Source organism: Necator americanus, chromosome IV, assembly GCF_031761385.1.
Source record: "Necator americanus strain Aroian chromosome IV, whole genome shotgun sequence".
NCBI lineage: Eukaryota > Metazoa > Nematoda > Chromadorea > Rhabditida > Ancylostomatidae > Necator > Necator americanus.
Window position 1 is genome coordinate 4158440 of NC_087374.1, and position 125919 is coordinate 4284358.

Consider the following 125919-nt stretch of genomic DNA (forward strand, 5'->3'; position numbering starts at 1 on the left):
CAGAACCTAAGATTTTTTCTATTTTCTGAGTTTTTGCGACTATGAACAGCGAACAAATCTTGGCTTGTTATTACGTGGTATATTAAATAGATTGCTGATTTATCGTTCACAATCCCAATGCCACAGTGACAGAAAAGTGCTTCTTTCCCTTCTCAATCCCAGAAATGCAACGGAGCTATTTCATATTTGCGTCATTTTTATTGGCTTACTTGCAATAATATTTTTAAATGTGTGCTTAATATTATCTCAATTTCTACTTCATTTTTTAAACTGATTCTTCATTTGTTGCTTCTTCTCTTCACTGCTTCTTCGTCAATCATCTTTTTCTTATGAAGAGACGTGTGTAGGTGAAAAGCATGTGTGTACTTGATGTCCTCGCGGGTGTTTCATTAGGGAAACGGCGCTTCTCCTCTCTAGATTACCACGGTAAAAAATTTTCCATACAAGATCCGTTTGAATAACGCAACAGAACTAATCCTACTTACAGAACATGTGGAGAATCGAAATGTATTGTAGTGAAGGTAGAACGTGTTTGCTCTTTATATTTTCTACATCAGACACGAAATTACGACTATGAAAATTACAATTACGTAAGAAATGAGAATTCACCTTAAAAATAAAGAGAAATAGAAATTTAGCAATTATAGTACTTTTTGCAGGACCTATCAACAAGCCCCTCAAAAAGCAATGCGATCACGGTTTTTCGGGGGCATATACAAAGAAATATGGTATAAGAATAAACAGTTTTTTGTTCTACTGCATAGAAATAATAATTGTTGCATAGAATTAGTTGCCTGCTCCACTCGGAGACACAATGCGCTCACTCGATTGAACGTATAGTGGGGTCAAAACGACATGAAACATGGTGCGGTTACGTAAGCGCAGCGGGAGAGCGAAGCGGTTAATATCGAGGAGGGACCTGCACTAGCATCGCTTATACTTGAAGTTTGCGATGGTCCCCATGTCGGTTCTTGCCACCATCTCAACTGCGCAGCTTCGAGCGCAGCCTCTTACGCAATTATGCCGCAATTATATCATTTTGACTCGACTAAACTCGCTATCGACTACATTTGCCGGCACCTGTTCTATCAGAATAGAATAAAACCATGATCAAAAGCAACGAAATTCGTGGCCCTCGAATTTAAAGAAGTACATTTTAGTTGCATAAAACATTGACAAGAAAAACTTTTCTTAGAAATTGCTTAAATTCAACCAGTTCATAATAATCTAAAAATCATAATCTAAAAAAATAATCTAAAAAAGCAGTCATTGTTTCATAAGTAATAAACATACCAATATAACACGAATTACGTAAAATTTGCACATTATGAGACACTTGAAAAATCGGTGAAAATGCTACATAATAGAATCTCCACTGTGTAACTCTCGAACTCCAAAGAGGAGGACAGAAGCCAGCCAGTCGCTGTGATGTTACGTTTGCAGTCACCCTCAAGCACATGAAGCCTGTACTCACAAGATTTGATTATTGATACTTTTAGAGCGGCCTATAGATGTCTCGAACACACAAATCTTTGTTTATAGTTTTTCTTTGTTGCTTTTTTTCTTTGTTTACTAACATCGGCAGCCGTTGACTCTCGAATCAATCTTTTTTGACCACACTATCTACCACATAAAGATGTTAGTTTGATAGATTAATTTAAAAAAATGGGAAAGACAGGTAGAGATTGAAGCAGAATTGAAGGAGGGAGAGTAGAGTAGAAATTAATAGGTTTCCGTTTCGCCTCTACCCTTAGACGGAATGAAAGTAGTAGAAGTAAGTATAGCGAATAAGTAGAGGATTAGAAATACTAGTTCACTCCGGAGGCTCTTCAGTAAGGAGGAATGAACAGGATGAGAACTTAACTTAGAGCCAGCTAAGTATAACGAGCTAAGGCGCCAAAAAGGGATCAATATATGAGCGCGTGTGAAAAATAGATCAAAAAGATCACAGCAACATACTAGATAGTATCTAGTCTGTTGCTGTGATCTTCTCTAAAAAAAACCCCTATAACCTGCACCAAAATATATCCAAAGGAATATTTGTGCATAATTGATAGTGAGATAAACAATATCTAATCATTAAAACAACACGTATTTTAGTGCTCTTTTCTTCCTTTACTACCCACTCGGATATAGTTGTGGTCAAAACGATCTGAAGCGTGATGCAATTGCGTATGTGCCCCCGTCGGAAGTGGCGCAGTCGAGCTAACAGTTGCTATCAATGCCGGACCGTCGCTTCTATCAATCGGACTGCAAAGATCGTTAAGGTCCCACCTCGATAGCAGCCGCTAGTTCCACCGTACCACTTTGACCACAGCCGCTTACGCGGTTGCGACTTCTCTCAGCCTGTTTTGATCCGACTATACAACACTTTGCCCAAGCCGACCTTCTCTCACTAGTTTTGAAACTTCTCGAAGCAGCCTTTCTGGACTTTGATCCTCGTATTCAACCTGTGTTTGCCTAGGAAACGTCATAAACGAAATGGGTAGGGTCAAAACGACACGAAGCAGGTACGCAGTTGCGTACGCGGCTTCTCTCGAGGCGGTGCGGTGGAGCATAGCGGTTAGGAGCGCAATGGCACCACACATCGCTGCAGTTTGCGACGGTCCCACCTCGGCTTCAACAGCTGCTTCCACTGCGCCGTTTCGAGCGCGTACTTAAATGCACCGCTACTACACTCGTGATTCATGTGGTTTTGACCCGAGTATAGTTGTAGATCTTAGAGACGAGCTTCGGAAGCAGCGCGGTGAAGCCAGCGGTCGCGACCGGGTGTGACCACTGCCTGTTGCAATCGGACTGCAGAGATGAGTGAAGTTAGCTATCATTACCGTTAGTTCCATCGCGCAATTTCGAACCAGCCGCTTATGCATTGGGACAAAGCTTTAGCTAGTTTTTACCCGACTGTAGAAAAGATGCAATGAGGGACTGACAGATCCCGTTATCGCCCTAATTTTTACTTTCTGAATTAGCGTGGCTGTGTGCATTCATAGTCGGCCGCACTTGTCGTTGTCCAATTGGCCGCGACGCATCTCATGCAACTCACGACCTCTTTCCGCACAACGTATACTCTTTTCCCCGTTATGTTACATACTGTCACTACAATAAATTTATCATACGTGCAAGACAATGCAAGGGTGGATGCACTTAGTGGCAATTGTGGGAAAAATGACTCAGGCATAGAGCGCCAGTGCGCCTACGTGATGTGATACAGGGCGGCATCTCAACGAGAGGACTATTCCCGGACTACAGTCAAAGATCCACACTCTTCGCAGTGCATTCATTCGTACTACCGACGAACAAAGAGTTGAAACGTCGGGGTGGGACCTTTATGCAGCTCCACCCTTGGCAGGAATCCAGATACTCTAGGTGTAGCTGCGCCACAGTGATGGATTCCCAGTTATCTGGGTGTAGTTGAAAATCGCGTCGTTTCAACGCAGCCGTTTATAGTTGAGTCAAAACGTGGTGAAGCACAGTGCACGTGTGTAAACGGTTGCGCTCGAAACGGTGCGATTGAGATGGCGGCTGGAATCGAGTGGATCGTCGAGAACTCCAGTAGTGAACGGTGGTAATAGAGGTTCTCACTCCATCCTAACCGGTACGGTCCACCGCTTCGAGCGCAACCGCTTACGTAACTGCACTGTGCTTCATGTCGTTGTGAGTCTTATATGTTACATTGCGTCATAAGTCGGGTAGTTTGTTCCTGAGATAGGATACTGTAACTGTGTAGAAACAACTTTGCAGTACAGCGCAGATGTACCAGCATAATAAAGCAATCTCTTAACCAATACTTTGGGTAAAAAGGAATTATTGAGACGCAAGAGAAGCAAGTTCTGGTGTTTCAAAGAATATTTGGATGTATCCACCATAGCAAAGAGGACCACCTTCCTTGTTTCAGGGATCTCTTCGAGTTCATCAATATCCGAAGCGCATTATTTTTTCTATGAATAGTAGTTGTCGGATATACTCACTAGTTATGGTTTCTAAGCTTGGTGTAATTGATGTTGAAGGTAATCGATTCTATGCCTACATCGGTGATCTATTAACTGGTGAACAGAATTATTTATTTCTTAAATGATACTTCTTTGAATTTCCCGATCGAAAAAACCGGCCAAACCGTGTTTTTCTGCATACTGGTTGAATGGCGCCAAGGAGTTTTCCATTCTTCTTCTTCTCTTTCATTTTTTCTCTTTTTCTTCTTTCATTCATTTTTATAATTCATATTTTACAAATAGTAGATTATCGTCATGCCAAGGTTTATTGAAATTATTCATTCATTATTTTGTTAGTGCCTTAGTTTTAAATTTATTTTTTTACATGAGTGTTCCTTGGAGTGAGTTCTTATTTCTCTACAATAAGGATTGTTTCGATGTCACTTCGGTTCTTTGTTGTAGCAGCTTTTCATCTGCAACTCGGACATTCCAATTTTTCAGCTTATCATTCTCATTTAGGTGCAAGCTTACTGCTTCGCCTCAAGACTTTTTAGCGATTTAAGAAAAGAATTACGTGAACTTGTTCCCGCTCACAACTGAACACTGAAATGTATTCGAAATACCAGGAAAATTGTAAAGCATACGGTATAGTCAGCTCATGGTTCATGACAGTTCATGTTTTTACAATTAGGGTCTCTGTCACTTTAACTTTAAAAGATTTTTGTGAACTATTCTGCACTGGCCTGCGCATTGAGTAAGTAGAGCCTCCTTTTAGTCTGTTAAGAAATTTTTATTATTATTAAGTCCCAAGTTCATCCTTTTTCTAAATCTTGGCATTGTATACTTGAATCCTGTACTACTTTTCCTGAGCAAGATTGTTATCGATCGTTTTTCTGGCTAACGTTTCGACGTAGTCGCCTTCTTCAGAACCTGGAGAATCAAAGACTCATCTAATCTGCCTCTATCCCAGAAGATATCTTGTCAGATGGGGATGCGTTTGAGGTGGTAGATGTTTCTACAGTTAAGTAGTTGTTTTTAATATTTTATTTAATATATTTTTTATAAGATGTTTTGGGGATGACAAGGCGTTTGAGGGAGTAGATTTCACGTGTCTTTGATTTCCCAGGCTCTGAAAAAGGCGACGACGCCGAAACGTTAGCCGGAATAAAAATCGACAACATGTCTTGGTTTTGCTCAAGAAGAGTAGCACATGATTCTTCTTCTTCTTCTTCTTCTTATTATTATTATTATTATTACTATTATTATTATTACTATTATTATTATTATTATTATTATTATTATTATTATTATTTCTTTTTGTAGCAGCTGCTAATCTATAACTCTACCGTCCCACTGCTTCCATCTTTTCCCTCCCATTTAGGTGCAAGGTTACTTTTTGGTCTATTAAAAAAGAACTACGTTTTGACTCTGTTCCCGCTGGAACTCGTTTCTGTCGAAATTGATGCGAGTATGTAAATGTGCGGACTGCGAGCAGCAGCATATATAGAGCTAATAGGGAGGTGGAGGAAGAGAGTCAGAGGCACGGAGAGATAGATGTGCGTGCGAAGGAGAACAAAGAACCTGCGGTAGCGTCGCGGTCGTCGGTCGTCGACGTACGGTCCGGGGGCGCCGGGTCGTCGCTAGGCTAACATATTTGCGTCGTAACGATCGATAGATGGTGGTGGCGGAGGCGGTGGTGGTCTGGTGGTGGTGATTGAGTGTGAGGCTCTCGCGCAACCTTAGAGACTCTACCCATCGATGCCACGGCTAGCTACAATGGCATACAAGCGAGGTCAGCCCAGATTATATAGGTGCTGCTGCTCGATACGTCTGCTGTGCTCTGCTCGTCGGCCGATGTGACCCATGTGACCCAGCAACACGACTCCTCATTAGACAGCATGTTCTCGATTGCTCGGCGACCTTTTCGTACAAAACTCCACCTAGCTGTAAGAATTTAAGTGCTGATCGTGTCATGGACAGATAGCTGACCTGACCCATCACCACCTGCTGCTAGCCAGTCTTCACCTTGTGTTCGTGGACTGTTTTCTAGAATTCACAGCACTTTTGCTTCAATTTTTATCCACAGATACATTCCTTAGTCTTTCCTGCAGTTCTCATACATTTTCATTCGTTGTGAGGTGATTTTCGATGGGAAGACCATTGTAAATAGTTAGAACCTACCGTATATTACTGTTTTCCGCCGTTCATCTTGTTCTTGTACATATATGAAACTTATGATCTTCTGATAGCCTAGTTTCGGGTTCTTTCGTCATCAAAAATTCGTGCTCACTTCGAGAATTTTCACCACGGAATTACCGTAACCTATAGCGTTTCAGTTACCACAAGAACGCAGTCATCGCATTATATGTGGTCCCCGGCTGGGCCATCATGGCTGGTCGAGCACCAGCCTCCGATGTCATCTGCCATAATCAATACCACTCAACCATCGACTGACTACAGTCCACCTACAAAATGGCCTCGAGCTACGACACCAGTTAATACTCGTTCGACTGATTCTTTTCTACTAGGGACCTCTGCTGACTCTGGCATTGGTTTAAATCTAACCTTTAGCAGTCCTCCAATTATCAATAGAGTGAGTTGATCGTTCATCAAAGAAAATCAGTTGTGACGGTTAGAAATTTGTTTTCATTTTTCTTCGCTATGTTTCTTCGAGGTTTTACCTATTACTCGTTCCCGTGTACAGTAGTTGTTTTCATTTCTTTTCATTTCCTCCAGAAATGCATGAACGTTAATAAAACGAAGTGAAGAATCTGCATTGGAAAATAGTCAATGTTCTTTTAAATCTTTTTTTTTTAAATAAAACACTCTTCAACCTTATCTGGCTAGCTTGCCCGTTCTGTGGAGTCGAAAACATTCCTGTTACGAGAAATTATACTCATTCTTGGGCTTATCCGTTGATTTCTCCCATTATTTCTGCTTTAATGTTTGTGTTTCTTTTTCTAATTTTTTTTGTTTCTTTTTGTAAATTTTGTCTCAGTTATTTTAAACCTGTTTAAACTGATTAAGTGGACATATTAAGGTCGACCAATCTAGGATGTCCCCTGGTTTAAGAACTCCTACCTCACGCCCAGGAATTCATATGAGCGCTACTCCTTCTCCATTTCGGTAATTAAGCAAAGATTTCCAGGGACACTTTTATGTATCTGTACCAAACCTTACCACACATTAAAGCTTAGATGTGTATTAAAGTACTGATTTCAGATCTTTCCGACTATCGTCTTTTAGTTCTCCAACGTTTAGCGATCGAGCACTACGGTTATCGAATTCAGAAAATGTAGTTGGTAAGATCTCAGTGTGATTTGTTGTGGTTATGTTTTGCTTGTGATTTTAAACGTATTACGTAGTCAGCGCTTCATAGGGTTTCGTTACCGTGGCGGATCTATTGAGAAACCAAAAAGGATAGCTGAGATGACGCCATCACGTAATGAAGCTATTGAATTAAGCAGCAGGTATTAGCATTCTTAAACGTGTTTGAGATATAGGTTCATTTAATCACTTCCTAGGTGTTTACAAATCCCTTCCACTAGTGTTGATGCAAGTCTGGACAGAACTCTTCCAATGACTATGGGTAATTTCTGTGACTCACATACCGATAACCTGGTAAGCGAAGTTTTCCTCTATCTCCGAAATACGTCTCGTTTTTCATGTTAGGATTGTAAACCGCGGTTCTTTCTTTAAAACACTCATGAAAATTTGTGCTTTTTTTCGAACATTTCTAATATAGAATTAAACTTGAAATATAGTGGTAATAAAGCACATTTTCACGTTTGCTCGACATTCTCTTTCCTCTTGGCAACGGTGGTGTCATTCATATGGGTCACAGGTATTACTTCTACTTCACATCGTTCACAGAGACTTGAAAGTGATTCAGACGATGTTGCTGAACGCATAAGCGCGCGCTGATATTCCTATAGCTCACTCATCGATCAGCTCTAGCTGCCGCATTCGACTGTTTTTGTAAGTACGATGTACTGACATGTTCTAATGTCCAAAACATTTTGATTCGGATATTGGCTGCGTAGGATGACGCTGACATTTCAAATTTTTCGCACAATATTGAAGGAAGAAAACTAGTATTGTGCGATGAATTTGAACCACTAATGATTCCGCTTTTAGAAACCCGTGATATTTGAGATCTATTGTATTTTAACGCTGTATTCACGAAACGTTTCCAATGTAGTGGATTTGGATTCCAGTGGATGTGAGCGTCGGAATGACAAGTGTGTCCGATTTGACAACTCTCTACCTTTGTGTGAGAAATAAAATTACTCAGCATAAGAAGCTTCGCCCACTCATACGAATTTAGAGCTGCTTTATGGTTTTCGCTACGATATTATAAAATAAATTATGTTAGAGCACAATAATTTAACATTTACTCTATCTAAAATTAAGGTGAACCCAACATCGGGAATTTCTCTAAACAGATGCTTTAATACGTCGACTCTGTTATGTGGGTCCAAAACAACTCAGTAGCTGCAGTTCATCCATTATTCAACGTGATATGACGAAGTATTTATAACCGATTGTTACACTCTTTTTGAGGCATAATCAAGTAATAGCTTGGAAAAAAAAAGTTTTGTAAAATCATAGCAACTTCCCGAGGATAATGGCGAAGCAAAGTTCTAAACTGTTTGCTGTTTTTCTCTTAATATTTGTAAGAAGAAGTGGAATTATAGTTCTGTTTCACAAGTATCCTCTAATTTTTTCAAACTGCGTAGACTATTTTGCTTCAGAGGACAGTGAATGTAAAATAGAATTCATACCATCATATTTAGTTGTTCTTTACATATTACCATTAGGATGTATTTCCTGTTGTTAAATGCTGTTTAGGGTTCGTTTCAGTGGGAATTGTACATTAAAATAGCAACAGACTTTTCTTAATTTATAAAAAACAATGGACACGTTAATTTTAAGTTTTTGTCTCTTCAACTTTTACTTCTGGGTTTTTTCAGGCAGATGATTCCGGTCTATTCTGCAGTGACATAGGCTTACATTCCACTTCAACACCTTTGCGATCTCCTCCACAAGAATTCCCAAACTGCGCTGTTAACATTGCCCCTATTCATAATCCTTACGCTGATCTTTGGTGAGTTTTAGTGCTTCCACCGTTCTTTTTTCATGTTCAGCTTCTTCTGCTTGCAATTTCATTTTGTAGTTCCGAAATATTCTTCGAAAAACCCTTACATAAGTATAAACGTGAGAAACCAGGAATATGTTTACAAAACAGTCAACACAGAGCTCGTAGAACTGATCATAGTTGTCAACATAATTATTAGAAAAGGTTTAGAAAGTTGGAAAATTTTCTGGCGTTCTAACATAAAGCTTCATCGCATATTACGCTTTTAATCTTTGCTATTTCGCACATGCGACAGATGATCCTAGGGTCTATGGGAAAATGCTGGATTGTTCGAATTGCCGAATGGACTGGTTGAAGAAACATTGAAAAGCTATAATGTCGACAGAATCAATAACTAGGTGTCCTGAAGGCAGAGTGTCCTATTTGCCCGATTCGAAAAACGAAAAACAATGTTCTTACTTTCAAAAAAAATTCTTTCCTGTGCAAATGTTAGTTGTTATTGTTGTAGAGTGCTTTCCCTTGTAAGCTGATTAGATAAAGGATAAAAGGATAAAGTTGCGGGCGTTGATCAATCCGCTTGGGATGCGCCCCCACGTTCACTTCAACACTCACTTCACTTCGGAATCGTTCGAGGTTTACGAACGTGTAGCTGGCCTATACAATGACTAGCGGTGGCTAGCCGATGTGTCAAGTCAGTGTTTTTATCCTCCCAGACAAGTCTGGTACCAGTTTATCGACTCCGGAGGGATGAAAGGCTTGGTGAGCACTAGGGCGGATTCGAACCTCCGAAAGCTGATTAGATATATGTTAAAATACAGCGCAAAATTGAAGTGACAATGCTCAGCCGCCGCACTTATCATTAAATAGTTTCTTCCTTAGAATTCAGCTACGCGTTGTACTCGCCTTTATGGAGATTTTTTGCGACGTCACTTTGAATTCGGAAAGTCGCAGGTTGAGTATCACATTAACTAGTGAAAAGAACTTTTCATAAGGCCAACTGCGATCACAGCTACTATCGCACTTCACCGTATTGTTAACTGGTTTGACGACTTTGTTTTTGCTTTTTGGTGTTCTGCTATTCGTAGAAGGATATCATCGTTCCTTCATTTTTATTCAGCTATCTTCATTCACGAGCCAGTTTCTCAATATTAATTATCTTTAATTATCCAGTTCCCTAGAAGTTAGTTGTTGTCTTTCAGCATGAAGGCGGAGACGTCTGAGTCTTCAATTCCGGCATCATCTTTGACGATTATGAAGTCCTCTCCGTCTACTCCCTCATCTTTCAAACGCGCAATGCGTGACGTGCAACGGCAAGGAATTCTTCAACCCAGGAAGCTTTTGGTCAGTTTCAATGTTTCGTTTATGTGCTCTACCCCAATTCCGTATGTTCGGTTTTTAAGGTGGACAACACGAACGTGGTTAGTAGCCGTAAGGATCTGAGTAGCAAGCAAAAGGTGGGTGCATCTAGATCTTCTTTGATGTGGTTGATTTGTTTAGAACGTGAACTTAAGAATTCTTCAGAGGAGAAGTCTTTTTTTAAAATAAATCTTAGCTGAATACAATGTGCTCGACCACGTTGATTCTGTATCTGGAATGTAGGGGTGTGGCTTGAGCTATTCTATCACTTTTTAGAATTTTAATAGTGTTGGTAATGGCGGATGGTACTAACAGTAATCAGGCGACGGATGTAAATCACGGCTTGTAGAGAATTCGCCGCAATTATTGATTATGCGTAGCGCGACCTTGCAAATTTGATCAGCTCAGTATGACTAAATACTACATCCACTGAAATCTTTCTGCTTGTAAAATCTGTTTTCTCTTGAAATTCTTGGTTTTCAGAATTACTCACGTTCACGAAACGTTTAAATGTTTCAGTTATCTGAAGACATTTATGTTTCAGTCAAAAAATGCACCGGTACTATACTTGCAAGTACTAACGTTAGTTTCTAACGTCAGGAAGTTTTCTTAATTACGTTATTTGAGTATGTAGATTGCACATAATCACCTTTCGTGTACAACCTTTGTCGGTTCGGCGTCTTTACCACTTCAAAGAATTTAGGTCTGGAATTAATTCCACACACGAAATAAAAAGGTGTAACTGTAATTGTGTAATGAAATGTGGAATTGTTAGGTCGAACCAGCACTCTTTTTTTGTTCTTTCCAAAAGTGATTGTTGGTTAATATAAGGAGAATGGGTAGAATACTGTAGTTTTGGTCATTTGTTGGTAAGTCATAGCTGTTTTACAAGATAAATCATTTTGTCAAAAATATCAGAAATATCAAACTGCGAAATGAGGATTTACGGCATATCCGCTGGTAAAGCATTGTTTTTCTAAACTTGTTTACTAGTCAACTTATTTCCACTACATCTTAGATAGAAGACAATGAGCTCGGGAAACGACGACGAGAATCTACCATCACTGTACCATTTGAACCACCAAAAAAACCACTGAAGCCGGTTTGTACCTTTTTGAGTTTACCTTTTTAGTTTCAGTGTGTTCCTTACTGGATAACTGCGTAAATTCATCTGTTGTTCAAAGATGACATTGCAGTATTCTCGTCGGTGGATGCGATTTGCAACAGGAGGAACACAAAACCAAAAGGAATTGACTGCAGCCGCACATGCATTTATCGCGCGCGCCCCACGATTTGAAGATAGTTGGTAACCTTCTGGGATAATGCTATGATCTGTTATTTCGAAAGCTATACTTTTTTTATTGCACGTCTGCAAATGTTCTCTAGTCAGTCTTTAGTTTTTTCATCGTGTGAAGCGTAATGCATGATCAACTTGTGATGAGAATTTCTGCCCTAGATCGCACTGTTTTACGTTTTTAAATACGTTTCAAGATTGACAATTACACTTGCTATCCTCATATTTTGATCTTAACTTGACGATAATCACTTTCCTATATACATAACATTTTTATTTTTCATTCATATGTACATATGTTTTCTCTCATACGCTTATCCGGTTGGGGGTGATGTTCGTTTTGACGGATTCCCCCTAGTAATCACTTAACTAGCCATATTTCAAAGTTGTACAACGAAATTATATAAACGATAATAAAGATCTAATTTTACATGCTGTGCAGCCCAAACTAATGGCCATTGTTCTAGTGATTGTCGTGAAAGAAACTGTTAGCTTACTTCAATATTTATCAGTGGTAAGCACTTGATTGGTTTTTGATTGATTCGATACTTTGTTTTTGTTTCATGAACGTCTATGTAGCGCATATAATGAATTAAAGGACCTATCTGTTGTATCAGGTCAGTTTTTGCATTAATAACCGAGCCTCCTATGCCCTGCGCTAAATCTGGCTCTCCTTAAAGGCGTATCATGTCATAATAAGTAACCTTGCTGGGGCATCACAATCAGATTACTCATCATCGTTGGCGACGATGTCTTTTAATATTGTGAGTTCATATTTGTTCTTCGGCCACGATTCCGATCCGTTCATCGATCTGAAACAGTGTCTGACAAAGGAACAACTTTCATTTTCTACCGATTAAAGTTAGCAGAATTTGGAGGACTATCGGAGGTTTTCAAAAGCAAAACTCGAGATAACTTAATCATTTTGAAGGTACTTGGAAACCACATTTTCCGAGGGGGATGTCAGCTGAACATTCTTAATGATATAACTACAGCCTTTCGTCCGAAATGGTACGAATCGTTTGGCTCACTATGATTCTATTCAATTTATTGACTAAACAATAATGGAGAAGAATTGAGCTCTATGTACAGATTGTACAGGTTTCCGTGTGCTGTGTGTTCTTGGCGCTGACTTAGTCTTTTCCATTGGCGACGCCTTCGCCTTTACATATATACATAAACATATACATACATAAACTCTCAAAGTGTTGCTTACCAGAAATGGGAAATGATGAAAGAACGGTAAGTGAAAGGCATAAGCAGTATAGGGACTAGGAGTTGCGTACAGTTGGGTGAAAACGGCATGAAGTGCAGTTGCGTAAGCGGCTGCGCTCGAAGCGGCGAGGTGGAGACAGCGGTTGGAGTCGAGATGGGACCATCGCGACCTACAGTGATGGATTTTGCTATCATGGGTCACATCACGATCCTAACCGCTACGATTCACAGCGCTGCCTCGAGCATAGCCGCTTACGCAACTGCATCTCGTGCTTCATGTCGTTTCGACCCGACCACATCTGCTTTCATGATCTATACAGTGCGAACATTCAACGAGAAAAAACCACTGAGAAATGGATTTGACCCACTACTTCGACACCCTGCATCAGACAGCGATGATCGAAAATGGGCATGGGCTCAAATAGCCCTCGCTGTTATGGTTGTCCGTTGTACAGCTTGCCTGTATCGTCCAGTAATGCGGCTACTTTCGTCTGTACGCCTTCTATATCTGAACTATACTTCCGCTTCTATACATGCACTTATAAATATTCTACTGAAACTCTTTGGCCTGTTTTAAAAGGATATTCATTCCCTTCAGTCTCTAGCGTCCACTAAGTAATCCTAACGCCATTCCCGTGCAGTGCGTTACGTTATGAAGGATAGAATGGCGACAACGATAGGCAACAAGTGCGGATTCTTAGCGATAAACGACGAGGACGAGGCGCTTGCCCACAATTTTGCGAGTTCGAGCTCTCTGTGTCATTTCCCTGAGCATCGACCCATTCCTTACCGCCCGAGGAATCAAACGAACTCGAAAAATTACGGAGATAAAATTTCGGGAAGAGGTGTCACAATATCAACTTCGCATTTATCGCAAAGGGTTCGCTTTTGCTGCCCAGCGGCGCCGCTTCTCCATACTTCATCACACAGGGCAGTGCGGCGTGGCGAAGCGATAAAAATGCCCAGTTTAAGTGAATAGAATAAAGGCGGATATCAGAAATTGTATGGGTACTTTTTTAGAAGATTCAAGAAAAGAAGAACATCCCATCTGTTCGGTTTGTGGATCGATATCTGCATTGCTGAGCACCTGACGCAGAGGCCTGGTTTTGTATTTTTTGTTTTGTAGTACGAAAGACGCCGTTGAACTCCTTCTTTCACTTTGACACGCCATTTTGCACCATAAATCAAATTTGCAAGCGGGGTGCAACTATGACCAACCTCACTTGCTTTATCTGTGACACTTCATCTGGTATTGCCTACATGATGTAGTGATTTTGTTCACAGTACATAAAAATGCTTTATTTTGCGTTTTAATGCCGTGAAATTATTAATAGTCGAGTCAAAACGACATGAAGCATAGTAAACTTGCGTAAGCGGCTGAGCAAGAAGCGCGGCGGTGGAAGAGCTCCGCCGCGCAGCTTCGAACGGAGCCACTTACGCAACTGCACCGTGCTTCATGTCGTTTTGACCCTACTAGTGCAAGGGTCCCAGTTCCAATTGTACAATTAAGTCATCATGTCGGCAGGATTTATTTGTTTTTTCTATTCTGTCTTTTCGTCCACGTCTTCATAAAATATGCAGGACGATATTTCGTAACACACAGTTTCAGGATGTCATCAGTCAGAGGCAATCTATGCCGCCGCATATACGATGAATTGTCACAGCAGTTCTCCGAAGAAGTTAGCGAGCTAGTCAAACGATATGGATACAGCATGGTATGTGCTTCCTTCGTTTTGCATTGCTGAGTTCCTAGAATTCATGTCAGCTGTAAGTCCTGCCATTCTATTCCCAGACCTTTCTTCATTTGTAATTGTGTATGGAACTGCTACGTAATTGTCTCAGGGAGTTCCTAGTTCCAAAACTTCTCAATACTCCCTTCCTAAGACAGTTATTTGTCCACGCCTCCAATGCAGACACAAATCTTTCATTGAATAGTTGCGATGTCTGCTAAAATTTTAACGACAAAATATGCCTCAGCTGTGTGAAAGAGAGTTTTGCCTTGTTAGAAGTCTGTCTTATTATTATCATTATTTTAATGTATTTCGCTTAGTGTTAGTTTGGTTTAGTGCCTGTATCTTAGTGCTTTTGTGTTTTCTTTTGTGACTACTCTGCATTTGTCTGAGCAAATGTACTGTTCTTCTCCAACTTGTGATTATTTTGCAATTTTCTGTTTTAAATTCACTATTTATTCAGTGTTCACTATTCAAAGTCAGTATTCTTTGATACTCATGGCTCTAAGGGTGTTTGGGACTAAACCTTGTTGTCTTCCTAACTCCACGTTTTCGTATGGTTGCAGGAAAATGTCAACTGCTGTATGAAAAGGTTGTTGAAGATTGCTGAAAGTCGTGACCCAACTCCAAATGATCTGACTATGAGCGCAGCACTGAAAAACATGTCAAAGGACCACCTGGAGCAATTCTTTCGCATTTTCCGCAATCTTGTTAAATTTGGTAAGTCAGCTTCACCTTCCAGACATGTTTTTTTTTGTTTGTTGATAATTTCTTTATCGGAAAGTACTGAACTATCTGCTCTGTTGGGGCTTCCTAAAAGGTAAATAGGTGGCTGAGCAGGTTGTTAGTTTTAAGGAGACCTCATTTGTGAGCTATTAAATCAGAGACTAGGTTTAGGAAAGAAACCTCAGCACGAGATTGTTCCCCGACTACGACCTCCTTCGATAAAAATGAACTTTACGAAAAAATCTCTGTCTTCCATATTCACGTAATGACTGGATAAAGTCAGTGCTAAACGTGGTGATAGGACACGATCGCCCTCTATCTCCAATTTCTCCTCTTTTTTTGTTCTCTTTGATGTGGGAAGATTCAATAATTGGCTATTGGACCAATATTATGTAGTCCGATATGTTGTTTGACCAATGACGATTTCCTACGAAGCCGGAATCCCTGCAGAACTGTAGATATCCTCTTATCCGTCGCGCTACCGTTTCTCTTTCTCTATTTCGACATATCTTTAATACTCAATGGAACTGCGCTGATCTCAGTATTAAATAATCACTGCGAAATCGATTTGACCCACAACTTCGACACCCTACATCGACCGCGATGTTCGAAAATGCGTGTTCGCATTTTCGCAGCCGCTGTTAGTGATATCGATCAACATACCTAAATCTCGATTTCCGAAAGAATGAGGTGTTAGGAGAATAGTTGAGCTGAGGATAGTATTCGTAAAGGGTTGCGAATTTTCGCGACGTGAGAAGAGGTGAAGAAATACTATGGACATTGCTAAATAAGTTATGTGATTTCGAAATGGGTTGTTCAGAAGAACCGGGTTGGTTGCAAGGTGGAAGGGGCATTTTTTTGGTTCTTTCGTAACGTTGCCCAAAATCATTGTTTGGCTTTAAAAGTCAGCCACATACAACAGCATTCTCCGGACTTTAGTTGTGGACTCAGAAAAGCAATGAAGGTTGACAGATTCGTTGTTGTCGCAGTATTTCTTTTGCTTATTGCACTTATCTTTTCTGTTTTTGAAATTGTCTAGCGAAGTGAAACTATTCTAACTGAGTGAAGAAATACCAGATCAGTGTTGAAATTTCAGAAGAAAATAAAAGAAAGAAAGAGGAAATTTGTGGTGGCTCTGCAGATACGCAAAAGAATCACAATGGATGCTTTGCACGTGCTTCTGAATTTCATTCTGGCAACAATGTTCGCCGACAAGCTGAGTATGTAAGCACTGAAGACTCATCCGAGGAAATCGAAGAACTCAGTGATAGTTCTGATTCTCAGCCAATTGGGTTAGTCAAAGCGCCATTTTATTCAAGGTGCTATTTTTGTCGTATGTCGATGAATTTTATTTGTTATTATATGATTTGCAGAGAGAATCAGTACGAAGTTGAGCGCATAATCTCCCGAATTGTGGGTGTATAGTATTTTTTTGTATGATATTTCTTCTGTCTGATAAGCTGTCCAACTTTTCATATTTTAAGAAAAACGCCGACGGAAGTTATGTGTACCATGTCAAATGGGTTGGCTACGAGTCATCGTCAGAACCTGAGAATTTCGTTGACGAAAAGGACATGGTGAGCAGCTCTTTCTTTGCGCACTTTTTCATCAAACTTTACTTTTTCGAGAAGAATCCTATTGAAGATTTTTTTACTAATGGATTATCTATTATTAGGCTTGTCTTGCAAAACATGACAACGAAATTGAGTAGGTTCAAACAATTTTCGAAAATTGTCACTCGTACGAGGTATTGATCATTCTCTTAAAACCTCTTGAAACCCGCATTAACGATTAAGGTAACGATTTACACATGGGCTGAGTGTGAGCACTACTCTAGTAGTGTCAAAACGATGTGAAATTCGGTGAATTTGCGTAAGCGGATGCGACGGAAGCGGCGCTTTTTGCGTAGGAATATTGAGGGGCACTGATGTAATCAAAGCTGTTTTTCACGTCTTTGTTTTGGATTAGAAGCAAGTGAATTGAGTGCGATCACGTAGCAGTTGTAAACCATAATCCTATGACTTCTTATTCTCTGAGAGATCCTACCACCATCAATTTCGTTGTACGTTGAATCTAAGTATCGTCGCAGTTGTGTGATGTAGACATATAAGCACGCTTGAATAAGTAAATTTAGGAATTTCATTGAATTCAAACTTGTTTATGAAGCGCAAAATAGAGCAGGAATTCAGTTGAGTTCGTATGCTGAATTTGGTGGAACGTTTGAAATGATTCAAATAAGTGACTCATAGGGTGAATTTGCCGAATGTTCTTGGCATTTTGACACGAAATTGTCTTCGCTTTAGTTGAAATTACACCTGTTTCAGTTGTGCCCAGATCTTATAAAAGAATTCGAGGACTTAGAGCGGCTGAGGATAAAACTGAGAGCAAAGAAACTCAAAAAGCAAGCTCTGCTGGCAAGAAAACGAAAGCTGGAAGCAGAACAACGGAGAAGAACTTTGGTGCGTTGATTCTCGTTCCACGCCTAGCAGTCATAATCGGGCCTGAATTTTTTCAAATGAAATTTGCGCTTGAATGAAGCGTGTATGTAGTTGTTTCAATCTCATCGTCCACACTAGGAGAAGGATGCTACTTTTCTTTTTTTTAAAAGATGTTCTGATTGGAGCAGAGAATGCTCATAAGGTGTGTTCGTTATGTACAATGTTTTCCTTGCACACGAATCCTTATGAGTATGAGTGCATTGATTCATCTCGAATACTTACCTTAAAGGCATCACCCCACGAATCTGAGGTGGTACGGATTTCAGGTGGAGTATTCGTATACGGGATACTAGATTATGGAGAGAAGGGTGATTCCGTCTATTTCTTCCTAATTGCCGTAGAAAACGGCCCGGAAGATACGGCGCCGCACAGAGCTGGCGCGCTCCATTCGAACTATTTGTAGAAAATAGTGCGCCGGAACGCTCGAAGCTGTATCTTCCGGGCCGTTTTTTACGACAATTAGGAAGAAATGAACGGAATCATTCTGCCCCACATAATCTACGACCCCGTATACGAATACTTCACCGGAAATTCGTACCACTCCAGATTCGTGGGGTGATGCCTTTGGGACCACCCCACGAATCTAGCGTGTTATTGATTTTTGTTGGAGTATAACTATATCGAGTCGTAGATTATGAATACAGGGATGGTTTCGCTCGAATTGTCGAATTAAATGAATTGCCTATCGGAGCGTTCAAATGAATTTTCGACGAATCGCAGGGCGGCACGTTGCAATAGAGGACGTCGTAAGGAACCACATTCCGAAGCCGCCTGTTTACAGTGAAACAGGGAGAGATGAGCGGAACGACCCCTGTATTCGTAAGTTGCGACCCGATATAGGTATACTCCAACGAAAATCCATACCACACCAGATTCGTGGGGTGATCCCTTTAAACACTTTGCGAAAAATGTTCGAGCTGCAACCTATCTGTGCATAGAAGTTTTTGTGAACTCTTTTCTTGTTTTCATGAGTGATTCAATGATTTACACAAGAAGTATTAACACTGATGAAAACTCCTTATTTATTCAGCTTTTTTTCTTTTGGGTCATACTTTATTGCTTTTAGAATACCTTCTCTGCGTCGAAGTTTTCAGACGAAGATGAAAGTGAAGGCAGCATTAATCGAAATGTATGTATTTCGCTGCATTTATAGTAACAGTGACCAGTAATCAGTTGTTGTCTACGACTTTCAGGTATGCGAAGTTATAGACATGTGTTCCAGTGACAGTTCATCCAGTGAAGAGAATTTTCCCGTAAGTTTTTTTTTTGATAAGTGAACTGGAGGAGGTATCCATTTTATTGTCTGTGGATATAATGCCGAGACGCTACGTTCACTGCGAGACGTGATTAGTGTGCAGTCTGTATAACGGACTGTCCCATAGTGATGGGACAATTCTACTAAAGGAATGGGGCAAAACTCTTTTTGTAAATACTTTGAAGCGACTTTGGAAAAGTTCTTCGCAAAGGTTATTTGATTTCTGCGAAACGATATGTTTTTGAAGATTTGGATTTGATAGAAATTCAGTTTTTTTTCACAATTTTTGTTCGATTCATATACACACTAGCCACGTTCTTGCATTAATGTTGCGCGACCGACTCAGTTTGCAACGAAATGGCCCCTTTCACCGTGTTCCTTCTAGAAATTCAATTACGTTGAATTTACTCTTCTATAAATTATTTTTTAAGACGCACTCATCAAAGCTGCCGAAAAGCTATTCAAGTAAGTTACTATTCATTTCAATACCTATCGAAATCGTCCTAGGAAAGTTTCCATAGGTTTTTCTTGTCTGAGTAGATTTGGTGTGTTATTCTGCATGCTTCCTAGTTTTTTTTTTAATTTTCCTCATACTGTTCTTTGTATGAAAAAAAGCATAAGTGTTTTCTCTCTAGACGACAATAACATTAACATTGCACATCCCAGATCTAAGTCATGAAGGAAAAGTACCAAGGATAGCTTTTCGTCTTTCATTCTTTCTCTAGTTTTCTCACTTTTTTGTTTCCTCACATTTGATGCTTTCATGCTTCACTCATACAATTTCTTATAATTGGTTAGAACTGTCTAAAGGAATATAGTTCTTACATACACTTATGTGGGTTTTCACTTTATTAACGTTCAGTGAGAAAAATAATCAACCATCTCCACTGTCTTTTTTTTCTTACTAAGTTTCAGTACAGTATGTCCATATTATGCATTCTTATATATTACTTCGTTTTATTTTTTATAGCCGTTTATTCATTTTCATATTCATTCTTTATTCTGTCTCGTCTTCTTCGCACCATGTGTACTGTTAATTACGCTGTTATCATATTTATTTTCAGACTGTACGCATGAAAAGAGCGAAAGAAAAGAAATTGTAGAAAAATCACCGGTGAGTGGCTCCAATGAAGATAATACACATGCCTGCATCGGGTTCTTTTATGATATATGTGAAACCCAAAGGGACCTAGGAGAAAGGGTGAATTAGTCAGGACAACACAAGGGCGTCATACTTTCGTGAAATCGTTTTCAAGTGTTTTTAAATTGTTCAACGTTACTACATCGGAAAGTTGTTGTAACATACTGAACCTGTTCAACCAACGTAATTTACTAGTATTTTGTAGCGTAGAAATTGAGGACGGCATCCAGAAATAGCGCAAATCCTTTTAGAAGCAGTGTGTTACTCAATTTTGTCTTGATATTTAAGGTGGTCACCAAAAGATAACATTTGTTTTTCACAGTAATAACACTGAATTGTTCAAGAAGAAGTCTAAATCCATCCACTTTTGACTTTTTATCAGTAGCAACCCTGTTTTGGAGCTCTGAACTTCTTTCTGACATGAAATTAGCGAAAGTGAATTAGTGATGAGCCAGCAGCAGTCACCCTCACATATCGGTGAAGCTCGATCTGAGATTTTTCTCGGCCAAGAGAAGAGAGTGAGGTAGTGGAGTATGAGCAAGTAAGAATGAATACATTTAAGCGAAAAGAACGCAAAAGAAAATTTCAGATAGGAAAATGAAGAGGCACGTTAATAGAGGGAACGAGATTTGGAGTTTGAAAAAGAGAATTCACCACCCCTTTTCACAATATATGATCAGAATTTAAAATTAACGTTGTTCAATCAGGACTGAAGTATTATAAGAGACAGGCTTTGTCACAGCATAGATATATCAGTTGGAATAGTTACTTCGAACTATTGAAATCCTTCAGTGATTTGTTTTTTGCTTTCTGTTATCGTATCGAAAATAAATTTGTATACGATCGATCAGATTGTGCCCTATCTGAAAATATGAAGAAAGGATAAATACAGATACGTGGTCTTTAGGGGTGAACTCACGAAGGTGTACTAGAAGAAATCTATGGGCCATACCTCTTCGTATTCGATCGATGATCGACTTTGTTTTTTTTTTGACATTTATTGAGGCTATCCTTCTGGTACGCTCAAAAAAGAACCGTTTTTCAAAAACATTCTTTATGTTTTAAAATGGAGACCTGTACCATACAGAATTTGTACTCCTAGTTTTTTTCGAGGTCAGAGGGAACGGGTTTGTTGCTGGGTTTTTTTTTTGGCCTATTCACGGTAACAAAATCATGTACTTTTGTGTTTTTCAAAGGTGGAGTTGCTTTGTTGACACACACTGCGCTTGTCGACAGTATCGTTTGGTTGTGGAGAAGAAAAAAAAAGCAATAAAAGTGTCAGAGACAGTATTGGAAACACTGGTTCCCTTAGTCTATTCAGCGTTTTTTTTTTCGCCGACATTTGTTTAATCTGCATGCAGGGCACAAAAATTGCTAGGCTCGGTTCAGGTTCGGAAAGATGATCACTACGATGGTTTCAAATACGTAAGAAGAGAGTCTGATGGCTTCCAGAAAGGTTACAAGGTAAAAATTCTTTATTTTTTTATTTCTATTCCTTTCTGAGAATTGTTGTAGAAATTTCATTAGAAATTAGATAGTCTTTGGGGATAATCCAACGTTCATTTCGTACTAAGAGTTCTCTAAATTATAAGCTTCTTTCATATCATCAACATGTTTCTAGCAGAAATTGCTTTTTGTGCGCAAGGCTATCATTTAAGTTGCAATATTTAGTACTTTTTAGGTGGTCAAAGTCAGCGTAGTCACAGAACATCCTATCAGTGGTCGTGTTGTTGGAGTTGTTGTGTTCGCTCATCCAGATGGAGAGGAGTTTGCTCAGTACATCCCTCTACGCGAAATACATCAACATGCTCCTATGGTTTGTTTTCAATTCCATTATCCAGTACCATTAGGGGTTTCATTCGATGTGTGATAATGGGCTTAGTGTGCGTATATATGACAAGGTCTTATGCTGTGAGTCGGGTCCAACTCCTTCGTAGTGGATCTATCCAGAGATCGGGTACGGGGTCGCCAAAATAGCTACAGGGTCGCCAAATTACCGCACCGGTGAGGAAATGGATGCAGTTAGCCAGCCTGAGCAGTTCCAGAGAACAATGAAAAAGATTCCACAACATGAGATTTTTTCCACGTCCTTTCTTTTTGACGACTTTTACAAACTGACATGTTATCTAAAAACCAAATCTGAGGCTAGCAAATGATTTTGCTTAGCTTTATAGAGTCAAAGACAAGAAATCTATCCATAAGATCACACTATTCTTCTCGCTAAATTCAAGAGTACTACTTTTTACTGAATTTAAGATATTGTATTTGATTCTAAACCAGCTTGCGATCAAACAGTATTTTGTTTAGGAGCTTCGTCAATACTTCCTCACTGCCAATACTAGTGATCAAAGGAGTCTTGCATTGTCGCTTGTTCTACAGAAACCTAATAAATTACAGTGATTTCATCTCAACTTCACGTTTTGATCTGTTTTGTTGTTGTTATTCACCAAATGCTCATCCTTGGCAAGGACGCATCCCTTGTTTTTTTTTGTCTCATTGTCTTGTTCTTTGTTTACTTTAGCCTTTTTCTTCATTTCTTGCCGTCGACACGTTGTTTCTGTTCTCTTTTCAGCTCTGCTTCATCGAATTTCTTCTTTAATCTCCTATATTTTTACTTTGACCATATGAAAATGTGCGCTGTAAAATATGTGCTTATGGAAACAACGTTAATTGAATATCCTATGTCGGGTATGTAGCACATTTGTTAAGATTTACCTTTGAAATGTTGTATATTTGATCCTTTTAGAGGACCTCTTTTTGCATTAAAACGTATTTTTTTTGTTGTTTTCATCTCTACATGTTCTGAAAAGAAAATCTTTTTCGGAATGCATTTTTTTCAAATCTCCAATATTTAAAAGTTTTTTTTTATTGTACTGTATTATTGCAAAGTACTTTTCACACAAATCTGGTAAAGAAGATTCACAGAAACGATGGTGCACCGCAAGTAATTCTAGTCTCGGCTTTCCTATGCCTTTTTTAAGCTCCCGAAAAAGCGCGAAATGCCCTGGAGGCGCTCCGTATATGAAGGAAATAAGCACTGTATAAGAAAGAATGAGAGTAAAGGAAGCTTACACAGAAAGGGAAGAAGATAAGTGAAACTAGAAATAGAACTCATTAAGTAACAGGAAGATAGTTGATTTTGTAGGCCCCAGCGTTAATGGAAGCCTTGTTAGAGCAACGAATGAGAAAATAGTCCCTTTATATCTAGAACATTCTACGAAATTCCCCTATGGAGGGCACTGGGAATTCAAATGGGTACGCTATAACAATCATTGAAGGCATCACCTCACAAATCTGAAGTAGTGCAGATTTTAGGTGGAGTATTCTTATAAAGGATAGTAGATTATGGAGAGGAGGGTGATTCCGCCCATTTCTTCCTAATTGCCGTAAAAAACGGCCCGAAAGACACGGCGTCGCACAAGGCTGGCGCGCTCCAGTCGAACTCCTCGTGGAAAGTAGCGCGCCGGGACCTTCGAAGCCGTATCTAACGAGCCGTTTTTTAGGGCAATTAGGAAGAAATTGACGGAATCACCCCCCTCTCCATAATCTATGATCCCGTATACGAGTACTCTACCTGAAATCCGTGCCACTTCAGATTCTCGGAGCGATGCCTTTAACTTGTATTTTGGTGAATGTAATGGGTACTGGATTGAAGAATATCTTTCAAATATTGGCTTAATTGATTTTCAGGTAACTGGAGAGGTCCGTAGCAATAACACATCACTGATATTTTGAGTAGATTGGTTTACACTGTACTACCAATTCTGGAAATCGTCTGTCCATGTGCTTAAAATATATTTTTAACAATCTTGTTGTCTTGGGTTAGTAGCTCGTGCTTTAGCCGTTTATATAGAAGTAAATTTATTGAATTTAAGGCTACCTTTATTGATTGTTGTACTAAAATGAAAGGTTCCCACCCTGAAGGCAGCATACCACCAATCTGGCGTGGCTAGGGAATCAGCTGGAATGCTAGAGATGGGGTTGTAGATTGCAGGATCTGAGGTCGTTCCGCTCATCTTTGCATAATCTTCTTAAAAAAACGGCGTGAGAACCGCTTTATTTCCTACGAGGAACGTTAGAACGCACACGTTTTTACATTTTTCGGTCCCATTAACATACTATTCATTAGTTACGTAATAATAATAAAATAATATGAGGAGAGCAATACATTTGATGTTTTCTGACAACAAGCCACTAAAAACACAACAGAGCGACTGCCAATACGATGGGGAAATTTCTTTCCGGAAAATTTCAAGGAAATATGATCCTTTTCGTGTATATCGCCGTAAACAGAAACCACGAAAAAACACACACGACAAGGGCGAATGGAAGTGTTGGCGCCGTTCTCTCGAGCAAATCGAAGATCAATGGAAGGACGGAACGGACTCCTCAGCCTAATCCTTGATAACGGCGAAGCTGCTCAGCACATGTTGACGGTAATCGTCCATATTAACTATTGACAAGAAGACCAAAAACATCCTTTCGGACCATTAAGGTTTCAATGACTTTTCGTCTTCATTTTACACAGACCGAACAGGCATCAAAAGTGTGATCTCGTGAGGATCATGGCACCAGCCCATCGTTAAGTGAGCGTCACACTCTCGTCAAATCACTGGAATTCTCCTGTTGAATAACATTCATGGATCAATACATATCTTTTCCACACGTGATGTGACAAAACTACTTTCCAAAAGGTGTTGTGGTGGTCTTTCTTTTTTCTTTAAATTATTGCTAAAGGTTCAAGATATTGTTGTCCATTTCAAGGCTCAGGATGATTTCTCTGCTTCCTGGCCTGTGCTTCCTGGCAGCCTCCAGTGGTCCGTGCCAGGACAGTCAAGCCAGAACACTAAGTCCAGTCTCGAATGCACATTTCTTCCGAGTTCCGAGAACCAGCGTTACTAGCGACAAAAAGAGAGGAATTTGTTGCAAAGTCAACATGCGCGTTAGTTCTTAATAATTAAATAATAAAATAAAATAAAAATAATAAAACAAATTCTGGGAAAAGACATGCGGAACAGTGCGAGAAAATCAAATCGAGATTTAATAAGTTTGCAGCTGATATAGTCGAAGGATGCCAAGAATATGAGGTCAGAGGATATGTGATTCTCGAACTGTGTTTAATTATTAGGGAACGGAAATGACCGGACAGTTTATTTTAAATTCAATATTAATTTTGAGCTGTTCAACAGAAATTTTGCCAGTGATTCCTGTTCAGGATCTGTCTATAAGTTTCATCTGGATGTATTGCTAGTAATTTGTTGAGCTAGACATCTTATGAGCTGTATGATACAGCATTAACGACTGATAAACATAAACAAATGAATAAATAAACACTTGCAAAAGTTATAGCGTACTATATATCAGGTTGAACAAAGTTCTCTTTCATTGTGCACTAAATATCAGGCAGAGGAGTGTTCTGTTGTCTTGAAAGATCTGCAGGATCGATTTTTCCACGTAGTCGAGAAAGTGCTGGTGTACTCCTTGCGGTGTTCCTGGTACGCAACACTAAGGAAAACCAGGCACCACGGAAAACATTCTATGCCTTGAAACAGGCAGCAATATTTGAACTTTCAAACATGTTCAGCAATATATTGAAGAAAAAAAAGAGTAGGGACACCACAACACCTTTTGGAAAGTAGTTTTGTCACATCACGTGTGAAAGATATCTATTGATCCATGAATGTTATTCGAGAAGAGAATTTCAGTGATTTGACGAGAGTGTAACGCTCACTGAACGATGTGCTGGTGCCAACGATTCCCACGAGATCACACTTCTGATGCCTGTTCGGTCGGTGTAAAATAAAGACGAAACGTCATCGAAACCTTAGTGGTCCTTAGTGGTTAGTGGGACGATTACAGTCAACATGAGCTGAGTAGCTTCGCCGTTATCAAGGATTACAGAAAGGTGTCCGTTCCGGCCCTCTACTGATCTTCGATTTGCTCGATAGGGCGTAGCCAACACTTCCAATCCCCTTTTTTCGCCCTTGTCGTGAATGAGGGTTCTCTCTTGGTTTCTGTTTACGGCGATAGATACGAAAAGGACCATATTTCCTTGAAATTTTTCGGAAAGAAATCTCCCTATCGTATTGGCAGTCGATCTGTTGTGTTTTTGGTGGTTTGTTGTAAGGAAACATCAAATATACTGCCCTCCTCATATTATTTTATTATTATTACATATATTTTACTTTACTATGCATGTGCAATGTCCTCACTGGTCCTCAAACACTGACCCTCGCTAGAAGTCTGAAACATCCTTTTTATCTGCACCAGAAGGGATATCTCTAGTATCAGCGTTTCGATAAAGAAGAAACTGACTGTACTTTTCTTTTACTTGAGGAACATTTAAGTTTCCGAAAAATAGCCCAAGTATTAAGGAACGGCTGGGTTAAACACATCGATGCAGGCTCCGTGTTCTTGGTCTTCTTTAGCTAATTCGGTGGTCCTATATCCTCTCGAAGTCGCTTGTGTCCTCCTCTGAGAAGTCTGGTCGTTCATGATGTTCATTCTTTTTTATGTAGATAGAAATACCTGAAGCATTTGAATACCTGAAGCAATTACACCTAAAGAAATATCTTTGCCAGAACTGGAATTCAATACTATACTCAGATCAGTACAGTTCAATACTATACTCAGATCGTATACTCAGATCCCTGCCTAGTGAAACCAGGACCACCACGTGAGCGGTGCGACAAATACGTGATCACGTTTCATAAGCAATAAAACGTTGGAACAGAATACACAGAAAGCTGCATGCTCTCAAAAGAAAAATTAGGCTGTGACTCATTTAAGTCAACACGGCGGCTGTTACAGCCCTTGTTGAATATTCCTAGGAGACAGTTGTCACAAATCTGTGTTAACAAGTCTAGCTAATGAGGCAAGTACTAGTCAATGTGTTGCTGTTTGAGTTTGCCTACCGTTTGGATGCTTTCTGTAGGGTGATGAGGCGCTTGAGGGGATAAATCACTAATGGCTTTGGATTTTCCAGGCTCTGACGAAGGCGATAACGCCGAAACGTTAGCCGTTGTTTAATAAAGACGATCAGTACCAATCTTGGCTACAGCTCAACGAAATCAATTAAAAACAGTTGCCACAAATAAAAACTGAGAGTTAGATGAGTGGGAGATGATGACTAAAAACTGAGAGAGAAATGAGAGAAGAGAACTAAGAATTAATTTAAAGTCTCTTACTGCAAATTAAGTTGACCGTGTTAATCTAAGCACTCATAGTTACTGCCTGCACATGAGAGCATTTCTAGAAATATTATCGTATGCTGTAATTTGCATACAATCCTTGGATAACCTCCTTGAAGCCATTCCATCACTCTATTTCTCGAGGATTTGGTGGAACTGATGGTACCAATATAAATAATATAGATAGTACATGTCTTAAATCTTCTAGAAACATATCATAAGAACAAGATAGAGGTTAAAGTTAAAAAGGTGGATCGTTTCGCCTTTACCTATAGCTTACTTGTCGTCTATCCTTCCTGGAAGATCAGCGGACTTAATTAAAATTTACCACCGCAAGTTAAAAGTAAAATATTATTATTATATGGACAAAAGATACAGGATAAAGTCACTGACGTATCAAGCCACTCGGGATGCGCCAACACGTTTTACTGTAATTCGTAATTGGTGAGGTTTTGGGACAGGTGTTCCGAGCCCCAGCCGATAATCAAGGCAGCGTTTTTATCCTCCTAAATATGTCTGGTACCAATTTATCGACCATGGAGGAATAAAAGACGTGGTTGGCACTGGTGCGGTTTCGAACCATCGATCGTGTGGCTACAGTGGATCTCTAACTGATGGCGACCTCTAACTGCCTTTAATTATTATATGAAATAATATTACTAAGGAAATAATCAAATATTAAAAGGAAGACTATTATTTATTTGAAAGTAAATAGCACATGTATTTCTTTAAGGACTTTCTTTTATTTTCGCTTTGCGACAAGAACAATGGGAAGAAAACGAAACTTCAGAATGGCCTTCCATTGCATCATCCTATTCGGAATGTCCTATTTTCTTTTCACGTTAGCCGCGCACGTTCGCAACGCGAATGTCGCGGGCGACACAGAGCTGATTTAGTGAAAAATAACAGCAGCTATGACAACATTATGCACTCGGCACGTGTCCGAGCGCGAAACGCACGTCCTTCGAAGCTCACGTGTTGTGGTAAATGCAATAAATCAACTGAGCTCTCTGGTGCTTTGAACGTTCAGTGAACTCCGGACAAAAAAAACTATCCTGAACCAGTTCAAAGTTTGCGTTGTAATTTTTTTTTCATTTTAAGACGCTTATTTTTAAACTGGAGGTCAGAATTCCCACTTTCTAGATCGTTTAGAACATGATAGGGGAAATAGGTGAAGAATTAAGTAAAAGGCCCCACCGGAATGCGACTACGCGTTCAGACTCGTAGATTATGGATAGGGGGTGATTCCGTCCATTTCTTCGTAATTGCCGTAAAAAAACGGCCCGGAAGATGCGGCGTGCGCACGGCTGGCGCGCTCCAATTTTGTGGGAAATAGCGCGCCGGATCGCCCGGAGCCGCATCTTCCGTACCGTTTTCCAGGCAATTAGGAAGAAATGGACGGAATCACCATTCTCTCCATAATCTACTATGCCGTATAAGGATATTCCACCTGAAATCCGTACCTGCTCAGATTCGTGGGGTGATGCCTTTAAGTGTAGAGCTGTTTGGGAACATGTTTCGATGACAAACTTTGGTCTCAGCGCATTTCCACGGATACACTATTACAACATTACTGTTACAGTTCCCAGTAAACACGAGTTCGTAGGAGCGCTAATGAACGATTAATTATTGATCGTTATCGTAGTTGAGCTACGTTGTTGCTGTAGTTGTTGTGGGTTTCGGACTCACTCAGGATGCGTTACGCAATGCCCGATCCATAGTGACAGTTGATCGTTCGATGAGCTGCACTATCTAAACTCACTGGTGCCGTCGTGTGTGTGTGTGTGTGTGTGTGTGCGTGTGCGTGTGTTCTCTCGCTCGTTCGCTAGCTAGCTGCTGTCCCGCCTCGTCCTCCGACGAGGACGAGGCGGTGCACTTCTTTCACACACACACAACTGCCAGGCGGTTGATATAAGAGCGAAGTGGGACCCCTTTTTTCCTCAAAGTTCCGATGGTTTGTCACCTCATTTCTTCATTCTAGTCGTAAATTATCGTGCGTTTCTTCTCGTTTCCTTGTTCCTATCGTTTCTTGTTCCATAGGATTCACTTAGACTTCATGTTCCCGCTGTTTTGTTGCTTTTTTGTTTGTTTCTTGTGCTCTCATTGTTTTATTTTGTTTCGTTGTCATCAGTAAAATTTAACTAAACCTGTAATATAATGATAATCTTCACAAATTTTTCATTTGTCGAGAGGACGATGTGAAATTAAGGGGAAGCATTAACTGTTAGACTTGCTAGACAACATAAGCACGGGAAAAATGTAGGAGGGAGGGCACTTAATGGCCCCCTTATTTTCCTATGCTCTAACTTACTTTTTTTCTCTTAGTAACCTTAGTTTACATGTCATAGATCCTCTAAGAGTAATTCCTAGGAATTAGGGCCCCAATTGATCTGATTATTTACCTCGAGAAATAGGAGCGCCACTAAGGCCCCCCTCCAACTATATTTTTCCCCATAAGCACTGCCTTCCAAAAATAAGATGGAAGGGGAAAATGTAGTTGTAGCCTGGACGGGGGCACCCGACCGTGCTTATTTATTCACATCCATTGACAATGAAGGCAGTTTTTGTTGAGAATAAACGTGCGCTCTAATCAACATCCCTTCCTAGAATTTGTTTTAATTCATTATGGGCAACTAATACGCATCGATGAAAATGTATAATAGTTTGGGGGTGAGGGAAGGTGGGAGCCACTCAGTGCTGCTCTTATTTCTGGAAGCTCTTATCTTCGTTTTTTTTCTCTTAGTAGTCTTAGCCTAGATGCCATAGATCCTAGAAGATTAATGCTCTTGGATACTCTAAGATTAATGCTCTTAGATTTTACGGCGCCAACTAACTCAGTTATTCGCATCCAGAAATAAGAGCCCCCCAAACTACACTTTGCTACTTTTCTCGTACATATTTGTTGAAGCAGATTTTGTCTGGCAGTAATTCTCCCTACAAAATAACTTCTGTGGTTATTCCATTCAGGACCTTCAAAAAAGAAGTTTGTTCCAGAAACAAGGGCGATTGAGTGCCCGCCTCCCGAGTACACTTTGCCCACGTTTCTTATTCCATAGTATTCACTTGGATATTTGGGTACATCGTGTTTCCATAGAAAATCTAAGGATCTTTTTGTAAGTATATGCTATCATTGCTTTATTTTGTGTATTATCAGGGAATTTAACTGAATCTTGGCGGTAATTATCACTATTTTTTGTTAAGAAGACGGTGTGCGTGATCGGAGACGTACATGAGATAATTATTCTGATAAAAGTGTTGATTTTATTAAAATATTAGTATTGATTTGAAAGTGTTTTCCTTCTGAGTAGCTTGATGATGACTTAAATTATTTTGATAGAAGTATTGATTTTATTACAATATTGTTGTTGATTTATATGGATTTTCTCTCTCTCTCTCCTGTTCAATAACTTTCTTTACTTCTTTGGACTTTCCAAGATGAGGTAGACCTCCTTCACCTAGTTTTATTCTGGCTCCGACCTATCGCACCTATGATCGAAGGGAATTATTCACTGTTAGGCCTGCGATTTGACCAGTTTCTTCGGAGCATATGATGGAATTCTGCTTCTAGAAAAAGGATGTTACAGACCTTATAATTATAATTTACATTTAAATTATTATAATTACAGTCAATTATAATTGAAACGGATTGTTTACGATGTCGTCAACGACAAATGAACGGTAGTTCGTAAGGTTGTCATGAGTACATGACAAGGGGAGCAATCAATAAAAGCACTAGTTGGCTTAGATGTTTGGAGTCATGCAAGTGGAACGGTGACACACAAGCAGCTCTTTTTTTCTTAATTTTTTTCGTAGTTAAGTTTTTTAGTTAGTTTGATTTTTTAAAAATTTTTACCTTCCAATATTGTCGTTTTCCTTTGTTGACAGCCATGGATTTCATCCACCTTAATGAAACGTATTAATTTACTTTCTAGTGAAAAACTACTATTGTATAAGAGAGAAAATCATCCTCTTTAATACACAGTACTGTGGAATTGCTTTTCTTTTTTGCTCTTCTCCCTCGGGAGTTCGATGTGAGTTGTAAAAGCCTTGTATTCAACCAGTCCTTGTAAAAATAATAAAAACAATGGCGAAAAACCAGGTCTTTACAGCTTTTCTATTGCATTTAAAGCATATTTTGTCCATTTCACGTGAAATAATAAAACCATGGCGAAAAATCAGATCTTTACAGTTTTTTTTATGCATGTGAAACAGATTTTGTCCATTTCACGTGAAATAATAAAACCATGGCGAAAAATCAGATCTTTACAGTTTTTTTTATGCATGTGAAACAGATTTTGTCCATTTCACGTGAAATTCTGCTGACATTACTTCATAGAAGTCAATTTAAGCGATCAGCTATACATTTTCACCAACTGAATTCCAATTCATAGCATATATATTGATTTGATTGTGCTGTGGCCGAGATTGGTATTGATCTTTCTTTATCAACAGCTAACGTTTCGCCGACGTTATTGCCTTCATCAGAGAAAAATTGGAAAAATCAAAATCATCAGTAATTGAATAATGAAGTGTAATTAATTTCAATCAACTTTTTTTTATGTGAGCTCGTTATTTCGAGAACAGCGGATCTGACGAGAAAAATCTCGGTATGGATGGAGTGCGAGCATAGCTCCGTCGCTTTTAGCCGGTGACTGATCAAGCCGGATCCGGTCCGCTTCCACGGAAATCATAATAACTGTCGTCCGTCCGTCATTCAGTTGTTGTTGATGATACTGCCAGAAGTACAACACGTGAACAACAACCAAAGGATCATTCGGGTGATAGATGTTATTTATCTCCTCTCCATCAGTCCATCTCATCATATGACATGTGTGCGAGGGTCTCTCTGATGCGTACACATCGGACACATCAGAGGCTTGTGATGTGAGAACGTCCGCTAAGACATCAGTGTTCGTGTAGTGGATGCACTGAGGTCAAGTTTTTCCGGGAACGTCAACAGTAGGTGTGGAAGCATTTATAGTCGAGTCAAAACGACCTGAAGCAGTTGCGTAAGCCCCTGTGCTCGAAGCAACACGATGGAGCTAGCGGCTAGAATCGAGCTGGGACCATCGCTAGGTTCACTCGAACTTCAGCAATGAGTGGTGCGGTCCTCTTTCGATCATAATCGCTACACGCCGCTTCAAGTGCAGCAGCGTACGCAATTCCACCGAGCATCAGGTCGTTTTGACCCGACTATAGTGCATACCAGTTCTATTAATTGTCAATATCAGCTATAGGTTGTCGCGAAATCTGTAAAGTTCTTACAGTTTTGTATTCATTATCCGATTAACAATGCTAGAGAGAGGATGCTTATGCATGTCCATTCTTTTCTTTATGTAACCACTTTTAAATGGATGATTTTCAAAAACTAATCGGAGCTACGATCGCGTCAAAACGACATGAACTTCGGTGCAGCTGCGTAAGCGCCGCGGTGAAGCTGGTGGTTGTAATCGAGATGGGACCACCATCGCGAACTGCAACGATAAGTGTGTTGCTAGCAAGGCTCCACTCTCGATCGTAACCGCTACGCTCCATCGCAGCGCATTGAGCGCAGCTCCATTCACTGGCACCCTTATTTCTGGATGCTCTATATTACTTTTTCTCTTATTGACTTTAGCTTACATGTCCTCTAAGACCCTCTAAATCTAATGGTTAGGTCTTAGGGCAATACTGACAACAACGACTAGTTACTTGTTTCCAGAAATAAGAGCGACGCTGAGTGGCGAACTACATTTTACCCCCGAGCTGTGTTCACAAGTCCACATCTTTCGAACCTGATCCGCGTTGTGATTGTAGCTCTTGAGATTTTTGTGAATGACTTGCTACAGTTGTTTCTTTATCCGCAAATTTACGTTGAAATGTACTGATAGTAACCGTTAGTGGTGATTGTCCGACAGATCTTTCAGATATTTTCGACTAAATTCGTGTAGATGTCCATAATCTCGGGATTTTGGATCAGTAGTAGTGCATCTGGCTTCGTTGTTTCTGATTTCATGTCTTCTCAGCTTTGGACTCGTGTAATTTGAATGCCAACTGAACAAAGATAGTTTGAGAAACTTCCGGAAATGGCGTGTGTGGCGGTAGTTTCAGCTTCGGCTTTTTCTTGGTTTTCGACAATCAATTTGTTTACGTCTACTATCTCTATCAAGGCATCGTATGTATTTCCATATGAAACGCGTTGACTATTTGGAGTCTCGAGATTCGCTATAAAATCTGGAAAAATCGATTGTCTGCTCCTCTTCGAAAGAGGTGATTCCTTCGAGTCTTGTGACAGTTTGCTTTATTTCTGTGTTTATGTTTATAATTGTGGCAGCCATGATTGCCGCATGTCACTCAAATTTTTAAGCATAATTGATTCACCTTTTCGAACTAGGACCGTCAATTGAGAACTTTACGAAATTTGTCGGCAAAGTTTTACAGATCCCAGCATGCTTCGAATTGGTTCTGGAGCTCTGCCGGGAAACTTTTGAAGTTAGCATTCATTTGAAAACCTGTGAAATGAGTGCTGACTTTAAAAGTGGTTGAATTCACTGCTCTGGTCTAGCTCTGCAGTCCGAGAGGAGTTAGTAATGGTCCCACCTCGATCGCAGGCGCCAGTTCCACCGCGCAGCTTTGAACGCAGACGCTTACGTAATTGCACTAAGCTTCGGGTTGCTTTTACCCGACTATGCGTCGTGAACATCGACCTGGTTTGGTTGATGAATCCCAGCGCTGTTGAAGTTACTAATGCACTTCAAACTATGACCACCTCAGACTCGGGTGCCAAACCTCTGTCACTGTGTGCATTCTAAGAAACAAATTAAGGCTTGTTGTAGTAATACTAAAATATAATAATAAAATAAGGGACGAAGTTGCGGACTGGAAAACTTCAACGCGAAGATCTATGCAAAAATGCATAAAAAGAGCACAAAGCCACAAACCTGTTGATTGGAGAAATGTACGCGGGGGATGAAATTACAAAAGCATGCTTGCTATACTATGGCGGAGCATGAGTAAGGTTTCTCTTTTCCTCATATAATTATCCTTCTGTGCCTTTACTCAGTGATCAACAGGGCCAACATCTGCAAAAGAATGTTTGGTCTCAAGACCACTTGCTATCTCTCTCCTCTCCATCTCCCTCGCCTTGGTTTTATTTTACATGTTTCATCGATCTTGGGATTTTTTCTTCTTCCATCTCCTTCGGCTCGGTTCTAATATTCCTGCATTATCGACTTTTTTTTCTGCTAATAGTTGATGTTTCCTTCTTTCAGATTGAACAACCGTAAAGAAAAGAAATCATGCCTATGGACCCAACGGATATGTTGTGGTGGGTGTGGCTCAGAATTTATTCTCTTTTTTTTTTAAAGAAAAAGAGCAGATCTATCGTGGGGAAATGTTTAGGTGTAGTCCGATTCGCGCATAGCATGAAAAGCTAAATTTAAGATGTTTACGTCAGGTTGTTTCAAGATACCGAGCCCTCATCACGGGGATTCCGGTAGTTTCAGTAATATGTAAAGTTCATAATGAAATATAAGGGATGTTCTTCTATTCGTTTCTAGAATTCTTCTCCTATCCCCTAATAGCCTCAGTTTTTGCTAACCTTATTTTATTATTGTCAGATGACACTGTTTAAACAGTAACGACATTTTACAGTTTGGTCAAAATATTTCGAATATCTTATATTTTGTTATGGCAACATGTACAACAAGCATCGAAAAGACATTCATAGAAGGAAAAAAACGAAGCAACAACTGGGAATTAAAAGAAAAAATAAGTAGGAGGAAGACAGATCAAAGTACGATTTGCGATTCACTGCGATTCATGTACTTTTAAGAGAATAAAGACTAACAGAAATCTTTTATTTATATTGATGCACTCAGAGTTTGGGATTCTGGTCGATTCTGGTTTCTGGTAGAAGTGCAGTTTAGAATTGTGTTTAAAGTTCATCTCGTAACAGATGGCTACACACTGTAAAACAGGTTAGAACGGAGGCACAATTAATTAATGACCGTGCACTACATTGTTTGAACAGAACAAAGATTGTTGTTCACTTTTATTCTCGCTGACGTTTTGGCGTCATCGCCTTTTTCAAAGCCTGGAAAATCCAAGACACACGTAATCTATCCCCTCAAACGTCTCTTCACACCACTAGATATGACTTAGCAAAGAGATTGCTCAAAGGTAAAAAACTAACTAACTTGGGACTTAATTAATGAACTTTTATTTTCATGTCATTATTTTTGAAAAAACGTGTAGTCGTGATCGTTAGCGATCGCCACAACATCATCTTTGCCTTGTTAAAAACTTTGATTTAACATAGATTTTGCGTTAAGTAAGTTTTTCGTCGCGGTCGACTATCCCGAAACAGACATAGTGCAGCTGTACACAATATAGACAAAGCAGGTTTTTGACCGAACTATAGGTTATTGATTGCAGAATTGCTTGACATAATAGTATGCTAACTATCATCCAGTGAACTCAAACTAAAAGCCAATTTTTGGCCAGAGTGGTCATCTCGATCATAGGCGCTAGGATTTTTTTTTTGTAATCTCCACTTGTTCTTCTTTTAAGCTTTTAAACTCTAGACGAGCTCGATGCATTTCTAAGAAGAATGACTTTTTTTTTCGTGGGTAGCTTTTGCGAGCGGTGCTTGCTCATATCAACATTTCACGAGATGCGCACGAGTATTGGCAAATAGAGATTTTTTAACCAGGGAATAGACTCGGGTACAAGAGTTATAAACGTAGTTGTGAGTTTTCAATATCGATTTTTTCAACGTTGTTTTTCCTTTGCAGGTTGTCGAAGCCACCTACTGTCAGTGAATTTGTTACCAATTCGAAAATTACTTTCAAACCAGCAGTGCGGACACCATCCCATGATTCTGTAACGTTTAAAGTTTTTGAATATGTTGTTCTACCTTAAGTATTCTTATATGTGCAATTTTTATGTAGGTTCAACATGAGCTCGACACTGAAACGCCTCGCAAACCAGATCGTATTTCGAAAAAGCTGCGTACCTTTTCGCTCGGCGATTCTGAGGGACTGAAAAAGTCATTGGAGAAACATCCAAGGTAGCAGGGAGGGAAATTTTGAAGTGTAGTGAAATCTTCATGCTGTTTACTTCAGTTCTTCACCAGTGGATATTCCTCGCCCCCGACGAATCAGTATTAGCGAGATGATTTTTGGATCTTCTGCAGGAGGATTTAGCTGGGGACAGAGCAGTCTACAAGGATCACCTTTAAACGAGACAAAAATGTCAATTACTGAGGTTCGAACTTTAGAAATACTAAAGCCTGTGTCCTATTATTTGTTCAGGTTCTTTTCAGGACGAGAAATTCAAAGAGTTTATGAAGCATCAGAATAAAATTCTTGGCGACGGTAAGTTACCATTTGATGCATTAGTTCTTTGATAACTTAAAAAGAATCTTTTCAGATGGCATCTGCAGTTTCAAGAAGGGCGATTACATGGAGTAAGCCAAAAGCGATCCATGTCTATGATCCGTGCGATGTAAATGTTGATATTGTACATTCAGTATTGTTTCTGATTGATTTTTCACTGGACGCTTTGTTAAGTTAGTTAACTTCTGTTGCCATTTGAATGTTTATGATAATTTGATACGTGGCCTCGTTTCGCTGGTTTGTTCATATTTGCGGGCTTGTACAGAAAGTGATTCAGCACTATTTCACAATTGCGCCACAAAATCAAATTTGTTCATTTCAAAGTAGCTTTCGATGAAAGAGGTATTTTAATTGTTGTTTTTCAACAATGATATTCTATTTTCGCTGTAGGGCTCATGCCGAAAATATCAAGGAAGGTCGTGATAAGGAAGCTTGAAGGGGATCCAGACCGTTTGCAACCAAAAGTGTCGTTCTAGGTCAAAACGTTGTAATGATGCTTAGCTATTCTTGACTAGTTTACTAAATAATCTTCTTGAACAAGGAAGTTTTATCGAGAAAATTTCATGAACATTTTTGGGGTAGAAAGCGTGAAATAGTGCTAGATGACATGTATTTATATTATATATTTAAAATTTATTGGTACGATATCAATACATATAGGGAGCGTCAAATGTATTCAACAGGAATAGTACGATGCGACGCCTTGTATTGAGAAGACCAGAGGAAGGAGGAAGAGTGCGTCAAACACAGGAGAGGCGTGCGTTGCGATATATGCAGCCGGTTGAATACATTTCGCGCCGACTGTATTGTTATTTGTTGGTGAAGTTTTTCATCCTGGCTAATAAATTTGTTTTTTTTTTTTGTTTGGATATGGTCTTCTTCGTGTAGTCAGAAGAACAACGTTTGGATCTCCTAATTGATAGTTGCATGTCAACGCTGACAGGATTGAGATAGGCCTTGTAGACAATCCAGACCGTTTGCAACCACAAGTGTTGTTCTAGCTCAAAAATGTTGTTACTATGCGTAGCTATTCAACGTGACTGTTGTATAGGCGTCAAATAGAACATGCATAGTGTGAACTACAGAGACGTCGTATTCTACCTTGGGACAGGGCAAAGTTATGAATTTTGTCAAATGTAATTTTTTTTCTGATTATTGTCCACGTTCGACTGTCTTTGAATCTCGGCCTGTTGAAACGTAGTTTTTAATCGATTTTCTTGAGCTGTAGCCAAGATTGGTATTGATCGTCTTTGTTAAACAACGGCTAACGTTTCGGCGTTATCGCCTTCGTCAGAGCCTGGAAAATTCAAAGCCAGCGGCCTCATCACCCTACAGAAAGCATCCAAACGGTAGGCAAACTCAATGATTTTTTCCTTTGGTCTGTTGAAGAGCACTTTGCGGTTTGTCTCACGTTATATCTAAGTCGATATCCTACGATGCTAACATTTTCGAAAGCGAACGAAATCGCATTATTTGTGAGCATGAATGAAGGGAATTATTCGCGCTGCCGCGTCGCAAATCAAAAGAACCAAGTTTAGCCTTCGATTACAGCTTTTTGCGTCCACTTTTTAATACGGTAGGCCAGTTGAATTGATTGTAAACTCAAATTTGAATTTCCTGCTGACTTTTATTCTTTCACCGAACATTATCTGGAGCAGGCCTGCAACCTTTTCCTTGCTGTTCACTTCTTTGCATCTATTTGATAAACATTGCCACTGAACCACTTTCTTTCTTGGGTATAAAACCACCTCTTTCTTTCCTGGGTATAAAATCCCAAATAATCGTGAGCCATCACAACTCACGCGCACACTAGCATTAATAGAGTAGAATAGGTGAAGTACACACAAAGTAAAAAGGTCGGACTCACTCTGATCAAACATTGAGATGTTCAAAGGTGAAACTGCGACTGTCAAAGGTATACATCATGTGCGCACATCTTCAGAGATTATGAGCTTCATCGGTTATCAGAAATGTTGTTGACTGTTGACTGTTTATAGGCTGAGCGGTTTTGAGCTTATGATCAACCCGTTAAATGCAGTATACCACAAAATACATAATCTACAGGCATGTGGATAAGTATTCTTGAGACTTTGCCGCAATCTTGACCAAGTTACCCAAAAAATTGGCTCATGTGAATATGGCTTGAGAAAGGACAACTGGAACGTTTTTGAGGATTTTGAGATATATCCTGAGAGTATCCGATGTATTTACCGTAGCAGACTCTCGTTGTCCGTGACTTTTCAAACTCAAATTGGCAGAAAATCCTCGATTATCTGGAATATTTAACCCGTACACCATAAATTTGAGTGACTGCTTCCTGTAATGTTGGGACCTTCAACGGTTGTAGTCCTCTTCAAACATGAATTCTATTGCCTTTCCAGTCTGTTGTTGTGAGAAAGAAACTTCCAGTGTTGTTAAAGATACAGTATTAATTAGTTTATTGTCAATGGGACCCTTGTGACAGAGAAATAGTGAAGTCGGTATATGTCGATTTTTACAAAATCATTATGCTGATGATCAGGCAATAAGAGTCTACAATCTAGTTTAGTTTACTCTATTCTTGTAGGGACCAGGTACGTCATATGGGACACTTGCTGGATGCCTGTACGGTTCAATTTTTTCTTGAGATCAATTCTAAATAGGAATTAAATTTTCTTACACGGGATGATGAACATATTTTAAATAGCAGCAACAATCAATCAATAATTGTCGTCAATACAATTACTGTCTTTATCCCGTTTAAATTGGCTCATTCTTGCTACCGGTGTGACACTACGTCTTTGAAGTCGATTTTCTGCGAGGTTCTGGGGTCTTGGCAGATCCACAGTAGCGGATGAGTCACCCTCACCCATTTTGGAAGAGGAGATCATCCGCGATTCTCGCTGAAAAAGCACATACAATCGACGTTACAGTACTTTCAGTGGTGCTACCGCCTGGTGATTTCACAAATTCTGAATAATCATCGTTTTTCTTAAGAATGTATGTCTTTCATTTGATATGTTACCAGAAAAATGGGCTCGAGAAAAACTAAAATAAAAAGATAGAATTGCTTATTAAAGGTTACCTCGAAATATAATAGTTGGGTCAAAACGAAATGAAGAACAGTGCAATTGCGTACTCGGCTTCTCTCGAGGCGGTGCGGTGGAGCATAGCGGTTAGGAGCGCACTGGAACCCTTGCTGGTACCACCCATCACTGCAGTTTGCTACGGTCCCACCTCGGTCCCAACTACTGCTTCCATCGCCCCATTTCGAGCGCGTACGCAAATGCACCGTGCTTCATTACGTTCTGACGCAACCATATTTGTCAGGACCTACCTTAAAAGCCTCTCTGCGGAAATGCTCTTGTTTTGCAGTCTCTATTCGTATCCAATGCGGTACGTCAGGTACTGCGAGGTCGATGAAGATTTTCGACGCAAGAATAATATGCTCCAGTACGACAACGATCAGAACCTAAAAAGGTGGATCCGAACTTTGTAACGAGCTGTTTATGGTCTTAAAGGGATCATTTCTGGCATCGTCGCTCTTAAAGGCAGCGTACCACGAATCTGAGGTGGTGCGGATTTCAGGTGGAGTATTTGTACTCGGGATAGTAGATTATGGAGAGAGGTGTGATTCCGTCCATTTCTTCCTAATTGCCGTAAAAAACAGCGGGGAAGATGCGGCGCGTGCACAAGACTGGCGCGCTCCAACCGAACTCGTTGTGGAAAATAGCGCGCCGGAACGCCCGAAACCGTATTTTCCGGGCCGTTTTTTTCACGGGAATTAGGAAGAAATGGACCTAATCACCCGCTCCCTATAATCTACGATCCCGTATACGAATACTCCACCTGAAATCCGTACCACCTCAGATTCGTGATGTGATGCCTTTAAACTTTATATTCGCAAAAGAAGACTGACCTGTCCTCCCCAACTCAAATCCGGATATATCCTTTGCACCAACCCTGACTGACCAATCAGAGCACAATTCACCATGACACCGACCATTCCCAGCAACTGAATTTTTTTTTCTAGTTTACGCCAAAGCAACGATCAGAGGAAAGTTGTGTAGTTACTCAATTTGAAAAAAAAAAAAACTCTGCAATGTAGTTGGATCGAAGCGATCTGAACGATCAATTGTGTAAGCGGATCCATTCGATGCGAGACTATTGCTTGCCGCAATCGGAGTGAAGAGATGAGTAAGGTCCCACCGCGATCGAAGCCGCCAGTTCCGCTGAGCCGTTTTGAGCACAGCCGCTTACGCAACTGTTTGTGCTTCAGGTCGTTTTGACCCAATTAGATGTATCGCTGCCATTTTGGACCTTGGACTTTTGCGGTAGAAGATGTTAGCGAGGGACCACAGCCAGGACACAGTTTTTTCCCAGAGCTTGATAAGATTTTTTTCCCGGAAAAAAGACTCACTTCCATTGCTTTTTGCCATGCTCCGACATCCTTGACTTGCCTTCCGAATGGACGTTGAACTGTGTTGCACAATTTGAACGCGTCCACCCTTATCTCAACCACGTTGTTCACAACAGCGCATAGGGCAGCCAGGGGAAATGCGGGAGAGAAGAGGAGCACGTAGCCGAACTGCAAGGGAATCCGTTTTTCACAGCATCATCATCCAGATGAATCCTCGCCCTTACTTGAATAAACATTTCGAGATAGTCGTCGAGTGGGCGGTCGTAGACAGCCATCAGACTTTCCAGCTCGGCCTGTGTCAACTCCGGTGCTAAATAAAAATTAATTGTAACATCTCCTGAGCAGTAGCCCGGAAAAATATTTACCTCCTGATCCAGATGGCTTGAATTCTGGTAGCGGTAATCTTGCAGAGCGTTGAGCTTCGTCACCGGCGAATGTTTGATTCAGGTTCTGAGAGGAATTAAGGATAAAAAATTGTGAGGAAACCCTGCATACCCTATGGGATTAACAGTGCGTTTAACAGTTAATACAGTACAGTTACATAATACAGTACAGTTTTTACAGTTTAACATTTTTTGGTCCCGTGGGACCGTGTAGTCCACATGTGGATTACGGTTGTTTTTTCTAAATTTAATTCAACTATATTCCCACTTTTTTGTCACTTTTTCTTTTCGAATAACTAAATCAGTTCCAATTGAAGCTATATACTGCGTGATCCGTGCGTGATTTCTTAAAATTATAGTTGAAATTTTTGAAATTTCAATTACAATAAAAATAAGATGTGGGCTGAAGTCGCGGACGGAAAAAAGGTCCCATTCCCTCATGGCTAATTTTATCGAAAACGCGATTGTCGTCAACGTGATACGTCAACGTTTCACCCGGTATAGGAGTACTGAGAATTTTTCGGGTAAGAAATATTTGTAAACTAGTATTTTTGCTTTTATAATGGAATGTCTTGTTTTTTTAATTCAAAGTTATGCTTTTTTCGCACAAAATTCTCCTACAATAATTTAATATAAATATTCTATCTGTAAAAATTAAAAAATAAAATAATAATAAGTGAGAAAACCTGCGTACCTCCAGAAGATGCAGCTCATTTTCTCTTCCGGCCAGCCTTCGCTGGGAAAACCTCTTTCTAATTCCTTGGCTCGAAGAAGGTTCTATCGTAAAATACGGTCGTGTTTGTTGTGGAGCCTGAAACCGTCTCGCTTAGCCACACAGACAAATGAAAATCACGTGTTGCAGTATCGGGGCGAACCCTCAGTTCACTTCCACTCAAATTGTTCTTTTTTCTAACTTCTTCAACATGACGACGAAGGCTTGTGTTACTCATACTCCTGAAATTTGCAGCACTACATCAACACCAACAGGAAAGAATGTGTATAGTCGTGTCCCCGAACGACATGAGGTGCGGTGTAATTGCACGAGTAAGCGGTTGCGCTGGCGCAACGCGGCTTTCGACAGGTCGCAGACGGCGTGCGCGACCGACAGCTTGGCAGTTTGCCGGAATTTGCCGCGTGCTTCCGTTTGATCGATATCGGCTGCAATTTTTTTGTTTGTTTTCTTTTTTTTTGTTTCTCTTCCCAGTTTTTTTCATCTTTTTTGTTTTGTTTTCGGTATTTTTGTAATGTTTACCCTATTTGTTTTCGTTGCAGAGATTTGCTTTCGTTTTCGTTTTGTTTCTGTATTCTATCTGTACCATATACCTGAACGAAAATTATTTGTGGCTCAACCGTATGCAACAAATAATAGAAAATAATAATAAAATAATTTTAAAAAATAAAATAATTATATTAGATTAAATAAATAAAATAATGACAAGTAATAAATAATAGAATAGATCTGTACAACAAAAACAAATACGAGAAAGATAACAAAAACACAAAAAAAAAACAAAAGATGACGAAACTAGAAAGAAAACCAAAAAGAACGAAAACAAGCGAAAAATTCCAGATATTGATCGGCCAGCTGTGCCAGACAAATTTTGGCAAGTTGCCAAGCAAACCGCTCGCACGCAGTCCGCGAGCGATCGAAAACCGCATGCTCCGGCGCAACTGATGGTGCAACTACACCGCGCTTCACGTCGTTTCGTCCTGACTATACAAAAAAAGTAGTCTAGAGTTACTTTGTCATTTTGTAGGTAAGCTGAGAGAGTTTAACCTTTTCTACCAGAAAAGGAACAACCGTTTCCATAACGTTCTGCGTTATTTGTCGAGTAATAAGCAATGTGGCTAACGTCTGAAACAAGCACGAACTTAGCAGAAGGGCCAAAACCAATGAATGAATTACTAAATTGTATACCTCCTGAAGTCGTTTCATATCTTTGAGATAAAAAGCGATGTAAAATAATGATCCGAATGCGGTTACAAATTGAAAAATCACAATTTTACTGATCAAGAAGTCTTCGTACTCATCATCTGTGCGGTAGTTCTCTGAAACAGATATATTTGAAGGCCGGATATCGTGAATCTGAGGTGGTAAGGGAATCCGCAGGAGAAACTAGAGACGGAGATCCGAGACGGTTCCGCTCATCTCTCATTGATTGTTGTAAGGAACGGCGTGGGAACCGCTTTATTTCCTACGAGGTACGTTAGAACGAGCCTCTGTGTACACGTTCCGGTCCCCTCAGCAACCTTCTCACTGCTTTTACTTGAACTGGCTGGTGAGTAGACCTAATCTATTTTCGACCGCTCGCACCTGGATGCGGCGCGTGCAGCAGAATGGCGCATTGCGACTGAAGTCTTCGTAATCACGTCGTCTTTTACGCCATTTTTTACGACGATTAGTGAGAGATGAGCGGAACCATACCGGATCCCGTAATCTATAACCTCATCTCTAGCTTTTCCCTCGGATTCTCTCAGCACGTCAGATTTGTGGTATGTTGTCTTCGATTTCACGTTTCGGGCAAGTAATTCTTCAAGGCGACTCCGAAAAAGGTTTTTTTTTTTAAGTTTAAGTTTTTAAAACCCGAAGTATAACTGGTTTCAAGTCCTTCCGGAATGATATGACACTTAATAATTAGTAATTAATCGGTCAACGATCCGGAAGTGCCGTTGCAATTATTTCCAAATGAAACTTATGCCTAGTGAATGGAATTCAAGGAAGTCATCGAGTCTATTTCCCCTCAAATCAAACCATTAAAGGCATCACTCCACGAATCTGAGGTGGTACGGATTTCAGGTGGAGTATTCGTATAAGGGAAGTAGATAATGGAAAAGGGGGTGATTCCGTCCATTTCTTCCTAATTGCCGTAAAAAACGGCCCGGAAGATACGGCTTCAGGCGTTCTGGCGCACTATTTTCTACAAGGAGTTCGATTGGAGCGCGCCAGTCTTGTGTGGCGCCGCATCTTCCGGGCCGTTTTTTACGGCAATTAGGAAGAAATGGACGGAATCAGCCCCCTTTCCATAATCTACTATCCCTTATAAGCATACTCCACCTGAAATCTGCACCACCTCAGACCCTCGTGGGGTGATGCCGTTAAATGGAAAGAACGTAGCATACGTGAGATTCCTCTTCTTAAAACTCCTTCCGTTATTATTTTTCATATAGAACACAATTCACGTTAATTTTTAAGAGTCAAAGAAGATCTATATTATTTTCATTGGCAGTATTTAAGCGACCCCAAATTTAAAATCTCACCAAAATCGTTGAGAAACAGCGCTAGCTGACGATATAACTTGTCACTTATCACAATCATCAACGCGTAAACGACCATTGGAAGGTAGCAAATCCAGAAAAGCAGTGAACTTTTACCAAAATAACTGTAATACTGCGATAGATTTTTTCTCAAACCTTCACGAAATAAAAATCGTTGAGACGACACTCACAAATCCGCTGCGTCTTGTACTTGGAAGACCATAAGCATGGTGGCAAACATGAAAACGACACAAAGTGCCGTTAATGGATATGTTATTCCTGAAATATTGTGTTGGACAGGAGGTTTTATAGTTTTACTATATATTCTTTAGATTTTTTCTCGATTTTTATTTTTTTTTTAACCTAACCCTAGCACCTTTCACAACCTGAAGAATTTCGAAAGAAAAAAGAGTAACGTCAAAAACTCATTAAGATCCAGGGTAAAAGAGAGGAACAACATAGAACCTAAGAGGAATTTAGCGTTGTTCAAGTGAAAATTACAGAGGAAATAGAAAACTGTGATTTTTCCAAGCACTTTCCACGACAACACTGGACCTTCAGCAAAAAATAGGTAAATAGTCCATATGAAACCGCAAAACAACATGGAACCTTCAGCAAAAAAAATAGATAAATACATAATAAATAGATAACAATAATAAAATAAATAATAATAAAAAAACGATGATGAAAAGATAAAAAGAAGTTCAAACAAATACACTACGCTATCCTGTTAATAAAACTTTTTAGAAAAAAAAAACACACCGTATCGAACAATGGCATGTTTCCAAGGTGGATAATACGGCTCGACACGTCCCGAAACAGGATTCGGAGCAAAATATTCGCCCTGTAAGATCGAATTTACAGAATTGTGCCTTTCTCAGACGACAGGGGAAGAAAATTTGCTTCATTCAGCTAGAAAAATTCTTACATAAACCGATACCTGAAACTGTGGTCGTGGATCTTGGAGGTAGGAATCGCAATTGTTGTCGTACGTTCCCCATCTGAACGCTAATTCTGCCTGTTTTCTCTTCCATGATTCCAAATATGCAGTCGACCAAACGCAATTAAAGAAGGCAAAACAAACGAAGCAGATGTCGTAGAAGAGCTGGAAAAAAGGAGATTTTGATGTGTACGAATTACCGATTCCATGAAGTACACGGAAAAAAGTGGATTTTTCCCAAATATGTGTACCATAGCTTCAAAAATGGCTCATTTTGTAACGGCTATGCCTCTTTCTTCGTATAGCAATCGATCAAATATGAAGCGAAATAAAACATCGAATAGAGCTAGTGGCTATAAATAAATATAGAAAAATAAAAAATAAATAGGAATAAATAAATAAATAAATGGATGTACTGCAATTAGTGTGAATCAGAAGAGCTAAAAGAAACGGGTTTGTTGGCAGAGTTAGGAGATGGATTGATCTTAATAAAAAAGAATTTGTTCCGGTCCTTATTGAAAAAAAAAACAAAATTTGATACACGATTCGAAGACAGAGAGGGCAGTTTTTTTTCTCAACAAGCATTTTTATAATCTTTTTTTCCCAGCTTTCCGTGTGAATCAATTTTTCCCGGTCTTTTAATTTTAGAAATAACGCAACTTGACCTAATTTTTTTCGAGAGATGATGAATCGAATTCATAGAATTTCATGTACAGAAAACTTTTATAGCCGTCGCCTGCGTGGAGTTTCATGAAGGGCGACTTAAGGCGACAGTGGATTTCTGAGTGAAACAAAATGAAAGCGGATACGGCGTGAATGTGACCAACCTGGGATGTGTTCTGCTTTACATCCGGTTTTGTTTTGTAAGCAAAACCAACGAAATACATGAGCAGTCCTGAAAGTAGAACTAAAGTGAAGTAAAGTGAACTGAAATGGAAAAAGTTTCGTAGAAATACAGTACAGTTAAAACTGTAATAAATGAACCTCGGTTCAGTTATGTAAGCGGTTGCGCTCGAAGCGAATCGGTGAAGCTAGCGGTTGAGATCGAGGTGGGACCTACAGGGAAATGCAGCAATGAGTGGTCCTAGCTAGGGTCCCTCTCGATCCTTACCGCTACCGTAGAGTTCCGAGCGCAACCGTTTACGCAACTGCATCAAGCTTCGTTTGACGTTTTGACTCCGCCAAACCGTTCGGTCAAAATCTGTTGACTTATGGTGCAATATCGCGTAAGCGGTCACGTACACAGAGGCGGCGAAGTTCCCGACTGCTCAGCATGAATCCTGGGCTTATTATTACCGCAATGTTACTAATGGGTGGGTCTCATTCTGAGATCGTAGCCATTTTTTTACCAAATGTGAGTTGAAAACGCAATAGAATCCAGGGCGGAGATCAGGAATATTTGATCGGGGCTCTAGGAAATCAATGCTCATGAAAGAAATCGTGGTACACCGTTGCCATTCGATTCACGTTAGTTTCTATCCACGTTCTACATGGATCCGGCGCAAAGTTCTAATATTAGATTGACTCATAAATAACTTCGTCTTGTTTTCCATACATCTGTGATGATTTTATTTCATTTTCATTCATTTCATTCATTTTATTGTGATTTTGAAGTGTTGAGCTTCTTTGCTAACTCTCCCATTGTTTGACGTGGATTTTTTTCCCAATACTGACCTCAAAATATCGTCATCGAACTCTGGAGGGCCACTCCATCTGGTTCGTCTTTCAAAGTCACATCCCCGGGACGGGAATTTGACAAACCAATTTCCAACTGCCCTATCGATTACCACTCCTTCGCCATACACACTGGATATTTTCCGGTGGGAGCAGCATTTGTAAATTGTTTAAATTCCCGCACCATCACATGAGGAAGCTGAATTTTTTTCTGATTCTTTATGTTTAAAATTAACAAAAATTCCTTACCTTACCTACCTTACATTTACCTTTTAGCTTTCTAATTTTTCAACTTTAACTTTAATTTTCATTTGATTAACGTGCACAAGATTATACGGCTGTCTAAAGACTACTACAAAAGTTCTGCCTTTGTAGCGATAACAAAATTCCTTCTTTAGGAAACGTTTAGTAAACAATAACAATAGGTACCACGCACCCGGGGGAAGTTATTTTTTACTCAACCTTGTTATTCTTTTGATATCTATTGATCCCTATTAGATGCGATAGCGTGGAAGAGCGGCGCAAAAACCTTGTATCTATCATCTATCCTAACCTAATAGATATATCATTCATCTAATAAAATAAAATAAATAATAATAAATAATAAATAATAATAGTACTAAATATTTAGTAATAATAAATAATTAATAAAATCCACCTAGTGAAATGATGTTAACTTTTCGATCCCGCATGGGATCCTTAGTTACGAATTCTCGATCTTACTATATAATTACCCTCACGAGTCACATATTGTTGGTGTTGGTAGGAGGTTAGAGGTTGGTAGCAAAAATAAACAAATAAAGACAACGTACCAAGCAGGGCAGGAAACCATAAAGCCGTGGTCAAATGACCCAACCATGAGAAGTACATCGCAATTTCCGTACCGAAATAATCACGGATCTCATCGAGTGGTTGTTCATCTGTGAAAGTTTCTCATTCTTTTAAAATTATCCTTTTATTATCTATTCTTATTCTTTTTTTTTTATTATCTCTTTTTGTGTGGCAGGCACCATGAAACGTCGTCAAAAGTTCCATGTTTTTGATTGTTTTTACTGCCTATTTTTTTAGTCTATTTTTATTTATTTATTTTTATCACAAACGCTATAAAACTGACAAAACTCACCAATCGACAGTACCCATTTGTGTTGTAAATGTTTGAGGAATTCCGAACTGTGCAAAGGGAGCATGTTCTCGATGAGATTTGCCGAAATTAAGCGAGGAACTGTAGATTATCGATTTAATATGAAAGGTTTAAGGTGGAATTGGCGATAGCTCTCACCTACGGCCATTCCCTCTCGTATCCTCACCTTTTTCGTCGGTAACTGGAGCGTTAATCCTCCACTTGGTGCTCGTATCATATCGACAAGCTGCTTCACTGAAATTCAGCAGTAATTAGTTGAATTATTGGCTGCGTCTTCGAGAACAATTCGCGTAGATCATTTACTTTAAGTGCAAGAAGGACAAGGAATTAAAGGTATCACCTCACAAATCTGGGGTGGTACGGATTGCAGGTGGAGTATTCGTATACAGGATCGTAGATTATGGAGAGAAGGGTGATTCCGTCCATTTCTTCCTAGTTGCCGTAAAAAAACGGGCCGGAGCGAGCGTTCCAGCGCGCTATTTTCCACAATGAGTTCGATTGGAGCGCGCCAGCCTTATGCACACGTCGCATCTTCGGGGCCGTTTTTTTACGGCAATTAGGAAGAAATGGACGGAATCATCCTCTCTCCATAATCTACGATCCCGTATACGAATACTCCACCTGAAATCCGTACCACCTCAGATTCGTGGGGTGATGCCTTTAAAGGATTAAGTCACTGGCGTTAATCAATCCGCTTGGGAACTAACAACACGTTTTTGACTGCAGTTCGGTTGGGGTTTCTGGAATAGGGTTTCTGGAATGGGGTTTCTAAAATGCGTATCTAGCCTATACAATGACTTGCGGGGCCCAGGCGATGTATCAATTCAGTGTGTTTATTCTCCCAGAGGAGTCTGCCACCAATTTATCGACCCTGGAGGGACGAAAGGCTTGGTTTCCATTAAGGCGGTTTCGAACCATCGACCGTGTGGCCAAAACGGAAGTCAAGGGATTGAGGATTGAAAAGTGAAGATCATCCGTTTAGCATAGCGTTTGGCGTTTGACAAATGAGTATTTTGTGCGTAGTGTTAGCAGCTGAATGCAACAAAGACGAACAATAATTTTCAAATCCTCTGTTTTTTCTCTCTTTTCTAATTTTTTTATTATTATTTATTTTTCCCTCTTTAAAATTTTAAAAATTTTTCTAATTTTTTTCTTCAAACAAAAGTTCTGAAGTTTCTGTGCTGCATCATAACTCTGCGCCGTTTTTCATGGATCCGTAGACGACCTGACAGAAAAAAGTGGTTTCTCGTATTTTGTCACAGTATCCGGAAGTTCCAGGATCAACTCACCAATAAATGCTCGTTCCATATCCGTTAAAAATGTGTTTCTTCCCTCGATACCGGAAAAACATTGCGCTTCTTCGAACGAGAATTCTCGTAATCCACCACCAAAACGGCTTTTCACTTGTTTTTTAATATGGCATAGTTCAGCTCCTTTCAATAAACTAGTAAATAGAAAAATTACCACAAATACACAATAATAGCCGTAGAATAACAAACGAAAAGCCACCTTTTATAGTTAGCCGTCAAGTACAGTGCGTAACAATCCTTCAGATTATGATGTCGTACCTCTATTCGAAGATGTGGCTCGTATGTTTTAATCTAAACAAAGCCCAATAATTTTTAACTAGTAATAATTTTCAGTAATTTTCAGTTATTTGAAAAAATATTGAGTGGATTCATCAAATGTTCTGACACGTACAAATGTGTTTTATTTTTTTTAAATGCACTACTAGGTATATGTGAATAAATAAATGAGTAAATGAATAAATAAATAAATAAATAAACTCACAATATCGACCAGCCAAGAGACTACTTGTTGCATATTTTCCTCCTCCTGATTAGACTTAAATGTGATAAGAAGATCACAATGTGCTGTGGTCGTTGCATACCTTAAAGGAGAAAAATTCATTCAGGTAATTTCTCCTAAAAAAAAGTCTTTGCATATCTTTCTTTTTCCAATTCCGATTTCTTTTTGTGTAGTTTGCATATCTTTTTTTCCACTTTTGATTTTTTTGTATTCTTGGATTCGCAAGGTGGCTCTATTCCAAGGACCTTTTCCCACAACCCCACAACTCCTTTCCATGAATAAGAAAAAGAATGGAAGCCCACTTTAAATTTGTTTCGTTGGTGACGGGTCCCCTTTTTTGTTTCATATTACTTTCTTAGTTATTTTTTAAAATATTAATTTCCCTTTAAGAAGAAACAACTTTCTCTTAAAAGCTTTCACAGAAATTTCGTTAAACAAGGACAAGATTGCTAAAAAAAAATTGAGTCCAAATAGATATGCGTCCGACATTTTTGTATATCTAGTCAGGAAGGATGGATTCAAAAAGTTCCCCAGCCGAGAGTTCTAAAATCCCCCACAGAGATGGTTGTGAGGGACGTTATATAAGAGCCTCAAATTCTGTTATTGCTGCAAGGATGAATCCCAGGAGAGACGAGCATAACACTGCAATCATGACGGTTGAGCCTTATCAAATTCGCCGGATTTTAGTTGGCAAAAAGTCGAAGCTGCTCTTTGCTTGATACGATAATTCCATGTCGTGAAAAAAGTTCAAACCTGACGAATTTGTTTACCATGTCGTCAAAGAAACTCAATTCGCAGACTAAGGCTGAAGAGTTAAAAAAAAACATCGTTTCCAGCAACGAAAATAAATTTGATTTTGATGAGAGAATCAACCTGACGTATTGTTGACATGCTATGCGTAAATAAACAACTTTTAAAGAAGATTTTAAAGGTGGATTCATGGTGATCGTGGAGAATGTTTTTTTTTTGTCGCATAAGAAAACAACATTTGTTTTTATCGACACCAAAGTGAACTTCACCGAGTAGAAAATGGAAAAATAAGTAAAAGAAAGTGAAAAAAAGAAAAAGGTGAACGGGTTTTCTCCATATATTTTATTTGTTTTATTATCATCATACGTTCTGATTATATATTATTATTTTTTATTTTTCATGCCATTCTCTCAAAAAAGCAAAAACGTTTACCTAATTTTTTATAAAAAAAATGCATTTGTGGAATTCAGATCATCTTTTTGTAATCTCACAATTTTCGCGTACATTTTCTTAGCGTAATTTCCTCTTATCTCTTTCCGTTGGAAAATTAGACAGTCGAAAAGCTTTTCCAATTTATATTCACTCATTGCGTCACAAAACTATTGATCACACTTTAATTTTGACTCAACCTTCCCCAATCTCGTTCTTGTTCAATTCAATTTCGTCGAAGCCTCCTATTTGGGCTTTTTTCCCTCATACGAAACCTCACTTTCACTCAATTTTCTTGGAGGGCAATGAAAATTTTTAGGAGAATTGTTAAAGAAGAAGCGAGACAAATCAAATAAGAAGGGATATCATCGATGAAGACATGGAATTTAAAGTAGGTATACCTTTTTGCTACTCCTGAAAACATCCATGAATTTATGCGAATTTTAGAGATGGCAAAAAAGATGAAAAATAAATAAAAACAAATAATATAACGTATATAAATGATACGAATCTGTGGACACTTTTGAAAAAAATGCGGTAACATTGAAGGTAATGTCAAAGAAGAGTTGAAATGAAAGAAGGATTTCTAAGATTTTGGAATTCTTGGCACTAGAACAAGCAGCCTTTGGATCTTTCAGATCCTTCACCCTTGTCAAATTTTAGATTCCTAACGTTATAGAATTCTATAAGAATGAACCCACGGGTTTTTTCTTAACACACTATACGATGTAACGACAACTCCTACCTCCACAGATCGCTACTGAGCGCGAAACGTTGTCCTTCGATAATACTCTTCTGGATCAGATCACCAACTCGCATTTGCATTGAGCGTAGAGGACCTGAAGCGAAAAAAAAAAACCGACTGATGTGCTTGAAGAAAAATTCTGCTTTTCTTTCATCTATACTTTCTTACGATACTTTCTTATATTCACAATCTTTCATTCCAATCATCTTTTTTTCCTATACACTCTTTCTTATTCTTTCCTTCCGTCTATACTTTCTTATTATTATTGTTACCACATTCATAGTACTTTCTTCTACTATTCTTTCTTATTTTCCTATTTTTTTACCTCACATTCTCATTAAGCAGTTAGAAATTACTCGCTCATAATCTGTTTCTTATAGGAGAATCCGGTGAAAACTAGTTATTGTGTGTTCATTCATTCATTCATTCATTCATTCATTCATTCATTTGTTCATTCATTCATTTATTCATTTATTCATTCATTCATTCATTCATTCATTCATTCATTCATTCATTCATTCATTCATTCATTCATTCATTCATTCATTCATTCATTCATTCATGTCCCTAACAGTCCCTAACACCTTCTCTGTTATATTATAGAGCAGTGACAACATTTATATATATTATATTATAATCAATATTATAGTATATTATAGTATATCATATTACAATCAATATTATAGCATATTTTCTCATTTATATATATATATATTGCATTTATGGAATTTGTATATTTTCTCTTTCTGACACGCAGTGCTCGTCGCCAGCAGAGAAATGAGCTAACAACATCACTGGTGTGTCAGGGGATGTAAACAGAGTTCGCGGCCGCACATTCGGCACTCGGCTCTACGAACTGGTGATTATTGATCACGCTGTCTTACTGAGACTTTCCACTATCTATAAGCATGATCGATAGTCACCAAATTCATTGAGCCGCAAGAGCGTGCCGCAATTGCGGTCATGAACGTAGTTGTAAGCGTAGCGTAATGCATTAAAGCAATCTTAAATAGTTAATTTTCTTCACTTACAATTTTTACACAGCATTTTTTTTATTACACACGATTACATGCATTGATTATTTTTACAGGATTTTACACAAATCATTATTCACTTGGGCGAAAAAAAACACATGTAAACTAGTTTGAAACTCTGGGAAGAATTTGTTTCTGAGAACAATTCCAATAATCGATTTATCTTTCTCTCAAAAAATCGAATGCATATTGGTTTGAAGCACAATTAATGAAAGTTGTCTGTCAAATTTTAAAAAAGCACACAGAAATAAAAAATAACTTAAAATTAAAATTAATCTATTATATTAAAAGGAATAATAATTAAAAATTAAATGATTTATTTGTATTGTTTTAGCTACTGTTTTTGTATTGAAATTGAATATCAGTTGGACAAAACAGCGTAGACAGCGGCATTTGCTCACTAACCCCTTAGACGATGTCACGGTTCAAAAGTATACTTTTCAACGGTCGTTTCACATTATTGTCCTTTTTTTCCTTGAAATTTCTCCTTTTCACTTGAAGCACCTAAAGACAGCATACCATGAATCTGAGGTGGAGCGGATTTCAGGTGGAGTATCCGTATACGGGGTCGTAGATTATGGAGACGGGGGTAGCGCCGCTTATCTCTCCCCGCATCACCGCAAACAGCCGCCTCCAGAATGCTGTTTTTTACGACGTCATCTTTTACAACGCTCCACCCATTGCACCGCCTCCGCCCTGCGATTCGTCGAAAATCAATTCGGACTGCCCCGATAGGCTGTAAGAGACGCGAGGGTGGCGCGCTGCAATAGAAGGTGTCGTACAAAACAGTATTCAGGGGTCGGCTGCTTCCACTGATTCAGGGAGAGATGAGCGGAACCAGCCCGATCTCCATAATCTACGTCTCCATATATGGATGCTCCACCTGAAATCCGTACCACCTCAGATTCGTGGAGTGATGCCTTTAAAATACTCATTATCTTTTGGAATAATATCGCACACAACATGGAGCAGGAAAATAAAAAAGGTGAACCGCATCAGGTCCGCAGAAAAAAAGCGAGCTCTCGTCAATGAGTTAAATAGAGGTGTTAAAGCCGCTGAAACTATTCGTAACTGATGTGATGAGTAGGATAAGCAAAAAATGAGATAAGAAAAGTTTAAACAAACAAGATGAACATTGAAAAAAATAAACAAAGCTAAAGAAAATAGAAATAAACAGTACTGGACACCGAGAAAGTTATTGAAGGATATAATGAACAACAGAATCAGTTATTGATTAATTCTCTGGAGCTTTTTGTTCAAGGGAAAACTCCAGAGGATGAATTGAAGTGTTCAGCTCATGACAATTGACAGACCATTGTGTGTGAGATCGGTTTTCTGACGTCAAAATTGCACTTTTGAAATGCAACGAAAAAAACAGAGAGGAACTTGCAGGTGTTTTCCCCTTTGCAACTTTCTCATACACACCACAAATCGGAATTTTAGTAGCGCGATCACAGATCGATTAAATCGGAAAGCGCGATCACAGATCGATTAAATGTAAAAATCAAAATCATAAATCATAAAAATCTAAAAATCTAAAATAAAAATCATAAAATAATGAGTTCCAGAGGAATTCTGGACGAGGGTGTTGAAAGTCTGCAGAGGAATGGAGAAAAAAGAATGAAGAAAAGAAGGAGAATATATTATTGTAAATTGCAAAAATAAGTATAGAAAATATCATTCACTCGGCCATTACATTTTAATGCTTTGAAAAAAGAGTTTTGATAAAATTAAAGAACCAAAACATCACTTTTTTATAGAACAAAACTTCTAAGTAAGCAACATGAGAAAAATTTTCAAATTTGAAAGGAATCTTGGATTTTTTTTCAACCCACTAGCTAATTATTCCACTCGGCTACAGTAAAATCAACCGTAGTTCCATTTCACAATGAGAGAAGGAGAAAATAGAAAAATTGAAGAAAAAAAAAGAGTTATTGGAATAACAATCCTGCTATAGTTTTGTCTCGAAAAGTAGACTTTTTAAGCGAGTTAGCTGAGAAATTTTCCGTTGTGAACGCGTTGAACTTTACGGACTACGGGAAATTTTGAACGTTCTTTTGTCCTGTTTTTTTCTTTCTTTTTTTTTGTACGTTTTAAGAGGCATGTCACCTCATAAAATGCATTTCCAGCAACTTTTACGGTTATTTTATGAGAAAAGCAGTAAAATAAGCAATCGGATACTTTGTGGTGGAATCTTTTATTGCTTTTCACCATACTACAGCAGCTTTCACTCAGTGTAGGCTCACATGCAAGAGAGGAAATTTTCCTCTGTGCTGATTTAATCAAAACGTCTGTCAAACTCTATATATTGATATATTTACATGCATATAAGAACTTTACTTGTGAAAAGCATAGGATTTCGAATGAATTGCTTACAGGGTCAACATTTTTACAAGCTTCAAAGTTCTGGAAGTGAAAAAAAATAACCGAATTAGTCAATTCGTTTGCGGAGGAAATGGATTTCAGAGTAGATTTAATTTTTTTGTTCTTTTTCCTTCTAAAGAAACTTTCCGCATTTTTCTAGGAACTGCAGGATGAACAACAAGTGGTTGATCGTTCAAGCAAATGTACCAATATCCGACCGAACAAAAAATACTCGTATATTGTGTGAGAATTCAGTTCTAAGTATCCTGAAATCTTCGTTCCACTACCTGCAGCAAGGAGAAAAAGAGAAAAAGTAGAGAAAAATAGAGATAGAGAAAAAATTGCAGACTAATTTCGAAAAATTGCAGCAGAGGCAACTTTTAGTGTTTCTGCTGCTTCCAGCTGTTGCAGATCTGAGCAAATATCGCTTTTACTCATTTGTTTCACCCAAACAACTTTAATATTTCCTAAAAATTAGTGGATAGGTGTTTGAAGTTCCGATAATAGAAAAATACTCGAACTAATCAGTTCGATCGTTGATAAAATGAATTTTAGAGCAGATTCAAACTTTTTTTTTTCAGAAGTTTTGTGGAATGAACAATAATTGATACATCGCTCGTTCAAGTACGGACATGAATATTCGACTGAATGAAAAATATCGCATACTATATGAAATTTTTCATCTAAATCCTCAGAGAAAAATATTCGTCTCACTACCGGCAGCAGATTCAATTAGGAGAAAAATTCCAGTGAAAAAATTCCAAAAAAGAGTTGAAATTGGAAAGGTTTTGGTAGAAGAAATTTTTGGTGCTTCTGCCGGTAGCAGCTATTTCGGATCCGAGCAACTACGGATTTTACTCATTTGTTTCAACAAACGATTCAGATTCAACATCAGGTTTGCTCTTTTTTGCCAACAACTTCAATATGTCTGAGAAATTTATGAAAAGATGACATTATGATCTCCGGTTGTCGACTAACATTTTAAGGAAGTGGTCAACATTGATCAACATCGAGGATTGATGGATAAAGCGAGAAAAAAAACGAGAAAAAAAGATGTTTACATACTTATTAACGGCTGCACAGCTGTCCTTCACAAAACAGCAGCAATAAATGGATAGTTCAATTAAATCCGTACAGTTGTACTAAATAAATAGAACGATGCGGATATGGTGGATCTATTCCACATAGTTGGAGCTTCATTTAACGAAGAGAGCCAGAGAGTGAGCGAAAATCGATAGCCGCAGGCCTCATGGCATCTATTAAATGCTCGTACGTAGTCAAGTAGCCGTCTCGCATTTACGTCCAGGATTTTTTTTTTCTTCTAGTTCCACACTCATTTTGCTTTCAACTTTTCTTTATTTGCAGAAGAAAAAAGAGAATAAGAAGTCAAAAATGAACCATTAAAATTAATTTCCCCTCGTACGTTGTCAAGTAGCCGTCTAGTATTTACGTCCATGATTTTTATAAATTTTCTCCTAGTTACCTTAATTCGGAAAATAAAAAAAAAATAAAAAGTCAGAAATGTACCACTTAGATTATTTTCCCCTGTACGTAATGAAGTAGCGATTTCGTATTTTTGTTCAGGATTTTTACAATTCAACCCAGTTTTAACCTTTTCATCTTCATTTGAAAAAAATCCAAAAATGTACCATTTAGATTAATTTCCCCCGTACTTAATCAAATAGCAATTTCGCAATTTTTGTCCAGGATTTTTATAATTCAACCCAGTTTTAGCCTACTCTTTATAGCGTTCACTTATGTTTATTTAAAAACAAAGAATAAAAAAATCAGAAATGTGACAATGCAAAGCAAAATGTCAAGATCCTCTCTTCTACACACATGGAACTCTCGTTTGGTCTCCGAATGTTGTGAGAGATAAAAAAAAAACTTTTATTTTCAGAATTCTGTTAAAATAAAATAAAAATAATTCTTTTAACTCTTTTAATTTTCAAAATTTCGTGAAAGTAAAATAAAATCAATCTTTTAATTTCAGAATTTTGTGAAAATAAAATAATAACGAAATAATAATAATACGAACTCAGTTGACTCAATTGGGAGACCGCTTCGTCCTCGGAGCTCTCGGATGAACTTTCATAGCGTGTTTTAACGATCCGTGGTGGTTTGCTTGTACAACTTCGACTTCGTGTTCGGACAAGAGGTGGTCTGCCCGTCGTCAGCATCCCTTCAGCTAAATTAATCCCGTAGATCACAATTTCCATGCGAGCGAAGTGCACAGAATCCACTTTAAGCGATTTATAAAGCCAAAATGAGGGATATTATGAGTAGAATGAGGGTCCCATCATACCAGAAAGAGGCGATAAATGTAGAAATGCTACAATGTAGTGTTAGAATGTGGGAGGAAAAGCTGCGAGAACATGTCAGCTGCCCTCAACTCTTTTCAGATGTCAGCCTGTTGTGCCCCCATCAACAACATAAACGTTTCTCATTAATGATTTCTCATTTTCTGGAAGGGTTAATTTTTCCCTGCGTAAACATCTGGAATCAATTTCTTCCGCGCTGCTCTACTCTCCTGAAAATTTGCACTGAAAATTAATCCCTAGCTCTTTTTTCACAGCTCATAGAATTGCCTCTAGAAGTACTAGAAGTCATTCTTTGCCTCCTTTTCACGGAAATTATATTCATGACTTTCCGGATGGATTTATTCTGAAGAGAATGTGCCAAAAATCTCAGAAGATTCGTTTTTCAGAGTTTTTTCCCTCACCTTCACCTTTTGGTCTTCTCATCTTTATGTTTTCCGCTGTTTTCCTATCGAAAAAGCACAGAGTTTACTGTATTAGAAATTGGTGCACCCGTCTATCGTCCAAATTTGTAGAATTTCTATTTTTTTTCCATTTTATCCCTACCTCAGGTTACAAAAATGATGGAAACATTTTTTAAAAATAGTTTTCGCTATTTTTCATAAACTTAGGCATGTTCTGATGCTTGTTGACAGAGTATTTCTGCAAGAAGTTCAACATAGACGTACGAATCTAACTTCAACAAACGATGGGACCCTGTAAAAAGGATTTTGCACAATAAGCAAAAATAAAACGTCCCATCATACACCATATATCTTTTTAAATTCCAGTTTCTGAGGAAAAAATTTAACTAAATCTAGGATTACAGTACATGATTGATTATTTTCTGGATTCGGTAGCGTTTATTCCAACGAAAACTAGTTGAAATTATTATTAGCTCAACTTAAGGTATGAAAAAAAATTACGAATGTCACAGTTTTCTTTTTTTTTTTCTTTTTTCCGCCCTACTCAAACAATTCCTCATTCCAAATGTGCTCGGTGTAGTCACCTTGTTCGAGTTTTCTGCTTAGAAGAGAAGAAAATGAATGAATGAATGAAGAATGAGGAAATATTCCTCCGTATTTTTTACGAAGTGTACCACGTGGACCACGTATGCTAGCAGGATTATTGAAAATTCTTCAAATGACATATTTTGCTCTGTTTCCAAGGTAAAGCTTTTTTTTGAAAATGTTTTCTATTATTGTGCCTACGAGATCTATAGTTGGAAAATATATTAGCCTGACGTTTCTAGGGCCTTGATAGAATACTCTGGAATAAATATAATGCAAAATAAAATACAAATAAAAAACATGGAATAAAGATTGTTCCGATCAAGCTCACCATAGGCCTCCGAAAAAGGTGGAAAAGCGGAAACGTCAAACTAATAAAAGTTCCATCTAAAATCTAAAATTCTAAAACCTACAAGGCAGACTAATAGAAAACATGGACAGAAGCTGAAGTTCTGTTAGGGACCCAAGAACTTTCAAACTGTTGTTTTTTTTTTAAATGCCAGTGCCGGCGTTTGCATCTTCTCGGCTTTTTTTTATTTCTGGAGGGAAAATCGCCCCCAAAAACACCGGGATCAAGTGAGTTGTTGCTCTTCGGAGCGACTTTTTGGACCAAAAGATGAATAGGAGAACAATTAACAGAGACCAACATCAACGGAGAAAAATATAAACATGTAAACAAATAAACTACAACTCAGCATTGTAATCACCATCGAACACATGTCACCAGATCAACACAATGGTCGAACAAAGAAAATAATGAGAAAAAAAGAGAGAAAGAAAGTAAAGTGAATGATAAGAGCAAGGGGGAAAATAAAGCAGTGTAAAGCTGCTACGGGACCCAACGGTGGAAAAATTAATCTCAAAGGTAAAGGTGATTTCAAACACAAATCGACAGCTGTATGTCGAAGGATTCGATTACACAACGGACTTATTATACACGGAGTTCATAAAGTGCATAAGGTCCCATAAATGAAAAAAAACAGCGTAAAAATGGCAGTGGCAATAATTAAGTACATAAAGCGCACAAGGTCCCATAAATAAAAAAAAAACAGCGTAAAAATGACAGGGTGACAATAATTAACTAATTAGTGGCATAATTAAATATAGTATAATAAGTATCGTAATATAATCGAATATGATTTAAATATATATAAATAGGAAATGCAGTAAAGGTCTTGAAATAGTGTTCGCTCGAAAAATCCTTTATAAATAGGAGATCAATCAATATCAATTTATGGATGCAGGCAGTGATTTTTTTCCGTTTTGTATAGATAGCCATCAGTCATGCACATGCAGGACAAGCATCTCTATCCAGAAAGAAAAAATCACTTGACGGAATGATAAGAATTAGATCATCCCATAAATACTGCGGATTTTTTTCAAACGACACTGCTCTTCCGTATTTTGTATGTATTTTTGTATCTTTTGTATTTATTTATATCCAGATCTCTGATTGTGATTCAACCATCGAAAACCAGAACGATTAAAAAGTTCAAGTTTAAAAAGTTCTACCGTAATGTCATGTAAGACCGATTTTATCGATCGTTGTATTAAGGATAAGGGTATTCCAAAATCTTCAAATAACTTATAGAAGGGTTTTAGCTTTTCAATGTTCAAATATTCAGCAACACCCAATTTTCTGGACACCTACTGTGTGTAAATTTTTCTTTTCTTTTATTTTCTGTTCTAATATTTCTATTTCTATTTTTTTCTATTTTATTTTTCATATTTTCTCTCTTAAATAAATAATAATTATAAATTCTGCGTAATGATGCTAACGTAAGGCGAGTTTAGCTAGCACTAAAAATATCTTTGAAATCCGACTCGTGAAGGTGCACGGAAAATGGAAAAAAAATAGAAAATTTGAAATAAAAGAAAAATTTCGAAAATACGAAAAAAAATAATTTAAATCTTTAATCTTGTATCTTTTAACACGACGGACAAGTGAATTTTGGACGGAAGGCGTTGAAACTCCTGCCCAAAGGAAGAAAGGAATAGGACCTATAAAATAATTGAAGATACAATTTAGATTTGAGAAAAAAATCCTGTTTACCGTAGTTTGCATAAATAAATAAATATAATAATGCATAAATAAAAGCATAGAATCCAGAAGAATTATTTATGGGATGACCCAATCCTAATCCCACCACACTACTCCGGCACAACTGCTGATAACAATGAGAAATGTGTGTTTTTGCCACCTGCTTTTCCACTAACCGATCCGTTCCGTGAAGGATAAACAACAACTGTTTGTGTATGTGTGCGTGTGTGTTTTTCAACAGAATCCATTATCGAACAGTGTTATGATAGAAAAAAAATCGATTCAGAACCACATATATTACGACCATAGATTACAACTGAATTTTATCATTAATTCGATTTTATTTATTTCAATTTTCTAATTCTCGTTTTTAATTTAATTTATTTCAATTTAATTTATTTTAATTTCTAATTTTTATCTTTAGTTTGATATAGTTTCATTTCTTTTTATTCCATTTTTTTTTTAAATCTCACACAAACAGTATCGAAAGATGTACGCAACAAACAAGGATTTCGGTCACAGAGGTCACATTAATGTTAATCGTCATTGATCTGATAACGTTGTAGTAAGTTTTAAGGTTTTTCATACTAGGGAAGTACTCTAGTGACCAATCCACACCAGTCTATGATTAAATATTATATCTGGGTCAAAACTACATTAAAGGCATCACCCCACGAATCTGAGGTGGTACGGATTTCAGGTGGAGTATTCCTACGCGGCATGGTAGATTATGGAGAAGGAGGTGATTTCGTCCATTTCTTCCTAATTGCCGTAAAAACGGTCCGGAAGATGCGGCACGTGCACAAGGCTGGCGCGCTCCAATCGAACTCCCTGTAGAAAATAGTGCGCCAAAACGCCTGAAGCCGTATCTTCCGGGCCGTTTTTTACGGCAATTAGGAAGAAATGGACGGCACCACCCTTCTCCCCATAATCTACGAATCCATCCCGTGTACGAATACTCCAAATCCGTACCACCTCAGAGATTCGTGGGGTGATGCCTTTAAGTTGGGTACAGTTACTTTAACAGTTGCGATTGAATCGGGGCGGTGAATTTAACATCGAAGTGGGACCCTCGATAGCAGGATTAGGATCGACGTGGGACTATTGCGAGCTGTAACAATGAGCACACAGACCCAATACGCCAAAAATTAAATTATTAATTTAGCTAAGGTGATACGAAGATGTTAAAGAAATATAAAAAACATAAAAATAAACCTTAAAAATCACGCTCATTCGATTGATTCCGTTTTGAGTCTTAATTTCATGAAATTTGACACTGTAGAATGAGCCTATGATTACTGCTTAACTATACTCATTTGAATTTACCTTTTACGGTATCCGAGGTATCGTAAGCTTTTTTTGGGATCATACGAAGAAGAAGTCAGTGAAGTAAGTTAACTTGAACTCCTAAATATTTATCTCTGGAAAAAACAAACGCTTACAAGGCCACACCTCAAGCTCCCCTTTCCCCTCCCCAACTCTCCCCGATCGGTGGAGTTAAGAATTAAACAATGCGTCAACACGTTTTACAGCGATTCGTAATCGCTGAGGTTTTAGATCGGGTGTTTACCGATGTAATATCTTGTGGAGGCCAGATGATCATGAGTTGTGTTTTTTTTCTCCCAGATAAGTTGTGAACTAAATTATCAGCCCTGGAGAGATAAAGGTCTTGGTTGGTACCAGGGCGGTTTCGAACCCGTGTGGCTACATCGACTTCTTACCGACTTCCCTTCATCCACGTCGGCTATACCTTACTAGTTTAGAACATAGAAATAGGTTATGCTAAAACATGACCCCATTCTATGCTCTTAAGACATCAAAAGGTATTTCATATCCAATTTATAGGACTCAAGCACACATAGATATTCGCTTCAATATAATCGCTATTCAATTTGAAAAAAAGAAATCAGGTTTACAAGAGAGAAAGCCATGGAAAATGGCTGTTCCCGACATTCACATTTGTCCGTTCAGAGAACAGTTCAGACCTGTATGTCCCCGAAAAACCAAGCAATAAAACGTGTCAACATTATTATCCTCGGTCGCTCATTCACTTGGAACTAATTGTTAGGAAATGTTACATGCTACCAAATTATTCCCTCAGGTAAAACGTTCTCGGTAACCTCGTATGAAAGGGGGAGTTAGATAAAAAAAGTAAAGGATAAAGTGCCTGACGCTAATCAATCCGCTCGGGATCCGCCTCCACGTCCACTTCAATTCAGAATCGTTTGAGATTCACGAACGTGTAACTGGTCTATACAATGATTTGCGGGGGCTAGCCGAAGTGTCAAGTCAGTGTTTTTATCCTCCCAGACAAGTCTGGTACCAACTTATCGACTCTGAGGGGATGAAGGGCTCAATGAGCACTGGAGCGGATTCGAACCTCCGATCGATCATGCTACAGCCACAGCGGAACCGCTTGCCAATTGCGCTGGACCGCCAAATGAGATCAATATGATATCCATCCACAATTTTACGGTAGACTATCACGTTTAAGTTCATCTAATCCATCAAAATAAAATGAATTAGTTGTTAATGGGCAAAATCCACGAATAAATAAAGATGCTACAAAGATATAAAGATGAGCAAGACTCTTTGGAAAAAGCAGTAATATAGCATACCTGTCATAAGCAACACAACGTCCGCTTTTTCAAGAATGTTTGTAAAAAGTCAGCCAGTGAAATACCAGCATTTCCTTCATAGGATTCCAGTAAGGTCCCATCTTTGCAGCATCGTTCACTCAACTTATGCCCAAAGTCCTCTTTTTTATCGATGAACTTGCACTTCGAACATTAGAACACATAATAATCACTCAATACTGATTTCATTAAACGGCTTCAAGAATAAAACTCAATGCAAGCTCTTTATTGCGTTTATTTATGCCTAAAATGAACAATCTATCAAAATGTTCACTAAACCTCTGGAAGGAATCTGAGCTGTATGATGAGGAAATCGAAATATGAAAGATTCCTCTCGATGCCGCATATATATTATATATGAATATCACCGTAATCACTTAACATGTGTACAAGATGAACATCGATACGATCTATAACGAAATTAGAAACGAAATGAAACAGAAGTGAACAAATAACGATCACAATCGTTCGGAGGACAGCTGAATCAATACTCTCAAAGAATTCTGAACGTTCTGATAATGAATAGATTGAATCTAGTTTATCAAAGCGACAAACTGTGCAGGCATTTCTAGAAGAAATGTATCTGGAAGCATTAAGATATGAAGTTGGGCGTGAATGGTCGAATACAATAGCAAAGGGCATATGAATCTTGACGGGGTCGAAATAAGAAGTACATGATTTCATGCGTAGAATTCAAAATAAATCATGGAAACGAAAATCAATAGGATGTCCAGAATTAATGAATAAGATGTATGGCGTGAAGATTTCTATAGTTAGCAGCATGTGGTTACACTCGTTCAACGAAGACCGACGGAGATCATGCTAAAATCGAATTTTCTTTTGTAAAGATGACTGAAATAAATAAAAAAAAAGAAAAATAAATTGCTAGCGCATATCTGAGCGCAAATGAGCCAACGTCCAATGATTGAAAGTTAGCTAGTTGCACTTGAATGTTAGGCAATAAATCAACAACAACGTTTCCAGAAGTTTAATTTATGGGTGGTTATGAAAACCATCTCTGCACGTGCATTTCAGTAAGGACTACGTTAGATATTCGATAAAAAAAGAAAAAATAAACAAATCAACGTTTTTCCATCATTTTTCCTCGTAACTCCTTTCATTTCAGAGATGAGCGGTTGTTGGCTTTGACACATTGCTCGAAAATCGAAAGTTCGCAAAACCAAAAACATCGGAATTACCAGAAATAGCAGAAAGTAGGAACTAGATGTGCAGGGCCTAACTCAAAAAGAACAAACAAAAGAAGAATATTTCTTTTGCTGTCAACACTGAATTTTTTAGATGTACACAGCTTTAAACAAGTATGACTGAAATCAAATGAAATGGCAGATTTATTAGAGTGAGCACATTAAGTTGAAATGAAATTGTAAAGCAGAAGAAATTACAACTAAAAATGTTTCCATATTCTATTTTATTCTATTATAATTTTTAATTTTTTGAGTAATCTGTTTGCTAAGTCATATCTTGTAGGATGACGAGGCATTTGAGGAGGTAGATTACACGTTTCTTTGATTTTTCAGGCCCCGAAGAAGACTACAACGCCGAAGCGTTAGCCAGAGTAAAGATCAACAACAATCTTGATTTTATTCAGGAAATGTAGTACACGATTCATCTATTTTATTCTTTTCTACATTTTTTCTTTTTCTCTATTTTCTTAGAGTTAATTAATCTATAATTTGGCGGTTCAACCGCACTCTAATCTAAGCTCTTATGTAAGCCTTACGCCCTTATGTATTTGGTATTCAAATAAATAAATAAATAAAAGAGATCAACCAAACGGACATAAATTAAGTAGATATGATCTGAAATTCTAGAAGATAAGATTTCTAGTAAGTATTCGTTATATAGGTGTACAGTGCTTTTTCAAAAATTCGCGAGAGCAGAAGAAACTAGTTTCTTTTTTAGCTCCAGTTCCACTTTTTGTTTTTCAACACAAATTTATGGATTTCTCAGATATAATCTGATTCTCCAAACACCATTTCGGAGAACATTTTCTCAACAAATACTTGTGCATGAAACCAATGAAAGAGAATGAATTTAAAACTCACGTAAACCCGACTCTGGATACACAATACAAACACCAGATGTTTCTGATCGCGCCGGATTAGCGTCAGAAGATGATTCAGAAAGAATCCAGATTTCGATCTGCAAAGCTCACGTTATGAAAAAAAGTGAACCTGAACAGTCCACACATATCAAATAATTTATTAAAATGGAAACAGTCGCTCTGAGCAGATGCTCATCAACCTTCATTCAGGCATAAGATGTAAAAAATTCTAAGTGTCCTGCCCTTCGATTACATTCTAACGAGTTCCTATTTTTGATTCAGACTAGTCCCGCCTTGTCGTTTTCCCCCTTTCCTATGTTAACTAAAGTGGACGAACATCTTAGAAGAACACTGGAGCTAAAACTACGAGGATCGCGGTGTTCATTGCTTGCAACTAGAATCCCAATTAACGAAAAATAGTAACAATTGTCAAGAAAAATTCTTAGAAGAATTGTGAGATGATGTGAGGTGAAGTTAAACGTAAGATCACAGTTCAAGAGAAAAGATGTGCAGTTATCTCGCTGCAGTTCCCATCACAGCACAAAAACTGTGACAAAAAAATTTTCAAAAAAAAAAAAAAAAACGAATAAGAAACACTATTACCGTACGAAGGCCCCTCTCCATGGGACTTAGTATATGTAATCCTGCTGGATTGTAGGTCCCTTGATTCTCTCGGTCAAGAAATTCGTTAAGTTTCGTCATCTAAAAAAGTTCACTAAATGAATGATTTTTTTTTTTTGCTAAACAAAATAGGACTTCACCTTCTTTTGATATATAGTTTCTGCTACTAAACGGGAACAATAACAAGTTACGCAACCCAATATCGTTTCGAGTATGGTAGCGAAACATACCTGTAAAAAAAAGATAACTAAGATTTCTCGGAGTACTTAGATTTTGGACAACCATGTATAAATATATTAAATTCATAAGTACATACATATCACCGTACCTTTTCAGCTTCGGCAAAAATTGAGTTGATCGTGTCAATGGTAGTTTCCCAAGTTCGTTCAGAGATCTGAAGACAAGTTGGATGATTACGGTATCAAATAATTTAAGTTCAAAAGTGTGATTCCGTATTATTTACATCTTGCCAGACATAATCACTAAAAGTGCAAGGTTGGCACAAAAAAAGTCGATAGAAAGTTCCAATTTACCGCTAAATGGTAATAGGACACATAACTTGGGACTATATAACCAATACGAAAACTCGTTAGGGAGAATGGCATGCGCTGCTCAATTGGAGCAAGGGAGTATCCTCATTTTAAACCAGCCTTTCGGCAAATTTTCGATATATGATTCGAGACGTAATTCTTGGGAATAACAGCGAAAAATGATATGTCTATAAATCCTCGAATAAGGGCATTCAGGAGCACCGCCGCCAACAGTTTCCTCAACGACACAACCTTTTTCACCCACAAATTTACGAAGTGAAACTGCGTAAAGTGGCTAAGGTATCTTTCATGTACATTCATCACATTGTTCTGTTAACAGTAAGGCCAGGATCAAGCGTACGATAGATTTTCCCGAAAGAGGGAAGAGAAAGAAAGAGAGGAGAGAACGAATAAGAGAAAGAAAAAAAAGAAAAAAGGGCAGTCTTCAAAAATAGAAACTTAATTTATTTGTAGAGCCAACCTACTTCTCCAGAATACCTAACGTTTCTCGAAGCGCTCTCTGAACGAAGTTACAACTGCTCATCTCGCCCTGACAAAAATTACGTCGCTTAAGCAATCTTGGCAGTTCATTGTCACGGTCGACCGTTAACATCTCGTGCTACAGTTGGGACAAAACGAACTATAGTTCGAAGCGGTGCGGTGGAGCATAACGGTTACGATCGAGGGGAACCCTTGCTAGCACCACTCATCGCTGTAGTTCGTGATGGTCCCACCTGACGCTTGCGCAACAGCACAGAGTTTTGTATCGCTCTGACCCGACTAAGCTATCTAATCTTGTATAGTTGACGTACTCCGTGGAGTCCTTCGTTCCATCTGTTTTACAGGAATTTTAGCATGAGCGAGGAACGAGTAACTGACTATTGGAAATAGTTGGGAAAGGATAAAGTTGCGGATCACGGGATAATGAAGTGTTCTGAGCAGTGTTATTTTTCCTATTTTCCAGAATTCTCGACTCCATCTCATCTAGGAACGAACGGTGACGTGTTACACCAAATTTAGCAACAGGAGATGGAGGAAAAGGAAGGATGTGGTAGTGTCGTTTTCGAAAAACCCCTGCTTTCCGGCCATACGTTTTACACTGAACGGATAATGGAATCGAGAAATGAGGCAAGAGGGGAGCGTATGAGTCATCAGAGGAAGGATGCCTTGCGGCAGACACGTCAATCTACCGGTTATTAACACCTCTCATGGTTAAGTGGTTGCGGTTAAATTTCACGAATATCACTCTTCTCAAGCTCTATGCTCAAGCAAAATTGGACTGTGGCATCGAATCCACTGGGGAATGAACTGAATTCCCAGAATCCCCAAGCAATATATGAATTGAGCATCACTATTATAGTTCCTCGAAAAGTCTAAGCTAAAAAGGAAACAAAATATAAACAAAAAAGAAAATTAAACACAAGATGGATAACTATATGAAGTAACGGCTGATTTGAAAAGTATGCTTAATGGTTATTCGGTAGATTTCACTCTAGATCTCGAAAGAGGTATTTCTTGGTTGAAAGACACGAAATAAGCTTTATTTCGCAAAAACATCAGAAGCAATATCTAATTTGAGGAGCCTTGAACGCTTAGAGTTACTCTTAGAGTTATCCGAGAGTCAGTAAAAGCAGATTTCAGACGATTCCGGGTAAAATGTTGGGAGCCGGGGCACTCAGTGACGTTCTTATTTTTCGAAGTGAACAATTAAATCAATCAATCAAATCAATCGGGGCCTTAAGACCTAAACATTAATCTTAGAGGATCTGTGACATGTAGTTAGTTACTAAGTGAAAAAAGTAAGTCAAAGCGTCCAGAAACAAGGGCGCCACTGAGTGCCCCCCCCCCCTACTAGATTTCCTCGCGATTCTTACACTCCAGAATTCGCCGTACTTCTTGGCTCTACTAACCTAGTTGAGAATACTTTTAAAAAACGAAGATATGGATAATAGCGCTCCTAAGCAAAGTAACACTTACCTTTCCACGCAAAATCAGAGGGAATTGCGTTTCAAAATGAACGTTGAGGCCATGTGCATAATCCCTAGGAATGAATATTTTGCGACATGACTCCAGCCGAATTGCTTTCATTTCGTGCACTGTTACCCCATTTTTGGATGTTGACTGTGATGGAGAAGTCATGACCATCTGCAGCAAATATTCTTCGATCAGAGAAGAAATAACAGAATCAAGCAAATAAAAGTAAAAGTAAAGAACAAAACTGGAGAAGTAGCATGTAAAATTGGAAGCGGAACATATCGGAACAAATGACGACAAAGGGAAACATCTAACGAAAAGACCAGGATTAAGGCATGAGTGCTGGACAGAAACCTCTCGACGTAAACAAAGGAAAAGTGATGCCCACACAAGCGCCAGCAACTGTAAAATCACACCACTCACGGCTCTGGCACGGGCGGCACGGTCGCGTCACGGCCCGCACGATTGGCGCAGACAATCCTACGGCTCGAAAACGAATTCACGTCGTGCGCTAAAATAAACGCACAATTTCTTTTCAAAGGCTGAACATTCACAATGAATAAGTGGTTTACCACTTATTCCTTTTTTCTTGGGATAAGTGGTAAAATGTTTACCATTGATCTGACATTATGAGAAACATGTCTGTATAATGAATGAGGACGGAAATCCAATGACACCAATACTAAACCCACTCACGTGGGTGTGAACTGAAAAATGTGCACGAAATTAGGGATCGCGCTTCATTTTTGTCATAATTTCGTTGTTCTCAATCTAATCCCTCTTAAAGCTTTGATTTAATCTTTTCAATTCACATTAAGAGCTCGATATCACTTCATTTTTCTCGAGTGATATAATAGAGTCAGGACGACATGATACACGGTGCGATTACGTAAGCGGTTGCGTTCGAAGCGGTGCGGTGGAGCGTAGCGGTTAGGGTCGGGTGAGGACCCCTTCTACAACCGTTCATTGCTGCAAACTAAGAAATGGATGAGGAGAGAGGATAACTCAAGGAGACGAAGGTTTTTCATGGCTAAAATATGGTAAGTAAACTATACTAACCTGCACTGTTACGTTAGAAGGATCACCTGTGTCCACAACAGTTTACCTCACAGTGGCCGCGAGACTGCAATGCACAGCAGAGTACGTCCTCTGGCAAGGTTTCGTAACCTGAGAAGTTCGACACTCGTTGACATTTCCGATTTCTTCGAAATGGGAAGAGCTAAGAGTAAACCGGGCGGGTGTGGCGCAGTCGGTTAGAGGTCCGTTGTAGCCACACGGTCGAAGGTTCGAAATCGCCTTAGTGCAAACCAAGCCTTTCATCCCTCCGCGGTCGATAAATTGGTACCAGACTTGTCTGGGAGGATAAAAACAATGACTTGATCATCGGCTGGCCCCCGCAAGTCATTGTATAGGCCAACACGCGTTCCAAAACCTCAACGATTACGAATTCCAGTAAAACGCGTTGGCGCATCCCGAGTGGATTGAGACGTCAGTGACTTTATCCTTTTATCCTTTAAGAGTAAACCACTGCTGAGATATCCAACCGTTTAGGAGAAATATGTTGCAAGGTTTTTTCTTCAATCCATACAGGTTGCTCATGACCTTTGGCGAGAGCTGAAGGTAAGATTGTCGTGGCAGGGCTACTTAGGGGAAAACACATTTCAGCACACACACGCACACAGCCTCAGCTACTCCGTATACTGGGCTTTGCAGTCTCAGACGTGCTATGGTATGGCGATAGAGGAGAGACGATCAAATCTTGAATTGTTCAGGACTCAAGCGAAAGGGACATGACTTGCCATGCAGATTCTTCCGGACTCTACTCCTACGACGCGAGAACAATATCCGCAGACGGCGACCAACTTGTCCTTCTCGGAAATGCAAAGGACATCAAATTTAACGTGACTGTTATTCAGAAGACGAAGATCAGAAGCGGCGGTGTGCGACAAATGAACGAAAAACATCGTCATTTGCGAAGAGAACGTCTCGTCGCGAAATCTAAAGAGTGTTGGTTTTGTTATGCACTCTTCTGTCGTTCATCTTGCCGATTCTCACGAGATCTTGTCACCTCGTCTGGCCATTCTTAGCTTCCACTCTTTGCGCACAAAATCCATAAGTATCATCAACTGCTACTCACTAATGTCAACAGCTGATGAGTCCGAACTGGTGACATTTCACGTGGAACTGGAGAAAGTGACGCGCCAAGAGAAGTCCTTTCCTCTTCGTTGACCGAGACTTTAATGTAAAACCAAGGGAGAGCGGAGGGGAGGGGGCACAGAAGAGAAATACAAGTTCGGAAAGTTAGGACTAGGGGTAAAAGACATCACCCCACGAATCTGGCGAGGTGCGGATTTCAGGTGAAGAGTTCCTATACGTTTATGTTTAAGCGGACACTCGAAAGCGTAGCATACGTCACATAAATGTAAGTGGGTGATTCTGTCCATTTCTTCCTAATTGCCGTGAAAAACAGCCCGAAAGATGCGGCGCGTGCACAAGGCTGGCACGCTCCAATCGAACTTGTTGTAGAAAATAGCGCGCCGGGACGCTCGAAGTCATATCTTCAGGGCCGTTTTTACGGTAATTAGGAAGAAATAAACGGAATCACCCTTCTCTCCATAATCTACGATCCCATTTACGAATACTCCATCTGAAATCCGTACCACCTCAGACCAGATGAAGTGCACAGCGTTAATCCATCCCTATGGGGACTTGCCTAAGCATTAGAATCCAGCTTAGAATTCATTTGTGGATTGAAAACGCAGGTGTAGGTTTACAATGATTTGCGTGGGCGAGCAGATGAGTAAATGTTTTCATCCTCCAATACAAGTCTGGTACCACTACATCGATCCACTATTAGCTGCGCAACTCTGACAACTGGTGTTCCGCTAACATCACGATTTTATGGCTGTCCAGACACCTGAAGAAGACGCCGAAACGTTAGCCAGAACAAAGATCGATAACAATACTGGTACTGCTCAAAAAGTAGTCCAGGATCCTAGAGGGATGAACGGTTTATTTGCCACTAGTACAGATTCGAACCTCCGATCGATCGTACAACCACAGTCGAACCCCATACCGTCCGCGCTACGGCCGCCTCAGAATGAGGATAATTTTAGAAAATCTATCAGCTGAATTACCAATGTAACCTCTTTGACTATTGAATTCTTAACGAAGCTAAGAAAAGGCAGCGGTAGCAATGTTCATCTATGCAATCTTCTTCCAATATTTAAGACAACCTCTGGAAAAGAGTCTGAAAGAGAGAAAGTCGGAGAGGTCGCGTGAAATTCTTTTGCTTGCTTACGGTTTTGTTTATCGTTATCACTATTACTAGCTACATGACTGTAAGTAAATCAATCGTATTAGAACTTTTTCCACTTTCCTTTCCATCCCTTCACTTCACCCGCCGTTCTTTCCAAAGAAAAAAAGTTGCATTTCTCTTCACACTCTTCTTCCAAGTTAATTCGGTTTATAGCGGTATGAATTCGGTTATTTGCTCCACATTTCATGTATTTTGCCGTCAATCACCAATTCGTTCCAATCATCTTCGAAATCTACTTTTAGATTCGTGAAAATGTTTCAAGTTTTTGAACGAAGGACAATGAAACAGCTGCATTCGGCTAAATCTAGTAAATACATCGTGTGCTACTTTTTGAGCAGAACCAATACTGTTATCGATATTTATTCCGGCAGACATTTCGTCGTCTTCTTCTCAGCCTTGACAGCCATGGAATCCATGAAAACGCTACTCAACTGGCCAAACGTTCCGTTAACATCACTTTCATTTTCCATGCCTTGAAGCCATGAAAAATGAAAGTGATGTTAACGGAACGTTTGGCCGGTTGAGTAGCGTTTTGACACCTTAAAACTCGCTTAATACCTGCCAAGTCTCTCTCCAAAGGGAATCTCTGTGAATAATTTGCCCTCAAGGCTCCGGAAATGATTTACAGCGGTCTGGAAGACAGCACCTCTGAACCTTGATATGAAATTGAACTGGACCGCGCGTTGTTTACGCTGGCAAAGAAACAGAGCCGGCGGAATCGCTTCTCCATAAGCCTCAGACGTTTATTCCGTCCCTATCCAGTACCAATTGGAGGCGATCACACAAATTGTCTGTTTCCCGTTCCCTACCTTAAAACAAAGTTTGTAGTTCACTAAGTGAGTCGAATCCAAGGTATGAACATGGTTCAAACAACCAATTCACATCCTAAGAATCCGCATTTTCCTTTTGACGACGCTGTCAAACATCACCGTTTAGTCCAATCCTAATATCCAAATTTAAAATTTCAACTTTAATCTGATTTGATTTTTGAAGTTTCGATTCCCGAGTTTGTTCTTTGAGCTTATACAACAAAATGTTCGTTTTCCATCAAGTGAGTCAAATTCAGGATGAGTCGAAGAGCTCAAACAACTCGAAAATCGAAGGTTAAAATTCCCCTTAATATTATGATTGGACTAGGAGGCAATATTTAGGATTCCGTCAGTCAGAAGGAAAATACGGATTCTTTGTGAGTGACTCAGCGGTGTTTGCTGTTTCGATTGACTTCTGTCGTAGGAAACAGCGAACTGTGGTATGTGATAGTTTCAAAATCATCAAAAATATGTTCAAATGAATTGGAAGGTCTTTGATGAACGAAAATTGCACAATTTTGATGAGGTTGTCAAGTTCTTCAGCTTCACTGTATCTCTGCTTCATTGACTGTCTCATACTTTTCTTGTCATTTCCGGAAATCGCGACGACATCCATAAGTTCCGCAAGTACTAAATATTTCGGCCATGAGGTCACAAGTAATTGTCAGGTTCATCTGTATCCCCTAATTTAAGAGGAATAGTGTATTTTACAACTATTTAAAATACCATATCATACATTTTGTTGACTCTGCATTACTATATATGGAGCTGCTGCTTGTTTGGGGCATCGGTAATGTTTAAGCGGACACTCGAAAGCGTAGCATACGTCACATAAATGTAAGTGGGTGACTCTGTCCATTTCTTGCTAATTGGCGTAAAAAAAACGCCTCGGAAGATGCAGCGCGTGCACAAGGCTGGCGCGCTCCAATCGAACTCGTGGAAAGCGCGCTGGATCACTCGAAGTCGGGCCGTCCGAGCCGTATTTTTACGGCAATTAGGAAGAAATGGACGGAATCAGCCTGCTCTCCATAATCTACCATCCCGTATACGAATACTCCACCTGAAATCCTTACCACCTCAGATAATACCTCAGATACATAATGGAATGAATGCTAATGCATAATCTTAATACAGCATCAACATGGAGGCTATGTTCCTCTAATTTAATATTATGCATATGTAGTTGGGCCAAATAGCATGGAGCTCGGTGCAGTTACGTAGGCGGCTGCGTTCGAAGTGGTGCGGTGGAGCGTTGCGGTTGGGATCGAGGTGGTACCGCCACGAACCGTAACGATGAAGGGTGCTTAGGGGTCGGTCCCCTCTCGACCCTAGCCGCTACGCTCCACCGTGCTGCTTTGAGCGCATCCGCTCACCTAAAATGCACCGAACTTCAAGTCGTTTTGACCTGACTGTAGTAGGGTCAAAACGATATGAAGCAGGTACGTACGCAATTGCGTACTTCTCTCGAGGCGCTTTGCTAGAGCGTAGCGGCGAGGAGAGCGGCGAAATCTTATATCCATCGCATCGAATACAATCCATCGCTGCAGTTTGCGACGGTCCCACCTCGGTTCCAACTGCTACCTCCACCGTGCCGTTTCAAGCGCGCACTCAAATGCACCGCAACTATATTTGTGATTCATGCCGTTTTGACGCACTTGGTATTTCTCGCAATGAAAAGAGCTTGGTTACTCCTCTATAGAACAATTAGGTCCCATTCCGAAATCATTCACATTTACTCAGAACTTTCTCATCAGTTCACTGGAAGTTTCACCTCATGCTACAGAGACGTGACCTTCATTGGTCCGATTACCTACGCTCTTTTTTTTACCTGTTCATGCTAAAAGCATCCTACGAAAAAGTGGTAGAATTGGCCGCACACGTGTAGTAAAAAGAAACCTGAAACCTTAATGTGTTTTGGCTAAATAATGGTAAGTAAATTCTGGATGTGCTTGACTTCTGAATATTTAGAACTACCATGCTTGGATTGCTGCGGTTTCATGATACAAAGTCAATCACTCATTCAATCAATAGAACCGTTGAGGATATCTACATGTAGAATATACCAAGTAAAAACGTCACTAATAAAAAAGATGGAGGCTAAATTGAAAGGATGGATCGTTTCGTCTCTACCTAAAGTTGAAGAGCACGATGGTTGCTAGTTTGGTAGAGACACATGCGTTCAGAAAGATCTGTATGTACTCGCGTCAAAGCGACACGAAGCACGAAGCAATTGCGAAGCGAAGCGGTTGCGAAGGAAGAGGCGCGGTGGAGCACAGAGGTTGGAATCGACGTGGGCCCATCGCGAACCGCAGCAATGAACGGTGATAGCAAGGGTCTTCACTCGATCCTAACTAACCGCTGCGGTCCACCGCACCGCTTCGAACGCAACCGCTTACGCAACTGCACCGCGCTTCATGTCGTTCCGAATCTACTATACGTGGGGTTCTCGTTGTGCGGGGACACAGTTTCTGTAGTTGATTTAACTACCTTGTACTTAATTTTACTGCTTTATAGAATGATATACAACTTATCGGAGGTTTTTCCTATTTCCATAGGCATTTTTCACTTTGAAGAAGAGAAAAAAGCGCTCAGGATTTATTCCTCAACCCAACACATAAATAAAGCGAATAGCAAGTAGCTTTACTGGAAACAAAGTGAATCAAAACAGATTAACAGACATGACAACGAGAATCTATCTACGTTGCGTATTGATCTACTACTTATTTACTTAATCGGCATGCGGATGTTATCCCCTCATCCTCACCGAGGCGCGTCTTTCTTGAACATAGCTCTGCCTAAACTTCATCTACAGCAAGAGCTCATGCAGAATCCATCCGTTCGTCGTTGTTCCACAACCTGCGAGACTTAGCGCTGACCCATCGATACCGACTGACCTGAGTTCTTAATTATCCTAATGTTCCAATGGTCGATAGCGTTCGGCACTTCAGCGTAACGAAACGTAGAGTTGTTACCAAAGATACCACATAATCAGAGTCGTATTCACGGTCCCATTATGATAGAGTCAAAACGAAATGAAGCAAGTTGCAGTTCCGCAAGCGGTTGTAGTCAAGGCGATGCGGTGGAGCGTAACGGTTAGGGCCGTGGTGGGACTCCTCCGAATACCATTCATCGCTGCAGTGGCTCCATCACGAATCTCTACCGGTAGCTTCGCGCGTAGCCGCTTACGCAACTGCACCATGTTTCATGTCGTACTGAACCGACTATATAGTAGGATCGAAACAACATGAAACACGGTGCAATTGCGTACACGACATCTTTGCTTCTCTACGCATGTGGTGGAGCGTAGCGGTTAGAAGCGCGCTGGGACCTTCGCTGGCGCCACTCATCGCTGCAGCTCGCGTTGGTCCCACCTAGATTCCAGTCGATATTTTCACCGCGCCGCATCTTGCGCAGCAGGTTACGCAATTGCACCGTCTTTAAGGTCGTTTTGACCTGACCATACCCATATGTGGTTAAAGACTTTTTTTAATGGAAATTCGAAGATTTTTATGGCTCGGAAACATCACACACGTGGCATCATCTCCGAGCAATGTTCAAGATCGAATGATTCTTTGCACATCGTTCGATGTGTTGTTTCATCGAAACATTATCAATTAATCATATAGGGTCACACAGTCGCAGACAGGAGGACAGCATTTCCTTTTGCGTCAATGTCGTGATGGTGGACACTGTTTTGCCGTGTTCAGCATTGATTAATTTTCATTTTGTTAACACCTTTCTCGAAAATTCGTGCAATTATTTCTGTGAAGAATAATATCTGACAATAGTATTAATAATATGTTATATTATATTTTATATATTATACTATTATTACATTACTATTATATTATACTAGAACATATGTAATAATAATAGAGTATCTGTGAAGCAAAATGGTAATTATTACTCGGAACATTTCACTTTCGTTTATTTGTTTATTTGTTATTGTTTTCTCATTTCTGTTGGTGCTATGCATCGTTTCAAAAATAAAAAATGCTGAAATCCTAAAAACCATTTACTATTTGAATGTTTTGGGAAACGCTACTACTTGGACTGCTCGAGAATTTTGATCGTACTGGTTTCCTCCAGAAATAAAATTCAAAAAATAAGTAAAAAGAAATAGAACAAGATATAAAAAGTAGAATAAAAATAAGATGAAACAATCTGAAATTATTTTTATTGTTTATTGACCGTTAATGGCCAGCGAGCTTTAGAAAAATAATCACCACTAAATAATTGACAGCCGTCTTTTTGAGAAAATGTAAATAACCCATAATTCTCACTCATATTTACTTACTATATTTACTGTATGATATTATTAAGTTATTGATGACTAATTTATAAGTCAAGTTAAATTGTATAAGTTATACTAAGTAATTTATTATATAATATATTATATATTTACTATATTAGCTATATTTACACTTTCTATTTATTAACTATTCAATTATATTTATATAATTGGAGCTCTTTTTGGAGGATTTTTCTTTTTGTTTTTGAATTAATAGTTGAATTAATTATTTCTTTATCACTAATTATATATTATTTCATTCTAATTAACTAATTATTCTAACTAATTATATATTATTCTATTATTTCTCCTCTAATTTTATTATTAAATAATTATTCTGGGCGTCCAAACAGTACGGGAAGTCGTAAAAAGACACTAAAGATAGGGATATTTGTTGTTTTTGTTTGTTCCAATATTTTTTTATCTTATCACAACTTGGAATCTGTCTCAATTGTCGCAGGGTGGCTAGTACGATTCTGCTCAAGTCGAGTTTCTTAAGTAACTAGGATACGGATACGTGTGTGTGTGTGTGGATAGAGGGAGAGCCGTTACGACGTCCAGGTGCGTTCCCACCTCGACCGGTTGCAGATGCAGCAGCACAGACAGCTGCATTCGAAAGCGTATTACAGAGTTCAGATACATTATCCATAACAGCTCGGGAGTGTCCGACAGCGTTCCGCGGGCGTGATTTTCCAGAATTTCCACGTTCCACGCGTTGATTTGTTTCTTTATCGCGTCTCATCAGTTTTCGATAGGTTTGAGGCCAGTTTTACGAGAAGAAAAACTTGATCGCTGAAAAGAGAACAATTCATCGAATGCCCTGCGTAATCACCAAAAACCAGTAACTCGGCACATTTTTCCATTTTTCTGGAGATTTTTCTATGCAGGAAATTTTGCGCTGAGATTTGCTCTTTCTATCTACTCAAATATGGGTCATATGGAACTCTTTTGCTCTTCTTAATTGTTGATCAAAATAAAAATTTGAATCATCCTCCATAAACTTTTGAAAAAAAATCTTGAAAACCAAAACTGGTTGCTAAAAAACTACTTATTATCTTGTGTATTTATCTCTCTTCAACAAATTTTCTCCTTGACAAAAGATTTTCTCATTTTCCTCATCCTAATAAGTATGTCAGTATACAGTTCATAAAATTGTTTAAATTAGGTTTCACCATTTTTCTTTTTTTTTCAATTCATTTTTATTTAGCATCACCTCATTCTTGAAAATATTCTTCGAAGTAATGAACTCCTTCTTCCTCTAATTCAAAGTTTTATGTTAAAAACCGTATCTACCCAAAATCTCATCTCATAACAAGATAAAATAACTAAATGACTTTCCAAGTAGTTTATCTACTATTTTCGTGGAAAATTTCAGGTTTCTGAATCTGATTTCTTCATCTCGGGGATATTAATGGTAATTTAATCATTTTCCCTAGTTTTCTTTCTTATTTCTTGTAATTGGCGGTGAACGTTCGTAGTTTGTTCAAATATCGTTGCTTCGTAGTCATTACTAAAATTGTTGACAAGCATTTACGCAAAAGAGAATTACGATTTCAAAACGAATTCGATTTTTTTTTCTGGAATTTTTTAGAATTTCCGAGTTTGAATCCTTATCTCAATAAGTTTAACCTGATTGAAAAAAAAACTGCTCCAATATATTTTAACTAGTATCATGTAGTATCATCGAGCATGTTCAGCTGACTTCAACAAGCAACTGAATAGCAAATTTTAACAGTACGTGTCTCCAGGTGAATACAAACAACTAGAATTTAATCATTTTCCCTAGTTTTGCTGTGCCGCACTCATTACGGTACATTATGAATTATAGGGAAACGACAACTTTCCGGTAATGCAAAAAAGAAACTGAATACTGTTTAGTTTTGTAATTTTGTAAGTCCCGAGACATTGGAGGCTTGGCACCAATTGTTTTTTTTTTTGTTGTTGTCGGCAAATCAAAGGTCAGTCCCTTCGGTCGCTTTCCGTTCCGAGCGCCGGAGCGTTTGGAGAAAACCATGGATGGGTCCGTTGAATCCGTTTATTTTCTGGCTAAAAAAGAGAAGGCACAAGTAGAAATTCTCAAGAATCCCTTCAGATTCCTCATCAAAATGTTGCTAGCATCACGTTCCTTTTCAGGATTCAGGAACTTTTCAGGATTTTTCAACAAAGAAAGCACACAAATAGTTGTTTCTTGGGAGTATTTTGAGCTCCTACAGTCACTTGATAGATTCGGTAGCATTAATTTTTTTAAGATTTCACCAATCAAAAAATAATTATTATTATAAAAAAAACGATGCCGTAGATTTGAAGATAGCTATCTTACAAATAGCTGGATCTTATCTTAAAGACGAAAATAATAATAATAATAATAATAATAATAATAATAATTATTATTATTATTATTATTATTATTATTATTATTATTATTATTGTTAGTGGTGGTGGTGGTGTTGTTGTTGTCGTTGTGCTCAAATGCTCTTAATTAATTAATATTAATTAAAATGTTCTTAATATGGTTACTGCCCCTAGGTACAAATAAGAGTACTAAGATCATGTTTAATAAGTTGACAAATAGAAATACTAAGTTCAGGTGATCTTTGCTTTACTTACTTTGTACACATTACTACTTTATTACTTTTTATTTCCTTCACTTATAGCAAGAATAGTTGGTAACGATAATACTATAAAATACAGCGTTGATTCCGCTCTTCCATCCGTCCAACCATCCATCATCCGTTGTTCCTATCGACGCTAATTTCCAAAAACATGCAAAAATCATAAGTTTTCCCAAATTGGTCAGGCCTACTGTACTATCCAGTGCTCGTTCCATTGCCATACCAATCCTGCACTGTGCGTACATATATATATATGTCGCATAAGAACGAATTGAGATATAGTCGGGTCAAAACGGCACAATTAACTCGGTGCGGTTGCGTAAGCGGCTGCGCGCGAACTGCTGCGGTCGAGCTTAGCGGCTAAGATCGATGGGGGACCCCTGCTAGCACCATTCACCGCTACAGTTATCGATGGTCCCACCACGATCCCAATCGCTACCTTCACCGCAGCCTAATTCCTAATTCCGAATTGCCGTAAAAAACGGCCCGGAAGATGCGGCGGCGCACAAGGCTGGCGCGCTCCAATCGAACTCCTTGTGGAAAATAGTGCGTCGGAAGCGTATCTTCCGAACTGTTTTTTACGGCAATTAGAAAGAAATGGACGGAATCACCCTTCTCTTCATAATCTACGATCCTGTACACGAATACTCCACCGGAAATCCGTACCACCCCAAATTCGTGGGGTGATGGCTTTAAATCAGCAGGACAACATTCAAAGAACAGATATTGTGTGAACGACGCCTCAGGGCATAATCGTAATCATTGATTTAGAGCTTCTTTATTTTTTTTAGAGATTTAGAGCTTCTAGCTTTTTCATTTAGAGAAAACAAGAACTTGTCGAATTAGGGTTCCATTAATTTGTTTGGCAAGTCCGTAGAATTTTATATTATATTTTTTATTTTGTAATGATCTGCCTGGTCTTTGGTAGGATGTTTGCACTACTTAAAAAAGCTCTTTTTACTCTACAAAACAATAATTATTGTTCTTTGAGGGATTTAATTTTTTTTTTACATTATTTTCCAATCTCTGAAATGGAATATCCGGGAGAGAAAAATCACTGTTCACGACACTTATGTTTTTTTTTCGTGATTTTTGGCGAACATCAACAAATTTGTTGGAAGATGGGAACAGGTTGTGAACAAAAACGAAAAATTCATTATTGATCAATTTGTTATTGAAACTGTCGTTTCGGTGCGATAAAATAAAAGAACTTGTCGAATCCAGAAGGTCTACCGATGTGAGGGAAATCATCGAGGTCAAGGTCGCAGTTTTTGTGACTTTGCGAACAATTTCTAGCGCAGTAGACACCCTCATGATAATTTCTCAGAGACTTCCGTAGTGCACGTCTCCTACACGTTGCAAATGTCCCCAGCTTCAGGGGGCAGGTTTCTGACTTCGCCGAAAATTGCGAAGAAATGTAGGTGTCGAACGTCCTTCTTTTTGCTTCCTGGATATTCCACCTCTGAGGCTGAAAAATTGAGCTAAAAAATTAAATTATTTAAAAAAAAACAATTACCACTGTTTTGTAGAGCAAGAAAAGCTCTTTCGAATACTATAAACACTTCATCAAAGAGCTATAAATGAGAAAAATAAAATAAAAATAAAAATAATCAAATAAATCACAATATAAAACTCTTCAAAAACAATATAAAAAAACTTATTCCCTAATCTAGGTAGATATGTGGTCGCAATACCTAAATTTGTCAGGAAACTTTCAAAATTTCCAAGAATCTTAGAAAATGTGTTATCTTCTTCTGTCTGGCTCTTTAAACGTTTTTTGAACTTATGTTGCTCTCTAACATTAGTGCTGACGAGGTTTTATAGTCGGCGTCGCGGCGTGTTGTCTCAGCGTGACGCGTCGCGTCTTTGCTGACTGCGTGTGCGCTGGCGCTACTCCACAGCACAAGTGCTTCGTGGCATTTCTCTACTTCTGATAGTTTTTCGTGGTTAACAACCCACAAATTATTCAAATATGAAAAAAGAGAAAAATTAAGAAAAATAGAGGAAATCCTGGTCTATTAATGCTAAGTAGTAAAGATTCAAACAACTCTATGTTATCTCAATTCTAAAAAGAAAGACAAAATTCTCTGATTACTGGCGTTGGTGGTCTATTTTAGTCATCCAAAAACGTGCAACAGCACGAAATTCAATGTCAATTCAGTTACACATCGATCAATCTTCCAGATATTTCACATTTGATTTATCTTCTTCAAATCGTTTGCTACTGCAAAAACAGAAAAAAAACAGAAAGAAAAAAAGAAGAAACAGAATTGTCGATTAGTCAGATGACCTTCTTATCAAGGTGAATGTAGCGTTGTTTTCTAGCGCAGAACCTAAAAAAAAAAGTCGGAAGCCTCATAATCGCGATAGCAGAGTCATCAATTCGTTCTCTCAATCACTACACCGTCTCAAAATTTCTCCACGGTTCATGATTTTTGTGTATATTTTTCATATTTTTCCAATAATTCTTTACGGTTATTTATTTCTATGTTTATTATTATTATTATTATTATTATTACTATTATTATTACTATTGTTATTATTATTGTCTATTTTTATTTTATTTATTTCCTCATGGTCCACGAGCACTACAGTACACTACGAGGCTCAGCTGGTTTTTTCTTGAAGCACTCAAACGTCCGATTAGTTAACCCTTTGACGATAGCGTGGCTTACCGTTGAGCCGCACATTTTTTTTAATTTTTATTTCTTTTCATTTTTTTAATTTTCATAATTTTCTGATTTTTTAGAAGTTTTTTTTTTGTAGAGGTGGCACAGTTGGTTAGAGGTCCATTGTAGCCACACGGTCAACGGTTCGAAACCGCCCTAGTGCAGACCAAGTCTTTCATCACTCCGGTGTCGATAAATTGGTACCAGGCTTGTCTGGGAGAATAAAAACACTGACTTGATCGTCGGCTGGCCCCCGCAAGTCTCTGTAGAGGCCAACATAAGTTTCAAAACGTTAATGATCACGAGCTACAGTAAAACGCGTAGGTGCATCCCAAGTGGATTGATACGCCTGGCGAGTGATTTTATCCTTTTTTATATTTCCTTGTTCAAATATGGCTCATAAAAGTTGACTGGCGCCAGATATAAAAAAAGCGCTGTCGTCAATGGGCTAAGATAAACCAGTAAATCTGTCTGACTGCTATTCTCTATTTCTGGATATCTTCCTTACAAGATTTTTGTTCTGTATGTTCTCGTCGGGCGTATGTAGCGCAGTCGATTAAAGGTTCCGCTGTCTGCACCCATCAATCAGAGGTTCGAATCCGCCCTAGTGCTCACCAAGCCCATCATCCCTCCGGGGGCGATAAATTGGTACCAGACTTGTCTGGGAGGATAAAAACACTGACTTGACACACCGGCTAGTCCCCGCAAGTCATTGTCTGGGTCAGTTACACGTTCATAAACCTCAAACGATTCTGAATTGAAGTGAACGTGGTGTCGGATCCCAAGCGGATTGAATAACTCCAGACACTTTATCCTTTTTTTTTATTTATGTTGCGGAACGTACGAGTAGTAGTAAGAAAATAATGAAATTTTACATTAAATATTTATTTTAAATCTTGAAATCTTGGAAGTAGATTACTTCTCCCGCAGACTCACGACGATTTACACGAAAGAATACTGAACTTTCGAAGATACCATAGATTTATGCGCCTACTGGTTTTACGGATCGCCATAGAACCCGGGAAAGGTCGCTGGGATTTTGTTTACTCACACTGATTACGTTGACTCTTGTTGTTCTTCGAACTGGTCAGGCAGGCGCCAGTAATTTTTATTCTTACAAAATGTTTTACATTCCATCTTCTCATCTCTTAAAATATGTAGAAGCGCAAATGACATGAATTTTTGAAAAATATGCCAAAAATTAACTTGGATTTTTAATTAGTTAACAGATTTGGACGTATTATCAGTCTCAAGTAACTTGGAAGAAACCAACCACCTATCGAGTGTATTCTTAGTCCTTGATTTGTGCTTCAACAGAAATATCCTTGAGAGTAACTTCGGATAGAGATCAGCGCCGAAAAAGTGCTTTACGACGTGTCCTGACTGTCACCGTTCAGCCGACAAAAACGGGTACATGATTGCTTCTGTTGAAGACCACATATTTTAGGATTACATTTGCAAAACATTAAAGGATAAAAGGATAAAGTTCCTGGCGCTAATCAATCCGCTTGGGATGCGCCCCCACCTTCACTTCAATTCAGAATCGTTTGAGGTTTACGAACGTGTATCTGGCCTATACAATGACTTGCGGTGGCTAGCCGATGTGTCAAGTCAGTGTTTTTATCCTCCCAGACAAGTCTGGTACCAATTTATCGACCACGGAGAGATGAAATGCTTGGTTGGCTCTAGCGCGGATTCGAGCCTCCGATCGATCGTGCTGCATTCACAATGGGACCCCTTACAAACCGATTCAAAACACACGAACGTTTGAACTACTCATGATGAAAGAGTTCTCGTTGTCGGTCTTTGCAACAATGTAGAATCACCGGTCACTGATGATGGTTTACTGCACGTCCATATTCGTTTCACGACACATAAATCTTTCCATTTTCCTGGAAATTATCGTGAATCTTTAGTGTACTTACTTCTCTCAGTTTCTCCGTAACTGATGTCAATGTCTGCTCACTTCAATTCAGAATGAAGTTCACGAACGCGTAACTGGCCTCTATAATGACTTACGATAGTGTGTCAAGTCAGTGTTTTTATCCTCCCAGACAAGTCTGGTACTAATTTATCGACCCCGGAGGGATGAAAGCCTTAGTGAGCACTAGGACGGATTCGAACCTCCGATCGATCGTGCAGGAAGCGGAACTTCTAACCGCTACACTGCACCCGCCCTTATTGTGCTGCATAAATTACCCGAAATCAACTATTTTACATTACATTATAAAAATGCTAGGAAATTACAACTTATGAAATTACGACAATACAAAAGAAATACTAAAAAAATACAAAAAACAAAGACTAAAATATAAAAAATGTAATGAATTCAGTAATACAATATATAATAATATAACAAATATAATAGTGTAATCATTACCTTGGAAATAAAACATAAAATACTAAAGTACCAAAAATTACAAAGATCTCAGGACAAATTAAATAGTATTCCATGAGGATGGGACCTTGGCACATTCGAGAGAATTGCTGCAATGCACCGATGCATAGAACAAGCGGCTGGAAGTACTAGGTTATTATATGGTATAAATAGAATAAATGGATGGTGAGCAGAATTATTACGGTGATGCTCATTCGATTTCACTCATTTTCACCTCTTGATCCCTATGAGTCCGACGAAAATCCGTCACAATAATCTTCGCACCTGCCATAAATGTGAGATGCCAACCCATAGTGCTTCCGTTATTAAATTGGCAGCCTGTCAAAACATATTTTTGTTCAGAAATCAATGCAGACGGGCGATTTTTTTGAGTCAATGTGATGTTGAATTTTTTCACTTAGCAAATGCTCGAATTATCATGTACCGTGTGCTCGTGGGCTTCATTTTTGGGAGAAAAAATTCGTTGCAACCATCTCTCGCATGTCTCACACTGTTTTCTCAGCCTTAACATCTGCATCTTTTCTATTTTTTCTATTATATATCCACTGTATTTTTTATTTGTGTATTAAGTTCTATGAAAAATGTTGCTGATACTAACTCGAACTCCGCTTGAATCGTCTCATATCGAAGGCATAAGGGCTAATTTTTAGGAAAAAAAAAGTGTTGCAACCAACTCTTGCATTCCTTACACTGTTTTTCCGACCTAAACCTCTTTCTCTTTCATTTTTTTTTTGCATAATTTTCTGCATAAGGAAAATTTTGTTAGTAGAAACTCTAGTAGAAATGGATTCTCGGACGTCTGCATTTTTTTTTCTTCAAAAATTAAGTTTTGCCTGTGAATTATGACCACTCATAGAAATATAGAAATCCTTCATTCTTGCGAGTTTTTTTTTTCTCACGCTCGACAGAGTTGCACTTGGAATTTTTGTGACAATCTGCCAACAAAATCGGGAATCCGTTGACACGGTAATTTCGACGTCGCAAATTATTTCTCTCTATTTTCCGTGAACCGTGCGATTATCACCGGACGGCGCGATCGGTCACGATACTACTAGACTCCTCGTCGTATCTCATTTGAGCCGATTTCTCTGGGATCGGGTCATCCCGAAATCTTCGCCATGCACTCCGTTACTGTGTCAGTTGATCACTCATTCCTTTGCAGCACGACGAGCAAATGCCATCACGATCGCACAGTTTGGCTGGAATTCCGGAATTTCGTGGAAGCGTAGCGGCTGCTCGTTACAGAAAATCCTCCGTGACGGATCCTATTCGTCGTACATCCGCCGGAATTCCGGGGAACGTTGAAAGTTAGTCCAACATCAGGTCTTATGGTTACGGTATTGAAGTGTTTCAAATTTCTCTTCGTTTTCAGGTGATCTCCTGCTTGATCCGATCACCATCAACCAATCAGTGAACTTGGGAAATCACGTTGACAGTGAGTTTTCCTACGGTAGTCTTTTTTTTTTTTGTTTCTTTCTAAAACCCACACAATTCTATTGATAAAGTAATAAGAGATAAAGCGCTTGACGTTCCTCGTTCCCTTTGAGATCATTTGCACTCAGAATCCTGGAGGTTTACGATCTCGGATATATAGCAGAGCCTTCACAGTTGCTTCCGAAGCGCAAATAATGTTCGAATCAGCGATCCTGTCTTTCCAAACTAATTCAGTAACAATGCGATATTTCGAAACGATATAGAAACTGCGGGAAATTGGAAAAAATTGGGAATTCAAAAAAGAAAACACTGAAAAAATATTTTGAAAAATTATATGCCAGAACATTTTCATCGTCAGTGAAACGTCCACAAAAGGTTCTCGAAGCTTCTTCAGAATGGGTTTCTCCAGAATGTTAAGGAAAAGGTGAAATAACTCTTTAAAATTCATGTGTTTAATCGGCAGAAGTTACGAAAAGAGGTTTTCCAGGAATTCAGAATTTAATTTTTAGTTTTAATTGACCTGTTAAGGAAACTATTTACATCCTAAAATGAAGAAATGAAAGCAAATAAAGTAAATTTTTTGAGTCCAGAATTTTTTTACACAGTTTTTGAGTCCAGGATTTTTTTTCTGTAGCTCTTTGAGTTCCGCCTTCTCCGTTAATCAATTGATTTCCTGTGATCTTACGCATCGTATGGTAAATCGTATGGATTTAAAGCAAATTCTTTCTGATTTTCTCGACGAAATATGGATTGAGTTGTGCCGCCGTTCAGCTATCGTTAAATGTTGGCATGTTGAATACGGTAGTTTTTTCTTAAAATTGATTTTTTTGAGCCGTAGCCAAGATAGGCATTGATTCCCTCTTATTGACAGTTTCGGCGTCATCGCCTTCGTCAGAGCGCAAAAAAAAGGATCAAAGCCATCAATGACTGAAGTCAATACCGATCTTGATTACAGCCCAGTGTCAATCAATACCAATGATCAATACTAATTTTGGTGAGAGCTGAAGCAAATCAATATAAGAAGATATGTATTCAACATGTCAAGGATATAGGCACAGTTGAATATGGGGACTAATCCAAAAAATATTCCCTTGGCTTCAACCCAACTCACGTTGACCAATTTCAAGGGCGACCAATTTTTCCCTGCGGTTTTTCCTGCGTGGATATTTGTGCTCCGTCAATCGCATAGGTAGTCACGTTCAGGCTATTTTTGAGTGTTTGGGTTTTCAAATTCCTAATAAATTGCGAATTATGATACAAATCCTTTCTTCCTTAGGAATATGACATTTACTTACATTTGTTTACTTAACTACAAACCATATTTGAAGCATGCCGAATATATTCGATTTGATTAATTCCCCGGTAGCTCGGGAACCAAATGGAAAGGTTAAAACAGATGCTTATATCATTAGGAATGTTCGATTTTCTATAAACCTTAGGATTTTAAGATGTTGTATTGATTTCTACTGAGCTGAACACGATGTTGTCAATTGATTTTACCGGCTGAAGTTTCGGTAAATTCCCCTTCTTCAGATCCTGAATAAAAGCGAGATTCAACTCACAATCTAAGCGACCAAATCCCTTCACAACTAAACAGACAAGCCTTAAGTCTACTTTTTTTAACCGCTAACATAGGGACCGCACTAAATGCAATCCAGTTATTAAAGGCGTCACTCCACGAATCTGAAGTGATACGAATTTCAGGTGGAGTATTCGTATACGGGATAGTAGCTTATGGGAGAAGAGTGAGTCCGTCCATTTCTTCCTAATTGCAGTAAAAAAAAACGGCTCTGAAGATACAACATCGAGCGTTCCGGCACGCTATTTTCTACAAGGAGTTCGATCGGAGCGCGCCAGCCTTCTGCATGCGCCGCATCTTCCGAGCCGTTTCTTATGGCAATTAGGAAGAAATGGACGGAATCACCCCTCTCCATAGTCTACGATCTCGTATAAGAATACTCCACCTGAAATCCGCACCACCTCAGATTCGTGGGGTGATGCCTTTAAGAGGGCTGTTAACAGATTCCCTAAGCAAACAAGAAAGAAAGAGGTTTTCTCTCACTTGTATTCAGTAACATATGTATGTCCTCATTACTATTCTTTTGCTGGTGTTATTTTTGATATTTGTTCGTGGTATACTCCATTCGTAAACACATGGGTTGCCAAAAGAGAATAAATAAAATAAATAAATGCCTATAGTAGGGTCAAAACGATATGAAACACGTACGCAATTGCGTACGCGGCTTCTGTCGATGTGGTGCGGTGGGGCGCAGCGGTTAGGAGCGTACTGGGACCTTTGCTGGCATCATCCATCGCTGCAGTTCGCGACGGTCCCACCTCGGTCCTAACTGCTGCCTCCATCGCGCCATTTCGAGCGCGTACGCAAATGCACCATGTTTCATGCTGTTTTGACCCGACTATACCTCGGATAGGAAAAACCCAGTAGTGACCGCTGACTGATCGATCCCGAGACCGAATGATTTCGAATTTCTCATTGAAATTAGAAGAGCCATCCGAAATACGGCGCAAGTTCCCGCGTAATCGAGAGATATTGTCTTGGGATTCATTACAGTTATATCAGTAGTCTAAAAGTTAAAATAGGATAGTCATGAAGTCATAGCCATGTTGTTAAAGCTGTGCGAACGTGAGTAAAGCCATCATTGTTGAGATAATACCGTTCCCTCTACTCTTTTCCGGCTTTCCCAGGGGTTTCCTGTATGATTGTTTCTTTCCCGTCCCTGAGTTTTTTTTTTTCGTGGAATCGTTAAAATCGATGGCAGTGATACGCAGTATTGTACTTCGTTACGGAACGGCAATCATGCTCGTAATCAGCACTGCGATAACCATCATGACAATTTTTGGTTGCATCCAGGACAGAAGGAATGTTATCAGTGTGATCCATGTCATGTCGATAACGGAATTAATGCAATCGCACGGAACACTTCACATTATCAATCCGATAAGGCTTACTTTTAAAATTTTGTTAAAAGCTGTTGACTTTTATGGCCATTTTGCCAGCAATATTTGCACATAACGAAGTAAACGGTATTGAGATCGATTAGATATGAACGGGGGAAGGGGGAGGGCGGACTAAACGAATGAACTCTGTTTCTTGCAGTAGGTAGGGATACAGAAGGTCCCTTTGTCCGGAAATAAATCAGGGTACAAAAAAACTTATCTGACTTACAGGATAATCTTCACTCCTATTACATTAGGAAGCTAATGTTTCTTTTTTTTTCAACGAAAATCTTTACATACCGTAATTTGAAGCTACTAGATACATCTTTCTCTCATATTTCACCTGAGGATTTGTCCTGCTTCTGGTAGGTTACAAATCTGAGATCACCTCAAATTTGTAGCCTAACGGTCGGGATCGTGTAAGGATACCGCCACCCATCTCTGCAGTTTGTCATGGTTCCATCTCGATTCCAATCGCTGTCTTCTCCGCACCGCTTCGAGCGCAGCCACTTACGTAACTGTCCGTGCTTCATATCGTTTTCAGCTGTTTATCTTTAGCTTTTAACAATCAGCTGATTTGAGCTTAGTAAAAGCTTCACTTTTTGGCGCTGGCACGCCAAAGGGACGTCATGGGACCCATCGGGCCCCTTTCTATCAGTTTCTAGCGCCGGCACACCAACGCCGCCGCCGTGGGACTCCTCCCACCACATTTTATTGCTTTCCGGCGCCAGTACACTTATCTAACGCCGTTGAACCTGTTTCAGTAGCTTTTTGGAATTTTCTAACACACAAACACACACCACACGCACACACCAAACATGCTACAGGCTACGCACGCGCGTGACAGATTTAAGAATGACAAAACCATTATTATATAGATATAGCAAGGTAACATCCCCTTTGCTATTTTGCGTAATCAGTAAGTCACTCATATATTTAAATGGATGAAATATAAACTTAGATACATAAATATGTATTCGAAGCATAAATATTTCCATAATAAGAAAGAGCAAGGTGAACGGAGTTATCGCTGAAACGGAATGCTCCAACCACTTTCATTGCCATTCGATCTTTTTTTTGATTGTGCTAACATCCTCTACAACTCACTGCAGATTTTGATTTGATGAACAGCTCAGCGATCGAAATATAGTAGGGTCGAAACGACATGAAGCACGGTGCAATTGCGTAAGCGGTTGCGCTCGAAGTGGTACGGTGGAGCGTAGCGGTTAAGTTCGTGTGAGGACCCCTGCTACCTCTTCATTGCTGATGGTCCCAACTCGATCCCAACCGCTCTCCTCACCGCACCGCTTCCAGAGCAGCCGCTTACGTAATAGCACCGTGCTTCATGTCGTTTTGACCCTTCCACAACAAAGAGGGTATTATTTTTTTGGGCGAGAGCTCCTCTTCAAAGACTGTCTTTATTTATTTTTCTTCTCATCTCCTTTTCGCAGGTCCGGTGGAAAATGTCCGCAGGCTAGTTCTTCTACATCCTGACGATGATCCGCTCATATTTTCTGAGATGATGACACTTGAACCTACCATAGAAGGTGACGTTTGGAAACAGAACGCACGGTAATAGTGATTCTCTTACATGTATTTCTCCTTATTGAATTCTCTGGACTTAGGTGGATAAAGTATATACAAGTCGTCGAGGGAGATTTCACTCGTTTTAGTAAACCGTATATCCCGTTGTTACATATACAGGTATTTATGTTATTTACGTCTCATGCTTAGTATTTCATCCTCGAATTATGTTTATAGGCTTTAATGCAGGCAAGGAATTGCTTGAAAAAAGGTGTTATTCTTTTGGATGAGGGAGCAACGGATTACGACAGTGTTGTTAGTAAGTTATTCGACCATCTGTGAAGGAATAAGTAAAACCATTTAAGGACAACGTAATTGCGAAATTGACGTGGTCCGAAAATCCTAGGGCGTAGAGTTTCTGATGTAGATTACGGAAGCGAGCAGAGCTCCACTCAATTACCCCTTGTCGTCCTAAAAAAAAACTTCATGGGAACCGCTTTAACTCCTACGAGGTACGTTGGAACACCCACCTTTGTACACGTTGCGGTCCGCTCAGCAACCTATTCTTTGGTTTTACTTGAATAGGGTGTCGAGGAGACCTCGCTCATCTACGAATGCTCGCTCGTGGACGTTGCATGTACATAAGGGTGGCGCGTTGCAACTGATTTCGTAGGAAAGAACGTCGTCTTCCACGACATTTTTAACGAGTACTAGGGGAAGATGAGCGGAGTCGCGCTCGTTTCTGTAATGCACAATCCGAAATCTATGTTTACCTTGCGGTTTTTACGAATTACGTTGTCTTACGTTTTTATGTTTACCACGTCAGTTTCGTGTTACGCTGCTTTTAAACGCACTATTTAGACACAATTGTAAACGAGTGGATCAAGCGAGGACTACTGCGAGCAGTCGCATCACCTGCTGTTCGTACAGCCTTGTTGGCTCCTAAACAACACCTTGGTGCAGGTGCAGTTCAAGAGGAAGAACATTTCTGCTCGTTAGAATCTCAAGTCGTTGAAGAACATAGGAATTCTAAACAGAAGCTCTCAGAAGAGAGCGCAGAACGTAATGAACGACTTTCTAAAAACGAAGAAGGAAGAGAGGAACACGTAACAAGCGGAAATCCAAGTAATGAGGAGAATGAAAAAGACCATGGTCTGTCTCTCCACCACGAACACTCATCGTCGAACATCGTAAAAGTGAGGTCAGAAGTTGTTTCCCTTTTGAGCTGAGGGTCCAAATTGTTTCAATTAGGCCAATCGCCGTTTGGTGTTGAAAATGGGATCACACGTGGAAGGTGCTGTAATTCTGACCGGAAAGATCGTGCAGCTGGATCGAGCCGCAGCAGCTTTCGTTCGTCTTCGGGCTCCGCAGGTATTAACTCCAAACATAATGGAATCCACCTTCCCATGTATTGGACTTACTGTAGCAGTGAGTTGCGTCTATAAATGGTAGGATGAACAAAACCGCCTTTTCAACCCGAAAATGAGCAAAAAGAATCACATACTTCGTGGCAGGAACCAATGACGCAGTACGAACCACAATGTAAACAATGCAATCGTTTGAAAACGTGGAGTTTTTGGATAGGCCCACTTTTTCTTACGTTTTTTTTGGGGGAGATTTACAAAACACTCCAACGTTTCCCACTTTTCTAACCTGGCTTAGTACTGCGCTGAGCTTAATATGTGCCCGGTTAGGAAACATATTTAAACTTGCAACGTTTTATAGTCGGTTCAAAACGACATGAAACTCGGTAAGTAAATCGGACGTGTCACTACTTTTTCCACTTTCTTTTTATTAATGCTATTAACCCACTTCACTTACCGTTCTTTCCCAAACGATGTCACATTTCTCCTCGCACTTTTTTTGCACATTAGTTCGGCTAACGGCGATTTAGTCGGGTCAGAACGTAATGTAGCTCGGTCCAGTTGCGTAAGCGGCTGCGCTCGAAGCGGTGGAGCGGAGCTAGCGTTTGATCGAAGTGGGACCATCGCGAATAGCTGCAATGAGTAGTGCTAGGAAAGGTCCTCCACGACCCTGAACGCTACGCTCCTCCCCAACGCTTTAAGCGCAACAGCTTAAAAGAGCTTGAAATTATCACGGAATTGGCCTAATACAAAAATCCTAAAGAACACGTATAGTTCAGGTCGTAGATTAAGAAACCTAGCGTGGACCCGTACAATTCCCCCTAGTCGTTTTAAAAAACGGTGTTTCTTCCTACGAGGTACGCTAGGTACGCTGGAATACGCCTCTTTGAGCACGCTCCGGTCCCCTCAGCAGACTATTCATTGGTTTCACTTGAATAAGCTGGTGAGGACGTATCATCGACTGATCGCTCGTGGAAGCGACGAGTGCACAGAGGTGGTGCGTTCCGACTTACATTGTGGGAAAGAACGCCGTCTTCCACCCCGTTTTGAACTACGATTAGGCGAAGTTGAGCGGAACCACGCTCGTTTCCGTAATATGCAACTCGAACTCTTTGTGTTCTCTGTGGTTTCCGTACTAAGTCAATTTCGTGATACTTTTAAGCAATTGCGCAGAATTGATAAATAACTTCGACTTTTGATCCGACTATGGCTGTAACATGATGTTGATCAATAACTTCTATCGAGGTTTCAAATTTCAGAAACTTTACCCTGTCGTTCCCGATTTGCCGATACCTATCCGATTCTTATTTGTTCTTGTAAGCCCGAAAGAAAATTATGATAGAGAGCTGTTAGGTGTGGGCCGCACAATAGGATCACTACTTTCAGATGAGGTGAGATTCAAAAATTAGGAATCTGGTTATCACTGCTGCCTCATACAGATGTTTTTTTTAGATTTTTCGTAAAGTAGCACTGCACACACTCGAGCCATACACCATTGTCGATGCCACCGATGAATTCCTCTCTCAAATTGTCGCTGTGCCACCTGGTATATGCTCGACAGATACACGATGGGAGCCGAGAGAGACCGAGACGAAGGTAAGAACACCCGTATCTTCCCTCATATATTCTACATATTCATCATTCTCAATCCGGTTTTTATCTGGTTTGCCCGACCAGAGACAAGAACGAATTGAAGACAAAGATTTCGGTGTGAAAGTTTCACGAAGCCGTTTTCGATGCGAGAAGTGGCAATATATGCTTTTCTGAAAAACAAGTGTTGAAAGTTTTTAAATTGGGTTGGCCCAAATGTTTTCTCGTTTTTGGACTAGGAAATTTAAAAAATTAAATTCATAACTAAGTGTACACACATCTTCATTAATCAACATACGAACCATTGTAATGGAGACATTTTTCCCCACGAGCCATCGGTTTGTTGGTTACGATGGAGTAGAAGTTCTTGCTTGTGAACGAACTTTTAGAGGGCATATTCTGCATCCTGCTGGCATCAATGAGAAGCGTTAGGTTACAAGGAGGACAGGACTGTAGTAGCCTAGGTGATAGCTCGAAACTTCGCATTTGGTTCGCACTGAGTTTATGACGGCTGTCAAGGTGGGAAACGCTGCAGTCCCTGTGAAACACATATTGCCACCCCTTCCAATTCATCGTACACTTTATGTTGGAAGCCCTTAATAGAGGATGCTACAAGAAAACATTTAAAAAATTATGTGGATATCTGCGTTTTCTCTGACCAGAATAAACTACGTAGCAGGTAAGGTATTTACTTACTATAAATCCCTTGTATGCGCTGTTAATGGTTCCTATGAGATGGAATGCACTATAAAGAGTCAAATTGCTATAGTTTCCATATATTTACGCTCATTTTGAGTATTATCTGAGAAGTTGTAATGTTCCAGCAAACGCGATCAGTTGGAATGTTGTATGCCACTTATCGGGATAACGAAGATGACGAAAGCCGAGGTCGTGAGGAAGGCATTGTTAGGACAGGGAAACTTTTCGGAGGATTGTGTCAGGATTTGAGGTAATTGTGGTTGTCAGCTACTTTCGTTGACTTTATACAACTAAAAAAAATTCATTAGAGAGGTCTACTTGTATGTAGAATTGAAGAATTTCTTTCTTTTTATCCATTCAGACTTACGAATTAGTTATTTAGATAGGTTATTTTTAAAAAAGAAACTGTTTAGCAGTAATCGGAGTTTGGGTATATTCCCGGTGTCAACAAGTTTGATATGAGAATCGATTATTTCTTCTCACTTAGTTTTCTGTTTTGAGATTGCAGAATAACTCTAAATTTGTCATAGGTTCGAAACCTACATAGATTTGTGACGGCTAAAATTATGCTATCCAGCATGTCGGAATGTTCTGATAGTTCCAATAATGATCAATATATAGCATCTATACCTATCTGGTCTGCTTGTTCAAAGTACTATTTCCAGAGTTAAGATGCCATGGTACCTGTCAGACTTCACGGATTTCTTTAGCGGACGATTATCACAGTCCCTAGCTGCAACCATTTTTCTGTTCTTTGCCAATATCACATCAATTATAACGTTCGGAGCAGTGATGGAGCGGATTTTACATCATCAAATGGTAATCGTATTCACTTTTAAATTGTTTTGTTCACTATACACCATCAGAAGCTCTCTAGGAAGCTTTTGATCTTTCCTCAATGCAGTTGTGCTTTACCTATTATTAGGTTGATGCATAATTAATGACTTTTTTTCCAAAAATTTGAACTCGTGCACAGAAAAAAGAGTTTAGTGTTATGTAGCACGTTATTTGAAAGAGCATTTCTTTCTCTACAAGGTAGTGTTTTTGGTTTTTTTTCTGCTGATTTAATCTTTATTAATTTTGACATCAATAAATAGTACAGCTATCTATATTTTCTTATAATATGGTACAACAGGGAACAGAAACGTTCGATAAATGTGCTGAGTATTATGTATGATATCTTCGGCTGTTTTCTAAACAAACAGCTGGAAACATGACTTACTAAGCTTGGATCTTTCTAACTGAACCTGCTATCTGTTTAAGGCATCAGTCGAAGCCATTCTCAGTGGCGGAATATCAGGGATGATTTTCGCACTGTTCGCTGGTCAGCCACTCAACATCCTGTCGGCTACTGGTCCTACACTCGTGTTCGAGAACATTTTATTTGAATTCTGCATGTATGTATAGTATCTATAAAATACAGGAAGTATGTATTTCAAGAAAAAAAAGTTTGTTAAACGGAAGCTGGACGAGCGAAGTGAGCAGTACTAAGAGTGTGAAAAACTCCAACTATTTCTTCAGTGGCAATGGCTGGGAGTTTTTGCCGTTTCGATGTTGGGTTGGAATATGGATAGCGGTTTTCCTCGTCGTCCTCACTGCCACTGATATGTCTGCCCTCGTTGGTCTTATTTCCAGGTATGACTTTCGATGAAAACACTAAACAAATAATTTTATATCCCACAATCTCTGCTCAGGTTTACCGAGGAGGCATTTGCCACTTTAATTTCAATCGTCTTCATAATTCAAGCCTTTCAAAAACTTATGGAGATTTCGCATGACGCTCCAATAGTTGCAGATCCAAGAGTAAGTATTTCTGTACAATTGTCAAATAACTGTCACCACGAACGTTGCTGTTGTCAATGTCTGAAATTATGTTGGTGTAGTTTAGGAAGTTTATGAGTCTCCCTGCTTCTGCCATATCAATAATTTCGATGAAAAAGTCAATGCAACAATTACCATGAGGTTAAAAGATATATCTGCTGAAGGTGAGATAGAATCTGCACGATGACGTTTATTAAAAATGTAAATACTCAACAAAAAAGACTCAAAAGAGCTGCTCAGAGTGTGAGGAACGAGGCGGAGAGGCGGTAGGACTCCAATGTCACTTCAAACCAGATGTATACATGTTGTCAGTGCTATTGACGTTTGGAACGTTTGCGTTAGCCTACGGATTGAACCGATTCCGGAATTCAAAGTTCTTCACATCAACAGTAAGTCAGTTTTGACATGGAGCTTCTGAAGCATTCGAAAGTTAAAAGGGTTTGATGATGTTTGTGATGTGTTTCTTACTTGTTACTTTCTAAAGTGAAATTCCTACTAAAAGTACAGCAAAGTGAGGGAAAACATGAGAATAAACATAACGAAGTAGTGAACAAAAACCAACACACACTAATGCGGAACCGTTTCGCAAAATAATTTCTTGCCAAAGGCAACTACGAAAGTTGTATTTCTTTCCGAACATCCTAATATATATTCGTACAACACTTTATTCCAGTTCCGCCACACTCTAAGCGACTTTGGTGTTGTTATTGCGATCACTGTTATGACTGTGTTCTCTCACATGGTTGGATTGGACGTGCCAAGCCTTCACGTACCACGGCATTTTAAGGTGTTTATTTTCATAGAACATATAGTAGTACAACAAATTCCAATGTACAAAAACTCCTGAACTGTTTCTATTTGCAGCCTACACTTGATCGGCCATGGGTTGTCGACATATCTCAGATTCCTCCTCTTGTTGCTGCCATTTCCTTCATCCCTGCTGCCTTCTACACAATTCTTATTGTTATGGATCAACAAATAACTGCTGTTATCATAAACAGAAAGGATAATATGCTTAGGGTAAGGATCTTAAGTGTTATTTAATAGAAATAGAACCACCGCTTACACTTATACCACCTGAACATTGCAGAAAGGAGAGGGATACCATCTTGATCTCCTCGTCATTGCCATACTCGTGTTGATCTGTTCTTTTTTGGGACTTCCTTTCTATGTTGCTGCAACTGTGCTGTCAGTAATGCACACAAACTCTCTTCGAGTCTATTCCGACTCCTCTGCACCAGGAGAAATCCCACGATTTCTTGGAGTGAAGTAAATAGCATCAAAAAGTTTACTTTAATCACTGATTGCTAGAGATTTCAGAGAGCAGCGGCTTACAGGTTTCTTCGCTCATTGCCTTATTGGACTTGCTGTGTTTTTAACCGGGGTTATAAAGGTACGTTTTCTCTCACTTCTGTAGAGTGAAACACATCTGATTGTAATGGAAGATATATTCAAGACTTATTCTAAAAATAAGCTCGCTAGTTATCATTTATACAAAAATCGTTTCTAATTCCGACTATAAATGCAAATCTGCCTCGTTGCCACTTAATGCACAGCAATTTGACTATGTAGGAAGTTCTCAGCTGTTTATCACAAAACTCTTTAAGCTTGTGCCTCTGCCAGTATTAATTGGAATATTTCTTTACATGGGTGTCGTTTCTTTGTTAGGACAACAGTTCGTGCAGAGAATCGCTTTACTGTTCACGTCTGTGAAAAATCAGGTACGACTTCGAGCAATTATGGATTTTCTTAAATGATCGTCCACACATACTCACTTCAACACTTCAGCCCGATTATACATGGTTACGTTGTGTGAGGATGCACAGAGTTCATCTCTTTACAATAGTACAACTCCTTTCTATCTGTGGTCTGTTCCTGGTTAAGTACACGAAGACAATCTCTATGATGTTTCCTTTAATGGTGAGTTTGTAATCTTATTTGAATGAACAATACGCTCGTAAAACTAGTTCGAGGAAAACTTTTGCGTCATATCACTTCCTTCCGAGCATCAGCTCAGGAGTACGTTGAGATTTTCTCAACAGGAGGCGGTTCTCAACAGGAGGTGCATAGAAGGCGGTGGCTCCAGAGGGAGGGTTGTAAGGAGTCATATTCGATACTTGTCTTTGAAATAAAATAATTTAATATTCGAATAAATGATTAAAGAAGACCCGAAACATGTGCAAAGAAAATAGTTTAGCTAACGTGATGGTACACATACCCGCAAAATAATGAAAAGATCTTATTCTTTGTGCTTCCACTAATGGAATTAGTGTGCTTGTTGGGGCAATCTTGGCGGACCAGACCACTTAGCATTTTCTTGCTGTTCGAAACTACATGTCACCCCAAGCCATCTATTTCGATCAAAAACCACATTGCTGCAAAAAGATTCGAAATGAACATGAAAAGATCTTTGTTGAACTTTCTTTGAGATAAAGCCAGCTTTTTCTACAAAGCTGAGATCGCAGGTAGCTGCGTAGTGTAAGACGAATTGTCATTGATAGTTACAGTGAAAATCCGACCGATTAGCCGTTGCTAAGTCATGTCAATTTGGAGAAACGTTGGTAAAGACGCGATGGCTGTCGGTACAACTTGATAACTCTACTATTTCCTAAACTTAACATAGTTAAGCTTGTGGTCATGGTGATTATGAGGATGTTCGTCCTGGAAAAAATATTCACTCAGCTGGAATTATCATCACTCGACGATCTTTTGCCCTCTTTCAAAGAGGTAATCAAACCCAGCTCAAAGAGGTACGATAGTTCTATGATCTCTTTCAACTTTTCAACAAAATTACTCAAGACAAACTTGAATTATTGCAGGAAATTATTAAAGGAATTGTAGATTAAGGAAATTCTTTGAACATCCTACATTGTGTTATATCAGGTTAAGGAATAATTGTTGGCCATTCCCTTCAAACCCCACATTGGAAATAAAAACCATGACCAAAATGATAGAAAATTTCTTGCCCCAAGAGGGTGGTGTTAACGTTGGAATGTGATAACGTTGGAATCAGGGTGGGACCACCGCGCACTGCAGCGATGAATGCTGCTAGCAAGGATCCCTCTTTGATTCTAACCGCTAAGCTCTACCGCACCGCTTTTCGAGCACTACCGCTTCCTTAACTGCACTAAGCTTCAAGTCGTTTTGACCTGACTATCTCTTCTTTCGTTTCGGTCAGCCCACATATGTCGTGTTGTATCGATCGTAGTAGACGAACAGGGGGAAACTTGTAGCCAGAAACAAAAATCAATCCAGAACATGTAACCTGACTACATGCGCAACAACATTTTACTCTTCAATTCAAATTCCATTCTTCAAAAGTTCAATAAAATTGCATTGTTGAGTTCAAAAGACTGTCAACTGTTATGAATACAGTTTTAAAGCGAACCTCCCTAACTGTTTTTAGCACATTGACTTAAACGCGCGCTTAAAGCAGTTAATCAGTCACGGAATCAGTACAAAAATACTAGAAAAAAATGCTTAATCAGTGTCTTTTTTCAGACAAAGTCGTCAGGAGACGGAAGATCTCCTAACAAAGATGTAAAGAATTGTTGCAATAATTGTATAGACGTTATTAGTTGCAGCTGTGAACATTTTTATTCTATATGTATAACAAGAGCTATCAGTTCAACGAAATAAATATGATTACATAGCTTTTTTCTTCCTTATAAATAACAATAAATAAATAAATATATATATATATATATAGTAAATAATAAGTAATAATAAATAATAAATAGTTACTGTCTAAATTATTTAAATTATTGTGAAAGTATAAAAAGGATGAAGTCACTGACGCATAAACTCACTTGGGAATGCGCCAACACGTTTTCTGCAAATCCCATTCGTTGAGGTTTTGGAGCGCGTGTTGGTCTGCCTATGCAATGACTAGCTGGGGCCAGGCGGTCAATACAGTGTTTTTATTCGCCTAGATAAGTCTGGTATCAATTTCTTTCCCCGGAGGAATGAAAAGCTTTGTTGGCACTAGGGAGATTTTGAACCATTGACCGTGCTACCACAGCAAACCTGTAACCACTGCGCCACACCCGCCATTATCACCATTATCTCTACGATATTCAATAAGATGAAAAATCCATAAAATAATTCACATCTGTTAAAAGCATCATCCCACGAATCTGGGGTGGTGCGGGTTTCAGGTGGGTTAGCCTATACAGAGTCGTAGATTATGAAGAGAAATACTGCGTTCATTGGAGAAACAGGGGAATACCAAGTATTTATTCCTCTTCCATAAATCTTTTTTGAAACGAATGACGAAATAAAAGTAATAAATGAAGATCAAAAAAGAGAATAATTCCCGCAAAGCTGAGGCACACCATGATTATAATCTTACTAGCACCGTATTTTCATAATGATTTACACACAAATAAGCATCCAGAGAGGGAAACTACATATTTTAGTGTGGAAGGCAGTTCTAATACAAAGTAGCAGAGATACTCGTTAAGATCTTCGTTAACAGTTTGAGTTCTATCAAAGTTACACACCATATTGCATTAACGTACAACTAAGAGATCTGAAATCTGATTCAAAAAAAGATGAGTATTGCTAAGCGATGTTAATTATTTTGAATCAATGAGTGAAGTATAACAATTGATTGAACAACTACCAGATTTAACTACTCTAATGTTGTGCGAACTGTTTCTGTCCATTCCTCTGCACATGCGTTGCAGTCAGATGAAGCGACACCTATCACAGCCGGCTCGACATGGTTACAGCGCGCCCAAACACGTACTCGTGGAAAAGAGTTATTACTGGCAGAACGGAGTGCAGCGCCAGGAATCTGAGAACATAGTATGGAGAGAAAAAACTCAGAGAAAAAAAAACAAGACAAAGCAAAAAAAAAAACAACACAAAACAGCGAAGAAGAGACTATGACAAATGCCGACACACATGGAAAGATAAATATATAAATAATAATATAATAATATATAGTTGTACCTCAACATTCGTCACATTTTTTGTAGGAGCAATCCATGTTTGTAAGAGATCGAGTTTCTCTTCGACAGAAATCCGCTCTTGAACGCCAAGTTCATTCCATACCTGTAAAATGTTGGCAATGGCAACTACAACTATGCATCACTCCACGAATCTGAGGTGGTACGGATTTCAGGTGGAGTATTCTTATAAACGATAGTAGATTATGGACAAGGGGTGATTCCCTCCATTTCTTCCTAATTGCCGTAAAAAACGGCCCGAAAGATGCGGCGCGTGCACAACGCTGCGGACTCCAGTCCAACTCCTAGAAAATAGTGTGCTAGAACGGCCGCGCCGTATCTTCCGGGCCGTTTTTTTACGACAATTAGGAAGAAATGGACGGAATCAGCCCCCTCCCCATGATCTACTATTCCTTATAAGAATACTCCACCTGAAATCCGTACCACCTCAGATTCGTGGAGTGACGCCTTTAAGGGAAGAAGCGCAAAAACATTCGCTTATGGAACTGAAACTTACCATTGGCCAGAGGCGACGCAGCTGACTACTACGTTTTTGAGTTGTTGTTATGGGCAAACATTTGAATGCCGCCGTAAGGATCTGTCGAGATTGACAGTCCTCATGGTTCGCCACCACTTCCCAGGCTAGTCCAGCAACGGTAAGTAGGGCAGGATCGACCTTAATAAAGTTAAGTATGTTCCTTATGAAACATATCAATAACTTATGAAACGTCAATCCTAGCAGATGATTCATTTATTTCACTATCGTATTCTGAATGTCACATAAAAAAAAACTAAGAAAAACAACTAGAAATTTCTCCAAGTTGGAAACTTACTTTCTCCCATGAAACTTAGATAACTTTCACCATAGGATGATCCATACGGATTCCATATCACTAATCATAGATTTGTATGACATATAAAATGCACTATGCGAATACACAGTATGTCTCAGAAGTAATGAGAGTACTTTTATTTAGTCTTCTAAACGTATGGAAGCGTGCGTTAATCATAAGCGATTAGCGGTAGGGCTGAGTAGAATGGGACCTGTCTCTGCAACTCTGAGCCCTGGGAGGAGTCAGGAACACGTGCAAGCCAAATCCTGTAATTTTCAGTAGTCATTAAGGGTGTAGTCACCCCAATGCATCGAAACGCCTGCTAATCGGCTGGAAGTGGTGAAAGTCTTTTGCGAATAAAATGGACCCTAGCTCTGTCCCCACAGACCCCTGGGAGAGTTAGAGTCACGCGCGAACCAAATGCTGTTTTTGTTTCCCGTCCTCATCCAAAATGCAGGGAATCTTCGAGCAACGTTACGGCGGCCACCAAATTCTGAGTCAACGAATCCGCTTCGTACACATTCAAAATGTTGAGAGAGGTTTATGGAAATGATAGCCTGTCCTGTGCTCAAATCTTTTTCCACTAAATTATGAAGTCCTCCGTTTTTTCATTTGTTATTTCTTAGAGGTCGAAGGCTTAGTTCCAGCCCGGCATCGATGTTCCCTGTTTCGATATATGGAACATGGTTTCCACTCGCTGAGCGCCATTCTTTCATTATTACTTCATTTCTTTCATTTTTTCATCCTTCCAATATGAGATTTTTGCTCACAAAAAGAGCATTGAATTGAAGGATTGGAAATAAGCTTCAATCATAACAAATCTTTTTTTTTTTCTTGTTTTCATCAAATTTTATGAAAAGGACAATGAAACCGCTTTGGCATGAGTTGGAAGCATAAGAAGGTGGGGAATTAGAATAAAATGACAAAGAAATACGAAGAAAATATACCTGGGAATCAACAGCAGCCTCTCTCGCTCTTCCAATTTGTTCGATAGCCGAGAGGACATTGCCGGACATGAGATGAACGAGAGCAATGGGAACCGAACGATCAACATTAGAGCACTTTGTTTTCGTGTCATTAGACTGATGAGCGAGAAAGTGCCGGGATACAGCCTGAGTACAACGTTTACACATACACTAAATAAAATACACATTGAAAAAACCAACAAATCTGAAAAGAAAAAAGCAAAAATCATCAAATTTTCAATGTGTATTTCATTCCAATGAGACCGAATTCGCGGACAACTAGGTGCATTTAGATTAAAGTAAATTTATCTATACACTTACTAGCAGTTTCAAGTTTGATACAACTTTTTCATTTCCTGGCAGTTGCATAGATAAGCAAACATGTTTTTTTCTTTCATTTACGTTATTAATTGTCTCAAAACTGTTTTTTAAATGACCGAACTCGTCACGGTTGATCCAGAACGCTGCGCAGCAATGAAATGATGAGCAATGGTGGAGATGTGCATAACCTTTCACAAAGCACTTGGCATGTTGACAGGGTGATAAAATAGTTAATGAGAAGCAAAAGTGAAACGGTATTTAATTTAAAAATAAATGAGGAACAACCTGAAGCGTCGGTAGATCAGACGTTCTGAGATGGGTCATGAGCTGCTTTTGATCAAATGATGAAGCAACACCAACTGAAATGGAGAATCCCATAACGGGCAAAGAATAAAATGTCAACCGTAGCCTATCAATCTCTTTGGGACGCAGCAACACACTCAAATTTAATTCAGCATTTTTTTTTTGTGAGGTTTTTGAACGGTAAAATGGCTCGCGGATGCTAACCGATCTGTCAGTATTAGTATTTCTATGCTTCCAGACATGTCTGGTACCAGTCTATGAACTGCGGAGGGATGAACGGGTTCGTTGGTCTAAGTCTACCCGCTGAGTTCCACGAAAAAAAAAAAACGGCAGAAAACGTGCACTACTGATGAATATGAACCATAGCAGATCTATAGACAACGTATACGAAATTGATAAGAGGAGCCATTGGATTAAATACAAGCAACTATTAGTTACCGACTGATTGCGTAGTGGAATCTGAATATATCTGTTCGAAGCATTTTTAACTACTAAATTTACATCTCGCTGAGTATTTCCCTTCGGGTATGCAAATTTCTTTGATCTTCTGCTTCTCAGAGTGGTGCACACATATTTTCTTTCAAACACAAGGAGCAGAATATCACAAAAGCATCGAAGCTAATAAAAAAACATCCTACCTTCGTTAGGAAACATTAGCTCGACTTCTGGGATCAGAGTAGGTTTAGTTATATAAACCGAATCATCTGGCAACGATACGCACCGTTTGACGGATCCATCCTAAATGACGATCTAACATTCACAACTTTGATAATAACTACGTACGGAGAACAACAATGAACAGACTGTGGAAAATTTAAGACACCTTTTAAAGTAATAAGGATTTTTTTCTCGGATTTCATAACGGAGATGATCGAAGAAGATAAAACTGCATATGCAGCAAACATGTACAAGCAATTACTAACTTTTGGCGTTTGGTAGAAATATTTTCGAGTAAGCGTAGACGTTTTGTCTGAGGGAACACCACACTGAGCGAAATCATTCCGTCCCCATCCAAACGTACGACCATCCTTGGACACAGCGATGGTATGGTTTCCACCTACATAGAAGCTGGTTATTCAAACAGCTGCTTTCATATGCAATTTTCGTACCAGCACTTCATAAAATTACCACAGTGCGGTGGGGCGCAGCAGGTGGGATCGAGGGTGGACCCCTGTTAGTACCACTCATCGCTGGAGTTCGCGATGGTCCTACCTCGATCGCAATATAGCTCCACCGCGCTGCTTCGACTGCGCCAGCAGTACAGAAGTGCACCAGATTTAAGGCTTTAAAAAAATTCGATCTACAGGACCGTTTCTCAAAACAATTTGAGAAAATTGAGCGTTGTACTGCTCACATTTGTGATCCAAGCCTCTAACCCTATCTTATTACCCTATTTTAGCGGAGAGATCCCTTAAAATCGTCAATTTCGTGCTAAGCCGCCTTGAAGCAGTCAGTAAACAAATCTCACCGGATCGAAATTACTAATATTATAAAATCATTCCAAAATGTTCACCGCAAGCAACAAGTTCCCATTTAACATCGCGAGGATCGAATAGGATATGAGGCTCGCTGCGCTCCGTTTTGTTTCCATGTCCGAGTTGGTAGTCAAGACCCTGAAAAGTGGAAAGGAAAGAACTTGCGAAATATAACAACATTATAAATATTATGGACCAACCTTGCCCCATGTGAACAACGATCCTTGATCGGTGACCACTGCTGAATGGGAAAGACCAGTTGCTGCTTCGGTTACACGACCATCGAGTAAGTGTAGAACTTCTCGAACACCCAAATCATCACGAGGAGCGTCCATTGGGAGTAAGATTTTCGGTTTCTCCATGTTGGGTGAAGGCTAGGAATAGTGCTTTATCAATTTAATGAAAAAGTAGCTTTCGAGCAAGTGCAACGGTTTTTTTTAATGACTCCCAAATAATGTTAATATTGAAATAAATTTTAATATATACATAAGTAGTAAATAAATAAGTACATATAAATAATATAAATTGTATAAATTTTTAACAATCTTAATCTGAAAACAGATAAATAATTAATTAAACTAAATTGAAATGAATCAAGCAGTTCATTTACAAGAATGCTCACCATTTCTTCTCCTTCTTCATCCGCCATTCTTTTCAACTGAGCCATTCGCAACCGTCTAACAACAAACATACGCATTTTCACTTCTTGTGGATTTCGACCCCACTCGAATATTCGCCCTTCATCCGTGATCGCAATTGAATGGTAGAAACTTGTAGCAATTTTTACGAACTAAACATAATTGAAGGCGTGCAAGAATAAATTAACCTGAATTGGAGTCTTAAGCACGGAAACTAACTTTCAAATTTGCATCAATGGGAAGAGGTCGGAAAGCATACTGTTTCCTAACATCTTCATCAGTTCCCATTTGACCATAACTACCACCTCCAGCGACAAGTATCGTCCCGGATTCCGTGAGTAGGACAGTATGAACACGACCGCAGCTGACAGCTTTGATCGGCTCTCTGCAAATCATAGTCCTCTATGGTAACGATTATTAGACAAAAACACAAAAGACATATAACTAATCTAAGTTCTGAGGAGCAAAAGTACAAAATTATTCTGAAAGATCAACTGAACGCTAACGTTTTTGGGATTCGATCATGAAATTAAATCTGTTACGACTGGATATTCTATTTATTTAATGGCTAAAAGTACCTCTGGCAGTGAACAACAATACTTACCAAGAAAAATTTATGAGTTTTGGGCGGTTACCACATACGCTCTTCAAAGTTATGGATCATCGAGAAAGAATCAAAATGAGAAGTACATCAGAGCCTGCTGCTCAAAGGATCCCATTCACATTAAGCGAAAAGAGTCCCGTAATTGCTTGTTAGTATTTGACAATTACAGACTCACTAGTCACAAAAATTGCTGCCAAAAAAAATACTTCTTAGAAATGAAACTTTAACTAATGCGAATAATTAGTTGAAATAACAACGGATAACAAAAGACTAACTTCAGCTGTGTAACCGGTGTCGGTGAATGACAATCCTTGATATGACGGCCACCCAAGCCTAGCTGACCCCATACGCCCCAGCCAAACATCCATAATTGTCCTTTCGTATTGAGAATGGCAGAGTGAAACTGACCGGCAGATAATTCACGAATTGGTCCCCAATTCCCTTCTACTACCTAGAAAAAATCTTTTATAAAATGAAATCGGAAACCGATGCGCAAATATAAACGTCTATTTATAAAAAAAAAACGTCTGTGAATAATAAAAATACGTTCCAAAAAAACTTTTTTAACGCAGATTGTGTTAATAAAAATCAAAATACCGTCGCTAGAAGACAGCGAATAAGCTCTCTGCTGCAGTTTGAGTATTCTATATTGTACACCTATCTTAAAATGCTAACAAAATTACCCTTTTATTCAAGGTCATGCCTTCAAATAAATGTGGAAGAATCCAGAAATATACTCCCCAAAGAATTATATTACTGGAAAAAAATAACCGTTAGCAACTATCCGTTCTTGTAACCTGGACAACGAAACGCGAAAGTTTGTGCTGTAGAGATTCAGCGGGAAGTGAGTAGAAAACTAATTTCCTCATCCTGAAGTTCCTATAAGTTTCTAGTTAAATGTGATCCACATAGAAATTTCCGTATGCACAATTTGACTGTTGTCCGAGTTTTTCGATAAGCAGCAAAAACAAATTTTTGAGACAGCAAAATATGACAATTCCTCGCGATAGCGTTGAACCTTCCGGACATTCCTGCTAGGAAATATCTTATTTTGTTTCGTTGAAAAACTTCATAAAGAACATTGGGTCAGTGGTGTACGTGCGTTTTCTGTCTGGAACCCACTTAACGTACAGATCTGACCGTTGTCGTTGAACTCAGCATTACGTGAACAGTCCATTTTATTATATTTCCCTCGACCAATGCAACAACATTTTCATCGATATCGATTCTTCGATCATTGATGCAAGATAGAACTTTAAATCTTCGCATTCATTCGCGTAGAGCGTCATACTCTCAGTGTCACTATTTTTAAATGTTAATAATAATTATGAACACTTAAACTCACTTCCGGCTCAAAGACCTGCTTGCAGTGCCCAACTCCACATTGACCAAAGCGATTTCTTCCCCAAGCAAAGAGACGACCTAACAGTTAATAAATTTAAAAAAAAAACAGTGTCACATGTCTTTAAAGGCATCACCCCACGAATCTGAGGTGGTGCAGATTTCAGGTGGAGTATTCGTATACAAGATGGGAGACTACGGAGAGGGAGGTGATTCCGTCCATTTCTTACTAATTGCCGTAAAAAACGGCCCGGAAGATGCGGCGCCGCACGAGACTGGCGCGCTCCAATCGAACCTCTTGTACAAAATGGTGCGCCAAAACGAATGAAGCCATATCTTCCGGGCCGTTTTTTACGGCAATCAGGAAGAAATGGACGGATTCACCCCCCTCTCCGTAGTCTCCCATCCTGTATACGAATACTCCACCTGAAATCTGCACCACCTCAGATTCGTGGGGTGATGCCTTTAATGAAACTTTTAAATGACTGCGGGAACCAACTGGGCTCTGTACTTATATTTGATTGACCCTGAAATCGAATATTAAGGTTGCTACTTGATTTCCGGAAATTAGACTGTATTTCAAATATTCTAATTAGGTCTTTATAGCTATATCAAGGTCAAGACGTGCCCTGACTGTTCGAAGCAGCAACGCTATCACAATTATTGATATGAACGGTAATATTTTTTTCTAATTCCAATTTTGCAGAAAAAAGTTTATTTACGGGTATGACAATGAACATCGACTCTTTTGAATAACTAACGATTCGAATCGCGCGTTTACGGATGAGAAGATGTGATTCAAAGCCATCTTCTTGACTCACGCTTAGGTAACAGTAACGTCTGGCTATTTTCCTGACTTCTGAATTTTCCAACGAAAGATGGTTGGAATTGATAGTTTTTCTGACTATTTTCAATTGCTAAAGTTCATGGAGATGAAAATAAAAAAGTTGTCTTCCTTGTCTTTCTGAATTCCAGATTTTAGGAAACAATTAAGTTAAGTTTGCTTCACTTTATTGGAGAGGGCTTCGTAAATAAGCTTATTCTACAGCTTTTACACGTTAAATAAAGTTTGTGGAATAAGAAAAGTAAATTTCAGAAAAAAAAGGTTTAATTCTACTAAACCAGATTTGGTACTAAGTACCACAAAATCATTATTGCCCAGTTTGATATCATAGCCTCTACGTTGCTCAGGCAGTTCTCCGTTACTACTAATTAAATATATGGGAAATTTCCTGTTTCGAGAACGCAACCAGAAAATTCGGTAAGTAAAGAATGCCAAATGCGAAATCTTTTAAATGAGAAAAGTTAAGCAATGGCGAGTAGTAGAAGAAGCAAAATTGCAGAAAAGGTTGTTGAAATACTGGAGTTGAAATATGTCCACGTCCTAAAATCTACAAAATATCTTTGCGGATGGAAATGTCTCATTTTTAAACTCCAATTAAAATTAAATTGGCTGACATGAACAAGGAAATCCTTGGAAACGTACCAGCAGTTGTGAGAACCAAAATATGTTCAGCCCCACAGCAAACAAAACGGGGGCGTCCTTCTATGTGTACCGGATGAGGCAACTGAAAAAAACTCGAGCAAATCTCTAAGAAACCCTTGAAATGGCAACTTTACAGCTGCTTAACTATACTTCATTAGCAATAAAGTAGACCAAAAAGTGAAGCTTACCTGTTGAGCATGCGACTTTTTAGGACTAGACGACACTTCTACAGGTGTCTTGCGAGATGTTTTGTTAACTTCTGAAAATTGAAGTAATAAGGAGAACTAGCTCACATGCTCTTTACTAAAAACAAGCTCTGAAAGAATTGTAGGGAACTGTCATTTTAAACAGAATGAAGAGACTGAACCACAGAGGGGACGCAAACGCAAGAGGAGGTAGAAGGGTAAGGTCCAAGGTCCACAGGTTTTGTACTCTTTCCAAATTACTTGAGTTCTGGTCTATTGGTCTTGATTGGTCTTGAGCTGGTGAAAATGTGGTTCAATCAACGTCAAGAGAATGTTACTCAAAATGTCACACGTTTTTGGGGGTACCTTAGGGATTGAGAGCTACAATGACCTGTACAATCATGCTAAAAAGCTTAAATGCTAAATACTTAAAAATACAATTTTTCATCGATGTCTCATTTTTGAGGAAAATACTATAAGAGTACATAACAAAGTTACAGCGAGCAGTGATGATAAAACAACTTTATTCTATGTAATCCACTGAAAAGTTGTTAGTAAGTTGCCCAAACTTATGAAAAGTGACGTCTATTTTCTTGCGGCTATTACAGTTTTGATTGATTAAACTTTAACGAATGCTTTAGAATAGTTTTCGACTTACGACCAATCGTTAGATAAATAACTGCATTAAAACAGAACCTGTGCTCTCGAGTGGCCGATGCTGTTGATTCGTAAAGTCTCCCCAAATGACCAATTGTCCATTTGAAGTGATAGCTACAGAGCCGTTGATACCACAGCTAATGCTTCTGTGGACGGCACTGCTTTCCTAGAGGATGGAAATGTGTATTGTGCGATTCTGCCAATCACAATTTTTAGTTTCAAAGAGACCTGGTTCCACACCGCTTTGTCGCTAATTATGTACATGGCAGAGATTAGGTACAGAATGGAGCAGTGCTTTGGAAACCTAGAAAGGAATAAAACTCAAATGTTGCAAATTTCAGAACAATTAAAAGTTACCTCGGAGCGTATTTTATTGCTACACTCATACAAATTTCATGATGAGCTATGGAGTTCAGTGAAGCTTGCCATTCGCATAGAAGAGAAATAAGTACACCTACTTCTTGGTCAGTCAATTCACTCCAATCAAGGTTAGATGCACAAGTGATCATCTAAATTCAAACAAACACTACAGAACTATGATGCATCTAGTGGACGACTATACTGTTGCTTCAAAACAAACCAAAGACCGCGTCGAAGTTCCCGCAGTTGCCGACTGTTTCGAACCATTTCGAATCAATACACGAACAACATCGATTTGGCTTGTCCCTTGACGGGATGCCAACAATGTTGCACTTCTCCATAGCTCAGCTTCAGCACAACGTTTAGCCCCGCTATCGATGTCAGCATGTCGTGATAAGAAGGTACTGCAATCAGCACCAGAGACAACTCGTTCAGGGGAAGCAGAAACAGTTTAACCACAAAGATATAAGAAATCTAAAATTCATTAAAATCATAATCTTCTTCCAATGCTTACCTGAGTTCATTATCGATGTTCAGACGAGCATCAGCTATACTACATGACTCCTCGCTAGACTTTGCAGTCAGTATTTCGCTTTTTCGGACGTATAGGTCAACCACACGCTTTCGCAGCGGAGATCGACTGTCAGCTTCTACCACTCGCAAAAGCTAAAACGAAGGCTTTAAAGGCTTTCATCAATTGACAAGAAAGGCCGTAAGGTGTGAAATGCCCTCCGCAACCAAATGATCCTACGTTCCACGTTTCGATTTATCGTTCACGAACTCATACAAAAGTCTCTAAGAAGTAGATGGCGGAGTGTTTGAAGCATAAAATTACTGAATCTACTTCGTCGGTGTTAGGAACCCCAACCAAAAAGTTCAAAGTTTTGTAAACAAAAAACATGTGCTAGTTTTGTTGGAAAATGCACCATATTGAGCTGACAAGGGTCGTCTATCTCTTGGATGGCTTCCACATCCATAAGGTACGAGCAATACAGGTACGAAAGCACCAAAGTAACATGAATAATCTTCACGTATGTAAGTGAATTACCCCTTTAGTTGGAAATAGATTCGATATGAACTAGAGTGGATTTCGTCAAGGGAAGGATTGAGTCCCACTTATGTCAGTGCGGCTCTAACACCGAAAATCAAGGAAAGTTATTCATCTTCTTTCAAAACTAAAATGCTAACTAAGAACGAAGCGACTATTTAAAAATGTAGAGCTGCATATATACGTAAGAGAAAAAGTCTTCGAAGTTGACCTGGTGAAGTGAAGCGAAACGGGACAAAATTACTATTGCAGCGACAAAAAACAATGTGATCATACACCTGGTTTGACAAGAGGAAGATCAGAAAGAAAACAATCCTGTCTCAAACAACAAACCTCAGGCAGCAAATGTTCCTCCTGCTGATAACAAGCGAAAAGATCCACGAGATCGTCCATGCTGATCTTTAAGAAACAGATTTTACTAATTTATAAGATACTCTTTTTATAACGCAGCCTCCTATCTGTTCCAAACACAAATTCCCCAGCAGTAGTAAGAAAGAATGACGAAAAGAAAACAACAGTGGTTATATAATAGTGCGAATCACCGACTAACCTCGACAGCTTTAGCCATAAAGAGTAGATGAGAAAGATCAGAAGGCGACAACGTCTTTCCACGTCGAGCCGACAATAAGGTTGGAAGCACGCTGCGCTAGAAACAGTATCTGTTACAACAGTTTCGTCTTACGTCTTTGATCTCGGAAAGCTTTCGAGAACTGAGACCTCCAGCTTAGTGGCTGAAGAAGGCTGAAGAAAAGGAACATAATCAAAAATTGCCCGTTCAAAACTTTTAGTTTTGTGATCCATTTCCGTGCCAAAAAAAATATATTCATAGAACACATACATAAATTTGCAAGCCACAAAACATGAAGATTAATGGACTTTTTTCGTCCTGATTTCTAGTTTCTAATTTTTTTCAAAGTTTTTCTAGTTTTTTTATTCAACATCCATTAATGGGGAATTAAAAAGCACACAACACATACTAACAACAATTAAACTGGTAACGATTTACGAATTATAATTTACGAAAAAAGAGATTTGTTTGAACTTTCTCAAATTAAGTACAGGAACATTTAAAACTCACATTAGTAAAGCCTCACTACCCCATCTATGATTCTCAAAAATAGGCTTGTTTTTAGGACGTATGGAAGCAGGTATCACATCTAACAATAAGTGTTTTACTTTTCGCGACAAAGTCTACAATTCCACTATCCAACATTTGTACATGTACATGGATGGAAAACAGTGCTTATTTGCTCATGCGATCACAACGCGTCCGCTGCTGCTGATGTACTTTCGCTGCTTGACATACGCTTCTTTCCTGCCCCAAATTAATCCGTGTCACTATGGTCTAGTCAAACAAACGTGTCTGTGCGTACGACCACACCTTCGCGTGTACATTTAACCAAAGTATATGATGAAGCTTTTATTTGATGTTAACTAGCGTAAAGAAAATCTATGCGATGTTCGTCAGCAAACTTTCTCCACAACAATTTGCAATTGCAAATTGAACAATTTGCGTGATATCGTTTAACCTTGTAGATACCTCGAAAAGGTAGTTATAATTGCATAGTGCTGTTTTTTTTTCTAAATATGGGACTGATATATTTTCCACAGACACTGAAACGTCATTAGTATGTTTAAAGTGAATTATAAAATAAAGCTTTCAAAACCAAAAAAATAGAAGAACGAAATTGTGAAGACTTGTAGGACCGTGCGCAAACAGAAGAAACTTTGCACCTGCAGTTGGGATCCGTCAATGAAGCACGCCTTGGCAACTTGTTGAATCGAGGACAACGAAAAAGAAGGAAGTCGGAAAAGAAATTCGGCGGCGACGTTCTCCAACGGGCTGAATTATCGACAATAAGAGAAAATAGAGGCTATCAAAAACCATCTGGAAAAAGGTATCATTGGAGGAAGTTAGAATAATACGTGAGTTTTGTATTCAAACGAAAAGCGGAGTTTAGTCAATATACGAAAGCAAAGTGAGACAGCTGTTTTCTAATGGGCGCCTCACAGCTGCGACGGCTGCTGGTAATGTAACTGAGATCAAAGAACTAAGCATGATTTGCTTTTTTCTATAATATAATGTGTTTTTGCAGATTATCTAATGTTATCGCATAATTTCTTTTATGTATGAATGCGTTTTCATCCTTCACATTTCGTAATAATTTTAGTGGGAGATGTTTCAAGTGAATGAACACGCAATCAAATGCATAACATAAAGAGTTAAAACGTGGATTAAATATAAACCTGGATGCACTCTGCTGAACACGGATCAGTCCCCTCTCATTGATGAGTAGGCACGATGGTAAGCGAGCTGGTCTCGACGATAACGACACAAATCCTAGTGGTCGGCATTCGCAAGCACCTCTCACTACTGAAAACTCCAGTCGCACAGCATTTAACTGTAAATTGATTTGCTAGAAGATACAACACCACAACATTCTCTTTTTCACTGCTCCTGAAGGTGCAAACGTACTCCGAAATGCACTGCGCTCCTCACTTCTGCTTGTTTAGAAACTGTAAATAGGACGTTGGAAGTGTAGTGAACCATCCAAGTGTCAGGTGGTACCTTAACAAACCACGTGTAAAAATTCCGGGTCTTGAGAAAAATCTCAGCCACAGTGCTTATGGTTTTTTTAAAATATACGTTCTCGTCCATTTCGTCACTAAAAGGATCACACTAAGTTAGTCGAGGCTACTTGACGCTTCGCTCGGTGCTAAGCAGGGGCTAACCGCGGACTTGTATCTGCACTGAGAAATTCGCAGAATCAGGGATAGACTCCTTATTTCTGCTGTGCCGAGATTGGCTTATAATACCTTTGCATTCCGCACGTCGGTTGGGCCAAAAGCCTGCAGACAAGCGACTGGGAAGTGCACGAGGGATTGTTTGGAGTCACCTTCAACATATAAGCTCCACTTGTCCTTTCCGGGAGAGAACGCTCTTCCAAAACTCATCGGACTAGAGGCCGCCAACCTACCCATGGGATTTTAAAATTATGTGCATTTCACAGCAACAACAAAGAGTCCCTTGACTCCTGAGGAAAGCCTGGTAAGGTAGGGCTAGGTAGGAAGGGGTTGCAAGAATCATCTAGACCTACCAGAGCGGAAAAGGACCAGGATGATTATCTGTACAAACAACGCATGTACGCCTGCATCGGAAACGGCTAGTAAAGATTCGATGATGCAAGCCAGGAAGATTAAGTACGACGTCATTGCACTGACCGAGACGAGGCGATGCCATCCACTAAACCCCGTATATGACATTGGAGAAGGACTGTTCTTAGGAACATGAGACAATAGAGGAGTTCGTGGAGTCGCGCTCCTCATCAACCAGAGTATGGTAATGAACAAAGACGCTTTCGAACAACTTACAACCCGAATCGGACATTTACGGATGAAATGTGTATCAACGTTATCTCTGTTGCTTATGGCTCTAACTGCAGGTTACGATAAAAATGAAGTCGAAGTCTTCTATATGGATCTGGAGAAGATCACACCTTGTACAACGTAATTGTTGACGATTTCAACATCAAAATTGACTCAGAAGAACGTCTGAGTAGCTTCACTTCGGGATCATCGACCTACAATGGAAAGAGCAGGGGAGAGGCTTCTGAGTTTATCATGGTGGAAAAAACGATTAATGGGAGCTCACAATTTTAAAAGCGCTTTTCTGCAAGGTAGACGCGGGAATCGCTCGGTGGAAGCCTCTATAACAAAAGAGATGACAAAACGGCTAGTGTGTGGAGATGCAGAAATTTGCTACGAAACTAAAGTATAAAGGATAAAGAGTCTGGCGTTAATCAATCCGTTTACGATGCGCCACCACGCTCACTTCAATTCAGAATCGTTTAAGGTTTACAACTGGTCAATACAGTGACCTACGAGGACTAGCTGATGTGTCAAGCCGTTGTTTTTATCCTCCCAGTCAAGTCTGGTAGCAAATTATCGACCGTCATGTGCTGTATATCTAAAGAATATTGGGATGACGCTCTATTACAAAATACATGAAATTGTTAGGGAAGTTATTTTTCTCAGAGGAGATGAAGGGAAGAGAACAGGAGAAATCAATTATAGTCCCTTCTCTGAGAGAGTCAGAGATGTGATGAGAGATCACTCAGGAGGGGAAATACTATCACGGTGACCACCAAAAATAACATCCTGGTCCGCGACCCACAAAAATTAAAAACCGTGCGCTCTTAATGTTTTAAAAGAAAATGAGAGCTTGAAACAAGGAAGCAAATAATTAAAAAAACACACCTTATATCGCTTTTTTGGAACTGCTCCGACAGCAGAAAGTCCATTGTGGAGTTCTACGAAGCAACCAACGCTGTCAAGTACAGTGATACCCTCTGCGCAGAGACGAAGATGAGAAGAGGACGGCTCAGTCTTTAAATATGTAAAGATAACTAATATTATGTGACAGCTTTAAAAACATTATGAAACAACCTTTTTGAATTCTGACGGAATACAAGTCGTTAAAACTTCTGTTAAACATCGTCCACCGTTTTCAAGTGGGATGATCCACTGAGCGTCTGTGAAACTAGTGAGCTAGAAACTAGGCCATAAAAAAAGCAATATCTATAAAAATTTGCCATACAAAGAAACATACCAAAATATCAGTGGTATCACTTGTCTGCACGACTTCAACTTCGCGTATACTTTGCGGTGCGCTTAGTTCAGCTATGCATTTTCTAGTGCTCAAATCCACCAACAATACAGCGCCAGCCTAGAACAGAACAAAACCTCTTGATAAAAGGTCGAGGAATTTGTTATTACAAACTCAAACTAAAAAAAAACAGAAATTATCAAACAATTCTTTAATTTCTGTTAATGGAGAACATGTCCATTAAAAACACAAAACAAATGCAAGTTAGATCATAGGAGTGACGGAAAAAAAGAATCCCTTGCTTAAAAAGAATATTCGCCAAGTACATATTCATTTTGAGCAGAATCTCTTCATTCTTACAAGGAAACACCTTATAATATTGCGATGAAAAGCTACAAAAGGCAACGAAGGGTCCAAATCAATGCAGTTTCATAGTGTGATTAAACTTCAACAAACTACAAACTCAAAAACGTTTTGGATCCACTCAGGGGGAAAAGAAACACCACTTCGCACGAGGAAAAATTGAATGATTCAGGTGGCGGAGCGGTTGGGGTCGGAGGGTTACCGTCGGTAGCACCACTCACTACTGGAGTCCGAGTGAAGTTAGCGGAGGTCCCACCTCGATCTCACGAGCTAGCTCCGGGCCGCCTTAAGCGCTACTTTAGGTTCAGTGCAGCTGCTTAGGCAACTACGAGCTTTAGGTCTTTTTGTTCCGACCATACCAAACACCTTGCACTAACTATTCCCTAATTAACTTAAACTTTAACTATTTTAACGCTGAGTACGTGGCATTCACTAAAGAAGAAATGGTCTAAACAATAAAATTTCGTAGTTAACTTGAACAAACATAAGGAAAACCGAATTTCTCTCTACTCATCATTACTGCGAAGGATGTTTAGTTTTGCCTTGAAATTATCTTAACAATTTGCTACGCTGTAAACATATATAACAAGAACCAACGCATTGTGAAAAAAAAGAAGCGGACAACAAGTGAAACCCCAACAAGAACACCGCCTCTCCAAAACAAACCTTTGAGGTAGAAGAGATTTGTAATCTTTTAACACACTTCTGACTAAAACTCTCTTTGTAAAACACAAACCTTGTTAGAAAGGACGAGAAGGGGCCGCGGTGGGTTTCGCGTGACAAAACACTGCATGCATGTTGGAGCGACGAGGCATTCCTCTACTCCTGGACTGGCTAAGGAAATAAGAATGGAACTCTGTTCAGGCAGCCATCTTGAGCCTCCCCACGGAACATCCTGTTCAAAATAGACAAAATAGAATACTTCCTATAAGTGAACGCAGTACAATGATAATTCTTAAAGAACATCTTTTTTCAAAAAATTAAGAATTCAAAACAGAGCTGAAACAATGTATAGCGGAGGCTCACGAAAAGAAAAACTGGATTTTGTATCACCCTGCAGTGTGAAGGATAGTGCAATTCCCCAGTGAACTTTAACACTGAAGATCGCGCTAATGAGACAGGCAATCAAAATTGCGAAGTTCGAAGAGGAGGACGTAACGTAAAATAGAAAGAGAAAGCGAACCATTAAATTCTTGATCGGTGTCAGTAGAACATTCCCGTCTGCAAGTCCAAACACTACGAAAGTAGCTTCCGGCCCTAAGCAAACGGAGACAAGATCTACTTCTTGGCTCCATAGAGAATGCCGACGGATCAAACTACGTCGGGGCTTGTCGTTTGCCAATTTGCAGTATGTTTGCACATCACCTAAATAAACAACATTAGGCATTAACATTAGGCAAATCTTGGACATAGACAACAAAAATCCGTGAACGACAAACTTATCCATAAATATAAATGTTACCAGCTCAAATGTTTAAAGGCATCACCCCACGAATCTGAGGTGGTACGGATTTCAGGTGGAGTATTCGTATACGGAGTCGTAGACTATGGAGAGAAGGGTGATTCTGTCCATTTCTTCCGTAATTGCCGTAAAAAACGGCCCGGAAGATACCGTTTTGAGCGTTCCGGCGCTCTATTTTCTACAACGAGTTCGATTGGAGCGCGCCAGCCTTGAGCACGCACCGCATCTTCCGGACCGTTTCTTACGGCAATTAGGAGGAAATGGACGGAATCAGCCCCCTCTCCATAATTTACTATCCCGTATAAGAATACTCCACCTGAAATCTGCACCACCTCAGATTCGTGGGGTGATGCCTTTAACTGCGAAGTATTAAGGCTGGAAACAAAAAGGTGTGAAAATTCGAGTTTGCTTGAGCCTTCTTCGCCGTTGCTTTTTTCAGTGCTAAGTGGTCCCCAGGGCCCATTATATTGCAAACGATATTTCGTTTGCAATATAATGTTTCGACGTCGTCGTCTTATTTAGAACTTCGAAAGTCTAACAAATACTCTAACTATCCTCTCAAACAGTCAAACAGCTAGCTTATCACGACGTAAGTTACCATTCAGCAAAAAAAGAAGTTCACTAAGAGCTGGAGCAGGGAATTACATAACCGTTAAAATTACCTTTACGAACATTATTTTTCTAGGCTGCGACCAATTCAACGCGTAGAATACGTTACACGTTCTTGAAATAAGATTTACGATGAATATCAGATTTTTTCAACGCGGATTTTCCTAGCTGAATTACTGGGATAAATGTGCCCCATCAGTGTGAAACGATGTTACATGAGTGTCCAATAAGTCATAACTGATGCCTCGTCAAGAACTGCGCTTGATAAACATTTCTAGTCAGAGGCTTCTTCATTCAGTTTGGGCCTTCTTCACTCGATTCTTTCATTAAAAAGCTTTAAATCAAAGGCATCACCCCACGAATCTGAGGTGGTGCAGATTTCAGGTGGAGTATTCGATTACGGGATGGGAGACTATAGAGAGGGGGGTGATTCCGTCCATTTCTTCCTAATTGCCGTAAAAAACGGCCCGGAAGATACGGTTTTGAGCGTTCCGGCGCTCTACTTTCTACAAGGAGTTCGACTGGAGCGCGCCAGTCTTGTACGGCGCCCCATCTTCCGGGCCGTTTTTACGGCAATTAGGAAGAAATGGACGGAATCACCCCCTCTCCGTAGTCTCCCATCCCGTATACGAATACTCCACCTGAAATCTGCACCACCTCAGATTCGTGGGGTGATGCCTTTAAGATAAACCCACTTTTGACAACTTTCAGTTTGCTGAGGAGTTCAAACAGCTTGCGTTGATGTACGCAAATGGCTATTTTGTCATTTTTCGTCCAGCTTAAAAAATGGTGAGAAGGTGCAAAAGGTAGTTGGGTGGGCGCTCAAAACTACTCCGATCGAATTGTACTCTAAGTGCACTCTTCGAGGATCCGAGAAGTTAAGAGCTACTAACAGAAGAAGGAATATGGAGCTGGAACCATTAATGCTATCGAACTCTTCAGACAGTGAAGAAGTGAATAAGTAAATTACATCATGTAGTACTTTCAATGAAGCGAAAACGGCCTGATGGGACTCAATCGAGTCCTTATTTCAAGAATTGATTGGCTAAGTCAATCGCAGCCCTAAAACCTAAGGATTATTTCTAGAGAAACTATGAGATGTAGGCTAAAGCTACTAAGAGAAAAGAGTAGAGCTTTCAGAAATGAGAGTGTGGTTGAGTCTCCACCTCCACCTACACTTCTCCTCGTTTTCTGGGCTCTATTAACGATTTTTTTTGCGCTCTAAGTGCAGTTGAAGCATAGTTCGATTAGAGCAGTGTTGGCTGCCCTACCCAACTACCTTCTGCCTAGGGAGAAGATAAAATCAACCATACAGTTAGCAATCTAATAACAATCAAAAAGCAATCTAATAAGTCTAATTGCATCCAAGAAGTCTGTGGATCCACAGTAGACAAAAACATTAAGCATTATTCATTTAAAAAATGGGGGAAAGAAATAACTAACTGAAGAACTAACTATTAGACAAGGGGAAAAAGAAATAACTAACCAAAGAAAAAACGAATAACTATGATATTGTTCTAGAGCATACTGGACACCTCTTATCCAACAAAACGAATGAAAGAACCGATAAAGGCAATGATTTCACTAATTCGAAGGTTCAGATGCGAAGCGTAATGGGAAAAAAATATTTTAATTACACCGCGAATAAAAGAAAAGACAAGACAAGCAATGCCTACCTTGTGAAGTTAAAAGAACCACAAGAACGAAGTTCTCCTCAGATATATAAGCAAAATCCTTTACAGTATCACCGGGTACAAGTTCATCGAGCTGCGCTTCACACGTATAAGGATTCGCCATCATCCGCTGCTGCGCTGGAAATGAACAAGCAATTAGTATTGTTAGAAAGAATTGAAGAAGAATTAAGAATTAATTAAGAAGTAACTAATGCAAACCTCTTCTGAAATGATGTTCGATTATTTACCTAGTGGTTCTGGTTGTTTATTTAGTGTTAATTATAATTAACCATGTTTTCAGGGATCAAATGAAGTGGAAAAACATGACTATGACTAATCTAGTAGCAAAATTTGCAAGAAATTCGGATTCTGAAGACGGCTTTCTCGTGATATACCTTCGTTACGTATAGGAATATCAGAACACCCATATTTCCTCAGGGAAAACACTGAGCGGAACTTCACGGCAAAAATTTGGACCAACAATAACGATGAAAAGACTCTTTATGGGACCCCTAAGGAAATAAATCTAACCAACCTCATCGGTTTTGCCGGAATAGCGCGGAAAAGTGAATTGCGTTTATGCAGTCAGCTGCTTACTCAGGCTTTCTTTCAGGACGAGTTGATTTCGATCCCAGGCCCCCGGATGAGTACCCGCGGCCGTCGCAAGCACATCGACTCCGGCACCAAGAGGGCTGCTGCTGCTGGTTTCTTGAACCGAATTGAAAAGAGCGCGCTTTCCCACCCAGTCGAATTCTACTTGCTATATTTGAACAAAGAAACAATAATAATGAATAATAAATCCACTAAATGCTCAGAAAAATAGGTGAAATGTATTTGGGGGGACACTCAACACTGCTCTAATCGAACTTTATTTTTGAGCGCTAAAACGTCCGCGGAGCGCAAAAACCGTTCTTCAAATGACAAATGGTTTCCCATTTGAGAATTATTTGAGAAGTTAGTTCATCAAAGGAAAGGTCATCACTGAAAGTGAATAGCAGTAAGTCAACCGGTGCCCCGAACCTTAATATTAGACTTCGAGGGCCCATAACATTTAGTTTAAAGTTATGTTAAGAAAAGAGAAAAATAGAATTCATGCTGTCGCTAACGCTTTAACTTAAGCAGAATCTCTAAATAGGCTTACTGGAACTAGTGACTAGCTAAATCGTATCATGTAGTACTTTCATCGAATCTAAAAATGGCCTCTGGGAAAGTTAAGGACGAATTTCGTGCTCTAGGAACGATTCCAATTGCACTCCAAGTCCGGTTTGAGTTCAACTCGGTTAGAGCAGTGTTGACCGCTTCCCCCTCGAAGCCATTTTAGCTAAGAAAAATCTTTTAAAACATTAGGAAGTCATAGGAACCCCCCGACAGCATTTTAACCAAATAAAAACTTTTAAAAATTCAGAAACCAAGAGAAATAACCGTTGAAAGATCAAAGTCAAAGGGTTAATCACATAAACATAGAACACTTGAACCAACCTCTTCTCTCAGATTTCAGTCGAGAATTTTCTGATCGCATCTGGAGTTCGTAACAGGGAATGGTTGCGGACGAAAATTGGTAGTGTTGTTTTCAAGAATGTCAGAGTGATCATTGAAATATAGATTGGCGAGACGATTTCCGCTGCACTTCAGCCATCTAACATTGTAAAGTGTGTGTGTGCGTCTGTGTGTGTTGGGAGCGTAAAGCACGGTAATTTATCGTGGGAGATTCCCCGCTTCACGACTCATGTTTACTGAAGAAGTTGCCAGACTGTTTTGATTAGAACGATTACTTGTGAGTGATGACAATTTTCCACCACACTCAGAATATCTCGTAAATTTCTTTATTTTTCCCCTATTTTTTTGATTTGTAAAGATTAGGAGGAGAATTTTCGAGAAGCCCAGGGAATCCCGTCCAATCAGTACCGGATCGAGTAATGAGACTAAAATCGTATAAAGTTCAGGATAACCATTAAGCACGGATGCGTAGTTGACCCTATGCCTTCGACAACTTGCTAGGAGAAGTAAGTGCTAGATAGAGGTGACCTGAGAACAAACCTAGTTCATTTAAATAATTCTAATCTTTAGTTCTTCTAATTCAACAATCGAGGTTTGTTCAGTGGGCATTTTTTTTTCTTCTTCTTCTGAGAGCAATATGCAGCCCGGCTGTGATAGTATGGAACGCAAATGGTCGTTAGTTCTAGCCAAGACGTGTCGGCATTTTCAATTCGTCTTTTCGTAGTGCTTTTGGTTGCTACAATTCACCTTCGGCATCTGTACGTTGCAAATTTTGAAAAGTGAAAAATTATGGGATTCCTTGTCGGGTTATTTCAAATTATCATCGTCTCAAAATTCGAAATTAAACGCGAAACCAGTCTAATGGAATATAGTCGGACCAAAGCGACATGAAGCTCGGTGCAGTTTCGTAAGCGGCCGCACCAGAAGCGAGGGGGTAGAGATAGCTGCTGGGATCGTGGCGGGACCATCGTGAACTGCAGAGTGCGCGCATTCACTGCGCGCGCTTCGAGCGCAGCCGCTTACGGAACTGCACCGCGCTTCATTTCGTTCTGATCCTGCTATATATGTGCTGTTTTGTTACACACACATAGGTGAGTCCTGATTAAAGGCAGCTTATCACGAAATTGACGTGGTACGGAAACACCAGGGAAAACATAGAATTTGGATAGTAGATTATGGAAACGAGCGTGGCTCTGCTCACCCTTCCCTAATCGTCGTAAGAAACGGCGGAAGATGACGTCCTTTCCTACGAAATCAATTGCAACGCGCCGCGAGCGGGCCGAAAAAGATTAATGAAGTCTCCTTACCAGTCTATTCAAGTAAAACCAATAAAAATAGGTCCCTGGGGGGACCGCGGCGTATACAAGGGAGGAGGAGACACGTTCTAACGTACTTCGTAGGAACTAAAGCGGTACTCACGCCATTTTTTAGGACCAGTAGGAGGAATTAAGCGTGGCCACACTTGCTTCCGTAGTCTAGCTATAAACCATATGTAAATTTCGAATAGAAAGCTCTCTATAACATTTTTAAGTGTTAGGATCTGCCAGGAGTAAGTAAGTAGGACCACTCAAATACTTTGCATTTGATTGATCAACTATTACAGCAGGGTTGGCTACAACCTTGTACTTCCCGCTCGGCCCGCCCCTTGTTTATGGCGTCTGTCCGGGTGAGAAACGTCGAGTATGTGTGTCACATGAACGGATCAGACGCGTCACACATAAGCAATTCTAATTCTTGAGGTGGGCTTGTCTACAAGACCATTTTATAGAATTTTTTTCTATTTTTTATCAAAAAGTTACACATAGCGAAGTGCAGCGCATCGTCCAGATGACTATATTCGAGTCAAAACGACATGAACGTCGGTCCAGTTGCGTAAGCAGTTCCGTCCGAAGTGATGCGGTGAAGCGTTGCGGTTAGGATCGATGGGGGCCCTCGCTAGCACCACTCATCGCTGCAGTACGCGATGGTCCCACGTCGATCCCATCCGCCACGCAGTCGCATACGCAATTGCACTGAGTTTTATGTCGTTTTGACCGGACCATGAAACAAGTGTGACAGATATGATTCGTTCGCATAATATAGTCGACCCATTACTCACCGTTCAGATTATTTTACAGCTCTCTAATCAAGAGAATCTAATCGCATCAAGACAGTAGCCACAGTTCTTGAAAATAGACAGATATCCTCGAACTGGTCCTTTTTTGGTCTTAGTCCTTGTTTTCTCCTGCTCAAAACATCGCTGTTTCAACCCAGCCCAATATGAGAGGATGATTCTTGCATCTGTCAGCTATTATTTAAAGGCATCACCCCAGGAATCTGGGGAGGTGGGGGTTTCAGGCGGGTGATTGGTCACGAGGTCGTAGATTGTTGAGAAAAGTGTGATTTCCGTTCATCTGTCCCTGCATCAGTGTAAACAGACGGCTTCGGATGCGGCACCTGACGACATCTTTTATTGCACCATTGCCGCCCTCCTGCGATTCGTCGAAAACCTACTCGGATCAAACACCAATCGCAGTAGGGTGCGGGGCGCAAAGGTTGCGCTTTGTAACAGAAGCCGCCGTAAGAAACAGTTCCGGGATCGTCCGTTTACACTGATACAGGGGAAGATGAACGTGCTCACCCTCTTCCAACTATCTACGACCCCGTATAGGCATTACCCGGCTGAAACCCGTACCACTCTAGATTCGTGGAGTGATGCCTTTAAGCAACTCTGTGCATTTCTGTGTCCAGAAAGAAGTGTAGCAAACAGGGCAGGTACGGTACAGCAGTCATGTAAAGGTGCAGATGAAGATAAGAGACTATACATCTAGGCAACGAAGGATTCAAACGGTTTCTAATTTTCCACGTGCTTTTTAGCTACTTCGCTTGGGATCATTGTGTGTTCCCGATATGTTACTGACTTCATTGGTCCCACTTTCTGACGTCGGTGCACCAGTATGACTCGTCGCTGGACCTGGCCTACTCCGGCTCACTTTTTTTTTCTGGCAATTGCACGTGGAAATAGGATCAATTCAGAAAATTAGAAGGTCCTGTAGAAGGTTGGTTGTCGGATTGGATCTTTTTTTATATAAAATCAGAAGTCGAAATGCTTCATTGCATGTATTTATTATTACTAACACTGTATTTATTATTATTTACTTACATTTTTATCATGACACACAAATTAACTCCGTGAGTTTATGGACATCGTTATAGGCACACCGATTCCAAAATTCCTGTTGAACAACTGCCTACCTGGGCAAGTATCAAGGAAGAATCAGAAAAAAAAAACTGTTCTATCAGTGTCGAGATTTTTTTATTTACTATAATATTATATATACTGATGTATATATAATATTTACTGTATTTTTATATTTTGTCCCAATCTTTAATACTGAACTTTACGAAAGTAACGTTCTAATTATTCATCTGAATGCAGCTCGATCTCGAAAACAGATGTAGGTCAGACCACCTGCCGCTGTTTACACTGAGCACCTGATTTTCGTTTTTTTTTCAAAGATATGAGTTGATCTTTGTTTTAAACCAGTTTAACTAGCGAATAGTTAGTTGAATAATTCTTATCCGGAACAAAGATCGGATCGTATTCGTACGGGATCGGATGGATAGAGTAAAGGTTTTTACTCATATCATAACGGAAATAACATATCACACAGCGTCACAGAGACGGGCGGCCACAGAGCGACGCAGCCGACAGGAATAATTACTGCTACTCCTGATAGCAAATAAATCTGAATGGACACAATTTCCACCTGCCTATCCTCGTCCCGCGCCTCGTACCTTTAAGAGAACACAAATTCATCATATCTCTACGTAGATTACAGAACACGCTATTTTTTTTCTTTGGAGTTCTATCCAGGAACGCTTTCTATTTTGTACGGAATTAGCTCATTCGCTCATAGTTCTGATTATAAATCATGCATGGTTTTGTACAAACAATGCATTACATACGTATTGCTCGAGCAAAATACTTCACCCTCCTGGATAATCCATCAGAATTGAACCTTAACGATTACAAAGAGTTGTTTTAGAGCATAAATGATAAGTCTAGCTAAGGTTTCAGATCACATGACACTTATCGGTTACTATGGACTCACACTAGTCCATCGACAAGACGGATTCCTCATAATCAAAAATTTTTCCGCAAAAG

General features: G+C 39.3%; 8 protein-coding genes across 13 annotated transcripts; 5 read left to right on the plus strand and 3 right to left on the minus strand.

The window, feature by feature from the left end:
• Window positions 1-6294: 6294 nt before the first annotated feature.
• On the plus strand, window positions 6295-11693 carry RB195_000348 (uncharacterized protein; the record flags this gene model as incomplete). Its single annotated transcript, XM_064196629.1, has 10 exons — window positions 6295-6522; window positions 6970-7055; window positions 7152-7231; window positions 7309-7399; window positions 7454-7550; window positions 8903-9036; window positions 10227-10368; window positions 10428-10481; window positions 11402-11485; window positions 11580-11693. The coding sequence occupies 10 exons, from the start codon at window positions 6295-6297 to the stop codon at window positions 11691-11693; spliced, it is 1110 nt and encodes a 369-aa protein (XP_064052510.1).
• A 1287-nt stretch (window positions 11694-12980) lies between these two features.
• On the plus strand, window positions 12981-13469 carry RB195_000349 (uncharacterized protein; the record flags this gene model as incomplete). Of its 2 annotated transcripts, none has more annotated exons than XM_064196630.1 (1): window positions 12981-13469. In XM_064196630.1, one exon carries the CDS (start codon window positions 12981-12983, stop codon window positions 13467-13469), a length of 489 nt encoding a protein of 162 aa, XP_064052511.1. The 2 variants fall into 2 exon arrangements, with proteins under 2 accessions (XP_064052511.1, XP_064052512.1); XM_064196631.1 differs by having other exon boundaries at window positions 13047-13469.
• A 1033-nt stretch (window positions 13470-14502) lies between these two features.
• RB195_000350 (uncharacterized protein) lies at window positions 14503-22642 on the plus strand (the record flags this gene model as incomplete). The annotated part of the gene is made up of 13 exons (XM_064196632.1): window positions 14503-14607; window positions 15189-15342; window positions 16445-16640; window positions 16722-16761; window positions 16833-16925; window positions 17673-17807; window positions 18913-18975; window positions 19040-19099; window positions 19533-19566; window positions 20166-20215; window positions 21632-21706; window positions 21924-22058; window positions 22550-22642. 13 exons carry the CDS (start codon window positions 14503-14505, stop codon window positions 22640-22642), a joined length of 1233 nt encoding a protein of 410 aa, XP_064052513.1.
• A 12067-nt stretch (window positions 22643-34709) lies between these two features.
• On the plus strand, window positions 34710-37245 carry RB195_000351 (uncharacterized protein; the record flags this gene model as incomplete). 2 transcript variants are annotated; one of them, XM_064196633.1, is made up of 7 exons in its annotated part: window positions 34716-34738; window positions 36207-36294; window positions 36363-36481; window positions 36537-36678; window positions 36737-36788; window positions 36844-36880; window positions 37200-37245. In XM_064196633.1, the coding sequence occupies 7 exons, from the start codon at window positions 34716-34718 to the stop codon at window positions 37243-37245; spliced, it is 507 nt and encodes a 168-aa protein (XP_064052514.1). The 2 variants fall into 2 exon arrangements, with proteins under 2 accessions (XP_013298989.2, XP_064052514.1); XM_013443535.2 differs by lacking the exon at window positions 37200-37245 and having other exon boundaries at window positions 34710-34738; window positions 36844-36884.
• A 2263-nt stretch (window positions 37246-39508) lies between these two features.
• On the minus strand, window positions 39509-63705 carry RB195_000352 (uncharacterized protein; the record flags this gene model as incomplete). Of its 2 annotated transcripts, XM_064196635.1 has the most annotated exons (24): window positions 39509-39691; window positions 40126-40260; window positions 40708-40803; window positions 41209-41376; window positions 41433-41518; window positions 41574-41658; window positions 42286-42402; window positions 42467-42545; window positions 43334-43446; window positions 43510-43640; window positions 44850-44971; window positions 45038-45125; window positions 45609-45690; window positions 45787-45951; window positions 46614-46681; window positions 48273-48380; window positions 48584-48682; window positions 48740-48835; window positions 49891-50045; window positions 50111-50202; window positions 50393-50492; window positions 52335-52428; window positions 57771-57920; window positions 63699-63705. In XM_064196635.1, the coding sequence occupies 24 exons, from the start codon at window positions 63703-63705 to the stop codon at window positions 39509-39511; spliced, it is 2619 nt and encodes an 872-aa protein (XP_064052515.1). The 2 variants fall into 2 exon arrangements, with proteins under 2 accessions (XP_064052515.1, XP_064052516.1); XM_064196634.1 differs by lacking the exons at window positions 57771-57920; window positions 63699-63705 and having other exon boundaries at window positions 52335-52414.
• Window positions 63706-64533: 828 nt separating this feature from the next.
• Window positions 64534-69077, minus strand: RB195_000353 (uncharacterized protein; the record flags this gene model as incomplete). Of its 2 annotated transcripts, XM_064196636.1 has the most annotated exons (7): window positions 64534-64538; window positions 65783-65879; window positions 66385-66483; window positions 66543-66632; window positions 66731-66796; window positions 68910-68973; window positions 69036-69040. In XM_064196636.1, the coding sequence occupies 7 exons, from the start codon at window positions 69038-69040 to the stop codon at window positions 64534-64536; spliced, it is 426 nt and encodes a 141-aa protein (XP_064052517.1). The 2 variants fall into 2 exon arrangements, with proteins under 2 accessions (XP_064052517.1, XP_013298991.2); XM_013443537.2 differs by having other exon boundaries at window positions 68910-69077.
• Window positions 69078-86178: 17101 nt separating this feature from the next.
• Window positions 86179-99938, plus strand: RB195_000354 (uncharacterized protein; the record flags this gene model as incomplete). The annotated part of the gene is made up of 25 exons (XM_064196637.1): window positions 86179-86311; window positions 86377-86439; window positions 90848-90968; window positions 91022-91100; window positions 91158-91239; window positions 91782-91883; window positions 91938-92116; window positions 92172-92291; window positions 93544-93675; window positions 93737-93880; window positions 94699-94823; window positions 95239-95392; window positions 95837-95970; window positions 96095-96208; window positions 96268-96376; window positions 96462-96558; window positions 96635-96783; window positions 97068-97181; window positions 97259-97414; window positions 97485-97663; window positions 97715-97787; window positions 98002-98115; window positions 98183-98314; window positions 99023-99144; window positions 99896-99938. The coding sequence occupies 25 exons, from the start codon at window positions 86179-86181 to the stop codon at window positions 99936-99938; spliced, it is 2970 nt and encodes a 989-aa protein (XP_064052518.1).
• Window positions 99939-101027: 1089 nt separating this feature from the next.
• Window positions 101028-121794, minus strand: RB195_000355 (uncharacterized protein; the record flags this gene model as incomplete). Of its 2 annotated transcripts, XM_064196639.1 has the most annotated exons (33): window positions 101028-101192; window positions 101351-101452; window positions 101864-102022; window positions 103127-103291; window positions 103751-103824; window positions 104407-104506; window positions 104692-104825; window positions 105282-105381; window positions 105444-105617; window positions 105866-106033; window positions 106101-106266; window positions 106761-106936; window positions 107831-107907; window positions 109313-109394; window positions 109501-109571; window positions 110194-110320; window positions 110383-110458; window positions 110512-110663; window positions 110735-110918; window positions 111029-111180; window positions 111896-111961; window positions 112113-112208; window positions 113297-113405; window positions 113810-113964; window positions 114039-114131; window positions 115820-115948; window positions 116009-116110; window positions 116172-116288; window positions 117268-117426; window positions 117715-117896; window positions 120279-120336; window positions 120383-120413; window positions 120811-120815. In XM_064196639.1, the coding sequence occupies 33 exons, from the start codon at window positions 120813-120815 to the stop codon at window positions 101028-101030; spliced, it is 3906 nt and encodes a 1301-aa protein (XP_064052520.1). The 2 variants fall into 2 exon arrangements, with proteins under 2 accessions (XP_064052520.1, XP_064052519.1); XM_064196638.1 differs by lacking the exon at window positions 120811-120815 and adding an exon at window positions 121755-121794 and having other exon boundaries at window positions 120279-120413.
• Window positions 121795-125919: the final 4125 nt, after the last annotated feature.